This window comes from Caloenas nicobarica, chromosome 5 (genome assembly GCF_036013445.1).
Source record: "Caloenas nicobarica isolate bCalNic1 chromosome 5, bCalNic1.hap1, whole genome shotgun sequence".
NCBI classification, from domain to species: Eukaryota; Metazoa; Chordata; class Aves; order Columbiformes; family Columbidae; genus Caloenas; species Caloenas nicobarica.
Genome location: NC_088249.1, coordinates 50,395,461 through 50,497,724, shown reverse-complemented (window position 1 = coordinate 50,497,724; position 102,264 = coordinate 50,395,461). Strand labels below are relative to the sequence as shown.

General features: G+C 39.1%; 1 protein-coding gene across 1 annotated transcript; it reads left to right on the top strand.

Annotated features, from left to right (window-relative positions):
* The first annotated feature begins 32,966 nt into the window (after positions 1-32,966).
* On the top strand, positions 32,967-94,154 carry MUC6 (mucin 6, oligomeric mucus/gel-forming). Its single transcript, XM_065636881.1, has 30 exons — positions 32,967-33,090; positions 59,910-60,150; positions 61,772-61,898; positions 63,050-63,137; positions 64,286-64,395; positions 65,453-65,660; positions 67,847-67,969; positions 68,908-69,028; positions 69,902-70,040; positions 70,202-70,306; positions 70,648-70,720; positions 70,971-71,108; positions 71,975-72,136; positions 72,693-72,787; positions 73,313-73,445; positions 74,360-74,609; positions 75,759-75,811; positions 75,917-76,026; positions 76,755-76,906; positions 77,658-77,799; positions 78,351-78,461; positions 80,952-81,137; positions 81,588-81,827; positions 82,796-82,952; positions 83,699-83,842; positions 84,360-84,422; positions 86,987-87,148; positions 89,928-90,159; positions 91,364-91,735; positions 93,653-94,154. The coding sequence occupies exons 1-30, from the start codon at positions 32,967-32,969 to the stop codon at positions 94,152-94,154; spliced, it is 4,863 nt and encodes a 1,620-aa protein (XP_065492953.1).
* Positions 94,155-102,264: the final 8,110 nt, after the last annotated feature.

The window sequence follows — 102,264 nt, the reverse complement described above, 5'->3', positions numbered from 1 at the left end:
GACATTACTTTATGATTAACTTTTGAATCATCAAAAATACAACATTGTCAATACAGAACACTGTATCACAGCAACATTGTGAATATAACAGTGTATACTGAAGAACACTTTGAGAGCTGCTGCCTCCCACATAGTAAAGAATGGAGAAGGATGAATTGGACAACCTGAGAAATATTTTCCTTCACAAAATTCCATTATATTTTGTACTGTTTGTGTTTATTTTCCATGCATTTTCAAAATTTGAATGGTATCACTCATTAAGGCGCCTTTTGAAAGGGAAAAAAATAGAGAACAAAAGGACGAAAAACAAAAAAATACTTTTGAGCATTCCTTAATGCTTCTCCTCTCCAGTTACTGTTTTTATAAATGTCAGTTCTTAGCAGCAGACCATATGCACTATAAAATGCCAGCAGTGAGACTGAGAGTCCATGCCATCCGGTGATGTATTGTAGCTACTAGGACTACATTCATGTTTTGGAAGGGCTGGATAAAAATAATCTGGAAAAAAAATCTGATTATAACTTGCAATTATAGGTGACAGATGTCCAGAAGAACTGTTTCCCAGAGTATCAGGATACCTTATAGCTTTGATGTATGTGTTTCCACAGAACTCCTGTCCCAATATTTACAATTGCAGAATTAAACACACAGCCAGAGGTACAGAACCACAAAAGCAAGGGCTCAAAATGAGATGTACACATCCAGCATTCTGAACAAGGACTTGCCTGGATCAGGCAAGATTAAAATCTCAGAAAAAGGGAGTATGTCTGAACTTCATCTCTTTTCTGGGGACCATGACTACTACCTTCATAAACACGATTCTTTTCATGAACATAGGTGCTTCGTGCCTTTCATGAAACAGTATTTTCTCAAAATAATGCCAAAGGAGGATTCTTGTTTTTATTCTACAGCTCACTTGGGGTCTCACATTCACGTCTCCCTTGAGAATACAGTCGGACTAGATGGTTTTTGTAGGTCACTTCCAACTGAACAGTTCTAATATCTGACTTCCTCAGTTCTGAGGGTCCCTCCTCCTTTTGAAACTCGTCAACTTCACACAGAATTCTTAAGACTTACATTGGTCCAAAGACAAGGAAAGTAAGAGTGAGCATGACTCTGCAATGCATAAATTAGAGGGACTTGCTGATCAGAAGAGGGAAGAGGGGTGTGGTCTCAGTTATTCCAAGCGTTTGATACAAAATATAGCTCATGTCCTGGGACTAGAAACTTTTGTATGGATAAAAGCTCAAATCCTTAAGGTCATTTACAAAGATTTCTAAGGTTATGCAAAGAGAAAGATTAAGGAAAAAAAAAAAGTTAAATCCTTATCTTTACCTGGACAGTAAGACTTAGTCGAACATACCACAGCAGAATGGTGCTGATGTGTAAGAGCACGCAGAATGTGGATAAGAGAATAAAATAATCTTTCTCTGTCCAGTCTCAAGAACAGTTATTTTTCTGGGAGTGCTTCTATATGTTAGAAACATTATAGAGAAAAAGTATTTCATAACAACCCTGTAAGACATGTTTGTTCTAAGCAAATAGCTTAATAAAAAGACTAAACCGAAAGCAGGCCCAGGAGGTAAGTGATAATATTTTCTCTGTACTTTCCCAAGACAGAGACCAGAGTAAAGTTTCCAGTTCAGAACAGTACTCCATCAATACTGCTTGAAGTGTTGCTCTAGTCAGGCAAACCTGTAATTAGATGAAAAGCTTCTTTGTTTTTCGTGCTGTGGTGGGTTAACCTTGGCTGGCTGTGACACCCTCACCCAGCAGCTCTCTCACTCCCCCTCCTCGATAGGAGTTTCTGTCTCCCACCTCTCTCCTACTGCTACACAGCATTTTACTCTTTCTTAAATACACATATTTCCACAGAGATGCCACTAGCTTAGCTGATGGGCTCCAACCGTACACTGCGGTGGTTCTGCTGGAGACAGCTGGCAGCCTTTGTGTCCAGCATGGGGCAGTCACAACCTTTCCCTAAAACGACCCTCCTGCAGCTCCCCGGCTACCAAAATCTTGCCACTTGAACCAAATACACCTGTGCATAGTTCATTCCAGAAACTTCTCTTTACCATGTCAGAGAGCTATGTTTCAAAAAGGATCTTTTTCTAGTATTTTAGATCATCGCCTGAAAAATGATTTTTGTCTGTCAATGTTAAATGCATTTGGGGGTAAACCTTTCCCTTTCTTTGCAACTTCTGTTAATATAGACCTGTTAAAGAAAACACCATTTTTCAACTTTTTTTCATTCATCCTTAAGGTCCTTGTTTTTATTTTGTCATTACAGAAGGCTTTTCAGATTGGGACATTCAGATTAAAGCAAAAAATCACTCTGAACTGATGGAGGACATATGAGATTTTAATTTGCCACTAACTATAGAAGGGACAGTATCATTTTTACACAAAAATATATCAAACACACAGAATATGAACTCATTAAACACACAGATTACAAAACATGGATTATCTGAATTTTAATAGGAGCTACTTTGTAGCACCTGTAGGAAAGACTTCCTATTTTTATGAAACTGCCATTTTCATGTTGTGATCTTGTACTTCCCAGGTCTCTCATCAAAGCTATTATGTGGAACATAGTCAAAATATGCTGCAAACAGAGAAAACCATTTTTAACTGAAGGGAATTCAGTTAACTAGGAGAGAGGAATTCAATTCATCCTAAACTGGGATGTATAGATGAGGCTTACATGGAGGGTGCAGGCAGTAATTTTGAACTAGCAGAACTTGGTTTGATGAAGCTAAACAGTATTTGCATAATCCTGTATATTATCTTGACTCCTAGTATATAAATAATGTTAAAATAATCCAGTAAACAAAGCACACCTGAATAAACTTGGAAGTGATAGATGCTTAACTTAAGGCTTAACTTCATAATAAGCTCACTAATTGACTTAGAAGATGTATCCTTTTTGATTCCTAAGAAACTACTCTGTGATGTGGTAACTCCCATTTCACAAAGTAAATTTAAAACATATAAAAGGAGCCTGATGTGAACAGAAGATTAGTTTATACTACTGAGTCACTGAGCATAAGGTAGGTAAGAGTATATGGACAGCCTATGCCAGTCTTAGGAAAAAGCTTTCTTATTTGATTAGCTGGGAGGGAGAGGAGAGGAGAGGAGAGGATACATACTGAAAATAAAAATAATAGATTATTTCAGTTTCTAACTTTCTACACAATTCACGTTTCATTCCAAATGTCCCCCCCTTTCCTTCTTCTTCCCCCAGCTTTATATGCTGAGCATGATGTCATATGGTATGGAGTATCCCTTTGGTCAGTTGGGGTCAGCTGTCCCGGCAGTGTCTCCTCCTACCTTCTTGTGCATCCCCAGACCACTTGCTGGTGGGGTGGTGTGAGAAGCAGAATAGGCCTTGACTCTGTGTGAGCACTGCTCAGCAATAACAAAAACATCCCTGTGTTATCAACACTGTTTTCAGCACAAATCCAAAACATAGCCCCATACCAGCTACTATGAAGAAAATTAGCTCTATCCCAGCCAAAACCAGCACAATTTCCCAAGAACCTTCTTCTTGACTCTGGGGAAAACCTCATGAAAACATTCAAATGATCCAGAGCATTGCTAGTTGTGAGCATGTTTCCATGAGACACAGACTGATCTTTCTATGATCAGTTCTATGATTAATTAGTTTGCATACCTCCTCTGTAACATAAGTCACAGAGACACAGTATTAAAAAAGACAGTTAGATCTAGAGCACCTACAGGCCTAATACCTCTATCCATATGCTACATACATACTTCAGAAAGCCAACACAGTAGCCTCTACCTTTTGCAGGTTTATGGTTTATCCTTGTGGGTTGTAGATTGTCCAGCTACTAAAACAGCAATAGTTTTGAGTCAATGAGTCATTTTTATCTACATTATCAACATCTCTTTTTAAAGGTGACTTTTTTTTGCTTGGTAGATTCACAAACTCTACCATGACAAGCTTATAATGTTGCTAATTTATTTTTCTTTAAATGGTACAGTTAGGGTTGTTTGGGGGGATTATTTGTTTTTCTTGCACATGCATATTAGCTAAGAAGAAGATTTTCAATAAGGCAGAGACTACCAGAGCTACAGCATTAGGATTCTTATTATCAGGCATAGAGAGAACTAGGTTTGCAATGCATCTGTGTGGGGACTTGTCCACTATAGAGAGGAATCGAGATATGAGATGCTATAATAATGCTTTATTGTACATAACACCCATAGCAGTAATACATCTATTAATAGCAGATTAATATTTAACTTTAAAAATAGGAAATGCCCATGAACAAGTGAAACAGTCAAAATCAGGAGCGACCTGGTCACTCTTTGAATGCACCATATTAAAGGCTCAAAATAGGTGAATACCACCAATCAAAACAGACTTAAAAGGACTAGAAATGAGAACAAAAGCCAGCATGGCCAAGTGACATAATAATAGAGGCTAAATAACACCTTAGTACACACAAATAAAATTAGACCCAAATAACAACAAAAAGTATGAACTTTAACACAAGACAGGTTTAAAAGTCTTTCAGAAGCAGTTAGCTCCTTGAGTCATTAAAAAAGCAATAAAATAATATTCAATTGTATTAGAAGCAGGAAAACTGTTACTTAATGAAGTGGGAGATGACAAAAACAACATTCAAGGATGAAACTACCACAGTTGAAGAGGTAAATGATGTTTTTATACAACTGTTCATTACAGAGATGATAACTCAGTATAGAGAGATACTACTACGTAACAGCCACTTTTCGTGGAGTATGAGTCAGAGGTATTCTTATAATTCAAGGTATGAAAACGGGAGATTTTAAAACAAATTGATAAAATGAATAGTAAACCATCTGCCAGGGTTGGATGGCATTCCTTAAATGTTCTTAGGAAGCTCAAGTATAAAACTGCTAAAGTTCAACAAAAGCTCTTAAATGGCCAAGCTCCTGTAGGTGGTCATCTCCTGAATTAGCAACTTTCTCAGAGATTTAAGCAAACTCTAGGAAAGTCAGTTGTCACAATAGACAGAAATAACTGATGGACTCCATCAAGGTTTAATACCAATGAGCTTTGAAGTTACATGGTTTGTTAAGATCTTAGATTACCCAGGAGAGCCAACACTAAAGTGGAAGAGAACTGTGGAATTAGTCTGCAATACTGACAGGGAATTAAACAACAGATGAAAGTCAGTGACTACCAGCGTAAAGCAGCTAATGTACACATGCATATACAAAGGGCAAAGTGTTAGTCATCATATTTCAGGAAAAATATCTTGAAACCAGTGCGACAAGTATCAGAATAATGTCATCTAGGTGACCAATGACAGTCAAAATGTCAATGTAGTGTTAGTACAGGCATAGAGAACAAAACACTATACTCTATATGCATTCATGGAGGGACCATTCTGGTCAGTCCATTCCAAGAAGCATATTTTAAAACTAGAAAACATGCAGAGAAGGAAAGCAAGAGCCAGGATGGGATACATTCCCAAAAGTGTCAAAAAGGTCACCTGTATGTTTCTACTGATGATCAGTTAACCACTTATAAGGACCTTGGATGTCTTCAGATGCATCTCATGGACTGAATATGGACAGCTATGGACATGGACAACTATGGCTGTCTGTCAACTACACCATTTTTTCCATTGCTAAGTGTGTTATATATTAAGTGCCATTAAGTGTGGGTTACTCCATTAAAAGGCAATGATTTCCAGAACTTGGAAGTGGTGAGATCCACTAATGTTCTGGTAGTTTATTCTAAAACCACAGTATTAGTCTTTAAAGAATTTATTTTCCTAAAGAAATTTTAAAACAAGTAAATTCCCTTTAGTATAGGACACAGCAGGCTAGTGGGCAGAGGCACAGTAACCCTTGTCATGCATCTGAAACAAAATTGGTAATTCATCAAGTAATACTACCAGGACAAGAGATGCATAATAAACAACATATTTAAAATGGGAAAGTGAGAAGCTTTGGAAAATCTTGGCCTGCTCACCATGAAAGAGAGTATCTCTTGTTGAGTAGTTTCTGTTTCTGTTCTGACACATTCCTGTGCAACCTCATCTAGGTGTTCCTGCTCCAGCAGGGGGACTGGACTAGATGATCCTTCGAGGTCCCTTTCAATCCATAACATTCTGTGATTCTGTGATTCTGTGATAAGAACATCTGCAAACACTTCAGACTTGCTCTTGCATTTGTGACACTGTATTTGTTCATACAGTTTTTTGTGTCTGTTGGCCACAGACAGTCAACATTAACAATAGTATATGTGAGACAGATGAATTCTACAGCCTGACCAGAACAGAAGTGTCCATTCAGTCACAACTATTTATGACTCTAAAAAAAAAATATGTTCCAGATGACAGATAAAAGTGGAGATACAGTTCAGCCTATTGAAATATTTTCAGAATTAATGGCACATGATTTGGGGCTGATATGAATGTGAATGCAATATGAATGGAAACATGTATGTGTTTAAGCACTGGAAGAAGCAGCTGAACCAGAGCTGAAAGAACAACACACAATTCTAATGAAGAACACTCTTCCCAAGCCACTGCTCCCAGGGATAAAGTGGAAGAGTGTTGTTTATATCCAGAAGAAAAAAAAAAAAAGGTCTGCACTCTTCTAAGACTACAGTATAGATGACTTGACAATGGAAGACCCTGCATCCTGATACCAGGAGAGTGGCAATGAAGCAGCAGTATGTTACATATACCATTCCTTTTCCCACCAATTCACTAAGAAAACAAACTATAAAGGCTTATAAATCAAATGGAGAAAAAAACCAGACAACGAGCAGTAATCAGATCTAAGATTTAAGAAAGCTGAAACAAGCCATATTCTGTTGCAAAGGACCACGTTCTAACAGCCAGTGACTTCAAAAGGATGTACAGATCTGTCCAAAATAGTTTGCCATCACCAATCAAGAAGAAATAAAAAATATAATAGGGACTTGACAGCAGTGTCTCTTGTACTCTACTTTGCACATCAACAATCCTGGCCAAACCTAGAAAAACTTGGTATCCCAAGCTCAATGTTTGTAACTATGTGGGTATGCAAGGACAAATGAGTGAAATTCAGGAGAGCAGGAATGTAAAAGGATAAAACAAACTCATTTAAAGATTTTATAAATAAGTATTGTTCTTCTTTTCCATAATATCCTACATTTATTTTTATTACATAAGTTTTCTTACAGAGTGATATTCTGTTAATTACAAACTAGAGTGCGGAGGGGGCATAAGTTGAGAAGACCACTTTTTATACTTGCAATTCAGAGGAAGAAAGAGAAGCACATCTTTCATTGTCTTTATTCACTCCCTGAAGCTAAGCTACACCTTCAGGTTCCATTTTGAGTTTCTTATGCTTACTATGTTTTTCTCATACTTGCAATATGTTTCCTAGAATAAATATTTGAACTCCTGAAGAAACAAAATAAGGCACCACTGAAAAGGACATGAGTGTAGTTCCCTTTGGGCCTGATTTAAAATCTGGACAAATCAATAATACCTTTCACTTCTGATTAAGAGATCATAAATAACGCTGCAATTTACCTTACTTGCTGGTGTCTCTGATTTACAGGAGAAACAAAAATACTGTTAATGGCTGACTATCAGATGGAGGAGGAAATCAAGCAGCAGTTTCACACCTTGCAAATCTAGTCAACCATATGCTACTGACCATCTACTGAAAGTACAGCCATCAACACACCCATAGTAAATTGATTTTTTATTACAAATATTTTATATATTCTTGTTGTCTCTGTTGCGTGTTTCCCACCATGTGCCTTGGACATGGTGCTGAAAACAAAAACTAGCTCAGGCAAGTGTTACCTGTTTCTTCACTGCAAGAGTGGAGCATAATTTCCTCACCTGTGGAGGTGTGTGGCCAAAATCTCCACTGAAGTAAAATAGTTAAGTTCATTGGACCTAAACCATTCCACAACATCTTGCATCCAAACGCCTTAAGAACAAATATTAAGCACATGCTACTAGTCTCTAGTCAATACTCTTCTGAAGGAAGACTTCAGAATGATGTACAGTCACTTGCACATGAAGAATAATACATTGCAATAATAGAGGTAATTCAACACACTCGAAGTACCCTATCTTGGTCATTTCTATTTATGCAACCCCCATAGCCTCTCAATAAAGGTGGTGATGAATGCAGACACCCTTACAGGCTAATAGTATTTGGGACAGTCCTATCTCATTTAACAATGGGATTTTTGATCACTATTCCTTTCGTCAAGTCTTTTCTCCAACAAGCCACTGTAGTGTTTTTGTAGTACAGTCCTATAGTTAGTCTGACTGGCTTGGGAACTTAGAGAGATGAACGCTCTCCAGAAATACTATTTAGTCAGTTAATCATTTTTTCAAACTCATTTAAAAGATGAGGTTTTTTGGGGGGTGGGGGAAGGTTTTTTCCAGGTGTGTGTTTTCAAGAGCCCATTTCACCACCTTTAAAAAAAAAAAAAAAAAAAAAAAAAAAAGAGAAAAAACAGTGCCAGTTCCTCTGAACATATAACTGCTGTGCATGTACACTACTAAGCAGATACATACTCTGCTCTCTCAGTCTTATCTGCTTTCTCTCCTTTTTCTGACTCCTTCCCTCACTTCTGCCTCTTCCCGTGTTGCATGTATAATCAAAAGTGCTTTATCATAGTTCTAACACATAACCAGAACCTTGCCTGAAGTAGGATAGGATCCCGTATCTACAGTTAGTACTATGATTTCTGTTAGTACAGTGATTTCTGCTCAGTTTTAGATACTGTTTAGTGCAGAAAATGTTCTGAACTCCTCTTTGGGATCATCAGAAAAATGTATTATGTGAAAGGGGAAAACACACCAATATTCGGCATTTTCTGCCAAGATGGGACTTGCAAAATAAAAGCCCCAGTTTTCCTCACAGTTAGAACAGCTAGCTAATTGTCTCACTTTGAGGGCCTGACTGCTATCAGTTTTCTATCAGTTTTCCTGTGAGATATTACGTAGTATGTGGCTAGACTTCTTGTACAAGGTTCATTTCTTAGACAAGACTTGCCTTTTCACCTCTAATTACCCACTTAATTTAAATGTATCCTTTTTACAAACTGAGCTACTTATGTACACAATAGTTTTATAGACACTAGTGCTAGTTCCTTCTTACGTCAGAAGTTATTTCAAGCTATTGCAAAAAAAGTTGAACAAATAAAAGCTACATTAAGAAAGAGTGAATATAAAACTATATTTGACCAGTCATACACATATTGGTTTTTCCTGTCAAAGAATACAGACAAATATGATTAAAATTTACTGCTTAATTTATTTGAATGCAGATACACACACTTATTTATATTGCCTCTGCTCTTTGCAGACATGTTTGCTTTCTGGAGTATACTTTTTATTTTCTGAAAGCTAGCTGCAAATTATTCAAATGATGGCATTTCCAGGAGCTTCCACTGTATAGTTTCCTTCTCTTAATTTTGAATTCCAGAAATAATTTATATTCCAGTTCTTGATATCTATAGGCCTTGAGTAAGTGTGAGTGTTAAATTTCCCTTGGTAGCTAGCTATGGTTCTAATTTTTCCTTATTCAAGACTTAATTGTGCTGGTCCACTAAATAATTATGGCCTTCTTAAGTGTATGACCATCTTCAGTGTCTAATAAACATACACATTTTGACAGCAGCAAAACTAACATATATTAATACCTGCATTGCAATAGGTGGTTCGAGACAATCTAATATTCTTCATCAAAAAGGGAAGGAAATACACTGATGACTGAACTACCAAAGGATAGTAATTATTAGAAAAAAAGTCCTGCAACCATTATATATGCATTTATACACATATATGACAAATATATTGACTAGTCTCTTCACATTTGGTACTATTAGTACCACACGCCTTCTAGCGCATTATACTCATCTGATTTTTTTAAAGGAGCAATTGAGTGTGAAGCAGAGCTTGAGTAATAAATAAGATCATAATATTACAGCTCAGCCTTTTCCTTTTATATGCCATCTTAAAGTTACAGCAAAGTCATGGCACACCCAGTTTGAAAAGAAATCTTCACAAATATAGCAGCTTTTCTACAATATTTTCTTTTTCACATAAAAGTAAGCATGGTTGGAAAAAAAGGTTAAAAGATAAATACTTAGAAAGGTTGCGCATAAGAAACAAAAGCATGAAGCCTGAAACAGGTATCATGGTTTGCATAGTACTGTACAGTGTAGACCATTAATCTTCTTAATAATTGTTAATGATATTTAGAGCTTTTTTATATCTTGGTCAGAAATTGAAAACCTACTTCAATAATGGAACTGAGATTTAATCACTATAGTTTTAGTAGTATGCATGTGACTGTGTTGTTTTCATTCTAGTTTCCGTAGGCAGGCATTTGTTTGACTCAGATCATAATCAAATGCAGCAATAATTAATATATTTTTCAATACTGCCAGTGGTCACTCTGCATCAGCAAAACTATGATGGGACAGGGTGAAGATGCTCAAACTGGTACTGATTGTGTTATATCAGCTCTGTGGTTATATTAAGCACTTTATGCCCCCAGGTACAGAAATTTATTCTATTGCTTAAGTACTGAAGTATGTTTTCAATTTTAAAATAGATACTTCACACCATGTTTCAGTGCACACATTCATTTTCAGAACAGTGAAAACTAGGAAATAATTGCCAGCCGTGTGCACTGAGCGTTCTTCCAGTCCCACAAATACAGCTTGGTGCTTGTACATTATCTTACCAAGTGCTGCAATTCTATCCTCAAAAAAGTATTTCTGCCTTCCAGAATTGTATTGTAATAAGCCGCACTAGCATGCAGCTCAACAGGTGAATGACATTTCATTCATCACAACACAGACATGCAACTTCAATTTATTGGACATAACACACTTCTTTTTCATTAACTGGATTCTCAAATAAAAGATGAGGCCATTAATAGTCAGTGATCACTCTTTGTGGAGGAAAGCATCTTTAAAATTTGATCAGTTTTGTACAGAGAAAACTCAGACTGGCACTGGGGAAGAACACTGAAGAGAAGCTGCTGTTTCTGAAGAAGTAGTTTTCAGTACTCAAAATGCTGTAGAAATACTGAGATACTGAAAATGAAAACTCCTTTCACAATAAAGAAAGAACAGCAATCTCATTAAAGTAGCTGCCCAGCCCAAGATAAACAGCCAGCAAGGGCAGTCATTGTTTAATCTCTGCCCAGTTTCTGAGGGGAACAAACAATACATGTTCTGGGAAGAGCTTAAGAATTAACAGCTGCTTGACATGGCTGATAAAAAAATGATTATGAGATTGCATATATACAGAGTTTGCACCCATCTTCAGGTTTCTGACTTGACTTATGGCAAGTTCCTGGTGTAAGGAAAGAGAGCTCCACTTTTGTAAACAAATGCCCTTTTGACAGCTGTATGTACTGACTATTTCCTAAGAAAATTAGCCTCTTCCTGTAACGTAAAAATAGGCAGTTCTCATACATGATAGCACAGCGATATTATGCCATGTTTGTATGCAACAGAGGAGGTCAATGAGTTTTGAGTGCAACTGTAGGTTAAAATGCCACACACTCTGTTGCACAGTGTGTTTTGTTATAATCATCATACTGAAATGAAGTGACTGTTAAAACCTCTGGATTGAAAACAAGGCTACAAAAAGAACTTTAAAATGTGAAAAAACAATATTATTTAGTTTATGTTCCTACACCCAGGCTTGACAGTACAATATATTGTCCACGTATATAAATTTTACTTAATATAACTAGGTGCAAAGTATATTTTATTTTTCAACATTTTAATCTACGTGTCTTGTTGCTATTAATTTACAATAATTTCTATTCTATATTTTATGGGAGTTTTGCCATTATTTTTTAATGAATGCTTTATAACTACATCTGTTGGGGGCAGACTTAGACCAACACAAAGAATTCTGAAAGATCAAAGTCTCCCATTTTGCAGCAGTAGCATAGGTCTGTCCACCCAGACATGAACTTGTGCTAAGCACTAAATAACTTCTCATCAATTATATTCCCTAATTCAAAGATCTTTTAATTCAATGTTAAAGTTAGTGGCATTCATACAGACGTAACATTTTCATTATAAATGTGAATCGATTAGTCTTACAGTAACAATCACCACTGAGTAGAAAGTAATTTTGTACATTCTAAATAATCCAGTAAAATTCTTATTCTTAAAGAACAACATATTTTGCTCAAGCAGGAATGAGTGCTGTGTTTTGGTTAGATCTGTCTAAAGCAGCTTAGTTGTTGTGGCCAAGACTGACAGCTGAGAAACTTCATAAAAGATTCAGGACGAATGCAGCAAGAGAAGAAAACTGGAAATCTAGGGCCATATAAGGAGCTTTGTTAGAAATCTCCCTAACAAAAATATAGCATATTTTGTAATTTCTCACATCGTATATAAAAAGATCATTTGACATTTAGAGGAGTAACAATTTTGGCAACAAAACTTTTTCTTGAAAAGCCATACACTGGTTCTACCACTTCATTTCACCACTTTTTTTAAAAAAAATGCTGTTAGTATCAATTTCAAATCACTTTTCTATAGCATTTGGCTTAAGATAGCATAATAGAGAATCAAAATTCTGAGTATTTGCATGTTATGTAATTAAGTACCTACAAAAAAGTGCCGGAGTAAAGTCGATCTTACTGTTCCACTTCTACGGTTCTACTGAAGTCCCACTCAGGTGGGACCCAATTGCTTTTCACCATTTGAGAAGTGTAATGGTAAACACCGAGATATAAAATGATTAAGAAATGCATTCAAGTTTATGCAGAAACTAAGAAAGCTGGTTCCTGGTTATTTTTCATAAATCACAATTTTGAGAGGTTCACAGAGTCACTTAGGCACTTGCAGTTATTGTGTGTTACATTGCAATCACCAGGAGGCATTAGATCCAAAAAACAATGTAAGCTTTGTGTTCAGCATCTCTCTACCTCCCAGATACCTGGGCTCCCTCTTTCCTATCAGGGCTCCCTTTGATCTACCAGCTGACTTTCTCGCAGTTATTTTGCCTCAGCATGAATGGAGGGATACCCACCACCACATTCCCACAATTTCGATGGTGAAGACACCCCCAAAATTTATTTTTAAACCTTCTCAGATCGCAGCAGCATTTTTGGAGTCAGTGTTGAGCTAAGTTTGAATCAGCACAGTCAGATGGATTTAGGTGTGTTTAGAGCATGCCAAACATGCCAGTCAGGGAGTTTAAATGCAAGGACACTTATTTCCTGGATTTATAGCACCAAAGAAGGAAACAGGACACATAGCTTAAAGCAAAGTCACTGATTATGAAGCATGTATATTAACGTATCGTTAGGCACTTCAGGAATTTTCTGCGGGAAACCTCAGGCACAACACACCATTTCAGCCAGCACTTTTTGGACTGATCTCATTTAGAGGCCTCTGTGCTATTTCAGACTTCATCCTCTGCTTTCTAATGCCATTTTATAACATCATAACAGATCTCAATCGCGTATAAGTGGGTGTTGCAGTTCACCGTGTAAGCTCTTTAGGCACTATACTCCAACAAGTGCAGAATTTCCAATGAAGAGAATAAGCCTATTTGCTGGCCTGCCAAGAAAGAACCATTTGAAATGTTGTATTTCAGTGATAAGCAATTTCCACACTGTTTTAGCAGAGTCGATGATACCAAGGATGCCTTTACTGGCATATAGTGTCCTCTAAATGTTAAACATGTTCTGCTGCTGTCAGTTATGGACTCACTTCTGAAAGACACAAACAAAATAGGAACGAAGTCAGGCAAAAGCTGAAGTATGTAGCCTAGCTTTACTATAATTGGAATTGGCATAGGATATAAGATAAAAGACACAAAAATATGTAAGGTGATTCAAGTGCCATTCATTCATATTGAGACATTTTGGTTGTTTCTCACAAGTGTCTGTCCTTCTCGAAAGATTAATATGGAGAATCTACTCACTGAGCTTGTGGTTTTCAACCTCATTGATGTTATAGCTACTGTAATAGATATTACCACAGCTAACCATTGGAAAGATCCTGTCTACACTCACATAAAAGTAATCCCACTAGACTTCACAGTAAGGACACACATCCTTCAGTAAATTAATAGTAAGTGTCTCTAAAAGTGTGTCTCTAAAGTGTGTCTCTAAACTTTTCTTGAATGGGAAAGCAACCAAATGAGTTTGAGTGAAAAGCACTAAACCAAAACAGCTGTGCCTCCACCTGAGACAGTGAGAAAATTGTCAGAAAATAAGAGTAACCATAAAGTAATCACCAGAAAATAAGATCATTGGCTATGCAAGGATTTCAGTTGTGTTATCAGTTCACAGAGGTACATTGTCGGCCTAACCTATTGAAAACTCAAACGAAAGACAGTTCATGGGTAAGGTTTTTAATCACACTTTTGATCTATCTTTATTTTTCCCAAGTTCGAAGTACTCAAACTTAATATAGATGCAGAACAACCTACCCTCCAAAACACAGCAAAATGGGGTGATTTGGATTTTAATTCAAGAACTCTTAAAATAAAATTAGGTTACAGGAAGTAACCTAGGTTACAGAAAATTCTGCCTTTGGATTCAGGGCATCCAACTTTCTGTTAGTCCCCTGCCTGCCATCCCCCAAGATGTTCTAATTTGTTCCTTTTGTGTTCATCTCACTCCACTCCTTCATCTCCCCCACATTAACTACACATGCTTTAGCTTCCTGCTTCAGTGGTAATGCATGCTCCTATTATCCTCCTCCAACTTCAAAGACCATCCACTTTCCTCCTGGGCCTAGGTATGAAATGGCAGGAGACAGCTTTGTCCCTCAACTACATCCAGGATGTCCCCTCTTCCCCTTTCCCTTCCTGCTGTTACAAAACTGAGAGGGTGGAGAAACAATGGGAAATCTGATCTATTTTCAACTGCATTGGCCAGAGATGATTAGCTTTCAGTTTCTGCATTAATCCTCTTTTCTTCTGCATAAGGTTTGACAAATATTTTTTTTTCCAGTACACATTTGTCCAAACACTGGTCTGTTCATTAGAAGAATGTCAGATATGCTCTGTCATCTGCAGCAACCTTAACTGGTTCCTTTTCTCTAGAGACAGGGGAGGATGACAGCTTTCAATTCAAACACTACCTGCAAGTCACACAAGGGCTGAGATCTGAGATCTCTTGGGATCTGGCCTCACTGGCATTAGCATAGGCCTAAACTAAAGAGGGTTCTCTGCAAATTTTTATCATGTTTCCTTCCTCCTCCTTCCTTGAATTTAAGTTTACTACAACTTGGCCTTTAATTGCCAAAACCCCAGGAAGTCAAAATCTTTTCTCTCTAGACATATGTGGTATTCTTATTCACCATCCTGTAATACAACTTTATCATACAAATGAGATTATTTCTATCTATGAAAAGCAACTGCTTCCTCTAGTCCACAGCATTTGATATCCAAAACCAAATAAAGCATTTCTTAATAGCCTTAGCAAGAGACACAGCATTTGTTAACACAGAGGGGAAATTTATAATATTCCATTTCCAAGCAAAATACACTTTGCTTCATCCTGTAGTTGGTGAAGATGTTCAACATCAGAAATACTGCTCTTTTTCAGAGACAACAGTGTAACAACACACACCTTTCAGAGTCCCTCTGCGATTACTCATGAAAAAGCATCCAAAAAGCCTTCAAAAACCCTGGCCTTTCAACCACCAGCATCATGTGACTTATGTAAAATCTGTAAAATTGAGTAATGTCAAAACAGGAAAATTCCTCTGTCTCCTCAGGATCAGCAGCTTTCTGGAAAAAAAAAAAAAAAGGAAGAACAGCACCATTTACATTGTGTTCAGAATGCAGAAAGCAAAGACAACAAATGGGACTATAATAAAGCCAAATATATTTCAGATAAGGAGGAAAGGCTCTTTACAAATCTTAATCTAGTGAATCCTTTTCCTTTTAATATAGTTGTAATAAGTTTTCCATTCAATGTTTCCCAACTTCAGCTGGTCATCTGTGAGTACAGCACTATGAACAGAAATTTCATATGCCCTCAGGTGACCCAGTATGCTGATGCATTCACAGGTTTTTTTTGCATCTTCTGCAATTCCAGGAGTTGTACTGAGATAATGGCTAGTATCTGGGGAAACAAGAAAAATGGTATTTTAAAATTGATCCAAGTTTATGATGAAGAGATGAGTTAAAGACTGAGTTATTTTGCAAAGGGCCAGTGACTTGAGAGAAAATATTTAAAATCTGACAGTCTCTATGAACTACAGTGAAATCAGTCTCAAGAAGTTTCACTCAAACTGGGAAGTTAAATGTGAACTGCTCTGCCAAGCTAAACTAAGAGAAGTCCTTAGATTAACCTGTCAGATAAGGCACCAGACTACTAAATACATCAGAGAGACAGTAATGTTTTTTCTGTGTCTTTTTAGGCAATGTCACTGGTCAGGCATATCTAAGGAGTACGTATTTCAACAACAAAGAAGAACATGACCATTCCCACTGAATCAGTATCTTGGTCTGGTGTCCCTGTCCTTGCAAAGCAGCAACATAGTCACACTTTCCTGGAGAGTATGTTACAACATTCACTCATGAACTAAGCATTAAAAGAAAGACCAGCAGGGTCTGAGGGACCTGTTGTCTTTCCCTGTTGGCTCTACTGCTGAGAACTCTGATTGAAGTTAGAAGAGTCTGGAAATTCAGTTTACTTTCCAGGTGGCAATGAAAAAGACCTCCTGGCTTTACAACAAAGGCATAAATTTATTCCATTTTTCATAGGAAAAATGCATTAACACTGTTTCACTGATTAATTAAATTATAATTAGGATCATATTATTAATGTTTTGTTAAATTCCTTTATTAAGACAACGTGAATGGGTACTTGGAAGGAAAAGTTCCTGTGTAAGTGGTTTACCGGTTCAACTCTTCATAACTCAAGCACCTCACACAGTAACAATTGCCTCTGTGTGGTACTTATGACCAAGATCAATGAATTAAACACGGAGGTAAAAAATAATCTGTAACTCACCAGGAGAAGGTACGAGCTTTATAAAGAAAAGTACCAGGTCCCAGAAGTGGTCTGTCCTCTGCCAGTAGATGGCACCATTACTTCTCCTTGGGAAAAGGGATCAAGGGAAAAACATCTGCATTATCAACAAAAGCTATGGCCATCGTGTAGATATTTTTGCTCTTCTATTTTCGCATAAAATAGAATCCTTTGCCTTAGGTGCTGTTTTTGTATTCCAGTGGGCAGCTACAGACAAAAGTAGGGCCGTACACAAGCTAATCACACCAGGAGGCCAAGAGAAAGAGACAAAAAATACTGAATCTCACTGAATGGCAGACTAAAGATCTGGTACCTTGTACCTATGAAAAAGATGCATAGAGAGAATTTACAGAGACAGTCCTTCATCTAATTCAAAACCCATACACATTTCTGGATACTGAATAATTAGTTATGATTTTTTCACATGCAAATCTACTTGGTATATTTCTTCATTTTAACCTTCCTGTGTAGATGGACTCAGGCCCTGAATCACAATATTTTATAACAACACTTCTATTTATACAAATAGGTGTTAAATGATGCAGTAGTTCATGAATAATCCTACTAAACACAACTACAGCCCCTACATAATACATAATGGTATGAAGATGTGTCAGGGGAAAGTTCATATTGGACATTAGGAAAAGGTTCTTTACTGAGAGGGTGGTTGGTCACTGGAACAGGGTTCCCAGTAAAGTGGTCAGGGTACCAAGCCTGTCAGAGTTCAAAGGAGTGTCTGGACAATGCTCTTAGTCATATACTTTAGTCTTAGGCAGTAAGGCAAAGAGCAGGAAGTTGGACTCGATGACCCTTACAGGTCCCTCCCAACTTGAGATATTCTGTTATTCTATGATAAGTGTTAATATCTATTTAATACATAATACTACATATTAAACAACTACAGCTCTATGCGGCTAAAGAGTGTTGCAACAATCTTCTAGTATAGGTTAATTTTAATTGGAAATAAATAGGTTTGGCCCTGCATAAAACAATATTTTATAAAGAATTGCACACTAGGAAAGTATTTTTGGAAATAGAAATAACACTTCAATAGAAATAGTTTATACATAGGTATCAATAAAATAATATAGGACCTCAGAATCTGTTGAGTTAAAAAAAAAATGGCTATAGTGCATAAAGTACTTCATTGTCTCATTGGTTTGGAATTTTTGGCCTAAAATGTGTGTGGGATTTTTGGTTGGTTTTTGTTTTGTTTTGTTTGGGGTTGGTTTGTTTGTTTGTTTCTTGTAGGGTTTTTTTGTTTGTTTGGGGTCTTTTTGGTGTTTTGTTTGGATTGGTTTGGGCTTTTTTGGGTTTTTTGTGGGTTTTTTGTTTGTTTGTTTGTTTTGTTTTGTTTGTTTTGGTTTTGTTTGGTTTGGTTTTTTCTGCTACTTTACAGAAGATACAGTGTAACTGCAGATTTAAGGGTAAAGGAACTTGCCACTCAATCTGAAACTCAAAGGTTTCCTATAGCTGATAGATAGGAATTCTTTAACATGTTCTAGGTCTTGTCCGGTACTTTAGAATAAAATAATAGACTGTTTAAAGTTGACATACTGTATACGAAGCCATATTTTTGCATCATTGCAGAATCATTAGTCTGTTATTTCCTCTTTTATTAACCATGCAAATAATTAAGCAAATTTTTGTCATGTTCTGTACAGCGATTTCTATATTCAGTCCATAATGACCAAGAAAGAGTAAGAAATATGCTTGATTTGGGACAGGTAACAATCCTAAATTTTCCTTGTGAACAGTAGTTAGAGAAAAACAAACTATCTGAAAGTTAGCATCCCTTGGGAAACAAACAAACAAACAAACAAAAACAAAAACAAAAAAGCCACTTCATTTTTTGCTTACATCTCCACAAATTTTGCATCCTGACTTTAAAATCCAGTGTCTCAACTGCCCTATTTATTTTCAGCAACTACCACAGCTAGAGACCACCAGCTGACATTTTTCCTGAGGTCTTTAGAGTTCTGATTTTTTATCCAATTTCTCAGTAATGACAGTAGAGAACAACCATGCCAAACATCGGGAATAACCAGTGTCTTTTTAGGAGACATAGCCTCACAGTATCCCTGCAATATTCAAGAGCTGTTCCACAGCATTGCTTAAATACCGAATAATACATTGCTGCTTCTCAGTCCCATCTCCAAGAATAGAACCCAGTGACAATCGGCATACCTTTTACTACCTTATATTTAATTTTCCTCTATCATAGATTTATCAGAGAAATTACTGGAACCAAGCCTGTGAAACTACACAAAGTCATCCTAAAATTATTGTTTGACAATACTCTTCCTAATCTGTTCAAATACTTGTCTTAGAGTTGTGAAGACCTGGGTCTGTAAAATAAAAACAAACTAGTAACCCAGCATGTACAAAAAGGAGGCAGGAGAACTGTGCTTTCATGTCACAGTCTCCAGAAAAACATTTTCGATTAACACCTGCACCTAATTTGATCTGATACAAACTACCAGAGAGTTTTCTGCTTTTCAACACTGAAATAATTTCCTAACTGTACAACACAGAAAAAGTCTGTGCATATGCATGGAGCTAAAGAAATGTACTTCCAAAGCTGGATGCACACAGCTGCAATGAACCTTTTTGCTTACTATGCCTCAACATTGGATGCAGACAGTAAGTTAAGCTAATACAAGGGAAATCATAAGTCTTTTTCAGATTAGCTCCTATATCATTCTTTTTACGTTACAACTGTGTATGTATACACAAACATATTCCTGCAGAGATGTTCAACAAAATCCATTTACATACCATATTTTGTCCAGATATCTGGAATTCCTCCAGTAGTACTACAATCACTACTTTTGCTTAGAAGTATTAGGATAACTACCAAGAAGGAAGACAGAAAATATTTAAAAGTATACTTAATGCTAGGAGTAATTATTGTATTCTAAAATTATTATTTACCCATCGCTGAAATGTAATTAGATCTGGTACAAAGTGTAAAAATTATTTAAGCCTAAGGAGCAATCATACAAAACAGTTCTGGCAATAATATGAAAATATAGTCATCCGCAGGATTAGTTTGACAGAAGAATATAATGCCCTAGAACACAGAACCATATGAGGCCTATTTTTTGCTACACTGGGACACTAATTCACTACTCAGAGAGAAAACAAGTTGTTTGTGATGTTTGAAGATCATTCCAGGCCAAAGGTGCTTGAGCAATCAGTTACATCTGTCTCCGCATACTAGAACAGGAGTATCTGCAGCTCCTCCCCAGACTTCCTGGCTCCAGTGCTGAGCCACTCACAGGAATGATTCTCAAAACCCACACAGTCTCCTGCCTCACAAACTGAACATTCCTGCAACCACCATGGTTTATTCCTGCAAATTGAGATGACCCACTGCACAGATGGAGGCAGGAGTTGGGGCTTCCAGTTCTGCTGAGTAAGAACTGGAAGTTCTTCAACAGCTGCAGCTGAGTGAAGGGATCTTCACCCATCATCCAAAAATGCTAGCTGAGATTAGCTGTGCTCAGTTCACTGATTCACTGCAGCACTGTGTTCACAGCAGCAGCTGCTTCCAGCTTCTCAGTGAGACAGTGTTCACTCCATAGGCGGCATCTCAGTCACCACTTCTCCATTATGCTCATCTTTCCTGCACAAACTGCTGGCAAACAAAGAACAGACGGTAGGTGACATGATAGATTGAATTAGTGGAGCTATAGTAACTGACTGATGGAAAGGACAGGTAAAACACAGTAATTTATACAGTATTATAATTTATACAAAAAATTCTACAATTTAGTCAGCAGTTTAAGCTAATCTGTTTTACCTTGTATTGACTCAAATTAGGAACATGTTTTTCAAAGATCAGCTGATGTGGCAAATACGCTGAATTAGTGAAATTAGAACCTTATTTCTAAACTGTAAAATTAAGAAGAAGGAAGCCCTTCCCAGCTTGGCACCCAGGTCAAGCAGCAATGTCACCTGATGCACTCCAGCACTCACATCTAATGGCTACCTACTCCGCAGTACACATCTCATCTCACTAGATATGAAGAAAGGAAGCACAAGGAGCAAATGAAAATGGATAAAAGGTTAACTGAAAAAAGTCAAACAACAAAAGCATCACTGTAGGCAGAAGGCCCATTTTCAACAGAGGATTAACTGTGTCAGCCATCTGAGGATGGAGCTAATTAGTGGGGAGAGAAGGAGCTTAAAAGAGTTATTCTAAGTGACTCTGATCAGAACACCACTACTTTCCTAATGAAAATATATATTCCTTTCCTGCAGATACCATTTTCAGACACAGTTTTGTACAGAGATGTCTCTCTAGTGGCAATGCCAACATGCTTTGCAACCTTGGATGAGTCACTTCTCCAATTCTTACAGCAAAACTAGAGCCACTTGCCTCCCTAGCCCTGTGAGAAAGTACAGTGTACTGTGTTTCAAAGTTTAAACTGTTTGAATAAATATTAAGCAGTAGTATCCTGTCAAAATTCACTGGCAGCATATGGTGGGGCTGAAAAAATAGAGATGTTACACAGGAAATGGAAAATATTAGGAAGGACCTTCCCCTTATAGGAATTTGTTGACCAAAGAAAGGGGGAAAGGACAGGAAGTCTGTGAATGATAATACAAGTTCCTCTTCATCATCATGTTTGCTCCATTTATTCCTGGGCAAGCCTAAAGAATACAGACCCGAGCTTGTTCCCATAGGAGGGTGACAGTTGTCAGTCTCGTGCCCTGTGTGACCTCTTATTAGCTCATCTGTCAGCCAATTGTACTGGCCAAATTCCAGAATCCTGGAGGGAAAAAAAAAAAAAAAAGGCAATAAAACAGTCTGTGACCTCCAAAAGTTTGCTATTTACTTTTCTGCAGTAGTGAACGCAAGCTGCTGATCTCCCATTGGCTTTTCATTGCATATATTCCAACATAGTTCAAAGTGGGCACTCAAAACAAGACACTGTGAACTACTACATTGTAAAGCATGCACCATGATCTAGGTCACTCACAATAAACTAACCTGAGGGCACTGTAACTTATTAACCAGCTTTCTCTCCTGGCATTGTTCACAGTTCTACAGCCACAAAACCGTTGAAAGCCTATTGCAATCACCAGCAGCCAGCCTATCTCAGGAAGTTACTCCAGGGTACTACCAGTAGAAAAAGCTGGTTTACTCAGATTTCTTTTAAATGAAAGGATGGTTTCAAATATGGCCTATTAAGGATCCAGAATTAAGCTTTATAGACACTTCCCCATGTAATGATTTGTCTTTCAGATTGAGTGCCATGATGCACCTATTTAGCATTGAGAATATGTGATTTAATTTGGAGTCTTTTTCTTTAAATGATCATATTTAAGTTAATCTAGTTCATTTTTGCCCCATATAAATGGGAGAATAATGATGACTGGAAGGTTTTAAATTTATCTTTCTACCTGACATAGTAGGCAGAAATACAGGATAGCTGTTTCCCAGGAGAGACAAACAAGTCTCGGGGAAAAAAAGGACCATCAAACTGTAAAAGCAAATAATGCTGGTTGTGAAAATCATGCAATGCTACTGTACTGGTTAAAGGTGAGACTGACTTTCTCCAAAATAGGAAATAACTTCTAGCCCCAGAAGGAAGCAAGTATGGAGCAGCAACACAATGGCAATTCCAAAAGGCCAGGAACTCTACTGCCACCCAATGAAGTTATAATTAAAAAAGTAAGAAAATTGCAAGCAATGTGAGCATGCAGAACTAGCTCAGAGAGTGAACTGTAAAACACAGCAACACAGCTGATCTGGAATGAATATGGAAAGAAAATTACATTAAGAAAACTTTCTACTACACTTTTGCATGTGCTGCTTTCCCTGGCATGTTACAGGTAGAATCACAGAATCACAGAATCACAGAATGTTAGGGATTGGAAGGGACCTCAAAAGATCATCTAGTCCAATCCCCCTGCCAGAGCAGGAAAACTTAGGTGAGGTTACACAGGAAGGCGTCCAGGCGGGTTTTGAATGTCTCCAGAGAAGGAGAATCCACAACCCCCCTGGGCAGCCTGTTCCAGTGTTCTGTCACCCTCACTGAGAAGAAGTTTCTTCTCACATTTAAGTGGAACCTCTTGTGTTCCAGCTTGAACCCATTACCCCTTGTCTTACTGTTGGTTGTCACCGAGAAGAGCCTAGCTCCATCCTCGTGACACCCACCCTTTATATATTTATAAACATTAATGAGGTCACCCCTCAGTCTCCTCTTCTCCAAGCTAAAGAGACCCAGCTCCCTCAGCCTTTCCTCATAAGGGAGATGCTCCACTCCCTTAATCATCTTTGTGGCCCTGCGCTGGACTCTCTCCAGCAGTTCCCTATCCTTCTTGAACTGAGGGGCCCAGAACTGGACACAATATTCCAGATGAGGTCTCACCAGGGCAGAGTAGAGGGGAAGGAGAACCTCTCTGGACCTACTAACCACCCCCCTTCTAATACACCCCAGGATGCCATTGGCCTTCTTGGCCACAAGGGCACAGTGCTGGCTCATGGTCATCCTGCTGTCCACCAGGACCCCCAGGTCTCTTTCCCCTACACTGCTCTCTAATAGGTCATTCCCCAACCTGTACTGGAACCTGGGGTTGTTCCTGCCCAGATGCAAGACTCTACATTTCCCCTTGTTATATTTCATTAAATTTTTCTCCGCCCAACTCTCTAGCCTGTCCAGATCTCGCTGGATGGCAGCACAGCCTTCTGGCGTGTCAGCCACTCCTCCCAGCTTGGTGTCATCAGCAAACTTGCTGATAGTACACTCAATTCCCTCATCCAAGTCATTGATGAATATATTGAACAGTATTGGTCCCAGAACTGACCCTTGAGGCACTCCACTAGATACAGGCCTCCAACCAGACTCCGCCCCATTGATCACGACTCTCTGGCTTCTCTCCTTCAGCCAGTTTGCAGTCCACCTCACTACCCGATCATCCAGTCCACACTTCCTCAGTTTTGCCGTGAGGATGCTGTGGGAGACGGTGTCAAATGCTTTGCTGAAGTCAAGGTAGACCACATCCACTGCTCTGCCATCGTCAATCCAGCTGGGAGTATTTAAATAACACAGAACAAGATAACATATTACACATAACTATCAGGAACAAGTTTTCCATTTCTTTTTACCAGTCAGTAAAATCTGCCATGACAGAAAAAAAAAGACCATGATAAACTGCACTGATTTAATTATACAAGTCATTTCTTACAAAGTAGTCCTCAGAAATATGAAGTTCCAATTTCCTGAGGTAAGGACCAGTGAAAACCAGATATGCACACAGAAGTAAATGCTGCCTCCATTCATAATCATCCACAATGAAAAGAATATCTGTAAGCACATCTCTGAAGTTATTGGTTTCGGGTTTTAAGCATCAAGATCTGTAAGCATTTAGTACTTCTGTTTTTGCAAAGGACTGCAAGAAATACAGGAATATAGCCATGAACCTCCCATGAACCTTGCTGATGAACATCCCTAGTCTGGCATTGTGCAAAGTCCACTAGGACATATAATTTAACCCTTTTTAATCTGCATCCAAGTATATGTCAAATTATAATAATGCTGATGAGTAAAACAGGTACAAATTCCAGAATTATTCCTGGTTTCAAATGACAGCATAATATAAAATTACTGAACTAGAATTTTGCAGGGCTAAATATATAGATCTTCCCACCTCCTAGATGAGTGCCCTATCCCAGGAAGCTACAGGACTGTGCTCCTTTTCATTTCCTTTATTTCTGTTTCCAAGAAACTTGTACCATGTCACAGCATTAAGAAGACATGAAAAAGGAGTATTGCTGCACAGACCAGGGGGCAGCCTAGTGGTGATCAGTGCACCCTGGTGAAATGTAGGGAATGTGGATTTGTGTTCCCACAGACTGAGGAGGGAACAGAACTGTCCTTCTGATTAACTTATTGAAGAAAACAAGAGTTCCTCAGGTTTGCTTTTGACCACAAATCATTCAGAAGGCAGAAAATATTCGGGCAGCATACTGAGAATTTATCTAATGCCAACGTACACACAGACTGGTAATAGCAAATGACAAATGTTCCCATCACTAAAAAAACAGAGAGTTATTCCATGCCCTAGAACAGATTGACACTATGAACAGTCATTCTGTTAATGTATTAGGGGTAGTGATAGTAATTGGATAAAATTATCTTTTCTGTCTTTTCCTGCATTTTTTCCATTATTCCCAAACTGCCATCACATAGACAATAAGACACTGGTGTGAGTTACTGGTCCTATTAAACCACAAACAGGAATAGCAGAATATTGCTACTTTTATTATTTAGAAATACTATTCACATTCAGCTGAGGTGAGGTTAACATCAAAATCATTTCTAGTCAATAGGAAATAGCACAGCTCTTACTAGCTGACAGAAATCTACAGTCTATATTTTTCAGAAGCTGTAAACTGCCTTTTTAAAAATGCTAAGTAAGAATGCAGAGCATCTTGCTTGATTCAGACTAAGGCTTCCCCATTTACTCCATGCACATGGTACACACTGGGAAAAGTGTTCGTGTTCATCTGTGACCTGTCTCTTCTAGGTGTGGTAAGACTGCTCATTGAAGTTTCTTCTGTAAATTCTTTCACCTGCATTTCCAGCTCTGATAAATGAGCAGTGTATTTGTTGATCTGCTGTATTGCTTGGCAGGGGAAAGCCCATTCCCATCTTCCACAAGAACATGCCACATAGAGTATGATCACTCAAAATCTACACAGAGCAAGAGTTTATCCATAAAACTTTATCATTATGAAAACAAGTACAGTTCTTATATTTTCCTTTTTCATTTTTTCTGTACATAAAATCAGACTTTTCAGTTTAGATGACCAGGCTGGTTAGGGAAAATTGAAGAATCTTATCATGTTGGACTCGAAGATTACAGAACAGTTGTTATCTGTTAAAGTGAAGGAAACAAACACATAGGGAAGAGGTTAAAACCCTGTCTCAATATCAGCTCCAGATACCTAGTGTTGTTTTTAAGTTCTTGAAATGGCAAAATGAATGGCTCACCGCTGGGACTACTGGCATTTTTTTTTTAAATCCAAGCCTTATTTCTATCTGACATTCTTAATGCAGTCTACTTCTTGTAACAAAAACCTTAATTTATGAACAACTACAAAGCTACATAAGACCAGATACTAAAAAATGTAAGAGAGGGTGCTTGGAATCTAAACAGGTATCATGAAAGACCTGCTCAAACTGTGAAAAACCTTAAGACAGAAACTCACTATCTTCTGCACGGTGGTGTGAACACCATATTATAGACACACAGGTCTTCATTACTCAGTACTATCCACTTGTCTAGAACATTCTATCTAGATAGCATTGCACTATTCTCTTTGATCTTTAGCCAAGAATCTAACAAATTCACTGTGGGAACTCCATAGTCCAGTTTGTGAGAGGTGAGAAGGAAAAGGTAATAGTCATTTGGGATTTCTCTTTGAAGTAACATGGCTCAAAAGCAAGTTTTGGTTGAGGTCTGTAAAATTCATATGAATTTTTCAGGCACCGAAAAAGCAGACGTGAAACTCACATCATGAACATGATTTGCTTAAGTAACATCATTGTGTCTGCAATTCACAATTTTTTCTGACTAATGGAGATGTTCTACTAGAAGTATATATCAGCTTCCCATGGCACTCCCTAACCACATACTAAATGAGAAAATATCCTTATTCTACAACTAGCCATACACACATCCTTCCTGAAAATGGTGCTTCCTCAGAAACAGAAGTTGCATAGGAATTTCCATAATATAGCTGCCACTCTGTTTGGATAATTGTGATTTCCTAACCCATTCCAAATGGGATTAACAGTCACTCTATAAATCCTCTGCTATTTTAATTCACTAGTAGATACAACATCAACAATTAGAAATGTTGCCTTCCTTTCCTTTGGGCTGATGGACCATTCTGGAGAAAAAAGAATACGAAGATATTTTGTTGGTAGACAACTGGTTCATTAAGTATCTTTCTAGCATTTGTTTTGGGAAAAACGGGTTCATATCCCTTCTACTACTGGTTTCATAAAAATGTATTATGACTTCAACTTTTATATTCAGGTATTTAAACATACCATGTTTCTGAGATTTGTTTAAGGTTGCATGGTTATAATTATGGTTTTGTTTTTGAAGTAATACTTTAGATTATATATTAATTGTATTTTTCATCTGTATTTAACCCAATGAGGCAATGGAGAAGATAATTTTTTTTAAAAAAGCTAAGGATAACACTCTGCCATAAATGAGCATCAAAGAAACTAACAAGTGAACAACAGATCCATTCAGAGCACTCAATGACAAGGCAGTTCCTCAATTAATATGATACTCTTATTGTTTATGATAAAAAATATATTAAGACATTTATTTTCAGTTCAAACTGATGTTGGCAGTGAAGTAAACATCCCAATCCTGTTTTTTCTTAATATTACTGGATGTCGAAGTACACAATTTATACTTATTTTCTGAAGTATTTATTTTATCATTGTTTATTCACATTCTAGCCTCAGCATCTTTTATTTGTGGTAGCATTTTGGTCTGTTATTAGTTGGGTTTTTTCTGTATGGTTGGAAGATTTTTCATTACTTTTTAAGCTCTAAATTATTTATCTCATAGTATAGATAGATAGATATGGGTAGATGTTCACTAAACATTTTAAAAATAGAAATATCTACATGTGAACAGAGGAAAAAGGTTTGTTGACTAAGGTTATTCTCTTAATGTTACTTTTGGCAAATTCTGATCCTTTATTTTTTAAATTTGCCACTTCCTCCTTTATCATCATTTGTCTCATCTATTCTATAACCTCAGTTTTCCTTTTACAGTGGTCAGAAATCACACTGGATGATATTCATTTTGAGAAAGTATTGGATTTATGAGAGCAAACGATGTGTATCTACAGCCGGATTTTGCCTTAATCAATCCCTCCACCAGTGCACTCCAGTCATGTGAGCTATCCCACCCTGTCTTCATTATCCCAATGAGACAGCCCTATGACCACACAGACTTCTAATTTTGCTTGTTCCCCACTCTGCATTACTCAGTGTAGAGGCATTTCAGAGAAGTGCCCAAGCATGCTGATTCCTGAGAACAGGCAAGACAGCTCTGACCATAGGGCTCTTCTCCAGGCACCTTCTTCTTCACATGTCTAAGCTCAAGATTCCACTGCAGCTCTGTTTTGTTTATTGCTATGCCACTTCGATTCCCACCACCTGGGCCCTTGGCTTGCCTACCCTCTCCCTACTTTTTTAAATTGATTTTTGAGGAATCAATCCCTCCCACACTGTTTCTAGTCTAAATTTCTGCCTTCCAAATTGGCCAGCTTGTTGGCAAAAATGTTATTGCCCCATTCAGTCAGTTGGATCCCATCTCTTACAAGTAGCTGTGGATACTCAAAGAGGGTTTCGATGTCATACAAACTGAAGCCCTGCTACCAACAGCAGCTGCACAACTAGTTGTTAGCACACAGGATCCATTGAGTCCTCCTCAGACACTTCCCCTCAATGGCAGAATCAAGGAGATCACCAACTCCATCCCGATGCCATTAATTGTTGTCCCAGTGCTCTTCAGTCACACCTGCCAGTATCTTTGGCACCTATGTGGAAGAGAAGTAGGGCCTAGTGGGTGGAGTAAGGCAAGCCGTGGTAGCTTCTCTACAATGTCCCAAATTTGAGCACCCAGAAAGCAGTAAACCTCCCTAAATGACAGGCCAGGTCAGCAGATGGAAACCTTTGTCCCCTACAGTAGGAAGTCTCCAACCATGCTGACTTGTCACATGTGGTCCCAAGTGGCTCAGTGGCTCAGGGTCAGCCACTGGAGATGCTCCATCTGATGGCACTCCTAGCTCCTCATCAGCTGTCAGGGCGATTAACCCATTCTATAACTTCAAGTCATGAGGTGGGGCTGGAGCTTTTCTCCTGGTGTGAGAAGTCACTGGCTTCCAGCCTTTGCCATGGTGGGAGTTTCCACCCTACAAGTTCATAGGCAAAGGCTCTTCCCATCTCTCAGCTACAGCTGAAGGTTAAGGTTCATGAAGATGCAAGGTCTCAGTGAAGTGCCAGTTGATTGCTTTCACATCCTTTTGGATTCTGCACAGTTTGATGAGCTCCTCCCATAGCTCTTTCACTTGGAGGCACATCTCCTCAACAGCTTCACAACCTTTGGCAGGCCAGAAGACCGAGTGCCCTAGCCCCAAGCACCCTGTGCTGCCTCAGACTTTAGAAGCTGCATCCTCCTTTTGAAACTGTCTGGGTCCAAGAGTCCAATAGTGAAGGAACAGTGAATCCAAAACTTGAATTTGGGTGTAAAACAAGCCTTGATTCATTCCACTTAAGATTTCTTTTTAAAAAGCCAGATAAAGAAGCAGGGGAATATTAAGAAGACATAGATCGCATGAAATATCTAAAATTTAAAAAAAAAAACAAAAAACAAAAAAAGGGGAAAAGATAACTTTCACTGAAATTGTGTATTTGCTTTTTGTAAAAATAATTAAAGCAAAATTTTAAAAAAGAAGGGTTTTTTGCAGCTATTTGTTTCCTTTTATCATGTGATTAATAATGGATAAATTTAAATAAAACTAGGTAATTTCACTGAGGGAAAATTCAATGATTTGGTGATGAGATTTCTACAAATAACTTCCTCACTTATGTACAAGCAGGAATTTAAAAAATCCAAGCACCTACCACTAGGGTCACTTGCTCTTCAACTGCCAATAATGTACAGAGTAACAACTTGCTAACTACTCATCAGGAATGTACCAGTCATGTCTGTGTAGTTCTTAGAACAAATATAATATACCAATATCATCAATATGTATTTACAAGCAGATAAACGTTGCTATGTTACACCGCTGTAAATCCAGGGGATGACTCCTATGAAGCAGTAAAGCTTGTTTGTGTATGTCAAGTCCAAATTTTTCTTCTCATATGTAAAGTCAAAAGTGAAAATTTGTGATCCATTTTTTCTAAATAATTAATTTGTACATGAATTGAAGAGGAATTTTTTTTACTTTCAAACTCAAAATGCCCAAAACACTTTGCACAATTGCATATAAAATATGGGCAGTGCTGTTACTGTGCTGTCAAATGTGACAGCCATTCTGTACTCAGCAATATTTCAAACACCATCCAAATGCAACCATACAAATGTCACCTCTGCCTGGAGAACTTTATAAATGAAGCAATATTAATCAATTAAGGGACAGTGGAGTGCATGCAGAAGCAGCCAAGTCTACCTGAGGATTACAATAGAGAGTTCTGGGTGGGTAATCAAGTTTAAACTGCAAAACTGCCAAGACACACGGATTCTCTGTACAATAAAACGGATTTCCAGTCGCACATTGAGGGAAACCAAGAAACTTTTTCCTATAGCCAGACAAGAGAAAATTTTGTTATTACATCATTTATCTATTATATGCTATTATACCATTTACCAAATAATTTTGACTTCTGCTCACAGAAATATGTGCTTAGGTATGTGGGAAGTCATGTACATATTTCCACTCCAGATTTCTGAAGATAGCATTTTCACGTGAATTACAATGACACAGAATGATACTGCTACCCTAGGCTGCTTGATACGGGAAATTCCTGTCCAAGCTTTTCAAGCAGAAATGAAGACCCCCAAACACATGAGCTAATGTGAATCTCAAAGGTCACTAAGTACTATTTTAATTACCTATTTATCTTGTACCCAATAGACCAGAAGAGTAAAAATATTTCTTGCCCCTTTACTTTGTATGTACTTGCTATGCTTAATGAAAGGATTTTTTTTTCCAGATTACCTACTTGTTTGGTATGTCAGACCTGCTACTCCTGCAGTTTTAGAGGTTTTCTTTCACTGGGAGGAAGCAGCTGTATGATACTACATACTCTTCTGAGGGGATGCTTTTCAGAGAGGGCAGTGCACACTAAATTACTTTATTTCCATTCTAGCCTTTGCATACTGTATAGGTTTATAAATTGCGCAGCGTTCTAATGATGCCAACCTTTCGCTATAAACTAATCCCAAAGAAACACAATAACAGGCCACCATTCATGAATGTTGTTATTCAGAATGGCTGACATCCTTCTTATTTTTGAAGGAGCCAAACCTCAAAATTATCAACAGTTCCTCAACGTTGTCACCACATGTGAAGATGTGGGAATTATTTTCTAGCAGCATAAAGTTGTTCTCAGGAGAAATGACTGCAGCTCTGTGGTGTCTTCTCAGCTTACACAAAGGCCTACACAGCAGATAAAATTCAAAGCTACATTGAGCAACAGGAGCAGACCACTGAAAGAAGATGCCTGCTCAATCAGGGTTTGCTTTTGGTATTGATAAAGCAGATAGTCACTCAGAGTGACATATTTTAAAGGTAAATAAAACAACTGTAGATAAATATCTAATTTTCCATAGTATGAGCTGGTGCAGAGGAAGTAGTTGGTTTGCACTGGTGAACAGCTGTTAGTGGTATCCTGAGAGAGAGAGGTCCTGCAATAAACTCTTGTCAGTTGAACAATAAGTAAAAACAGATTGAGTTCTAGTGCTATCTTTTCCTCTGCAAGCATCCTCACCTTTGGGTCATGTTAGGGAACAGACAGTGGGCACAAATAAGCTTCTTCCTGCCTGGCAGAACAGTGTTAACAACACACTAAAGGAACAGTGCTGGTGGCAGTTACTAAGGAAAATGGAGAAGAGATTGAACGATAGCTCATTAACCGAAAGTAGAAGTCACCTTGCTGTGCAACACAGGAAAAGGCAGAGAAGTTAGATCTTGCAAATTAGTAACAGCACTTTAACGTTTTGCAGGAAAAGCTCACCTTAACAGTCTCTGCATCCCCTGATTTCAGAGCTAGGAATCCAGTCTAAGCTCTGTAGAAGACCTCTAGGTCTACAGAATATAGTTTACCATCTCTGACTGCTTTGAAAGTTTCTCTGCCTTGGACTAGAGACATAAACTTTTTTCCTAATCACTAGCCTCCAACTGATTGCAGTCCTTCTGCCTGGCATTTGGGCAGAGCATTTGTGCAGTAGGCAGTAGCAGAGAAGGTCTAATATTTTTGCATGGTCCAGAGCTAAGGGAGGCCTTGGTAAATGAAAGGGATGAGGAGAGGAGAGAGCTGAGGGAAGATTGCTGGGATCTTGTCCAGAAGCCATGTCCTCAGACAGCAGGAAGGAAAGATCACTACAACAAAAAGCAAATAGTCTTAGCTACTTGAACAACTAATAGTTGCTCACTAATAGTAATGATTCCTTTTAAGGAACTACTTCTGTTATTCTTACTGAAGAATACAGAGAGAATTGATGGGAAGCATGCAAAGAAATCAGACCAACTTAATATAATTCCTGAAATGTTTTGAATATGGAGGTGCTAGTATTTTCAGCAACACTTAAGGAATCAAAATACAGTTAATCCACTAAGCCACAGGAAGAGATTTTTAGGGGTTAGCCTTGTACAGTAGCAAATTGGTTAGCAACATTTGTTTGAAAGTAACTGTTTCAAACTAATTGGAACACTTGATAGACAAGGTGAGATCTTGGTACTTCCTCTAAGGAATGTTCCCAGGAAACCAGAGGCAAATCAGCCTTATCTCAATACCTGGGAAGGTGATAGAGCAACTAATCCTGGAAGCCATTTCCAGGCACATGAAGGACAAGGAAGTCATCAGGAGTAGTCAGCATAGATTCACCAGTAGGAAGTCACACTTGACCAACTTGGCAGCCAACTATGATTAAATTACTGGCTTGGTAGATGAGAGGAGAACAGTGGATATTGTCTACCTAGACTTCAGTAAGGCTTTTGACACTATCTCGCATAAGATCCTCGTAGACAAGCTGATGAACCTGGCACAAAATCTACTTGGTGGATAGCAGCTAGCAGTGTACCCCATGGGTCAGTAGTTGGTCCAGTCCTGTTTAACATCTTAATTAATGATCTGGATGAGGGGGCAGATGACACAAAACTAGAAGGAATGGCTGATGTGCCAGAGGGTTGTGCTGCCATCCAGAGGAACCTGGACAGGCTGGAGAAGTGGGCTGACAGGAATCTCATGCAGTTCAACGAGGGCAAGTGCAAAGTCTTCCACATGAGACAGAGTGACCCCAGGCACCAGTAGGCGGTGGGGGCCATCCAGCTGGAAAGCAGGTTTGCCAAAAAAGACCTGGGGGTCCTGGTGGACACCAAGCTGAACATGAGCCAGTAATGTGCCATTACAGCAAACAAGGACAATATCCTGGGCTGCACTAGGAAGAGTATTGCCAGCAGGTCAAGAGAGGTTATGGTTGCTCTCTGTTCAACACTGGTGAAGCCACACATGGAGTGCTGTGTCCAGTTCTGGGCTCCCCAGTACAAGAGAGACATGGATATATTAGACAGAGTCCAACAATGGGCCACAAAGAGAATTAGGGGACTGGAGCATCTCACATAGATATACTATTTAAGATTATTCACTAAGACCTAGTTGGATAGCACTTTATGAAGAAAACATAAGATCATTCTCACAGCGAAAAGAAAGTGGTTTTGGTTTTTTCTTCCAATCCCACTCATAGCAAATGGACCCTAAATATAAACTTTCTGTTGTGCTGTTTCCACCTTTACAAAGATCATATTAGGGAGATACAAAATAGTGTTCTTTTTCCCCCCACGTATTTTTAAATGGCAGTAGAGAAGTTGTTTAGATCCAAAGAGCCAAAATTAACTGCCCAGGCCTATTAAAAGTACCAAAACCCTCTCCTTTTAATTAGTTCTTGTTTCAGATATGTAACACTTTAATCTGAAAGCTCTCCTGTAAGTTCAGCAATTGCCCCAAAGAAATACTGCCAAAATATGTCAAGCAGACATTTTCTCCACATCTGCTCTGCTTCAGAGCGTTCAGTTTGGTCCTTCAAACAAAATCTATACAAATATCCTGAAAACTTATTCAGATATCATAGGTAGAAGACGAGACAAACTTGGCTGTTAGACCAGCAATATAGAAAATAAAAACCTGCTTGGAACTCGCAGAGATATAACAATCTGATATTAACAACACCATCACTGAATGCAAGTCCTAAAGAGTGACTCACTGACTGCTAGCAAGATGTAAACATACTCTATCTATTGATTGCGTAGTTGAAGTCCTGGAAACTCAGCTAAGAGTAAACATTTTAAATTTTATTGGATTCCTTGATATAAAAGTGATGCTGGAGATTATTAACCTCAGAATCCTGGATTCCAGAGATAGCAAAGTGCCTGTTGACCTAGAACATATGACCTGAAGGTATATTCTTAGCATGCTAGATTTGAATTGCATCAAATACACGCCGCTTTTTGACATCACACTGGTAACTGGATTTTAAAGCAGAGCATACACACTTTTGATCAAATTACAGCAAAAATTTAAGGAAAATTAAGACTAAAATTTGAATAATCAAAACTGACAAAATCAGTCCTATAGCTGAATTCAGTTTGATACACAGTATCTACATAAATGACCTTTGTGTTTTATTAGTTTTTCAATTGTTTTGATGTACTTCAACAGTTTCAAAACTGCATGCCACAAATAAAGTTCAAATTAAACTGGGGAAACAGGGCTGGGTCAGATTTTCACTCACATGCAAGGATGTTGTGTCCTTCAAAATATGGACAGCTGTAAAGACAACACAATCTTTGATAGCTGTTACAATTTGTTTTCTACCAGAAGGTACCAAATGTTTACCAAGAGGTTTTTTTGAGACATCTCAATGTTCTCATCATTCACAACAGATTTAAAAATGACAGTAGTAAAATTTGGTGTTAAAAATCAGTCAGGTTGCCATGCTTGTAAAGGAAAACAAACAGAAGTACTGCAGGCAGTGGCAACATACACAACGCTGAGACAGAAAACAGGCCTAGGCCTGAAACAAACTCCATTGGGTTCACACGGGCCAGAATCACTGACAGATATTTCTACTTTGTTATAAAAACACTTCAGTATTTCCCAATGCTTACATGCCATTCCCACTTTGCTGCATGCAATAACCAGCTAGCCAGGGTGCACCAAGCCCCACCACACACTCCTTGAACCACTTACAGCAAGTGTCCCCTTGTGATGGCTTCAAGGAGCTCCAACAGACTGACTACACACATTATGGGTCACAGGGTGATTACTGACTCCAAAAGAGGTGTCTGAGGAATACACCAGAGGGATGTGGTTGCAGGGAGGTTTCAGAGTATGGCTTCCTTGACCCACACTTCAGTGGTCAGGAACTTGTGAAGGAAACTCATGTTCAGACAGCTCCCTATCTTCTGACAAAGCATAAATCCTCCTGATGTACAGGAACAGGAGGCAGGAGGTAGACTTTAACACTAATACTCAGCTCATTTTTCCACAAAACTCACCATCCAGGCTCTCTCTGGTATTTGCACAACTGACATGTCACGAAACACAGTATGTGGCAAGCCATGTCAGCCCATCTCCCCACTCAATTTTTTCAAAGTACAAGGGACAGTACACAATTTGTCCATTTGCCTGCAAGGTAGTGTGTATTTTATAGTATTCTGCCTTAAAAGGTAGGAGTGGGGAAGAAAGAGTGTAGAGGAGAAAACTGCCTCCTCCTTCCTCATGGCAGCTGCCTCTTGTGTGAGGTACAGCCCTGAGGAGTGATGGGGATTTCCCTGAGAACATAAGGCATGCTCAGGGGAGGGAAGGTTCTGGTAGGGGCATGGGGTGAAGCATAGCTGAGTTGAATGGAAAGTGCTGTGAGGGAGCCTGCAGTATAGCATGCATGGAGCAGTTGGAAAGGGTAAGGAGCAGATATGCTTTCCCAAAAGTGAGGGTCTTGACAGCCCACAGAGAACTGTGCAGAGGGTGGTTGAGGCCATGGAGGTTTGCTGAGGGAAAAATGTGCCCCAAGTTAAAAGGCTGTGCTGTGAGGATGCTGTGGGTGGAGAATTGTGTTTAGAGTCTTCGCCAATTTTTTTCGTTTTTTCCTCTATTACTTTTTTAAAAAAAAAAATAAAATCAGTCAGAGACTTATGATTTAAAATGCTGATTGTTCTAGTCTGTTTTTCAGGAAAACTCACTTTTATTGAGAAGGCTGCTGAAAAGCCTTCACATAGTCTGACTCTGCTGATCACAGCACAGTGCTGAAGACTCAGATGCAGCTGGTTTTGGTTAAATTCCTCAGCTTAAGAGGTGAAAACACTCCAGTTACCAAATACACCACCCTATGAGTCACAAACAATTGCTGAAAGATGGAGAATGTTACAGCAGATGTTTGCAATGATGGTAAATTCATAAGTCATTTCAAATAAGACTACCAGGAAGTTGGGGTTTTTTCCCTCCTAAAAGGAGCCTATGGATAGTCCAGAATCTATAGAGACCTTAGATCATGGGGCTTGGATCATTTTCCAGAGAAACATTGAAAAATTAAGTGATGCAATGTATCTTGAGAAGTAATTTTTTTGTTTATCACTTTCTGTGTGTTTGCAGTAGTTCTGAGTTGTTAGGCATAACTTCTGGCTAACAGTTTCAATTTGCATGGCAGCTGGATGTGCTGCTTTTAACATAGCTGAAGCGATCAGCTGACCTCTTTCAGGATAGCTTGCCATAAAGGCATTTCATTATCAGTTTAGGGGTTAAAATGGTTTGAGCTCACCAGATGGTTTTCTTAATAATGCACCTTCTTCATGTCTGCATGATCCTACACTGCTGTTGGAACTCAGAGAGCAATTTTCAAGACTCGAGTCTGTCTGAACATGCTGCAGCAGCCAGCACAGCACATGCATGATCAATTTTCTTGGTTCTAAGTAAGCCTTTAATGAATTATCAGTATTTAGTATAACATTCAACAGTATGGGGTGTACAAATGGAAGAGTTAACTAGTTACTAGCACTGTATTTAACTCCACACAAACCACAAACAAGCTACTATATCCATAATACAGGGTTGGTTTGTTTCTTTTTTCCTTTTTTTTATTATTTATTTTCCACTGATGAATGCTTATGTGTCTGCATCTGCATATTTTTGTACAGTTAGTGTCAATGTTATCGGATGGTAGGCTTTCAGTGCTTCATGCCTCTCTAAGTTGGGCAAGGCTGAGAACAGCTCCAATGCCACATCAAAATGTCACAGAAAAAAAATCTTGCTTTGTCATATTAGAAATGAAAGAATCACATCTCAGTAACTTCTTATTATTTGTGAGTGCTTCTGCCTATTTTTGCATGGGTATCCATAGAACGTCACTGTCAGAGAGGCAGGGGAGAACTTCAGCATTTTTTCATAGTTTGAAGTAGAAACCTAGTAAAAATCGAGGAATAAAAACCCCATACTAGTCTAATGTTTGGATTTTGACTTTAGGCCATTATGAGTTGAGTTTATTTGATCTGCTCTCAGGTAGATGCCATATAGCTCCAAACTTCTTAAAGCTGCTCAGAAGTTTGTTTCTCACATGATTTCAAAGTAAGGATATCAACAAAGCACAGTACCATGTGGAATTTTGGAAACCAGTTTCCGTGTAGTACTGGAAACAAAATGCCAACTAAAACGGGAATTTTGATTTGGAGGTGCCTCTCTCAGACTCATGATTTCATGAGCATCTGCAGTGTCTTTACTGATGGTAAGCTGGGCACTTGACAATAAGCAATCAAAAACCCAGAGTGAACTTCCATTTGTTTATTTTTATATTTGTATCCATTAAAGCACATTGCTGTAAATGTGGCGAATCATGTTTATGTCACTGTTAAGATATCTGTTGAGTCTGATGCTTGCTGACAAGAATTCTAATCATGGTCATTTAACTACTTTCTGCTGGCCTCTTCAAAATTTGATTCATCCAGTAGACAATATTAAAGTGCTAAATCTTGAACATCATATGCGATATGATTTTTCATGTATTGTTAAAAAGATAATCTTGAGAATTATAATCTCAGGGATGCAACTCAGTGTAGCAATACAGACAACAGTGTCCTAAGTGTTGTACTGCATTTATCTGTGAAATTGGTAAGAACTTTCATGCAGGGACAGACTATATAGGCAATAAATGTGCCTTCAGCAATCCAGCGCTTTCCCTACTGGGCTTACTTGTATGAAAGCAATCGTATATGAATGATCATATAAATGACAAATGTCCTTGGCACAGATTGTCAAGAGAATGGCCAAGATAGTTTATCTTGTTTACTCCAAGATAAAGTTCTTTCCAAGTAAGAATTCCATGATCCAAGTTGCCTTAAGCCAAGATCCTTGATGTGTTCGAGCATTGTCACATGAAGTTGTAGCAAACAGTAGAAATCCTCCATCTCCTAACAGTAGCCACTCCACTGGTCTTATTGCATACTCTCAGTACTTGCACTCCAAATACGATGTGAGGAGAGAGATCTTAAAAAAAAACTACATTCAGTTTTAGCCCCTGTAAAAACTGCTGGAAAACATTTCCTCTCTCTCTCCAGCGCTCATTCATCATTGCAAGCATAACAAAATAGCAGATGACAGGATTACTACTGGTAAAAGCAGCAGAAGTGTTTTGATAGTTACTAGTGTATTTCAGCTTAGTAACATTTTAACATAACAGTTTGTAGCTAGCAGACCTCATGAAATTTTCCTTTCCGCAGAAAAACTACCTCCATCTAACAGTGTAGGCTATGATATGTAAGTACTCTCAGATAGCAACTGTTGGCTACAAAAAAGTATTTCTGTTGTCCCTCATTGAATATAAGTCTACTAAACACCTTTCCAAACAACAACACAGCCTTTTTATTTCTTGACTGGAAGAAACACGGTAGACCTTGTGAGACCGCATCTGGAATATTGTGTCCAGTTCTGGGCCGCTCAGTTCAAGGACAGGGAACTGCTTGAGAGAGTCCAGCGCAGGGCAACGAAGATGATTAAGGGAGTGGAGCATCTCCCTTATGAGGAAAGGCTGAGGGAGCTGGGTCTCTTTAGCTTGGAGAAGGGGAGACTGAGGGGTGACCTCAGTAATGTTTATAAATATATAAAGGATGAGTGTCACGGGGATGGAGCCAAGCTCTTCTCGGTGACAAGAGTGCCTGACAAGGGGCAAAGGGTGAAAACTGGAACACAGGAGGTTCCACTTACATATGAGAAGAAACTTCTTCACAGTGATGGTAACAGAACACTGGAACAGGCTGCTCAGGGAGGTTGTGGAGTCTCCTTCTCTGGAGACATTCAAAACCCGCCTGGACGCTTTCCTGTGTAACCTCATCTAGGTGTTCCTGCTCTGGTGGGGGGATTGGACTAGGTGATCTTTCGAGATCCCTTCCAATCCTTAACATTCTGTGATTCTTGGTGATTCTATGTGACCTGGACATGAAGTTTTCAGTACATGGGAAATGGCAGCCAATGAGAAATGCTGCAGAGCATCTTCTCAGCAGTCCATTACAAGTATATCATACATGTCCTTTGTTATCTATGCTGCCTTCCCACACAATTTCAAATCCAATCCCAGTCCTTATCTTTAGCAGACTCCCTTGTCTGAATTCAGTATTCTTAAAAGTCTTTTGGAAGCCCTGGAAAAAGGCTGTAGTCACCAACAATAGTCGTCTAGCAAATTTGTAATCTTTTAAATGAGCTATCCTATAAGAGGAACAAACTCAGCTTGTTACAGAGAGCCAGAGAGTACTGCCATAATGCTCTCTATTTTTCATGCATCATGTGCAAGGCATTGGCCTCAACATTTCTATTACATTTGATGGTGTTTATAAAACACCAACTCTTTAAGCAAGAGCCCCACTGCAGACATCTTTCTCACCTTTGTGAAAGAACAAAAGGTTGGGCCAACATCTGGCAGACACGTAGTCTTGTTTCTCAATGCATTACTGGAAGAAACTCAAGTAAGATCACAAACGTGATAGAGCAGAAGACAGGTATAGCAGTAGTAATCAGGAATGCAATATGCTGTTTGAAACGGAATTTGACTCAGTCCTCAAAATAAAGCTGTATGGGAAGCCCACCTTCCTATATGAATCCTGGCAGAAATCAATAAGGATACTTTAAGAATTAAACTCCCTTGCACCTGTATTTGTGGTTCTTGCAGAAGAAGAAAGATAACACAAATTCTTTTCTGACTGTATGAAACATCAGACATTACATCTGCTTCTTTTTGAAAATCCAGAGGCTGCCAAACCCCAGAGTAATGAAAAACATATACTTCCTCAGTGAGGGCAGGTAAGATCAATGAAACACAAATAAATTGGGTTCTGCCTGGAAATGTGTGGAAGATAAAGGTGATATAAGAAAATCTAAAGCTCCATTTGTTTAGCTTTTTTAAAATTGTCCTTACATTCTGGTACTTCTCAGATATTTTCCACTGCTTCTGAGACTTGGGGAGTATTACCTTTAAAGTATATGAGAGTTTTATCATAGACTTCAGCAACAACCAGCATTCATGGGTGTATTAGTTTTGTTTAATTAAAAATATATACAGTAGCAGTTCAACTTGCCAGATTTCCCACAGGCAATTTCAACTTCTCATATACCTCATATTCTCAACAAGCAAGTACTCTGCTAATACTCTGTTGAGAAACTAATCATGTACTATACTGCTCAGCAGTCACAGGCCTTGGAACAACTGTGACTGCTCAAGTGGAATTACTGACATCATACCAGAATTCCACCAGTGGAACAAAACTGGGCACTGCATTTTTTTCAGATGCTTTGGGCCACATTAAATGCTTTGATTGATCCAGGTTTTCAGTTCTATAGAGAGTTGTGACAGCAGCACAGCAATCTGGACTTGCCAGAAAAGGTCAAAAGAACACCATGTGTATGTATACACATAAAATATGTGGAGGTATATTTGTCTATGTGTGTGTATTTGTATATACAAATAGTATGTATATGTATATCACAGAATGGTTGGGGTTGGAAGGGACCTCTGGAGATTGTCTAGTCCAACTCCCTGCTAAAGCAGGTTCACCTAGAGTAGATTGCACAGGAATGTGTCCAGGCTAGTCTTGAATGTCTCCAGAGAAGGAGACTCCACAACCTCTCTGGGCAGCCTGTTCCAGTGTTCTGTCACCCTCAAAGTAAAAAGTTTCTCCTCATATTCAGATGGAACCTCCTATGCTTCAGTCTGAGCCTTGTCCCTCATCCTATTGTTGGGCACCATTGAAAGGAGTCTGGTCCCATCCTCTTGACATCCATCCTCGAGATATTTATAAACATTGATGAGATCTCCTCTCAGTCTTCTCTTCTCCAGGCTGAACAGACCCAGCTCCCTCAGTCTCTCCTCATAAGAAAGGTTCCCTAGGCCCCTAATCGTCTTCGTAGCCCACTGCTGCACTCCCTCCAGTAATTCTTTGTCCTTCTTAAACTAGGGAGCCCAGAACTGGATGCAGTACTCCAGATGTGGCCTCTCCAGGGCAGAGTAGAGGGGGAGGATAACCTCAATCGACCTGCTGGTCATACTCTTCTTAATGCACCCCAGGATACCATTGGCCTTCTTGGCCACAGGGGCACATTGTTGACTCATGGTCAACCTGTTGTCAACCAGAACTCCCAAGTCCTTCTCTGCAGTGCTGCTTTCCAGCAGCTCCACCCCTAACCTGTACTGGTGCCTGGAGTTATTCCTCCCTAGGTGCAGGACCCTACACTTTCCCTTGTTAAACTTCATCAGGTTCTTCTCTGCCCAGTCCTCCAGCCTGTCCAGGTCTCACTGAATGGCAGCACAGCCTTCTGGTGTGTCAGCCCTTCCTCCCAATTTGATGTCATCAGCAAACTTGCTGAGGGTGCACTCAGTCTCTTCATCCAGGTCATTGATGAACAGATTGAACAGGACTGGACCCATTACTGACCCTGTGGAACCCCACTAACTACAGGCCTCCAACCAGAATCTGCACCGCTGATCACAACCCTCTGAGCTCTGCCATCCAACCAGTTCATGATCCATCTCATGTATAAATATACATTTATTTATACAGTAAGTATTAGCAGGTGGAAAATATCTTGAGTCTTGTTATAATAGTTAAGTTATCTAGCTTATCTGGATAAGATCTTGGATGCTTTTAGCATGGTCTGACTTCTGAGGAAGATATCAGCATATTGCACCCTAGATAGGAAATACGTTTGGCAAGTATCTTGTTTATATGGTATTGTAGATACATAACATACATGCACGTTTTTGTTATTCCTTCATCTACTTGTTCTTAAACTGAGCAATGAGAAACTAGAGATTTTAACTCAACAAATAAAGTAGCAGAACATGTACCTTAAAGGAAAGAAATCTAGAGTAAAAAAGGTAGAGAACAATTCATTGAGAATACCTACTTCTAATTTTGCAATTACTTTAACAAAGAGCACAAGGGAGTAGTCATACTCACAAGTGTAAGGACTAAAATTAAATCTGGATCCTACCTAAGCTCTGTGAAATAGTTTGTTATATTTGTCCTGTACATTTGCACATGAGACACCCATCACTCCACCCAAGGGGAGAAAATCCAAGCTTGAGACACTAAATATATAACTATATGGCACAAAGCAACATTTCAGTGCTATATTGTGCTTAGTTTAAAAAATGAAAAGTAAAGCTGCTAAATTGAAACTGCCAGATAAAGACAATTTAATATTTAGTTCTCATTTTCCAACTGATTCTTCATATTGTGTTATGTTTAATCTTTCTTAGGAACATCAGAGCATTAAAAGTGCATGTGAATTTAATTACACAGAACTTTCAAATACTGGGTTTTTTTCCCCATGAGAAAAACTGTTCTTACTGTAACAGTGTGACTGATAATAGCATGTAGATTTGATTATATTTAATCATGCACAGAAGCAAACAGCTTTCAGGTCTGAATCTCCAGTATGTATTAGGGTGAAAATGAGAACAAAAATGCCAAATCGTTCTGCTGATGTCTTTATTGTACACGAAAATAAACACAAAATGCTGCCAGTATCTCCATGCAGTGAAGTCTTAATACATTGAATGATCGGCTGACAAGAAGAGACGTGACAGATACACAACTGTCTGGACTAAGAGACCAAGCAGCTGTAAATAATAATTGCAAGTTGCAGCTGCAGTTCCATCTTGTATTTGTACTAATCAAAAGTAGAGATATGCAAAAGTGACGCAAGTCGTTCATTCTTGCTGCAAGACAATCTATGATTTCTATAAATACATTCTTCTTACAATTCTCAATACATAGTGCTCTCTGCCCAAGGGAAAAATAGCCATACCGTCCTTTGTTCTTGAAACTGTATGCATGGAAACTATCATTAATTCCTTCACACTTTTTACACCCTCAACGTTGTTTCATTCTGCCAATAGCTTCGTTTCTTCAGAACTGGAGAGGATTCCAAATTTCAGAACAAGATATAAGTAATATTTTTCAAATCTGTTCTATGATGATTCTGAAGTCCAAGAGTTTTGAGATGTTTTTTAAACCAAATGCATAAAAAAAGAAAAAGGATCAGAATGTGTAAAGTAAAAGGTAAACAAAAGTATATGCTTGACCATATTATCTTAGCAGATAAGTTATGTTAGCATCAATTGGAGACTACCTGTTCTAAAATGTACACACATTAAAAAGCAAGTTAAACATGTGATTGCCACTGACTTCCTGTTCCCAGCTCTTAATATTTGTGTAAATACAGGTTTTATTTTATTTCCTTACCAACAGAGGTCAAAGTTTGTACTTAATGGATTCCTGGTTCACACAATACATTTGCTTTTTATTCTATATCTGGTAATAAAATCTGTCTGATTATTAAATTAATAAAACTGTAACAAGTGGCAAATAACTTCATTTTTTCTAAGTCTGGTTTGAACATGAATTACAAACCACGAATTACGAGTACAGCAATTAGGAGAACTTAGGCTGTTTCCTGTTCATGTGACTTAATGAACCGAGCTAGAAACATTTGAAACACAGCTGCTTTCATGTGTAATGCTTTCCATTCCTTTGCTGTATTGCATGGAGTCAAAATGCATGCTGTCCAGGAGAACTACTCATGTGTATTTAAAGGTAATTCCTGAATTTCCATTAGAAAAGGAATACTGTTTAACTGGTAAAACCCAAAAGCTGAGAAAAAAAATAGGATCTGTGTTTTCCCAAATTTTTGCTCATAGGATAAATATTCTCCATGCTAATACAACCTGGAGGAAAAAAATAGGCTAGGAACTAACAAAAATAAGTTGGTATCGATATTTTCTATTTGGGAAAAAAAGGACCACACCAAGTTTGGATTTAGTTCAGCATAAAGTCTAATCTGTCTCTAGACTTTGATATGAGGTCATAATGAATAGTCAAGAAATAGTAAGATGGAATACCTTTGTTCTCTCTACCAGAAGCAAATGAAAATGGGACAATCAATGTCTTCCTCTACAGACTACTTAATCACTAGATAAATGTGGCCTTAAAAGATACTGCACATATTTCATTCACAATTATAGTGTTTGACAAATTTTAATTAAAAAGTCATACACAAGTATCAAGAGATAGAAGACAAACACGAATAAAGGACACATTCCCTCTATGGTTTATTTTTCCACAATTGTACCGTTCTGTTCTTTTCTGCCAGCACTGTAGCTAAAATGACCAGAATTTAGGATTAAGTGTTATAGAATAAACAGTGCAGCCCAGACTGCTCCAGAGATCAGAATGCAAAACAGTTCAGCATCAGCAACACAGAATTCAGAAGCAGAAGAAGGGAGTGTGGGAGATGAGAGCAAAGGGAGTTTGCCTTCCCTTTGTTCCTGTGCACAGGAAGGATAACAGGGTATCATGTGAGAGCACACTCTCACAGAGGTGGGCCTTGCTTGCTTTGTGCATTTGCTATTTTTGTTTTGGTTTGGTTTTTTGCCCCACATGTTTTAGTCCAGAAACACTTCAAATTTTTTTTCCAAGTTTGCCTTCAGGGCAGCAGCTATGCTTCAGAGAACTGGGAGTGCCAGGCTTTCTCAGCCTCTCATGTTGGCAGGACACAAAGAGTGAATGACACCAGCTGAGGTCCCCACAGCTATAGTACCCAAGATATCCATCAAAGTGAATGCCAGAGGCATAAAGCCAACACAGGGAGGTCTCAGCCATTGTCCTCAACAAATTAGAATTAAAAGTTAAGTACCAATTGATGAAGTCTTTAGAGCTTTTATGGGCATGTGTTTTAATTTTTTTTCTACATTTTTTTCTTAACAACTGCATGGGAAAGACTTGGCTTTACAGTCGTTTAAGTACAAAAGTATTTTTGGAATGATGCAAGACTGCTATTTTTTGAACAGTGAAAGAGTGCTGTTAGTTATTTCTTAGTTTGTATTCACTTTCCATCTAGCTGCAGCATAAAACAAGAAATAAAATCCTCCTTAACACCTGTAGCCACTCTCTGTACATTGCAATAAAACATAATTTACACTGTTAAATGAAATTTTACATTCAAATATCTGTAGTCAGATCAACAGCAGAGCTGGCTCCAACTGAATGGCAGCCCTAACAATCTGCTCAATAGTATTTGTATGCGAGGTGTCTCATCTATTTTGAATACCATATCTGATAAATTCCAGAATTATGAGTCATTTTCTAGGTACTGAGAAAGAGAATTCACTTGATTTTGGTGACCTAAAGGAAAGCAGGACATGTGAATTTCTACTAAAACCGTAAGGTGGATTATTTAGTGTCTGATGGCACAATCACACTGGGCTTCTTTTAGATACTATTTGGAGAAGTTTAAGTGTATGAAAAGTGTGAATAGAAGCAGTTAGAAAGTCACACAGAATGAACATAAATATCAGGGGATTCTAAAGGTGGAACATAGACTCAGGATAAGGGCACAGCTGGCTATGATTTTTTGGTGAATATTTCTCAGTGAAAAAATTCTTGTTTACACAACTGGAACATTCTCAAAATACATACCTATTTTATTGTCAGTTTATTTGGAAAGCATCTTGGCAGCAGGGGCAACCAGCAGGTTATGTGGTACCTGCCTGCCTGATAGCTGGTCAGCTACTCTGACAACTAGACAGGACCCTCTGATGTATGCAGTAACCTTTGCCTGGAGAAGCAGCAGTGTATGAGGAACTGTTTCATTCTGACTTGACTAGTCATTCCTTCCTGTCACATGTTCACAATACTGGAGTTTCTGGCCTTTATTTAAAAGGTTTTATGTAAAATAGTTGATACTGACTACTTGTCTTTCTTTAATTTTTCACTTAAGCTACGTTTTGCGAGAACAGAAGACCAAGACATAAAATATTCAGTATGTGTTACAGCATAGGAATGTTTCCTTTTAACTCCTTTCTACTGTAGTAGAGAAATAAAAAATACTCCTTTTTTTTCCACAATAGTACAAAGAAAATTTTACATGGTCCTTTTTCTGGTTGTCCATGTCCAGGACAAAATTCCCATCCACTCATTGTTTAAAGATTTGTTCATTCTGTAGCTAAATTCTGTTTATATTAATAATTTGAAAAATTTACATCAGAGATGCAGTCAGCATATATTCTGTTGTCTCTGTAGGAATTCAGTGTTTCTGCCTTATATGGCAGAGATACTGCTGCTCAGTCAAAATCTTGGGTGACATGGATGTGCCTCTGCTCTTGTCAAACGCAAAATTCTTTAAGGAAACCAAGACATTTCTGAGGAGCTTCCTCATTTGTGACTAATGCACAGTGTTTTATTTTCCACAATGTGATCTTATCAAGATTAAAAAATGGATTAGAAACTAAAGGAAACATTGTCACACCTATTGTGAAATTTCTATCGAATTTCAATCCTATTTTCCAATTTCATATTTGGAGAATTTCAAACCTCTTTCCAAGTCTGTATTCATACCAGATATGTTCAAATATGCATATATTCAAGTTATGCTAACAGAAAATAAACAGCGTTACCTTGAGACAGTCTATAAAAAAAAGAAAAAAAAAAAAAAGGAGATTCCCTGGAATATCATACCTTCCTACTGAAATTTTACACTCCATTTGATTGCAGATAGAAACTGAGATTGCTTTGCCAGTCATAGTGAATGTCTTAGTCATCAAGATAACCCAGTTTTATTCAAGAGCCTTATATTATCTAGTTCTGTTACAGCATTACTAAGATATGTTATATTCATTGTACATAAATGATGCTAGCATGAATATTCTAAGGTGTGTTTGAAGGCCAGTCATATACAATGATTTGGAAGTTGAAGTATGTATGATTTTAATAGTCTCATGTTAAACCAACATATCTTACAGTGATTTAAAATTTGAATAATTTAGAAAATCAATTATTTGAGCTCAAAAAACCCAAACCAACCAAACAAAACAAAAAACCAAAGCAAACTAAACAAAAACAAAAACAAACAAACCCCAACCAACAACAACAAAAAACAACGAAACAAACAAACAAAAGTTGAGCTGTTGTGTCAAACTGTCAGATTGTTATCAAGCTGTAGCCAGTATCTTTACATATCAGTAAGAGCCAAGGAATCTTATACACACAAGCTTCTAAAGTACCCGCAAGACCTAGGGCTAACCAAATGCTGCATTTTGGGTTGACTCTTTATAAAGATATGTAGCTATTTATCCAAATATATGCAAGGCTGCTGAAATCATATACAAAGAAGGAGTATATTACTGGAAGTGGAATGGGTTTTTTAGGGAACTTCATAAAAGCATCAAAATATCCTAGAATTGATATGCTTATAATTTCCTAAATGAATTAAACTGTGCAAGATGGTCTTTTAATTAGGTAAAATGTTATGACTCTCTCGATATGCATGATTTCTAGCTTAACATTAATTCCTTTGACATTTCAAAATCTTCCAGAAGTATACATGATGCTGGAAAGTAAACTGCACCTAAATACCAAAATACTGAATAATATATATGGCCACAATAATCTCTGTTCACCTGTACAATGCCAGTTTCTGACCAGCAATGATGTTACTATTAATAAATCAGTTATAATTATGACATGGAAAAAACCCCATTAATTAGAGGTGTCATTCTCTCACTACAGTTTTATAGACTATTTTTCACAAAGCTCTTCCGTATAAAATAATTATCCTTCTACTGCAGACTTAGTCAGTTCTTGTAGTTCTGCAGCAAATGTTTGGTCTGAAGTCCCCACTTAAATGTAGTTGTAGATGGCTGCTTTTGATTAATTGTATTTACATCATCATTGGATGTCCTCATAAAATAACAAGTTACTTGCTGAATCATAAGTATTTAGGCTGATAAAGTGAAATTTCTTCAAGGGTAGCTGAAGGTAAAATTTTTATCCTTACATCTCAGATGGAATAAATGTCAGCCAAGAACATTGCTACAAATATGGGGAACTGAAAACAACAATGTTTTGGATAGGTATTTGTAATTGCTTTTGCCAGTATTTTTGCCAGTTCCTAAGGTTCGTATAATGGAGGCATAAAAGGTTTTGGTAAACATAAAGGCTATGGAGAAAAGCTTAAAATTGTGGCAATGGAAGAGGAAAATAAGCTGTTAGGTGGCATATAAAGGCTTTGGTGCCTTCTCATGCATTACCAGGGATCTTAGTCCCATGAGGTGTCAGTCTGGTACCTTTCATAGCAAAAATGTTGCTCTCAAGCGCCCAGCTCTGGAAATGAGCAAGTCATAGACTGTGCATTGATAGTAGCTGTTTTAATTTATTACTGCTTGACAGAAAGATTATGTAGATATGTAACAAATGAAAATAAACACCTATTTGACAACAGTGATTTTTTTTTTCATCTTTTCTGTCAGAGGATGACACTTTTCTGTATGACACTATCAGTGATCAAGCTTAAGTTATTAGGGAGTAATGCAGTTCCTGATCTTCACAGAGCAGTTATTTCCTAAAAGTGAGAATAGTGAAATTCTGTTTTGGATTTCATTAATAAGAACTTAGAGCTGATTTGCCAGAAATGAATGTAGTACATACAGTTGCAAAACCTTACTAACTATAGATTGATTGTACTATCAATCTAATTAGGCTGTTTTGAGGAGTTAATAATTTTGCACTTTGATCAAGATTTTCAGAAGTGACAAGTGCTATGAGGTACTTATATTGACACCTTTTGGAAAAAGGTCCTGTTTATTCAGAAAGCGTTGAGCAGTTATCATGCACTTTTAAAGTATATGAACTCCCACATCCTAGACGGGAGCTATGTAAATGTCACATACAAGATTTAAATGTTGGAGTCAAATGGTAATTCTCACATTATTACACTTAATCTTAGAAGTTCAATTATTTTAACTGCATTAAGGTGAAATTTGTGAAAGGTCTCTGTAAACAATCAAATGATGCATCAAGTGCAACAGAGTCAAAGGTGATGAGATGGTTCTTGTCTTATTTTGGGGAGGATTTTAATACCAAATATTCACAAACCAGTTGAAAACATGGGATAAGCTAATGATCAGTATGGTCAAATTATTGGTCTAAAATTCTTTCTTAAAAGTCTGGGATTTAATTAAACAATTTTTTTCTCATCAAAAATAATTTTTCTTGAATTTGTTCGTTTGTTTGGTTTTGGTATAAGTCAGATGCAGAAAATTTTAAACTGAAATTTTGGAATTAAGGGTCACAATTCTATTATCAACAACCAAATACTTTACCCTTCAGTTGCCAGGGTAGGAAAGCAAACGAACAAACAAACAGAAAGCAGAGCATGGAAATAAGGCAGACCTTTGTTTCAGTTAAAATTTTATGGTTTTATTTTAGTTACAATGAAGTTGACCCAGGGCTAAAATTACACTAAAGGATGGTCACTGTCTCTCCTCTGCTTCTTCGCACCACTCAGAAGGGATAACTCTGAGAACATGGTGAGGAGCCAGTTTGGAAGCAAAGGAATGATACCAGAAAAGGACAAAACACTAGGAACCCAGGAAAGTAATGAATTACATAAAATAAGTATTGCATAGGTGAAACAGGAAAGGCTGATGAGATTCATATGGAGAGGTAATCCATACCTTTTGTATTTTATGGGGCAAGTTGTGTTCTAATTAGATTATTTTTTCCTGAAGTAATTACTATACTAGTGAAAATTGCCAGAATCAAGCAAGTAAATTACTTATTTATTGTGTCAGTTCAGTGGGGCAGTGACACAGTGAACATAACTGGTGCAGTCAGTGCTTCACCTCTGATATGGAGAGATCCAAGTGTTGTAACACAACTGGAATTGATCTTTGGGGATGTTGGTGGGAAGGTGGAGATGAACTCATCAGAGCTGCTGAAGTACCACAGTGCCTTTCCCATTTTGTAACATAGATTGCCGTCTGCCCCTGGCAGTGCTAAGGTCATAGGCAAGAGCTTAATTGTTACCCTGCAAATTCAGGAAAGCAGTTGTATTATTCCTGTGCTTGTACCATGGACAGCCCTTTTTACTGAGGCAAAGTTTATCATTTTGCTTAAAAAGTCACACAAGAGAGAGATGAGTGCAATCACTCAGGAGAGTGAATAAAAGTTAATGAAAGAAGAATTAATTAAGAAATCTGAGATTTATATCTCTCTTCATTCATTCATTCCTTGCCAGCTTTTATCCACACATTCTTTCCAGAACTTCCAAAACTCCTGCACTTCATTCTTCCACTTTGTGTACTGGTCCAATATTATTCCTCTCCTTATCAGATAGTAATCATAATTTGAGTATTATTTGGTTTTTTGCATATTGCTTCTAGGTATAATACCAAATTTGTTCAGTAAATGAAGTTAAATGTGTTTGAGCTGTTAGAAATAGAAGCCATTATAAAAACCTGGTAAGAATGATAATGAACTGGAGGAGGTTTATGTTTTCTCTTTTCTTTCTAAATGGCATTTAGGTGTGTTAAACTTGATAAAGAGGAGATCCTGTTTGGCGGGTGCCCTGCTGTTGCAATTTCTGAAAGCCATGGGAATGAGGGAGGGCATTGCAATTCTATATATAAAGCATCCAAGCTTGAAGAGGTGAGCTTACAAAGTGGCAGCAGAGGCGCTGCCCATTTGGAACGGGAGAGAGTACTAAAAAGACCTCTCCAGTTAGGGCATGCATCATGTTTCCGACAGTAATACTGCTCATCTTCTGCAGTTTTCTGCAATCTGCTGGTAAGTCTAAAATGCCTGTCTTCCTCTTGGTATATGATTTGAAGGAAAATATGCATTTACTAAAACAAAGTGGGTGACTGCATTGTAATATTACAACACACGACGTTAAGGTCTTGCTCTCCTTTCCCTCAACTATCAGAATTAAGTTTACACATTTTCTTCTCCCTCACTGCATCTTAAAACACAACTGCCTATTTAATAAATATATGACTGAAATAGAACTATTTGTTCTTAACTTTTTTTCAGAAACCTGGTTAATGATTTGTTGGATCATTCCCTAAAACTGGTTCCCTCAATACAGGGAATGTTTTTAATAGACTTACATTGTGTTTCCAAGCTGCTGAGTACCTTCATCTTTCAGATGTTCATGATGCAGTGGTCTCATGATGTCATTGTGGAAACTGTGTATCTTCTGCGTAGAGTGATGATCAAAACCTTTTTCCTTTGTTATGCAAACTGCAAAAAGTATTAAGTATGAGCTATGGAATGGCATTTCTTTTTTGAAGAATGATGGGATAGAAAGAATCCTGTGCTGGAAAACAAGCAAATTATTCCACTCTAAAAATTTTACATGACTCTTAAATTATTCCTCCATATATTATTCAATATAATTCATTAGTCTTTTAAAGGGCTCTGTCTTACTTTTTTTGATCCAGCCTATCTGAATATTAGATGACTGTGTAATTTTTTAAAAAGACTTGACAATTAAGTTAATTGGCTCTGTAGCTACTCTACCTTCTTATTCATTCCTGTACTGTTTTCAGTGGATTCTTTGAGACTGACCCTTTTTTGCCATGGTTTGTCATTGCTTAAGATAATGGTTTCTTTTTATCTTTTCTTCATCTTTTCTTCAATTATCAATTGTTACAGTTCTGATTTCAAGAACATGTTGTAAGCTGCTAAAAAGCATACTTCACTTGCTTTAATTTGAACAAAGTTAAATTTATTTCTTCCGTATTGTGTCCACTACATTTAATGAACCATATAGTTCAAATTGCACAAGGACGTGTCTTGCTCTTAAATCAATGACTTAAAGTGTAGTACTAAAAACAATTAAAATATAAGCAACTCGACCCTTTCGTAGACTCTCAAAGCCAATTTCTAATCTCAGCTGTATTGTTATAAATCAAGTATAACTCCATTCACTGTGTTAGCACCTTGGTAACCAAGATCAAGCCAAGTACCTGAATGTGGGTCCTAACCCCAAATGCAGATGCCTGCAAATTCTTAATCTACATGACTTCATATGTTAGATGAGTAGATGTATTACTATAAATACTAATATTTGAAATCAAATGGAAAATTACTGTTGACCCCTTTTCAGCCACAAGCTCTATGCTTAAACTTGGCAATTACAAATAGGGCCTCATCTGTAAAGGACTCTGTTGTCTAAAATGGAACTTCAGTTAAATTTAAACAAAAAAGCTTAAAAGTAAGATCTAGAAAATTCTTACAGAACCGTCTTCTCACCTTTGGATGTATCAACATTTTGGGGCCTTGAAATCCCATACAAGGTTGGAGACCACAAAAACAAATAGACGTTTCATTCTGTCAAGTAAGCTTTTGAAATCAGATAATTTTTGGAGGCACAGCTGATCAATAAGACATGGATCTGTATGTTCTAAAACTTGCCAACACGCAGGTTGCTCAGCGTTTTGAACTCTAGATCCAACTCTTGCCTCTTCAGAACAAGTTAAATCAAAGCAAGGACTCCAATTATCCTCATCATGGATCTGCATTCAAATTCCGTACCTTGAGTCTGTCTCTAACTAGAAATGTAAATATTCATTGTAAGAGCATATATTTGATGTGAAGTCTGATCAAAACTGGAAGACTCACTTCCTCTTTCCCTTGTGAACTCAAAAAAAGCAGTAAACACGTATTAGCCTAATTTAAAAAAACAAACAAACAAACAAAAAAACCCCACAAAACAAAAGAAAAACAAACCTACAGATTTTTAAAACCAGATTAAAACTGTTAGTTCTAGATTTTACTGAATAAGATATGCTGATTCATTGATTAAATTGAGGCTTCACCACTTCAGCTACTTCAATAGTCAAAACTGTGCATGGATCCATAAGAGATGCTAATGTGCAGTTGTGATATTTTTTCTTACTAAATATATAACTAGGAAGCTACCTTGATTTATGTTATTCAGACATCATGTTTTGCAAGAGGCAAAGGGAGTTAATAATTTCATGTTGAAGAGTAATAGTCATGAACATATGCAATTGATTACTAGTATTTCAGCTATCTTTGCTGTTAAATTTCATTTTAGGTTTATATAATTTACTTTAAAGCTCTTGTCTTTTCCAGAACTTCTGACATTTCAACATTTTTTTGTCCCAAATGAGAAGATAAAAACTGAACAATTTACAAAACAAAAATCCTAGCGTATTTGGAAGTACATAAAATATTTCATTGCAATGTTTTACATCAAATGGAAATGTTTTGTTTTCAATATTTTAGCTCATGTGAAATACTGTGATAGAAGTCATTACAACATAAAACTGTATTTCCCCATAGAGATATCTCATAGTAACTGTAGAATAGAGAAAAAATGACTTATTTCTTCACAGTAATGCATGTTCCCTGTCTGGATTGTATTGCTGTCATGAACTAGACAGGCTGACCACACAGAAACCTCACTTTGACAGATATAATTCTCAAGGAAGCTAGGCCAACTAGAGTAGAGTAGGAATTGAAAATAAAAGTTCCTCTATCTAAGAAAAGTGAAAGTCTGTTTAAAGTTCTATTGAGCTAATTCAAATTCAAGTAATTTCATGTCATCTCAAAATCATCCCATTTCTCAAATGAAAACAGAATACTTGCAGTAATAGCCAAATGTCAGTAAAGAAGATTTCAAGATTGAGAAATCTCATTTACCACTAGGAAGCCTTTTCAACTGAAACTTCCTACATGGTTGCTATATACAACAGCTACATGGGGCCATAACACTTGCTGCATCTACACAATCTGCCATTTCATGTGGTGGTGAATGGTTAATAATTGCAAGGGTGATTTTACTTAAGTGTGAGGAAAATAATGTAAATGCTGATAATAACTACTGTACTGTAATTAGTCTAATAGTTTGATCTGACAGGATATAGACTGATTGGCAGATAGTCAGGGAATGACTCCACATTTGTTTTACTAGCCATTCTTAGAGCAAAATATTAAACTGGATTTCATATCCTTAGTTATTTTCAGTATAACTCTTGCACACCTCCATGTAATCCAGGATGATTATTACTTTCAATTTTTTAATTTAAACACCAAACTTGGAGTATTTGTAACATTTCATAGCTGGCATGCTTAGACTTGTGATTTTTGAGTTTGAAAAGCTTACAAATAAGCTTTGTAAACCAAACCATCTGTTCTGATCTAAAATATTTGTCTGTAAAGTATTAGACTTTTTGTTTTACATCAAGCTCTCTAGATAGATCTCACTTGAAATAGCACTTCAGACATATCTTCAATTCCTGCAAATTATATATCCTCTGAAGGCAGCTGCTACACAATCCCAAATCCCATTAATGTAGTGTTTGTAGTTTGGGATTAAACTGTAGTGAACGCAAAACTTAAACTAACAATAATAGGTTATTGATCAAATGGAGATACCAAAATCAAGGGGTTCAAAAAAGGCAGCAGCCATTCTAGCTGTAAAGAGTATCAGGTTGATAGCCACACAAATGGACTCTATTATTTTCTGTGCTGTACTCTCTCTGATATGTGGCTCACTAGGAACTTAGAAGGACAGAGGAATAAGCATGCTGTATTCTGGAGATGCCTGCCGAGTTGCAGGGTGACCACAGAGGATTTACTGAAACACTGGCAGAATTTAAAACCATTATTGGCCAGTGCTGACCAATTGTAGAGGACAAGGCAGTGTGAATAGGTTCTACAATAATTTTCTTATGAGTGTGCCAGACAACTGTGGAAGCTGAAGTGCTTGCCATGCAGTGAGTACAGCAGCTAGAAATTCAACAGCTAATGAGATTGCTTTGTGCTGCTTCTTTCATGTGAAAATAGTCTTGGTTAGTTTATGAAGAAGTTATTATGCTGGTAACTTACTCCCAACTCAGAAAAATTATGTTATGTTGTATCCTTGAGTTTCATTTTTTGTTTGTAAAGCACTGTCCAATTGAAATGGTCACAATATCTAGGAAGCAGGATAGAGGGAATACATCTCACTGAACTTGCCTTGGCATTTACACCAAAGATAGCAACCTAAGGTTTTCTTTACCCCAATGGAGGGAAATAAATTTTTTGTGTATAGTCCCTTTGTTCCGTACTAGACACATGTTTTGGAAGTCAAATTGTACTCACCAGATTTGTATTTACTTTCACAGCCTGTGAAAAGAGTCAACTGGCTGAAATGAATGTCATTTAAAGCTACTAGAAAAAACATTTGGGGTGGGAGCACTTCTGTCACTGAACTTACATCCTTGATTTATTTCCTTTCTGTCTAGATATTCATTGTATACAATTCTTCCAGAGTAGTATTTTAGCTCTTAAAAGCTTAGATTAATTTATTCAGATAACAACTTTTCATTAAGTATTATTTCAGAGAAGAACTGAGGCATAGACTGATGGGGCAGTTGGAGATGTCTGGATCTCAGCTGCAAAGCAAAGGCATGTACTGAAACTTATTCTTCACATAGCTCTCTTGTGCCTTAATCTAGTGTCACATACAAGGCAGATCCTCACCTGTTTTGCTACAGTCCTCGAAATACCACATCATAAATATTACCTCACTTTCAGCAGCACAGCATGGAACTGGCTAGAGAGTCTGTGACAGTTGATGAGCTCCCTAGGGGCTTTTATTCTCTTCAGTATATAAGGAAGCAACAGAAGCCTGCAGAGCTGTAGTGTATATATAGATATGTGTGTCGACTTGGCCTGGTTTATGTCATTTAAGAAACCTTCTGCCATAACATAACCTTTTCTATTGCAAAAAATCTTAAACATATTATAGAGAAGTATATGGATTTACAGGATATTTGCTCCTGCTACCTAAGAAATGCTGGACCTGACAAACTTTAAAAACAAGCAGCACATTTCTGAAACACCCCAGGTTCTTTTTCTTACAGCTTGCTGTGGTTGTTATCATCCAGTTATTGACCCCACGAAAGCTCACTCCATGCATGCACCACCTCTGTCATTGCACAGGGCTCACTGCTTGTAGATTGGCTGTGGCAGCCCTCTTCAACATCTATCTTACTGTCTTTGCACTTTGGGCAGGAAGCAAGCTGCAAGGCAAAAGAACCTTTGGGTATGTGTAAGGACACAGCACAGTTGTGCACATGATGTAGGTCTGGGTCTGTGACAGAAGAGAGACCATGTTATATTCCACATTTGCTAAACATTCCTTGGCTTCTCATAACCAGAACAGGCTTTGTGTAGAGGTGTCTGGAAGGGAGCAGGTAACAGCTTTCATCACTCTGCCTTAACACGAGCAGCAAAAGCAACAACCAGGCCTGAGGATTTCTCACTCTTCAGCTACAGATCACATGATCCATGTGAAGGACACATGGGATGCTACTTTTCCCATCTCATATTGCACAGGATTTCTAACAGCTTAGAGGATGACTTTTTCCCATTGTGTTTTTCCTTTCACAGCTTTTGAAGGAAATTATTGGCCTCACTTTTTTCTCCAAAAACAGAAAGAATCTCTTCAAAGAAGTAAGTGCCTGACTTGGTATTTAATATTCACATTGCAACTATGAGTAACAACTACATTCAGCATCAGTTCTGTATTACAGAAAACATCATACAAAATACATAATAAAAATAAGTCCTTGCCTCAAGGAGCATATATTTTAAAGCATTAGTTTTAGAAATTCTGAATGAAGAGTTTGCCTACAAAAAGATGGTAAACTACGTTGTCTTGCTCTGGTAAGTTTTACGCTGATTTGAAAGGGCTTTAGTGTGCCATTTTGAGATTTTGATGCCTAAGGGCAGAAACTGGGAGCAGTTTAGTAGCCTTCCACATTTAGAAATTTGCTATTGAGGTTGTTCGTGTGATCTGTTGGATTTTCATTCCTGCAGATTACTCCCTAATACTATCTAAGAAATTAGGAAATTGATTCTTTTGATGCTACAAAATCCAGGAAATGAAATAAAGCTGTTTCTCTACATAGGGTAGGTCTATGAGATTATTTTAAAGACTGCAGTTTATAAAAAATTCATGCACAAGAGAAAGATCAGAATATGGAATAGTTCTTCCTCACCTTTATAGCCAGCAGCCAGTGAGGAGTCAGCATATAGACAGATCTCTGCTTCAACATCCAGTTGTCCCAGCTGAAGCTATTGTTGCCACAGTTCTGGTAGTTTCTCAGTTTTCTCTTAACTCCTAAGAATGGCTTGTGTGCATGCACCAAAATCTGTAAACAGAGCAAAGCAAAGCAAAATTAACTCCAGCCACCTACTTACTGCAAATTTGTGCTAGTCCTTCTGAGTCTAAGAAATACAAAAGATAGTAAGATCTTACTTGTGTAAAAACGTATGCTATGCCAAAGCACAAAATAACAATACCTTACAGCTTTAAAGTACTAAAAACATTAACTATCAGAAGTACCGTTAGAAAGGTGAATATCATTAAAATGTTAAGTTATAATTAAAATACTAACTTTTGACAGCAGTGATTCTGGTATTTCTGCTACAAAGAAATTTCGCTTTGGTTCAAAAGTAAACTGGACAAGTAGTTGGAAGCCAGAGCAAAAGGGGAATAAGGAGACAAATTCCAATAGCCTCACAAAATTACCTGAACTGAAAATAATTGGAGACTGAGAATCTGGGGAAGTATACATGCTTGACCTGACGGTACTCTTCCCTTGGGCAGTCTCTAAATGATCACTGCTGGAAATAAAATATCGAGCTACATCAAACTTTGAGCGGAACCCATAGAACTTTTCACATTATCTTTTCTGAAGAAATGTAAGGCACTGACTTTTCAATTTAAATTTAATTCAGTAAACACTTCATTTTCCACATCAGTGGCAAGAATGAATAAATCTCAACATGCTAACATGATACACTGTATTTTACAGGATGTGCTGTTCCTCTGCTAAGAGAGGATACAAAAGGCTGAAACCCTTCTGAAAATATACAGTTTTCACTAGATCCTTTCTAAAAGAAATATCCTGGTATTCTGAACAATATTTCTAGCATATTCTATTTACAGACATTCTTCCTAGTAATCCATAATCTTAGTGTTTTACATTAAAATACTGTGCTTTACTGTTGCATACTGTTAAAAAGCAACTCTGTGTACTCCAAAAGTTGCAGCATTTCAGTGGCTGACAATGAAATTCTTAATCTAGTTTGGGGAAAAGGCAGAAGTGTGGAACAAAAAGAATGATAAAAAATGCGAATTTATTATGACGAGAGGCATTTATTTAGGCAGAAAAAGCACAGTGGCTTGGATTAGGTGAATTCTCTTCCAGCATAAGCATGGAAGACTTACATGAAGTTCATCTTGAAGGAAAAAATAGCTCAGTAATTGTTACCAGCCAAAAAATAAAAAAATAATCAACAACTCATCTCTGTCTTCTGTCTATTCTTACAACAGTAGAGTAGGGATGTATACAAATTAAAAGAAAGTCCCTAGATAGGACTTAAAAAAAACTGAACTCAAAAGACAAATATACAATCTAGTTTTAAACTTTCTTGAGTTATTGACATTCCCATTTGCTATTTTTCTCCGATAAGATTTAAATAAAAATAAATACACGGAAGGTGCCCCTATTGCACTCTGACCATTGTGCAACCCCATTTAATCATTCCTTGGCACCTGATGAAAAAGCTGGGCTTTGCTGGTCAGTATCACTTAAGCACAATATATTAAACTAGCTGGAATTGGGCATGAAGGACCAATGATAACAATTAGCCAATTCCTATTTTCCAGTCAGACGTTCTGGACAGCACAGAAGTATGGAAGAGGAATACTTTTTGCCAACAGGTAACAGCTTATTGAGAAACAACATTTTCTACGTGACCTGAATATAAACAGTAACATTCTGTAGCCATTTCATCACTCTTTAAGAGTAAAAAATGTTTTGGATTCAAAGCAGTGATTATAAATTGCAGCTAGACTTTGCTAAATTTACGTGATACTTTGTGCTTCTAAGATATATTCTAAGATACCTGAGCTTCATATAACTCCATAAACAAAAATAATTTAAAAATGAAAAATAATTATCTGAGTCTGGAAATATATAACCAAAGACATGATTTTACTTACTTCAATAGTTCAATCAGCTTCAGAGGGACTGTTCAAGTGCATTAAGTAGGTATAGAAATATCTAACCTCAAGCGCTGGAGTTATGTCTGCTTTTTAGGATTCATTTCAACCTCCTAAAATCTGTTCATTCAGATGAAAAGTGATTACTTTTCAAAAATGAAAACTGATTAAAACATTCCATATATTTACAAAGCTGGCTGGAACTTTGTCACACAAGCATGGAGCCAAAAAAAGTGGTGACTTACAAGTTATGCTTTGAAGACTGTCTTCAGATACCTAATGATCTGACTGTGCAATGGATCATGATATAGTAATGCCACAGTTTCATAAATATTGTGCCTGAGATGCTAAAGGTCTCTCCAGTAGTGTTGCTTTTGCAAACAGATTGAGCAGACTGAAATAAGAAGGTAAATCTTTATATTACCCACAGAGGAGATTAAAGGTTTTTCCCAAGCTAGGGAGCTCTCTTCTGCTTATAGTAGATAAGAATATTGCTCTGACTTCAACTATTCTTTCACTTCCTGACTTGAGATAAAATTTTTAGGTTATAAAAAAGAAAAAAAATTAAAAGCCTAGGATGTTGTTTACATAATTAATGAGAGTAGAAATTTACAAGATTGTCCTACTATTTGTATTTGAAATGGCAATCAGAATGAGCAAATATGCTGCCAGGAGACTTAAACCCATTTTTCTCTTTCACTTTTATAGTTTTGAGCAAGGATTCCTGTTCTACCTGGGGTGGAGGGCATTTTTCAACCTTTGATAAATACCAGTATGACTTCACTGGGACCTGCAACTATATCTTTGCAACTGTGTGTGATGAAACCAGCCCAGACTTCAACATTCAGTTCCGACGTGGCCTGGACAAAAAAATTGCAAGGATCATTATTGAGCTGGGACCTTCTGTGGTCATTGTTGAGAAAGGCAGCATTTCTGTCAGGAGTGTTGGGTAAGATTCTGTGATGAATGTGAAAAAAAGTGTTTAAAGAAGGCCACGAGTTATATAGCAGTTGCACTAAAGAAGACTACTTCGTATCAAAAATGAATTAACAAATTACAGAAGCCAGTGTATCTAACTGGACTCTACTCTCATTTCTTCCTATCAAGCATTCACACTCTCTAGACAAGTGTTAATTAATTAATTAAAATTAATTAATTAATTTGCAGTTATTTGAATTGAGCTTGGAGTACGTTTCTGTAGGCAAAGAGACTAACCTTGTCAGACCAAAATATTTCTCATATTGAAACTACAGTCTCCTAGATACTACCAGTCTGCTTATGCTTAGCTCTACTACAAGCACAGGTGAAACAGCTCATACCCTTTAGTAGATACTAGTTGAAATTCCTGTGTTTTGCTCATTTGATTTGAGACTTAGATGACTCTGAACTCTCTGTGCTAAAGATAACACACATATATAGCACAAGATAAACACTGAACTACATAACTAACAGAGAAATATTTGGAAGGTCTTACAAAGAAGTTCTTGTGTATGAGACCACTGATTGTTCACAATATTCTAAGGATTACTACGTCCAGAAATATCTGTTTTACTGAAGAATTACACTGATGGGAACCTTTGGGTTCTGCATCACTCATTCTTCTAGACAAATTGCTCCCATACACGGAAATTTCTCCAGGGAAGTTTTCAGCATTTTTATCAGATAGGCAGTATTGAATTTTTGTCAGTGAGTACATGCAGATATGGGAAGTAATTTACCATGAATTGTCTATATCTTACTATACTTACCTGGGTACAATAACCATAATGACAAAAAGATAACTTGCAGCTATACCTTAATTTGGCAAACTGTATTTAGAAAAACTTATTGTATTTGTTTGTGTTCCAAGAAAACTGTATAAATATATGGGCTTAACCCAATTAGCTGCATTTAAAATTTTTGTTCTACATTCACAGAACCATATGCTATGACTGACCTGGTCTAGTGTTGCACATAGACCTGCTTCAGGTGGAAAGCTGGCCTGGGCAACTTCAGAAGGTCCCTTCCAACCAACTCTTTCATGATTGTATCCCATACTTACTAAGTACTTAGCAAAATATATTTGATCTTTAATGTTGTTAGTTTGTAGCATTAGAATTCAGCCACAAGGATGAAAACCTAATTCTGCTTCAACATTCCCTTCATGAGTTTCTCTAACCTGTCAGTTTTCAGTCATAGCAATAGTTCCTGTATTAACAGGCTGTAGTCCATAGAAGCTCTTCAGGATAATCAACAATAGTTCTACCACTCAAACTGTATTGTTATGAGTTCTTGAAACATGTAACTATACTCCAACAAAACCAAGCCAAGTAAAGATGCCAAGTCTCGTGCAAATGTTTTCACTAGTATAATCAGTGTACAACAATCTTCTTCTATGAAACTGCTGATATTGATCTTAAATCAACAGAAATTTTAACGTATCTTGAAATGTTACATTTACAAAGGAAAAAAATTCTGTATGATGTTGCTTCAGGTACTCAAATTGTATGTGTATTATATCTAAAAAAGATAACTAATACTTGCATAATATTGGCATGAGAAGGTCATTTTCTCTTCTCACCTTATTACAGTGTCATTAAATTGCCTTACACCAGCAATGGAATTCAAATAGCACCCTATGGACGCAATGTCCGTCTGGTGGCCAAGATGATGGAGATGGAGCTAGTTGTCATGTGGAACAATGATGACTATCTCATGGTTAGTAAAATGTTCTCATAAAGCAGAAGAGAAAATTCTCACTGACTTACTGGAATGACAAGATCTCTTTAGACTCAGTGGGTGCTTTTCGCATATGTTTACTATTTTGATTTTCCTGCTTCATCCATTCCTCTTGAAATAAACAACTTTGCTTTTTATACCTCCATGTTCCTCTCGCTTCCAGTTTTTTAGTTAAATAAAGCCACCAATGTTGAGATTTATGAACACTTTCACAAATTTTAAATTTTACTAAGGTTATACCAGCAGCTACAACATTTTGCTAAAGGGATATTGAAGTTAAGGTTGTATAGAATTTAATAGTGTATGCCATAGTTTTGGAATTTCTACTATGCTTCCTCTGGTCATCTTTTAGTTTCAGACATGTGTTGCTCCTGTCACCCTCTTTGTTTCTTTCCTTTTTCTGAATCTTTTCATGTTTTCCCTCCAAAATCCCTGATATATTTTAGAGGATACATTTTCTCAGCATGATCTGTGATATTAATGACACAAAATACATCTAATTCTAAATTGGTAATATTACTAAAACAGGGAGATTGTTAATAAATTGTCTGGCAGATTTACTGGCATTACTACCACACATGTAACAAGAAATGCTACTGTGATGGGTATGCACTGTATTCTACATATGGTCATATTATTCCCTCTGATATAAGGTTTTCATATTAATTCATTGATTGTAACCAGTAGTAATATTACCACTTTTCTCTCCAGAGCAATAGATAATTGAATAACCTTCTTCTGAAAACATATTTTCTTCCTGTAACCTTCAATTTCTTAAGAGAACAAACGTGAATTTTGTGCTCTGTCAACAAAGATATGATCAAAGAAACAGCATCATTTAATTTTCTGCTTTTATTGGCTCCTTAAAATATTACCCTACTTCATTCTCTTCAGATGTCTTAGAATCTTATCCTTTCATTAAATAAAAAAATCAGAACAATCACTATTTGCCTATTGGGAAAAAGATATCACTGCTTCCAAATTTTTTCCTCCAATCAAGTCACTGAAATGAATGAGAATGATCACCTTTAACTGGATCCTTGAACTTAATTTGTTTGATAAAGGTAATGCTGTATAGATAATTTTACTTAGGGTGATCCTTTTAAATATTTTGTTCTTTTTTATTTTAGGTTTTGACTGAAAAAAAATATATGGGAAAAACCTGTGGAATGTGTGGAAATTATGATGGTTATGAATTGAATGAATTTGTGAGTGAAGGTAAGATCTAAGGACAGGTCATGTGGAAATTGAGCTAGTTAAATTGAGTCAAGGTGGAAATTTAATACTGTACTAACATTGCTCTGCTCACTTAGTTTCAGAATTGAGTAAAGCACTCCCATGGTCACTAACATACCTATCACATGATTATGCTACACACTATCATTTGCTATGATGATAATATTGTGGGTTCCTCAGACAAGTGACGAGGATCCTCTTATATTTTAGCAATACGTGGTAAGGATCACACACCTTTCAGAACAGCATAGGTTACTAGCAAGGCACAGTGAGGGAAATGATTACATTAGGCAGAAGCAAAAATGAGGTTATAATAAAAAGAACATAGTGGACAAGAACATTAACAAGCAGTGTGTCCAAATAACGGTGGATATTCAGAACAAAGTAATTGGTGCTGAGGACTTGACATCTGCACTATTTGTGGTTTGGGGGGTTCACTTCAGAGTCACTCTGATGTCGTCTGCTGAGCTAATGCCCGTTAACAGTTGGAGCTCATTACACATGCTCTTGGAGCGCATATTCTGGGTTAGTTTCATCTTAAAGGAACTCTATATGCCAAGATCACTTCATAATGGAAATCTAATTGTATGGAGTGTGGAAGTTTGGAAGATCTGCTTTAAAACCACATTGTTAATCTGAACTACAGTGCTAGTATGAAGACATTAAATTGCATGGTAAACTAATCTCAGGTCAACACAGCCCGATGCAGTTTTCTATATGCATGACAGAAAAGAGTTCTAAAAAATATACAACATTCTTTGGGTTGTGATGAGTTTAGCTCCACATGTAGCAGAAAACATAAGAATGGGGGATGAGGAGAAGAGGCATGAATTAGCAGCTGGCAAAAGGTAACATAGCTGGCAGAAAAACAGTAGCAGTTGCTATCATGTAGGATAGTAGATGTGATAGACTGGGAAGTAGCTCAGAGAAATGATCAAGGTGATAAAAGTATGCTTTACTGCATAGACTCCAGGTAGAGGGCAAAAGAGATAGTTGTTATCATCAGGAAGATTCATCAGTAGGACATTTTACAGTCAAGGAGTAGTATCTGAGTTTTGTTACACCACAGCAATAATTAAACAAATTAATGTGGACTTCTTCCTGACAGATTATAACCCTTCAATTTACAGGTAAACTGCTGGATACTAATAAATTCGCTGCATTACAAAAAATGGATGACCCATCAGAGATCTGCCTGTCTGAGGAGATATCAATTTCCACCATTCCTCATAAAAAATACGTAAGGAAGATCTTCTTGTCTTTTCTGCAGTATGATTCTTAACGGAGTTGGAAAGCTAGATAGAAACCAACAAAGGAGAGACAGTGGTTTAAGAAAAATGATTTCTGTGAAAATGGATAAAGTTAAAATTTGTACAGCATGATATGAGAAAGAAAATGAGTTCTTTGCATTAAAATACATTTTTTAATGTGTCTGTGGGCATTACTGAGGCTGGATTTATATCACTCATACAAACTTACCAGCATTTAGCTCCCAGCTTCTGAAATTTCATGCAGGCCATCACAGGAAATTCTGGAAACCAGTGAAGTTTTAAAGAGCTAGCAACCCAAGAATCTCTTAGTTTAAACATAGAAACTGTTCCTTTGCCAAAAAGTTTAGCTTTCATATCACAGATGAAGAGCTAGCTAGAATCCTTCTGAGATTCTCCTTTTCGTAGAACAGAAAAACATTAGTTTTGTCGCATCTCTTCAACAAGAATAGGAATAAAGAACAGGAGTTTCTCTGGGTCCTGTGAGGAATATACTTTTCGGAAGAAGTATTCACACTGAAAAATTACTTTGTTCTGTTGAAGAACTTCTATTGGCTGGGAGGTTTAACATCTTTACATTGTTTCTCTTTGCAACCTTATACTTCAGGAGGCAACATGATAGACAACACAAACATAACAAATGGTTACTCAAAGGGGAATGAATGTTGCTATCCTCCCATCAGAGTTGTTTGTCCTGAAACTGAAACTTCATGAGACAACATAATCCCTGCCTGTAATGTTCTCAGCCATTTTTAGGAGGATTGATGGTACTTAAAGGATGACTTAATTTTCATCTTAATGAGAAGTGGAACTAACTCAGCATATCGAGTTCCTTCTATTTTACGACGGGTTTTTATTCCCTTCTATTTGTGAATTTCTCATGAATTTTAATTCAAATACATATTACTAAACTGTAGGGGAAAAAGGCAAACGAACCAAACAGAAAATCATAACTAGCAGTGATATTTTGTTGCATTTTTTGCATGGAGAAACACTACTAGGAACAATTCTCTTTCTCTTTTTATTTAGGCCGTGATCTGCTCTCAGCTGCTTAACTTGGTGTCACCAACCTGCAGTGTGCCAAAGGATGGGTTTGTCATTCGTTGCCAGCTTGATATGCAGGACTGCAGTGAGCCAGGCCAAAACAATTGCACTTGCTCTACGCTGTCAGAGTATTCCAGGCAATGTGCTATGTCCCATCAAATGGTGTTTAATTGGAGAACTGAAAACTTCTGCTGTAAGTTTAAATGTTTTATTCATAGAAGTTTGTAGTTAACTTTGCTATATCATACACGGAGAGATAATGATAATTAACTGGAATTTATATCAACCAATAGAAAAGTCTCTTTGTCATGAATCAAATTACTTTCTTAGGAGAAAAACAGTGCTCTTTAGTAAAACATTAAGAAGGAGAGCATGGAAATCTCAAAGGAGAAAGAGGAAGCATGAAACGTAAATTCTGTGTCTAGATCAGCGACCATGAAAGAGAGGAACATCCACCAAGTGAAAACTGTTTAATTTCTCACACTTCCAAAAGGAGGTTGTTCTCATAATACAGTTTTTTCATTATTATACTTAGTGAATTAGTCAGTGAAGAGAGAGAACTTTCAAATAGGCTCTGAAGTCTTTGAACCTTTTTGCTAATAATTGACATAGCCCCTTTTATTCACAGGTGATTTTCAGTAGTCCATTTTCAGATGCTCAGTCTTCATAATTACTGTTTTAAAGTAAATAAGAAGAAAATCGTCCATTATTCTCCAAGTTATATATGATTAGACATGCTTTTTTTTCCAAATGCCCCTTTGTCATCAAAGTTATGATTCCCTTTATTTTTGAATCTACGTGAAACTACAATCTATAATCAGTGTTATGCTGCAGGATTCAATGTTTTATGAGAAAACACTGATAACAAAAAAGTCAAAAGTAACTTAAATTGTTGTTATTTCTAAACCAACTCGGACATTAATTACCAGAAATGTGGCTCATGTCAAAAAAGAGGAGCTTTCAAAATGACCTTGCTTGATATAATATTGTCCTTCAGAAACATATCATTTAATCATATTTTTATTTATCCATGGGGAGCAAAATTGTAAAATAAATTACTTTAACAGGAATGTATTTCTCCTTATGCCTTGATTCTTATTCTGTTTCAAAAGGCTTTAAGATTGGCTACCATTTAGATTTAAGCATAAGAATAGCAAAATCCCAGTTGAATTCTATTCCTAAAGTCATTGTTTATCTTGCCACAGTCTGTTGTCTCACCACTGTTACAATAGTTATGAGGCCTTGCATCATTTTGCTGTGCCTGCATCTCTCGTGCTGTATTCTTGTATTCTCCTCTTCATCTTCACATACTGGTTCCACTTGTCAAATTTTGCTTTGTATTTAGCATTGAGTTTGCTTCCATTCTTTCCTCATATTTACTGAAAACTTTCTCTACTAAGCTCCAATATTATCCCCAACACTTTAAAATTGTACTTCTTTCTAAAATAATTTTTCACTTCCTGTTCTCCAAGGTTATACTTCTCACATAAATTTATAAGCCATTTTATTCTTTGGTTGGTCTGCAATTGGTTTTAATCCTTCAAAGTTGTAAACTCCTCATGGCATTTTATTTATTCAGATAAATATTAGTAAGGCTTTGTATACCTTCACAGAACTGTACAATAATTCTTACTAATCATAGTAAAATAGTAGTCTGGTTTTCTCCAAGTTATGGCAGTTTTCCTGTTGATGGTAGACCATTACTAGGACTGGTAGTAAAGTGGTAAAAGACAAAGCTTAAACAAACAAACAAACAAACAAAACTCAACTTGTTACTCTTGTTTCCCAATAAAAACGACCAAAACTAAGAATCTAAGAATTTGCAAATGAATGCCAAATATACAAAAGTAATGAAATTTTTAGTCGTTATTGTTTCTTTGTCAGCCTCAGTTCTACCTACCTCTATTTCCATATTTCACTTATTTTTACTCTTTCAGATAAGGAAAAATCTCTACTTGAATTTGTCACATAATAAAATATGTTCTGAGTTCCACGTATTAGAATTGCTAGGTAGCTGCATTGTGAAAAGCAGATAATGTCTGAGAAGTGGGAACTATACAAAGATCAAGAGTTATAGTCTTCATATCCTTCAAGTACTATAGAAAATCTGATTTGTGGTAGTTTATTAGGCCGCAATATAGCCTGTTTGCCATTCTTCAGTCTTCTGAAAGGAGTTTCTAATAAATTGGACATGAAAAAGGAATAACAGCTAGAGTGAATATGATGGTAATGATGAATATTCAGATGATGAATTGAGCATTGAAGCAGGATAAGAGAATGTTAGTGTCAGAAATCACAAGGTCATGTCCATCCCAGGCGGTAGATGATTCTTCTACGTTTACACTTAAAAAATCTTAATGCTTTCACTGTTTGTTGCAGCTGTGGGAAAATGTTCTGCTAACCAAATCTATGAGGAATGTGGTTCTCCATGTATTAAAACCTGTTCCAACCCAGAGTACAGCTGTTCCAGCCACTGTACCTATGGTTGCTTTTGTCCAGAAGGTATCATTTCTGTATTAATCATATCCTAAATGGCCCATACAAATGTTTTTGCTATATATCCAGTTAAATGGAATAGACTTCTTAATAATTAACTAGCAACGCATTTCAAGGCATTGTGCTGCTAGAACTGCCATTTCTCTCTTAACATAATACAACTGAAGTGTTGAATAGTCATGATCCTTAAAGATCCTGGGGTCTGCTGTGAAAAGCATTTTCCTCACAAGACCATGATATGTGATGGGATAATTATATCCTGCCCACTTAAAGTTCTGTACTATAATATACAGTGCATGAGCTCAGTTAATTTCCTATCCCAAAGAGGTATCTAGCCTTTCAGGGCACAAGCAAGAGGTACCATACCTCATAGAAGTTCTGCAATAATATGGGCATTTTGTAAAATCCGTTCAAAATAGTTCAAGATGAGCTTGCTACAAAAATTGCAGTTATAAATATAATTTGCATTGTTTCTTGAAATTTCAGAACTGAAATATCTTCCAAGGTGTCTGTGACATGGGTATTTACATCAATTTCATCACCTTTTTATAGTAGTCAAAAGTAATGTGTTGTGAGCCACATATTTAAAACTAGATTGAGTACTGTAGGAAATAGAATGTGTCCACTCTTCAAATTTCCCAACTTAATTAGAGTGTTGTAGCAAATAAAAAAAATGAAAAAATTACATTCAATCTTATTGTTATTTCAAATTAAGACAATTGTCTGCACCTTCATATAAAAAAGTAGTCAAATGTTGTTATCATTTGTAAAGGGTCGTTTTTATTTTAATTAAGAGAAAATGTCCTGCATGTTATATCTCTAAATATGGGCACTGGCTATGCAAGAATAGCATTCTCAAGCTAAGTTTGGAAGGCCTTCAAGCTATAATAGATTTAGTGCTAAGTAAGGATATAGAAAAGTATTTATTTTGCGTTCTTTGGCAGGAACTGTTCTTGATGACATCTCAAAGAATCGAACATGTGTTCATATTAACCAGTGTCCATGTACACTGAATGGGAAAACATATGCTCCTGGTGAGACAATGAAAGCAGCATGTAGGACCTGGTGAGTAGCAATTGGTACTTTCATAAGAGGATGGAGAGTATCCTCACCAAGTAATTGGAAACTTTAGCCTAACTTTTTGGAGGGTGGCTGCAAATCTGTTATACCATTTCTGAGAGCACCTTCTTTGAGTGCCACAAATCATACATTTGTAATTGAAGATGTACATGTCTCATTTCCTGATTAATCTGTAAGAATACAAATGCTCCTCCAGGCCACACAAAACAGTAGCATTTTTATCTCCTATGTGAAAGTGGAGGCAAAATTAGTACAAAACAAAGATCCAGTATTTACAATTTATTTCTGGCAATCTCAGAGTTTCTGATCACCAAAGCAGCACTGAAAACTGACTTTTCTTGCAACAGAAAATAATGACTTAAGACAATATTTTTTTTAATTTGGATTTTTTTTTAAGTGGAATAATTTTTTGTGTTACTTATCTTGATATCATAATTCTAATAAATAAAATAAAGGATAAAGAACAGAATTTGATCCTCACAACTGTAACAATGAATGCACTTTTAATGATTAATCTATTCAGGAAAGTTTATTGACTATATAAGAGTTCAGCAACTTTGAAGTAAGATGAACAACTTCAACTGATACACAAAAAAAGAAAATCAAAGCATAGAAAGTGTAAGGGGGAAAGTGGTACAAATGACATCTTCCATTACGAGGAAGCAGCTGAGTTTTTACGGTGTAAAGAAAACAAATTTCAAAGCAGTGGAAATGAGAGTTTGGTATGTTACACTATGTTCACCAATGGATTTTGCATGTTGATCAGCTACAGCAAAACCTCCAGACAGGAAGATCAAATCTTCTGCTGGTAAACAGTGTCTTAGTATAACTTTACACAGAATTTCTTGTTTTCCTCAGTAAATGTACGATGGGTCAATGGAACTGCAAAGACTTGCCCTGCCCTGGAAGGTGTTCACTGGAAGGAGGCTCCTTTGTTACCACATTTGATTCTAGATCATACAGGTTCCATGGGGTTTGCACTTATGTTCTTATGAAGGTAATTTCCTGCATTCTAGAAACACACAATATCAAATTGATTTATTTTAGCCTGTCTTCGATTTCCTATTGGAACACATATAAATGTATATATGATATACATTTATTCTACAAATCATTGTTATCCTGACACAGACTTCCCTTTTCACTGTATTCCTCCAGAGTTCCAGCCTGCCACACAATGGAACCCTAATGGCTGTGTATGAAAAGTCTGGTTATTCTCATTCTGAGACCTCACTTAGTGCTGTAATTTACCTGTCTTCAAAGGTAAGTATTCCCTCCACAGGTTCTATCCAGCATTTCAGTAACCAGATTAGCAAAATAAATGCTTAAAATCATTGCTACTAGCCTGAATTGAAAAATTATAGGGGATAGAATCTAAGGATATGTTCCAGTTCATGCATACACAGTAAAGATCTCAGTTGCCACATAAACTCAGGAAGTTAAAGTATTTCCAAAGTGAAAACTGGGAATAAAATGTGAGAAAAAGCTTGAATCAATCTTTTCCTATTATATTTGTCATTGACAATGCAGTTGCTCATGTTAAAGAACATATAAATACCATCAGTACAGATAATTACTTCCGATTCCATATCCTACTCTTACAGGACAAAATTGTGATTTCTCAGAATGAACTCCTTACTGATGATGATGAACTCAAACGACTACCTTATAGATCAGGTAAAGAAAAGGGAATATATGTAAAATCCAAATTACACCAAATGCCTGTTTTTACACAACCCAGCATATTTCACAATTGCCATAGCAGAGGTCAAAATCTCTCCCATTGCATCTGTCCCTCTGTGGAGAGTTGTGTGTGGAAGAAGGCTTGTAGACAGAATACTAGAACAATTACATATCCATTAAAATCCTTACTTTGCAGTATCCTGTGCATCAAAATCTCTGTTTTTAAATATCCTTTTTCTTTTAGGAGACATCACTGTTTTCAGACAGTCCTCGATGTACATTCAAATGTATACAACCTTCGGGCTGGAACTTGTAGTTCAAACCTCACCTGTGTTCCAAGTCTATGTGAAAGTTGGATCACAATTCAAAGGCAGAACCCTAGGTAAGAAATCTAGTGAAGGAGAAAATGTAGGCAGTGTAGTTTTGAAAGCTTAGTACTCATCCTTTAAGGAATAAACTTTCTCCTCTGGATTCAAATAAAAAAAAAACTGCATTGGAAAACCAATGTGCTAAGAATCTGTTTTTTGCTAATAACTTTAAAATTAATCAAAGAAATTAGATGGGTGACATCTTTCATGTGCAATATAATACTGTTCTTCATGTTTTATGTGTGCCTTTTTCAATATGTGCTGTACTATGCAATGAAGGGGAAATGAATTAGTCTGTGTGGTCTCTGAATCTTGGAGCACACTGTTCTTCGAATGCAGTGCATGATGACTGTAAACACAATGAGCCTAAGAATCTAAAAGCTTCTCAGCTGATAACAACCAGATGAAGATGTTTATTTTTAACGCACAGCAACTTTAGCCACAAAGGCATATCCTACATTCTAATTATCTATAAGAAATTACGGGAAGGCTTTACCTTTTTAAAAAGTCTAAACATATATTCTTTGTCATTACGGATTTTATATATATAAGAAAACGTGTAACTGCAGAAGTATTTCATGGCCTTTCTCTTTAAATGATTTAAAACCGCTGAAAATGCCTTTTCTTCTGAAAACAAGACAAAAACTTCTGTATGAATTTGTCACTGAATATAAGTGGACAATCTTACCTTGAGAAAGCAGAGGTTCATTGACCGAATGTATATATAATCAAGATTTTCTGGCTGTTTGACCTGTATTATTCATTGACACTCCATGTAGAACTTTTGAATCAGTTTTTTCACTATTAGAGAATGAAACATAGACCATTGTGTACATATTCTTTAATTCTCAGCCATTCCTTGCATTTCTGATATCATTAGGTTTGTGTGGCAATTACAATGGAGACACTACAGATGACTTCATGACTAGCATGGATATCACTGAAGGGACAGCCTCCCTGTTTGTAGATTCCTGGAGGGCAGGAAATTGCCATCCTGCTTTAGAGAGAGATACTGACCCTTGTGCTTTGAGTCAACTGAACAGTAAGTAGATGATCCTATTGTAACTGATCTCTCCATCTAGCTTTCTCTGGTATTTCCATAAGCCTATACCAAGGGAATGAGAGAGTGTGTGAGAGAAGCAGAGACTGAGATAACTGAACATCACAAATTCTGTAACCAACAAGACATTTTTGTTTTCTAGTATATATATCTATTGAAAGATTATCAGATTCCATTCTAGAGATCTGGAATTGACATGCTGAATGAGAAGGTTTTGGTGATATTTTCAGTAAAATTATGATGTCCATGGATGTCTTAGACCTATTCAGCAGTGGTGTGACTGAAATCCAGGCTTTGCCTTCTCAGGGCTCCATCGCTATTGCTCTTTAAAAAAAAATAAAAACAAAATATAAAAAATGGCCCTACTGAGCTGTTTGAACAAAAGTGCTAACAAGCTAAGAAGTTGTCCTTTTGTTCAATCCATCATTGCCAAAAGCCCAGCTAGAGTAGTGTGTCCAGGTTTTTTAATTTATTTTTAATTTTTTCATTTCTTTTTCCTAATGTTCTCTGTTTAATGTCCATGATTTACTTTCATTAGAAATATCTGCTGAGACTCATTGTTCCATTCTTACTAAGAAGGGTACAGTGTTCGAGAAATGCCATGCTGTGGTTAATCCTATTTCTTTCTACAAGGTAGGTAATTATGACAGACGGTGTACAGAGGGAGTCCAAATATGAACCAGAACGTACTCATGTACAGTATCACATTCATTTTGATCAGCAATGCATAGAAGCTAAGGAACAAGTGTGATTTTGAAATTTTATCCCCACCACACTAAAAGTCTGTTTGTTCATAGGCATTAGTTCCATCCCTATAAATCAGATAATACTTTTGCTCATGCTGCAGGTCTCCATGTCAATAACTTTAACTATGCAAAGTATTGATTTTCCCATGTACATAACTGATCTCATTATATTTGCCAATCTCCATAAAACATCTTGAAAATTAAAAATGAAAAACAACAAATAAACAAAGGCATTTTTAAGGAACTAAGCATATTTTATTCATGTCAATCAGGCAATTAATCTAATTTTTTTAGTCAGTTTTAGTTAGGGAATAATATGTATTTCGTATTACTTAACTCTGCAATTCAGCATGTTTAGCACTTCCAAATGTCTACTCACCAGTAAGAGTACTCTCCACGTATTGGGTTTCAGAGATGTGTCTACCAAGCCTGTTATTATGAAGAGACCTTTCCTTATATTTGTTCTGCTCTGGGATCATATGCACGAACATGCAGTTCAATGGGTTTAATCCTTGAACACTGGAGAAACAGTATGGACAATTGCAGTAAGTAACTGAACCAACTCTTAATAGTGTGCCATCAAATTAATGCATGCATACAGTCTATCTGTTTCCATTTAGAATATTGCCATGTATGACTCACCTATGACAAAACTGAGTAAGAGCAAGAACACATTTTAAAACTACTTATCAGTCATTAGAAAATAACTACTTATTGCTCAAGTAGGCCAACCAGCAGGTATAAAAGCTATATTCCCAGCAGCTGCTGACTTCACAGGTGCATCATAACACAACAAAAACCCCCAAAATTATAAAGCAGTATTCTAAACAGTGTCCAAATCATCTTAAGAGTAATGAGGAAAGTAGTGAACAGAAAGAGGTGGAAAGCAAAAATGGGATAACAGATATCCAAGTTTTGAATAGCTTTCTAGTCTGTTTCAGAAAAGGATTGTTGTTTTAAGACTACATGAAAAATATTATTCATATGGTTAAGGTGAGCATATGGATACTTCCAGGATTTGATAATTAAGTGATGGAATAGACAGATAAATAAAGCTATACTGTACCATAGGATGAGAAAGAACTAAGAAAAACTCTGGTTGCAGATGTGATTTTGCTATTATGCAACTTAAACACAGGCACAGCTTTCAGAGTTACTCAAAAATACATTGGTATTTCTGCAAAGCTTCTCTTTTAGTTATCTTATTCCAAGATACACACAAAAGCAATAAGATACTTAAACTACATAAAACTTCCAAACAGCTACATAGTTAGTGTTAAGCCCTGGTCTGCAATATTTTTTGCTAGAGCTCCACATCCACAGGAGGAGAAGCAATAGGAAGCACTAAGCATTGAATCTGCTGACGCAGTATATGCAGCACATTCTGAGCATAGTTATCTTTCACAATTAAGAGGATAAGTAAATGAAGTTTAACATACTCTCTCGTCTTGTTTCACAGCCATTACTTGTACTGGCAATCAAACATTCAGCTACAACACTCAGGCATGTGACAGGACATGCTTGTCACTCTCCAACCGGGCCCTGGAATGTCATCCAACTGACATCCCTATTGAAGGCTGCCATTGTCCTAAAGGAATGTACTTGAACCACAAGAATGAGTGTGTACGTAAATCTCATTGTCCATGCTATTTAGAAGACAGAAAGTACATCTTGCCTGACCAATCAACAATAACTGGTGGGATTACCTGGTAAGTGTGTCACATTTAAAGATTAACAAACTGAAAATGGAGATGAGGGGTCTTCATGTGTCTCTGTTGTGTGTTAACGGCAGTAAACAGCTAAGCACCAAGCATCCGCTTGCTCATTTCACTTCAGCTGGATGTGGAAGATAATCAAAAGGGGAAAAGCAAGAAAAGTAGTGGGTCAAGATAAGGACAGTTTAATAATTTTATTATTAACAAGCAAAAATAAGCTTATTTAATAAGCAAAGCGTCATGCACAATCAAAGCTATGTAATAAATTAATTTACTACTTCCAGTCAGCAAGCAGGTGTTTAGACATTTCCAGAAAGCATGACTTTGTCATGCATAATGTTTTCTTGGGAAGGCAAGTGATGTAACTCCGAACATCCCTCCTTCTTTACCTGAGCTTTTATTGCTGAGCATGATGTTGTAGAGTATGGAACACTTCTTTGGTCAGTTGGGATCAGCTGTCCTGGCCATGTCCCCTCCCAGCTTCTTGTGCACTTCCAGCTTACTGTCAGGGCAGCTTGAGAAGCAGAGAATGCCTTGACACTGTTCAGCAACAGTTAAAACGTGATGTTATCAACACTGTTCTGGTCACAAATGCAGAACTTAGCACCATCTAGCTGCTACAAGAAAATTAACTCCATTCCAGCCAAAACCTATACAGTCTCCTTTACTTTTAATAGCAAAGGTTTGCTTTAAGACATCTTTTTTCCCTTTCCTAAAATACAAGGATTCTTAAACTAACAAAAAGTATTTGACTCACCTTAAGCTTGGAAACATTAAGGAAAAACTTAGAAAACAATAGGTAAGATCTGATTATTCCTTGTAGGAGATTTTGCTGACAGCATCTGGACAGCTATATACAGACCTCAAGAATAACTTGATAGGCCATCGTAATAGTGAAAGGCTTAGTATTCACTTTTAAAACTGATGGTACTGTATACTACTAAAAATGAAGAGAGGCAAGTTGACTCACATTCCATTTTGAAGGATGGGGAGGAGTTAGTAACATTTCCAGTGGTGAGAAACATGATGCTATTTTGAAAAAAAAAAAAAATTCTTAGGAGACAAGTGCATTGACATTCCTTTTTGGTTTTTGTGTTTTTGGTTTGGTTTGGTTTTTTTGTTTGGTTTCTTTTCTTTTCCTAGCTACTGCGTTAATGGGAGGCTAAGTTGCACAGGCAAACCTCAAAATCCTGCAGGTATGGGTCTGATTTGGCTTACTTAAAAAAATATTATTTTTCCCTGTGTTGTAAAATTGCTACTTCATAATCTCTCCGATGTTTGCTTTTCTTCCTTTTACTTAGAAAGCTGCAAAGCTCCTAAGAAATTTGTGTCATGTTCTGACAGTTTAGAAAACAAATATGGAGCTGCCTGTGCCCCTACCTGTCAGATGCTGGCTACTGGAATTGAATGTGTAAGTTTGACAGTTCTGGAATATTTATCCTCTTGAAAGATGAATGTTCTAGTTGTTACCTGGAACTTGACTCTAGTGAAATGAAAGGAGATATTTCTGCTAACGTGATACAATTAAACATCAGTCTTTCCACAGAGTGTGGACACTAAAAATTTACACATATTCAAGAAGTGATTAAAGGAATTAAATTGCATGAATTAATGAATTAAATTACATTAAATGAATAAAGTAAAAATCCATTAAGGATTCTTAACTACATGGCTATCACCTCTGGCTCAGGTACTCCATAAGTTGCGTATCACTGGAAACTGATAGAATACATGGTTTATCCTTCCTGTTGAATTATTTCCCTGCTGATGGTCATAGGATGCAGGAGATCTAAGCTAGGTGGACTTCTGGTCTGTCCTGATAGGGTTTTCTTATACCTCTATATTAAGGGAACAGACTAACTAGAAGAATTGTAATAAGCTTCCTTGATACAAAGAAATTTCTGTTGTAGTTCATCTGAAAGACTGCTAGCAATGAAAGATACATTTTTCAGAGTCTTCAAGTACATTAAATGTCTCACACAACAGGTATATCATACAACTTCAGTGAAACTAGTTCACATAACTGAAATCAAGTAAAAAACAAAAGTTAGCATAGGTTCACTCTTGACACCACCTGCATACAAGAAAAAAACGTATCTCATATTTCTTTTCATTTCGTAATCTGTTGATCTTTATCAGGTACCTACTAAATGTGAATCAGGCTGCATCTGTGCTGATGGGCTATATGAAAATCTCGATGGCAGGTGTGTTCCAGCTGATGACTGTCCATGTGAATATGGTGGTCTTGCGTATGGAAAAGGTGAACAGATCCAAACTGAATGTGAGATCTGGTAAGTATCACAGAGTTTTCCATTGTGGAACCTCTGTTTCACTAAACTGTACAGCTACATAACAAAAGCATTTAGTTGACAAGAAAGTAGGAAATGGCAACAGCTGAATGGAAGGAATGTTGTGACAAAGCACAGAGGTGATAAAAAGAAGCTTAACACTTGATGATATATCAAGTGTTAAAAGAGTCATGGTATTGGCTTCAGGGATAATTTCTGCCATATGCATGTCCAGGAATAAGGGCATCCAGTAGGGCCTGTGACTGTAAACTACATAAAGTCAAGGATTAACAGCTTCACCTAAATAAAGATGAGACAAAATCTTCCTTATTTTCTGTAGATAAAAGCAAACATACCCCCCCCCACCCCAGTTTGTTTCCATCTCTTTAGCAGCATTCTCAAAGTACTTTATTCCCTTTTCAGTTACTAATCTAGTATTAAAAAAACACCACTACGACCCAAACTACACAGAACAGTGACATCTATTCTCATTAAGAGCAAATAAATGAGTTTCATACTCTTCTTTTCATGAAAAAAGAAAGCAGAAATGACTTAAGATTTCTTCATCATGAATTAATTTTCTAGGCAGTCCATAACTTTCAGTTATGGTTCTTAAATTAATTGTAACTTGGTCATAGTGTACACAAGTCAATTAAATGAACATCCTATCTATAAAAGTGAGTGTATATAAAAAGAAGCAGGTTAAGATGGCATTTCTTTGAAATCTAATCATTATTTCTCTTCTCACTCCCAGCACTTGCACAAAAGGCAAATGGAAATGTGCTCAGAAATCTAAGTGTTCCTCAACCTGTAATCTGTATGGAGAAGGCCACATCACCACTTTTGATGGACAACGTTTTGTGTTTGATGGCAACTGTGAATACATATTAGCTATGGTAATCTGCTTCTTACTGCTTATTTTGGCACTATTTTAGCATGAAGAAATACCTTGATTTAAATGGCTAATGAAAATATCCTAGGGTACATCTATAACTAATAGAGCACTTAGAATTTTTATAAACACTTAATGTGTTTCTATATTTTCTGCTTATTGCAATACTTAAGATGGAAAGACTTCTCAAAACACAGGTTTTTTCATGCAATTACAGCCAACTTTAGATTGAACAATATGTTTAAATAGTCATTGATAAGTATGTATTCTGTACCGGCCAACTATATCTTTTAGGGAAGTGATGTCAGTTCGACTACCAAATCAGAGATCTTCACCTCCCAAACCAGGCATAATCAGAGTCATGACATGTTTAAGCTTTCTTTATGCCTTAAAGTTTTAGGTTGGAAGACTCCAGATACTGAGTCTATTGGGGTTTTGTGCCTTGTTGTTGTTGTTTGGTTTGTTGGGGTTTTGTTGGTTTTCTTTGTTGTTTGTTTTGTTGTGTTGGTGTTTTGGGGTTGTTGTTTGTTTGTTTGTTTGTTTGTTTGTTTTTAGGATGGTTGCAGTGTTAATAGACCTGTTTCCTCTTTCAAAATTGTTACCGAGAATGTCATCTGTGGGAAAACAGGGGTTACATGCTCCAGATCCATCAGCATTTACCTTGGGGTAAGATCTTCATTCTGCTGTTATCCAGATGAATAGCTATTTTAAGCCCATGTTTCTTTCCCTTTTGGAATTTTTAGCTGTGTCTTTCAAGTAATGTCTTGCAAGTGAAATTGTTAAACCTAGAGCTTCAGTTTTAGTAGGAATTGCCATTTTTTTTCCCCTCAGTTCTCATATCAATGTTTCAGTCCCCAAACTTCTTGCCTATGTAGAAGCTGTAGAATTTTGAACTTTACTGAACCAGCAGTGAATTAATTGGTCAGTCAAAAGATACTGATTTCCCACCCTGACAAACTCAGGAAAACAATAGTATAAAATGGAGGAATTCTCATCATGGATGACGAGCAAATCCTCTCTAGATTTCCCTGAGTCCAGGTAATACCTGCAATTCAAAATATATCCAGATCTTACCTGTGGTATATCTGTGAAACTACAGCAATGAACAGTTATTCTCATTTCCACTGCTGTGTAACAGTTTCCAAAATTGGATAAGTTTTACTGTTCTCAGTTCTATGCGACAGTAATGCTGAGCAGCATTAGATCACCTAAGAGTCCTTCATTATCTGGCAGAGAGAAGATTATGTAGAGCTGAGATTTTATCGCAAGGAACAGTCGCTACATGCAGTACACATTTGCTACATTACTGACTAAATACTGGCAGTTTCAGCTGGTCAGTGCTGTGGTGAAAAAGTTTGTTTACTTAGGACCCCGTTTCATAAATGCATGCTTCAGACAAACCTTTTGGCTGATTATCTAGACATTGAAACACTGCAGTATGACTGGAGTAAAGTTGTAAGAGCACACTTGAGAGTGGAAGATAATAAAAGAGCTCAAGACAGAGAGCTATTTTATCTGTAAACCATACTTCCTCTAATCTGCTGGATGCATGTAGATAATTATATTATTTCCACCAAATGCAGTCAGACCGTTAACACACCTAACAATGAGAGTGGAACAATGATAGATATATTTGTTTACCTTGAAGATTTGTATAGGTGTATAAATAATTCTAAGGGGGTAAAAAAGCCAGTAGAATAGAATCATAGAATAGAATAAAATCATAGAATGGTTTGGGTTGAAAGGGATCTTTGAAGGTCATCTAGTCCAACTCCCCTGTAGTAAGCAGGGACATCTTCAGCTACATCAGGTTGCTCAGAGCCCCAGCCAACCTGACCTTGAATGTTTCCAGGGATCGGGCATCTACCACCTCTCTGCACAACCCCCTCCAGTGCTTCACCATCCTTGTCATAAAAAGTTTCTTCCTAATATCTAGGCTGAATCTACCATCCCCTAGTTTGAAACCATTACCCCTTTTCCTATTGTGATAGGTCCTACTAAAAAGTCTATCCTTACTTATAAGCTCCCTTTAAGTATTGAAAGGCTGCCAATGAGGTCTCCCTGAAGCCTTCTCTTCTCCAGGCTGAACAACCCAAACTCTCACAACCTGTCCTCATAGGAGAGGAGTTCCATCTTGGTGGTCCTCCTCTGGATGCTCTCCAACAGGTCCATGTCTTTCCTGTACTGAGGGCTCCAGAGCTGGATGCAGTACTCTAGGTGAGGTCTCCCCACAGACAAATGCACATTGCCAGGTCATGTCCAATCTTTCATCCACCAGTAGCCCCAAGTCCTTCTCCACAGGGCTGCTCTCAATCCCTTAATTCCCCAGCCTATACTGATACCAGGGGACGTCCCGACCCACATGCAGGACCTTGCACTTGGCCTTGTTGAACCTGATGAGACTCACATGGGCTGACTTCTTGAGCTTGTCTAGGTCCCTCTGAATGGCATCCCATCTCTTGGGCATGTCAACTGCACCACTCACTTTGGTGTCATCTGCAAATTTGCTGAGGGTGCACTCAATCCCTCTGTCTGTGTAATAACACAGTCAATAGACTAAGATACTAAACAGTGCTGGTCCCAATGTGGACCCCGGAGGGACACCCCTTGTCACTGATCTCCATCCAGGCATTGGGCCATTGACCACTAACCTCTGACAGTGGCCATCCAGCCAATTCTTCATCCACTGAACAGTCCATCCATCAAATCCATATCTGTCCCATTTAGAGACAAGGATTTTTGGGACGACTGTGTCAAAGGTCTTACAGAATTCCAGATAGACAACATCCATAGCCCTTCCGTTGTCCACTGATAAGAGTTGCTCCATCATAGAAAGCTACTAGGTTTGTCAGGCAGGACTTGTCCTTGGTGAAGCCATGCTGATTGTCTCAACTCACCTTCCTGTGCCTTAAGAGGTGAGGCTGACAGGCTGGTAGTTTCCAGGGTCCTCCTTCCTACCTTTTCTAAAAATGGGTGCACTGTTTTCCTTTCCCCAGTCTCTGGGGACTTTACCCGACTGCTATGGCTTTTCAGAAGTAAGCGGGAATGTCAAGACAGTCTGTAGTGGCACAGCATCTGATCTTCAGAAATGTGACACAGAGTAAAGAAAATACTGAAACTTGATAAGTTATAACATCCAGATAAATTTTCTTTCAGAATATGACATTAATACTGCGAGACGAAACCTTTACTATTTCTGGAGAAAATCCTCGAGTACAATATAATGTGAAAAAGAATGCCCTTCACCTGATGTTTGATATCATTATCCCAGGAAAATACAACATGACCCTTATCTGGAATAAGCACATGAACTTCTTCATCAAGATCTCCAGAGAAACACAGGTATTGCAGAACTTCCTCAGTAAACTGTCCTTCAACACAGATTGAATAGCACAATTGATGTTGGTTGCCTTGAGTCTCTATGATAGAAAAGGTTTTTCAGATGTGCTACTAGCAATTTCTTTTCATCATTTTCTTCAAAACAGCAGAGATTTTTCACTAGAGGCTGACTTTTAAGTGATTACCCTACTGCATTCAGGAAATTTTTGAGCAAAGTGCTTGTATTTTATACAACTGCATGGTGGAATTTGACCTCTAAATGATGACAGTTTACAGTTCAGAGGAGAAACACATTCATCTATTGACGAAAAGAACTTCATGCACAAGACACTAAGAATGTATGAGAGTACTTTTAGATCACATACATTACTAAAGCACAGGAAACTGTAAGTAATCAAAAGGAAAGGTAATTGTAACTTGCTGAATTGACATCACAGCTTTCATTTGATCTAGGAAACTATATGTGGTTTGTGTGGGAACTATAATGGCAATATGAAAGATGATTTTGAAACTCGAAGCAAATATGTGGCATCAAATGAACTGGAATTTGTCAATTCTTGGAAAGAGAATCCTCTCTGTGGAGATGTGTACTTTGTAGTGGACCCCTGTAGCAAGAACCCTTATCGTAAAGCATGGGCAGAAAAGACATGTTCCATCATCAACAGCCAAGTCTTTTCTGCCTGTCACAATAAGGTAAGAATAGATCTGGTCTTCTTTTTATTTATAGGCATAATCTGTATTCTTCCTAAATGCTCACACAGCGACACTTGATTTTCTCTTCTCCAAAATGTTTTAATAAAATATATTAAAAATATTTTATGGCTATGTTTTAAAAAAATATTTTTCAAAAGGTTTAACGGCTCTCATTTTTGTTAATCTACATCATTTCACATTTGTACTTCACTAGCCCTATTTTAAGCACAAAAGCTAAGTATTAGCATTAACTGATTAGTTAAAATATCAGAGTGAAAAAAAAATTTAAGTATCAGAAATTAGTCAGTCTGTTGATGATGCCTGGTACTGATTGATGAACTATTTACCCTTTTGAAACCATTTAGCCTTTGTTAGAAAAACAAACAAGAGAAGCCTGAAAACCCTCGTTCTTATCAGTAAATCAACAGCATTACTTATAAGATGCAGATCAGCCCAAGAGCAAGATATCATCAACTTCCCCCTCATTTGTTTCAAGTTGCCCACTTTGTGGAAATGAAAATATTGCAAAATTAATGAAAACCAGGCCTTCTGAAGGAAAATCTCCATCTTCGGGAGGTGAAAACAAGTGAGAAATGTAGATAATGTTGCAGTGTTCATACATACCGCTGGAGAGTGTACAGCTGATGAACTTACACACTTGTACCTGAGTGGATGGTGGAGGGTTGGGAATTTTTAGCTGACTATACATAATATGTTCAGGATTAGTATGAATTTAGAAATATATATCTGGCAAAACACCATCAGTTTTTATTGTTGATGTGAAGACACCTACATTCTTACTAAAAAGATTTCTCTGAAGTGGGATTGTAATTACTTTGACAAGTGTTTAGAGGAAATACTGGTTAGTCTCAGTGGACCACGTATTGTTTAGCACAGAGAAAAAGACCTTCTTAACAAATAGGCACAAAAGAATCCTAGAAAATTCATCACTTCATTTTCCAATGCAGGTGAATCGTATGCCCTATTATGAGGCCTGTGTTCGAGACTCTTGTGGTTGTGACATTGGAGGGGACTGTGAATGCATGTGCGATGCCATTGCAGTATATGCCATGGCATGCTTAGATAAAGGTATCTGCATTGACTGGAGGACCCCTGAGTTCTGTCGTAAGTTTCTTTAAGCTCTCTTTAAACTGGTTTAAGGGATTATTATTGTTATTGTGTGTATATTAACATGGCAACATAAGTAATTGCTTGATAGAGTACCTCCTAAATTGCCTTTTCTCTATGGGCATATAATCTACTTCAGTCAGCTGAGTTTTGAAATCTGTAGTTTTCATTTGTGCTAAATTAACAAAAAAATTATCTCTCTTTTTACCATAGAGTAATGAGAGATAAAATAATGTGGTCAAAGAAGGTTGGCTGTTTCTTCTGCTGCCACTGTACAGTGAACTGTTTTTCAGCAGAGGGAGTAATTGTAAAAAAGTATGTTTCATTTCAGCTATGATGAAACCACCTTCTATGTGGATGTCAAGGAAATAAAGACAGCTGTGTTGGCTGGAACATTTTAAAATAGAAAAAATATATCAAAGTGTTCCAGAACACCATATACGGTGGAAAAAAAAAAGAGGATAAGTGTGTTACAAATCAATGTTGGAGTTGTCATCTTTGATGGTTTCTTTTCAACATATCGTTATGTTATGCATTCAAAATTGTGGAAATGTCTGCTTAGCGTATCTACAGAAAAAGAAACTGATTTCACTGGAGAGTCAGAAGATATTATAAAAACTTCAGTGACAAAACTTTTTAACTTTTTATTCAAACTCTTTATTAATTTTGTCCTCTCTTTAGCCCTTTGAAAATAACATTAATTTGAAAAATTCTGATTTCTCTCTTGCTTTCACCTTTTTTAGCTGTCTATTGTGAATATTACAATTCTCATAAAAAAACAGGAAGTGGTGATGCTTACTTCTACGGCTACGACAATGGCAACTGCACCTGGCATTACAGGCCTTGTAATTGTCCAAATCAAAACTACAAATATGTCAACATTGAAGGTAAGAAGCTATGCTAGTGTAAACCAAGAAACAGTAACATAGTAATTATTTTCAGTGCTGTCTTTTAAATCAGTGATATCACAGTTAAATAATAGTATTCTAACTGATGCTATCTTTGAAGCAGTTTTGCTGATTGTTACCTTGCTACTATTGCTTTAAATACATAATCAACTCAGTATCTGTACTATATCTAGCTTTATATTGAGCTCAACCTATCTTAAAGAGAAATTCTCTTGCACCAAATCAAATGAATACGCTGTACTTAGGTAAGAAAACGTGGAGAGAGCAGTTAATATTTTATTAGGCAACGGAATATATAGTTGGAGAAACAAAAAAAACTACTACAAAGGCAGAACCTTCTTCTGAGGATGATATTGGAAATGTTTGCCTGAATAGATGATGTTTCAATTGGATTTCTTTTAATAAAAGAAACATAAGATAATAGGTTATAAATAGGATAAATTAAATGCTGTCCTCTTAAGAAATATAAAACAAACTTCTCTTCCCCTTTCTTCAGGCTGTTACAACTGCTCTCATGACGAATACTTTGACTATGAGAAGGAAAGATGCATGCCATGTGGTAAGCAGCACCCTATATACTAATCCTCTTTCTCTACAGTAACTGGAAATCACAACTAAAACATTTGTGTGTTCTCAAATAAGGTATTTTTCCTAATTTCTCTCAATTAATAATGAGTGCTCATCCAAACATAACTTTCCTTCAAAATAACCCTATTACTGTACTGCTAGCATGTAAAACTTGGTACATAAAGGAATAAAAATAACTAATTAAAAGAAGGATTAGGGTAAGGAATGTGATAATACAGAAGTGGATGACCCTGACTGATTTTAGTTAGCAGCATGAAAAGTTATATTTATTGTAACTGTGAATACTTTTCAAAATGTGTGTATTCCTGAAGGTGTATCGGTGTGAGGGGCTGCCTCAGCAGAAGTGTGGGTCTCATATATACAACATCTTTCATAAAAAAAGAGAACACATAGAAGAGGATCAGAACTAGCTAATGTACTCTACTTAGCAAATCTCTTTTTAGATTTTTTTTTTAAGTATTTTACCTTGAGGTTTGTTACCATATGGTTTATTTATATGCAAACTTATTAAATAATGTTTTAGATAGACTCTAGCTGCACAGATCAGATTTGCATGCAGACAAACAAAAAAGCAAAGGACAATTTTTTTCATGGTACAGAATCCTAATCTGTGTAACCAGGATCTCAGCTAGTGACCTCATCTACATAAAAAAACATGCTTCCATTAACCCTGCAAACTGAGGTGCTCTTAAGCATAAAAATCATAAGAAATACAGCAAAAACTTTCTTGTGTTCATTGTAATTATGAGATGATTCCTTTGTCATTGTTTAAGTTTACCACTGAAATATGTAATTTTAAGCATTTTCAGGAGTGCCTCATTACTATAGCACCATCCTTTGAATCCAATCTTTGCCTTATTTGGAATATTTTAATATGCTTTTATTCAAAAATTTAACCTGTTCTACCTTTACACAACAGGAGAAGAAAGTACTAGTGCCACACCTGAAGTATCTTCACCTTCAACAGGTTAGTTCACATAGTATGTAAGTACTAGCTTGGTCAACTGATATGTGTCCTGATATGTGTTTATGATGTAAGCAATATCCTTTTTTACGTGAGGTAGTGGCATCACCAGCTTCACATGCATAAGGTGCAATGAGGAAAAGTAACTTGGTATCACAATTATAATGAAATTTTTCCCAGAAATATTGGTTAGACATCTTAAGAAAAAAACATAGTGAGAAAACAGTGTTTCCTGAGTATACTTAGGCACTTCCAGATATCAGTAACGAAAAATCTCTGTTAATGAATAAGGACTTCTATCACATCTCTGATGAATATTGGGATTGAGTGCACCCTCAGCAAATTTGCAGATGACATCAAACCGACTGGTGTGGTTGACATGACTGAAGGATGGGATGCCATTCAGAAGGACCTGGACAAGCTCAAGAAGTGAGCCCATGTGAATCCCATCAGGTTCAACAAGGCCAAAGTGCAAGGTCCTCCACCTGGGTCAGAGCATTGCCCAGTATCAACATAGGCTGGGGGATGAAGGGATTGAGAGCAGCCCTGTGAAGAAGGACTTGGGGGTACTGGTGCGTGAAAGATTGGACATGACCTGGCAAGGTGTACTTGCTGTCCAGAAGGCCGATGGTATCTTGGGTTGCACCATAAGGAGCGTGGTCAGCAGGTCGAAGGAGGTAATTTTGCCCCTGTGCTCCACTCTGGGGAGAGCCCACCTGGAGTTCTGCATCCAGCTCTGGAGCCCTTAGTACAGCAAAGACATAGACCTGTTGGAGAGGGTCCAGAGAAGGGCCATGAAGATCATCAAAGGGATGAAACACCTCTCCTATGAGGACAGGCTGAGAGAGTTGGCGTTGTTCAGCCTGGAGAAGAGAAGGCTTCAGGGAGACCTCATTGCAGCCTTTCAGTATTTAAGGGGAGCTTATAAGAAAGAAGAGGACAGACTTTTTAGTAGGGCCTGTAGCAATAGGACAAGAGGTAATGGTTTTGAATTAAAAGAAATTAGATTCAGTATAGATATAAGGAAGAAACTTTTTATGATGAGGGTGGTGAAACACTGGAGGGTGTTGTGCAGGGAGGTGGTAGATGCCCCATTCCTGGAAACATTCAAGGTCAGGTTAGATGGGGCTCTGAGCAACCTGGTGTAGCTGAAGATGTCCCTGCTCGTTGCAGGGGGGTTGGACTAGATGACAGATGGTACTGGAAAAACTTTACACTGTCGGCTGTGTGAATAATAAAATACAATTCCATCTCTGCTGTTATGCAGAAGTATTTATGCCAAATTCACTTTAAAGTGATGAAGAAAAATGTGTAAAACTTCTGCAAGAATTCCTGTTCAATGTATTCACTGCACGTAGCAGTAAAGGAATAGATGGATAACTTTTCTTAAACGTTTCATCTAGAAGTAAAGTAATGGGCTTTAATAGTAGTTACTACTAATAGTTACTAAGACCATTTTTACCTCAAAAATAATTTTCAATTTGTATAGATGTATTATAAACTATTAGTAATTATTTCTTATCCTTTAATTTTGATTTTTTTAATCTTAGTAACAACTGTGCAGCCTGAAGTAATGAGAAGCTCTACCACAAGTACCCTACCAACAGTACCTAGTAGTTCTTCTTCTGCAACTGCTCTATCAACTGAGACTACAAATCCAACAATAACCTCAAAAATCACAGTTCCAAGTACTTCATCAGCATCACCTCCTGTCACAATAAAGTCAACAACTGGTAGGTTTTTAGTGTTACTGTCTAAAATAAATTTTAGTAAGCCCACTCTATACCTAACTGAGATATCACTCTACCAGGAAAGCATTGCAAGCTGGCTTAACATCCAGGCATAAGACTCCAAATCACAAAGCAGGCTTCCGTAAAGGAGTTTGTAAACCAGAAATGCTCAGAAGTATAGATCAAAGTCACATGGAAAGAGGAAGAATATAGATACTACGTTAAAAATAAGACCAAAAATCACTTGTGTGACTCACCTGAGAAGCACATTAGAAGTTCTATAAGCAGTGAGCCAGCTCAGCTCAGTTGGATTTATTAGGTCAGTTTCAGCCTCCTTTCCACAACTGCTTCGGTTTATGCAGTCATATACAAGGAGCACCCAACCTAGTAACTCTGAATAATGTAAGCAGGCTCCAAAGCAGAATCACACAGGTATCAGTGTAGCAGCTTTGTCTAGGATTCTAGAGTCCTGCTTTCAGGAGGATGACTCCTCCAGCACAAATTACTTTCTGGTTCTATGGCTTGTGGAGACTCATAACAACATGAAGTTCCCCACCAACATGCACTCCAACTAATAAGCCATCCGGGACCCAGGCTATCAGGAAAAGCAGAGTCAAAAAGGAGTCCCACAGGAGTCAAAACACAGCTTCAAAGGCTGCCATTATGACAGATTACTTTTGCACTGGCACAAGGCAAGTCCTACAGTATGATGTTATTTATCTCCATAATACCAATTACAGAAAGCTGAAACTGTGGTTGATTTGGAACGTAAGAATAGCCAATGAAATTGTCATTTGGGCAAAACCCACACCGACTTTAGCCAATAAGTGACAACAAAGATAACCTCAAGTTGCACCAGGGGAAGTTTAGATTGGGTGTTAGGAAAAATTTCTTCACAGAAAGGGTTGTCAGACATTGGAACAGGCTGTTCAGGAAAGTGATAGAATCACCATCCCTAGAGGTTTTTAAAAGATGTGTAGATTAATTTCTTAGGGGCATGGTTTAGTGGTGGACTTGACAGTATTAAAGTAATGGTTGGAGCTGATGATCTTAAAGGTCTTTTCCAACCAAAATGATTCTATGATTCTTAGAAAAATTATATTAAAAAAATCAAATACAGGAAAAATACAGAAAATTAAACAAAGATAGATATGAGACAGAAGAAAACAAATCCATGTCGAGAAAAATTTGCAAACTTATGAGAACATGAATGCTATCAATTACACAGAAAATATTCAGAAGTTCAAGGGTGAAAAGTGAATCTATGGAGTATGGGTACCTTCTTCATAATTTACCTATTTTTAATTATGAAATGAATTGATTACTCACATTATATTATTTACCTTTACTCTGAAAGAACATACTACATTAGTTTTTACCACACCAAACATGACTTACACCATCACTACTCCTTCCGTAACTACCTCAATAAAAAGAACCATGACCACTAAACCAAAGCCTAGACCTGTTGCCTCATCAACCACTGCTTCAACAGAGATAGAAAAAGTAAGGCTCGCCACGCCACCCTTCTAGACCACTTTCAAAAAGGAAATGACAACCACCTCAATACCTACTCAAGCTACAGCTCACATCACAACTTTCAGCAAGCCTAAACAGCAGTAGGTAAATATCACTTTTTGATATCCACCAGGTGAAGCCATTACTCACAAGACACATGTCAATGTATTCCTTATAAAAAAAGGTGTCTTAACATCGCAAATAGATAGGAAAGGACATGGATAACTGAAGAAATGTGATAAAAATGGAAATTAATGTGTTTTGTTGATGGACCAAGCATCTGACATCAAAATATCATCTTAAACTTAAAATTTCTTTTTGAGGCTATATTCCATGCTTCCTCCAAATTTATGCAAAATCTCTCTGTGCTTCAAAGTGAGTTCTTGAAAACACACAGATGTCAGAATGTATGTTCTTCCTAGCCATTGTAACAAATTATCCCAAAAATAAATATTAAAAAAAGGAAATTGCACTTGGGGATGTCAGACAAGGACAGTCTCCTCTGAGGCTGTATTGTAATGTGAATTGCTAGGTTAGCAACTGACACCAGAGGCTAGGACACTGTGCAGGGGAAAGCCTACTGTAGTGGCAGGGTAGGTGTACACTCTTTCCCGATCCACATGTCTCACACACAGTACTGTTGGGGTGCACAAATCTGGGTCTCCTGGGGTGCACAAATCTGGGTTTTCTTTAGCAATTTCTGGGTCTCCTGCCAGCAATTACAGCTTCCTCTAAGGAAGCATCCCAACCCACTTTAACTAGGAACCTTACAAGCTCCTAACCATTGTTAATATCCATTCTTCCTTACTTTACATAGAGTGAGGCAAGCCAAGCAACCACTCTGCACCACCATGTCCCAGTAGGTAAGAGGGAGCTGAGGAATGACCTTGGCCTAAGACTCTGCTTCACTTACCCCAGCTTTCCCAGAGGATGTTCTTGCCCAGTCTGGAACACCTTGGAGGGGAGACATGCACATTCAGAGAGGCTCTTCTTCCCTCAGGAGCTCCAGGAAGAAACAAGGACTGCCGAATTGTCAGAGGGCATCCCTTAGGCCCAGTTCTTGTCCTGTATTTTTTCTAGGGGGAAGCCATTGCCCCATTTCTCTCTCTTGCCCAGTAACACTCGGTGTGGTCCAGTCCTGCCTTTCTTATGCCCACCCATAACCTGGGGCTTCTGCCTGACAATCCCCCACCTCCTTTGCCTTCCCGTCTTGCCTTGCCACTCTCAATCAGCCTGTGTGTTTCTCTCAGTAGTTGTCACTCAGAGAAGACCAACAAAGCCACCCCTTGTGCAGCATCTCATCACACAGAAAACCACACCTGCCATGTCTGCCAGCAGCACCACTGTCCCGAGAGAGGCCAGCCCCACCAGCAGCCCAGAAGTCCCACTGACAAGGATATCGCCAAGCCCCAGCTCTTTATTTACCACCTCTGCCTCATCTGCTTCTATCCCCTTCTCAGCTGTGTCCTCAACACACTTGAGACCATCACACCCTGGTAAGGCTCCCTCCTGCCCTTCATGTTACTCTGCTTGCTCCTTCCAGGTCCACCATTCTCTCCTAAGCAGCATGTCCCTCACAGGCTTCAGTTTTGGTATTCATTCTCAATTCCCACTGCCCTTGCCATAGGACTTCTGGGACCCAGGCAGCTCCTGGAACTTCCCTGCACACAACCTAACTGCACCCTGCTTGCTGCTTCAGAGGTTTGGCTCTGGGGCACAGGCCTTTATCAGGCTACACATACCCATGAGTTCCTGCTCTACAGACAGCAATCAGAGATAAGCTAACAAACACTCCCTCCTCTTAACAGTCGTGCCCCTAGAACATACAGTGAGGGGAACAGAAGGCAGTGAAACTGGAAACTCGTCTCCATTTTACACCTCAGGACAGTTTTGGGTGAGATACAGAACACAAGGCATGTTCTCCATCCAATGGATGCTCAGGCTCTGGCACACCCATGAAAAGTGTGGTTCAACAAATCCCACCTCACTGGCCAGTGCTGACCCTGGGTGCAAGAGTCACCAGTGGAGGGTGGGAAAGAAGGTGTACACTCAACTCCAGGCTAAAATTCTCCCATTTAGACCCATGAGGCTCCACATGCCTGTGCTGTCTTGTTGTTGAACAGGACAACCTCATTTGAGGAGACACTACAACATGCTTTGCCCAGAATCCTTCCCAAAACTCAACCATTTTTTTCTCTCATCCCTTTCTTTGTAGCAAGGGAGCCAACCAGAGCTAAGACTCCAACTAGTAAAGTAGTAACAGGTGAGTGCTCTGGTCAGGATAGAGCTAAGAGTCATCCATGACCTATGTCTGCCCCTTCAGTGGCCTCAGTTCTCCCATGGATCCTTTCCAGCACAGTCTGCAGAACGCAAATGGTAGACTGCCTGTCAACTAATGGAATCGCACATGAATGTAGACATATCTCTTCCCCTCTCAAGAGCTCCAGGAGGAAGGAGACAGAGACAAATTGCTACAGGACATCCTTCAAAACCATCACCAGCCTGCAATTCTGAGAAGCAGCAGGAAGGGATGGGACATTTTGGGGGACATAGATCTCTACATCCAGATTTAAAACAACCAAAACAAGTGGGACTTGTTCTTACCTTCCTTCCCCATACTCTACCCCAGAACTACCCACATGACCAAACTGCTCATCATACCTTGTCATGATAAATTAACCTGTTGTTTCCTCCCGGCAGCCTTCACCCACAAAAAGATAACCGTGCCACAAGTTGTGCTGCCACTGACGACACAAAAGACCACTGCCAGTGCAACCACAAGTGTCACCTCCAAGACCTCTGTCTCCAGAGAAGCCAGACCTTCCACCAGTACAGAAGTCATGCTGACAAGGATGTCAACAAGTGCCAGCTTTCCACCTGCCCCCAGCACCCCGCTAAGCACCTGGTTGCCATCAACTGCCACTTCCACAGTCTCCTCCACCACAGAACCAACCGTCAGCCCCAAGCCTACACCATCCACAACCTCCACAGTCAAAACCAGCCCACTGCCTTCACCTGCATCTTCCCCCTCCTCAACTGTGTCCTCTACATGGCTGAGCTCCTCACACCCTGGTAAGGCTCCTTCCTGCCCTTCCCACTGCTCTGCTTGCTCTCCCTCCCTCCCTCTACTTCTGGCATTGGCACTTTGGTATGTTCTGCCTTTGTCATGGCCCTGGGAACAGGTCTCTCCCACAAAGCCTGGCCTGCCTGTGTGGAAGAGAGCAGAAGGTACGTTGTCCCTGTTCCTTGAATGGAGACATATCTGAAGATGCTTCTCTTCTAGGAGAGGCAGAGGGTGCTTGCTTGTTGGAAGGAACCCTTGAGGTGCTGTCCTTTTACCTCTTTTTGGGGGAGAAACCAGATAGGAGGCTGAGGGCAGAGCCAGAGGCCCACAGCTCCCTCTTCTCCAGCGAATCTCATTGCAGCACAGCACTGCTTCTCTTGCACATTCCCCTGGCCTGAGGCTTGTGCCCAAATCCTTTGCCTTCTCTGGATTGCATGGAGCTGGCAGTTGGCGATGGCAAAATTAGGAGCCTCTGGATAAGGATTAAGGGACAGACAAATAAAGCAGAAGTCGTCATGGCTGTCCACTGCAGGCCACCTAGCCGGGATGATGACACTGATGAGTTATTCTTTAAGGAACTAAGCGAAGCCTCCAACTCATCTGCCCTTGTCATTATGGGGGACTTCAACTTGCCAGATGTCAACTGGGAATATCACACAGCTGGCACCAACAGGTCCAGAAGATTCCTAAAGCATCTGAATGATAACTTCTTGGTGCAGGTACTAAGGGAACCAGGACAGGTGCCTTCCTAGATTTGATACTCACTAACAGAGGGTCTCGTGGGACAAGTGGTGACAGGTGGCTCCCTTGGCCTCAGCAACCATGAAGCTGTCAGGTTCAAAATCTTTGTTAATGGGAGGAAAACTGCCACAAGACCTCAACTTTAGATATGAGGAAAGCAGACTTCAGGTTGCCCAGAGAACTACTTAGTGAGATTCCCCGGGAAGAAGATTTTGAAGGTGCTGGGGTCCATCAGTGTTGGTCACGTTTTAAGTACCACCTACTAAAAGCACAGGACCAGGCAATTCCAAAATGTCAAAAATCTAGCAGGTGAGGCAAAAAACCAGTTTGGTTGAGCAGGGATCTTCTTCTTGATATATGGTGAAAAAAGAAATTACATGGTCCGTGAAAGCAAGGTCAGGTGTCATGGGAGGATTACAGAGATGCTGCTCGTCATTGTAGGGAGGAAATTCACACTGCCAAAGCTCAATTAGAATTGAAGCTGGCCAGTACTGTGAAGGACAATTAAAAAGGCTTTTTCAAATATGTCAATGGCAAAAGGGAAACTAAAAATAACATTGGCCCGTTACTTGATAAGCATGGTCACCTTATTGACAGGGACACAGACAAAGCCGAGATGTTTAATGCTTTCTTCACCTCAGTCTTCAACACCAGAAATGGACTTGGGGGCCCCCATAACTTTGCATTAGAAAACTACGGATGTGAGAATGATAAATTCCCAATGAATCTGGAACTTGTACAGGATTTGCTACTCCAGCTAGATCCCTACAAGTCACTGGGGCCTGATGGGATTCATCCAAGTGTGCTTAAAGAGCTGGCTAATGTCATAGCGAGACCTCTCTCTGTGATTTTTCAATGCTCCTGAGAATCTGGAGAGGTCCCAGATGACTGGAATTTGGCAAACGTTGTCCAAATCTACAGAAGGGCAACAGGGACAACCCTGGCAACTACAGGCCTGTCAGCCTCACCTCTGTTCCTGGCAAAATCATGGACAAGATTGTTCTGGGAGTTACCGAAAAACATCTGAATGACAACACAGTCATTAGTCCCAGCCAGCACGGGTTCATGAAGGGAAAGTCCTACTTAACAAACTACAACAAGGTTACTCACCTAGTTGACCAAGGGAAGCCTGACGATTAGATCTTTTCAGATTTCAGTAAAGCCTTTGATACTGTCTCTCACAGTATTCTCCTGGACAAGGTGGCCAGCAGACAGTTGCATGAACACATAATGCAGCGGATGAGCAATTGGTTGACAGGCCAGGCTCAAAGGGTTCTAGTAAATGGGATTATGTCAGGCTGGCAACCAGTCACTAGTGGGGTTCTGCAGGGATACATCTTAGGGCCAGCACTCTTCAATGTCTTCATAAATGACTTGGACACAGGACTTGAGGGAATACTACATAAGTTCGCCAATGAAACTAAATTGGGAGGAGCTATTGACACTCTCAAGGGCAGACAGGACCTGCAGAGGGATCTGGACAAATTGGAGAACTGGACAGTCACCAACTGCACGAAGTTCAACAAGAGCAAGTTTCAGATTTTGCACATGGGACACAGCAATCCTGGCTGTACCTACAGACTAGGGGACAAGATGCTGGAAAGCAGCTCTGCAGAGAGGGATCTGGGGGTTCTGGTCGACGGCAAGTTGAATATGAGCCAACAGTGTGCCCTGACAGCCAAGTGAGCCAACTGTGTCCTGGGGTGCATCAAGCACAGCATTGCCAATCAGGCGAGGGAGGTGATTGACCCACTATGCACTAGTGTGGCCTCACCTGGAGCACTGTGTGCAGTTCTGGGCACTACAATATAAAAAAAGATATGAAGTTACTGGACAGTGTCACAAAGAGGGCTACAAAGTTGGTGAAGAGTTTGGAGAGGAAGCCGTATAAGAAGTGGCTAAAGTCACTTGGTTTGCTCAGCCTAGGGGAGACCTCATCAAGATCTACAGTTTCCTCACAAAGGGAGGAAGAAGGGTAAGGTTCCACTCTCTTCTCTCTGGTGACCAATGACAGAACTCAAGGGAATGGCAGGAAGATGTGCCAGGAGAGATTTAGGTTGCAAATTAGGAAAAGGTTCTTCACCGAAAGAGTAGAGGAGACCTGGAACAGGCTCCGTAGAGAGGTAGGCATAGCCCAAGCCTGGCAGTATACAAGAAGAGAAAAGACAATGCCCTCAGACACATGGTATAAATTTTAGGGCTGTCATACGCAGGTACAGGAGTTAAAGTGGATGACCCTTGTAGGTCCCTTGCAACTCAGGACATTCTATGCATCTATGACACTGCTCTTGCTGTCATCCTCAATGGACCTGTACTTTCCTCACAGCAGCATTCACCCACAAAAAGACATCCAAGCCACACGTTGTGCCACCGCTCACCATACACAAGACGACTGCCACCACCTCCACCAGCAGCACCTCCAGGACCTCTGTCTCCAGAGAGATCAGCCCTGCCACCAGCACACAAGTCACGCTGACAAGGACGTCTCCAAGCCCCAGCTCTCCACCTGCCCCCAGCACCCCGCTAAGCACCCGGTCACCGTCGGCTGCCACTTCCACAGTCTTCTCCACCTCAGCACCAACCACCAGCCCCAAGCCTACACCTACAACCCTAAAGCACGGGCCCTCTCCCCCAACAACGAGTGCTCCAAAAGAATCCCCTGCACCACAGTCATCCACACCCTCCACAGCCAAAACCAGCCTGTTGCCTTCACCTGCATCTTCCCCCTCCTCAACTGTGTCCTCTACATGGCCGAGCTGCTCACACCCTGGTAAGACTCCTTCCTGCCCTTCCCGCTGCTTCTGCCTGCTCTTCCCAGCTCTCATGCTTCCTTCCTTCCTTTATTTCATACGCCTTCCTTTTTTCCTTTTGGTATGCACATGCCACTCAGGCACTGGTTTATTACGTTTCTTTCACTCCCACTTTCCCACTTCCTCTGGCATTGGCACTTGGCTATGTTCTGCCTTTGGCGTGGCCCTGGGAACAGGTCTCTCCCACAGAGCCTGGCCTGCCTGTGTGGAACAGGGCACAAGCTACACGGTTCTTCTTCCTTGGAGGGGGAAACACATATCTGGAGAAGCTCCTCTTCCAAGGAGGAAGGACAAGGACAAGGAATTACTGGAGGGAGTCCAGTGGTGGCCTACAAAGATGATTAGGGGCGTGGAGCTTCTTTCTTATGAGGAGAGACTGAGAGAGCTGGGTCTGTTCAGCCTGGAGAAGAGAAGGCTGAGAGCGGATCTCATCAATGTTTGTAAATATCTCAAGGGTGGATGTCAAGAGGATGGGACCAGACTCTTTTCAGTGGTGCCCAACAATACGATGAGGGGCAAGGGGATCAGACTGAAATACAGAAGGTTTCACCTGAACATGAGGAGAAACTGCTTTACTTTGGTGGTGACAGAGCACGGGAACAGGCTGCCCAGAGAGGTTATAGAGTCTACTTCTCTGGAGACCTTCAAAACCCACCTGGATGCATTCACAGAATCACAGGATCACAGAATGTTAGGGATTGGAAGGGACCTCAGAAGATCATCTAGTCCAATCCCCCCACCAGAGCAGGAACACCTAGATGAGGTTATACAGGAAGGCGTCCAGGCGGGTTTTGAGTATCTCCAGAGAAGGAGACTCCACAATCTCCCTGGGCAGCCTGTTCCAGTGTTCCATCACCCTCACTGAGAAGAAGTTTCTTCTCAAATTTAAGTGGAACCTCTTGTGTTCCAGCTTGAACCCATTACCCCTTGTCCTATCATTGGTTGTCACCGAGAAGAACCTGGCTCCATCCTCGTGACACCCACCCTTTATATATTTATAAACATTACTGAGGGCACCCCTCAGTCTCCCCTTCTCCAAGCTAAAGAGAACCAGCTCCCTCAGCCTTTCCTCATAAGGGAGATGCTCCACTCCCTTAATCATCTTCGTTGCCCTGCGCTGGACTCTCTCCAGCAGTTCCCTATCCTTCTTGAACTGAGGGGCCCAGAACTGGACACGATATTCCAGATGAGGTCTCACCAGGGCAGAGTAGAGGGGAGGGAGAACCTCTCTCGACCTACGAACCATCCCTCTTCTAATACACCCCAGGATGCCATTGGCCTTCTTGGCTGCAAGGGCACAGTGCTGGCTCACGGTCATCCTGCTGTCCACCAGGACCCCCAGGTCCCTTTCCCCTACACTGCTCAATAGTAGGTCATTCCCCAACCTATACTGGAACCTGGGGTTGTTCCTGCCCAGATGTAAGACTCTACATTTTCCCCTGTTATATTTCATTAAATTTTTCCCTGCCCGACTCTCCAGCGTGTCCAGATCTCGCTGGATGGCAGCACAGCCTTCTGGCATGTCAGCCACTCCTCCCAGCTTGGTGTCATCAGCAAACTTGCTGATAGTACACTCAATGCCCTCATCCAAGTCGTTGATGAATATATTGAATCATACTGGTCCCAGTACTGACCCTTGAGGCACTCCACTAGATACAGGCCTCCAACCAGACTCCGCCCCATTGACCACGACTCTCTGGCTTCTTGCCTTCAGCTAGATTGCTGTCCACCTCACTACCCGATCGTCCAGTCCACACTTCCTCAGTTTAGCTGTGAGGATGCTGTGGGAGACAGTGTCAAATGCTTTACTGAAGTCAAGGTAGACCACATCCACCGCACTGCCATCATCAATCCACCTTGTTATGTCTTCATAAAAGGCTATGAGGTTGGTCAAGCACGACTTCCCCTTGGTGAAGCCATGTTGACTGCCCCTGATGACCCTCTTATCCTTGATACGTCTTAAGATAGCACCAAGGATAAGGTGTTCCATCACCTTCCCAGGGATGGAGGTGAGGCTGACCGGTCTGTAGTTGCCCGGGTCCTCCTTCTTGCCCTTTCTGAAGACCGGAGTGACTTTTGCTTTCCTCCAGTCCTCAGGCACCTCTCCCGTTTCCCAAGACTTGGCAAAGATGATGGAGAGTGGTCCAGCAATGACTTCAGCCAGCTCCCTCAGCATCCGCATGTGCATCCCATCTGGACCCAGGGATTTATGGATGTCCAGATTGCTTAATTGCTCCCTAGCCCAGTCCTCATCAACCAAGGCAAACTCCTCCATTGCCCTGCCTTCCTCTGGGGCCCCAGGGGTACGGGGCTCCTCAGGACAGCCTCCGGCAGACTAGACAGAGACAAAGAAGGCATTCAGTAACTCTGCCTTCTCTGTATCTCCTGTCACCAGGGCACCCACCCCATTCAACAGTGGGCCTACGTTGCCTCTGGTGTTCATTCCTGTGCAGTCTAGTCTACGTGAACCTGCTTTAGCAGGTGGGTTGGACTAGAGGATCTCCAGAGGTTCCTTCCACCCCCAATCATTCTCTGAATCTGTGATTCCAGGACAAGCAGAAGGTGCTTGTAAGTTGGAAGGCATCCTTCGTGCACTGTCCTTATTGCCCCGTTTGAGGGAGAAACCAGATAGGAGGGTGAGGGCAGCAGCTAGAGGCCCACACCTCCCTCTTCCCCAGCAAGTCTCATTGCAGCACAGCACTGCCTTTTTTCCACATGCCCCTGGCCTGCGGCTTGTGCCCACATCCTTTGCCTTCTCCTTTAGCCCCCATCCTCAACAGGCATGTTCTTTCTTCACAGCAGCCTTCACTCACAAAAAGACATCCAAGCCACACGTTGTGCCACCGCTCACCACACACAAGACGACTGCCACCACCTCCACCAGCAGCACCTCCAGGACCTCTGTCTCCAGAGAGATCAGCCCTGCCACCAGCACACAAGTCACGCTGACAAGGACGTCTCCAAGCCCCAGCTCTCCACCTGCCCCCAGCACCCCGCTAAGCACCCGGTCACCGTCGGCTGCCACTTCCACAGTCTTCTCCACCTCAGCACCAACCACCAGCCCCAAGCCTACACCTACAACCCTAAAGCACGGGCCCTCTCCCCCAACAACGAGTGCTCCAAAAGAATCCCCTGCACCACAGTCATCCACACCCTCCACAGCCAAAACCAGCCTGTTGCCTTCACCTGCATCTTCCCCCTCCTCAACTGTGTCCTCTACATGGCCGAGCTCCTCACACCCTGGTAAGACTCCTTCCTGCCCTTCCCGCTGCTTCTGCCTGCTCTTCCCAGCTCTCATGCTTCCTTCCTTCCTTTATTTCGTACGCCTTCCTTTTTTCCTTTTGGTATGCACATGCCACTCAGGCACTGGTTTATTACGTTTCTTTCACTCCCACTTTCCCACTTCCTCTGGCATGGGCACTTGGCTATGTTCTGCCTTTGGCGTGGCCCTTGGAACAGGTCTCTCCCACAGAGCCTGGCCTGCCTGTGTGGAACAGGGCACAAGCTACACGGTTCTTCTTCCTTGGAGGGGGAAACACACATCTGGAGAAGCTCCTCTTCCAAGGAGGAAGGACAAGGACAAGGAATTACTGGAGGGAGTCCAGTGGTGGCCTACAAAGATGATTAGGGGTGTGGAGCTTCTTTCTTATGAGGAGAGACTGAGAGAGCTGGGTCTGTTCAGCCTGGAGAAGAGAAGGCTGAGAGCGGATCTCATCAATGTTTGTAAATATCTCAAGGGTGGATGTCAAGAGGATGGGACCAGACTCTTTTCAGTGGTGCCCAACAATACGATGAGGGGCAAGGGGATCAGACTGAAATACAGAAGGTTTCACCTGAACATGAGGAGAAACTGCTTTACTTTGGTGGTGACAGAGCACGGGAACAGGCTGCCCAGAGAGGTTATAGAGTCTACTTCTCTGGAGACCTTCAAAACCCACCTGGATGCATTCACAGAATCACAGGATCACAGAATGTTAGGGATTGGAAGGGACCTCAGAAGATCATCTAGTCCAATCCCCCCACCAGAGCTGGAACACCTAGATGAGGTTATATAGGAAGGCGTCCAGGCGGGTTTTGAGTATCTCCAGAGAAGGAGACTCCACAATCTCCCTGGGCAGCCTGTTCCAGTGTTCCATCACCCTCACTGAGAAGAAGTTTCTTCTCAAATTTAAGTGGAACCTCTTGTGTTCCAGCTTGAACCCATTACCCCTTGTCCTATCATTGGTTCTCACCGAGAAGAACCTGGCTCCATCCTCGTGACACCCACCCTTTATATATTTATAAACATTACTGAGGGCACCCCTCAGTCTCCCCTTCTCCAAGCTAAAGAGAACCAGCTCCCTCAGCCTTTCCTCATAAGGGAGATGCTCCACTCCCTTAATCATCTTCGTTGCCCTGCGCTGGACTCTCTCCAGCAGTTCCCTATCCTTCTTGAACTGAGGGGCCCGGAACTGGACACGATATTCCAGATGAGGTCTCACCAGGGCAGAGTAGAGGGGAGGGAGAACCTCTCTCGACCTACTAACCATCCCTCTTCTAATACACCCCAGGATGCCATTGGCCTTCTTGGCTGCAAGGGCACAGTGCTGGCTCACGGTCATCCTGCTGTCCACCAGGACCCCCAGGTCCCTTTCCCCTGCACTGCTCTCTAGTAGGTCATTCCCCAACCTATACTGGAACCTGGGGTTGTTCCTGCCCAGATGTAAGACTCTACATTTTCCCCTGTTATATTTCATTAAATTTTTCCCTGCCCGACTCTCCAGCGTGTCCAGATCTCGCTGGATGGCAGCACAGCCTTCTGGCGTGTCAGCCACTCCTCCCAGCTTGGTGTCATCAGCAAACTTGCTGATAGTACACTCAATGCCCTCATCCAAGTCGTTGATGAATATATTGAATCATACTGGTCCCAGTACTGACCCTTGAGGCACTCCACTAGATACAGGCCTCCAACCAGACTCCGCCCCATTGACCACGACTCTCTGGCTTCTTGCCTTCAGCTAGATTGCTGTCCACCTCACTACCCGATCGTCCAGTCCACACTTCCTCAGTTTAGCTGTGAGGATGCTGTGGGAGACGGTGTCAAATGCTTTACTGAAGTCAAGGTAGACCACATCCACCGTTCTGCCATCATCAATCCACCTTGTTATGTCTTCATAAAAGGCTATGAGGTTGGTCAAGCACGACTTCCCCTTGGTGAAGCCATGTTGACTGCCCCTGATGACCCTCTTATCCTTGATACGTCTTAAGATAGCACCAAGGATAAGGTGTTCCATCACCTTCCCAGGGATGGAGGTGAGGCTGACCGGTCTATAGTTGCCCGGGTCCTCCTTCTTGCCCTTTTTGAAGACCGGAGTGACGTTTGCTTTCCTCCAGTCCTCAGGCACCCCTCCCGTTTCCCAAGACTTGGCAAAGATGATGGAGAGTGGTCCAGCAATGACTTCAGCCAGCTCCCTCAGCATCCGCATGTGCATCCCATCTGGACCCAGGGATTTATGGATGTCCAGATTGCTTAATTGCTCCCTAGCCCAGTCCTCATCAACCAAGGCAAACTCCTCCATTGCCCTGCCTTCCTCTGGGGCCCCAGGGGTACGGGGCTCCTCAGGACAGCCTCCGGCAGACTAGACAGAGACAAAGAAGGCATTCAGTAACTCTGCCTTCTCTGTATCTCCTGTCACCAGGGCACCCACCCCATTCAACAGTGGGCCTACGTTGCCTCTGGTGTTCATTCCTGTGCAGTCTAGTCTACGTGAACCTGCTTTAGCAGGTGGGTTGGACTAGAGGATCTCCAGAGGTTCCTTCCACCCCCAATCATTCTCCGAATCTGTGATTCCAGGACAAGCAGAAGGTGCTTGTAAGTTGGAAGGCATCCTTCGTGCACTGTCCTTATTGCCCCGTTTGAGGGAGAAACCAGATAGGAGGGTGAGGGCAGCAGCTAGAGGCCCACACCTCCCTCTTCCCCAGCAAGTCTCATTGCAGCACAGCACTGCCTTTTTTCCACATGCCCCTGGCCTGCGGCTTGTGCCCACATCCTTTGCCTTCTCCTTTAGCCCCCATCCTCAACAGGCATGTTCTTTCTTCACAGCAGCCTTCACTCACAAAAAGACATCCAAGCCACACGTTGTGCCACCGCTCACCACACACAAGACGACTGCCACCACCTCCACCAGCAGCACCTCCAGGACCTCTGTCTCCAGAGAGATCAGCCCTGCCACCAGCACACAAGTCACGCTGACAAGGACGTCTCCAAGCCCCAGCTCTCCACCTGCCCCCAGCACCCCGCTAAGCACCCGGTCACCGTCGGCTGCCACTTCCACAGTCTTCTCCACCTCAGCACCAACCACCAGCCCCAAGCCTACACCTACAACCCTAAAGCACGGGCCCTCTCCCCCAACAACGAGTGCTCCAAAAGAATCCCCTGCACCACAGTCATCCACACCCTCCACAGCCAAAACCAGCCTGTTGCCTTCACCTGCATCTTCCCCCTCCTCAACTGTGTCCTCTACATGGCCGAGCTCCTCACACCCTGGTAAGACTCCTTCCTGCCCTTCCCGCTGCTTCTGCCTGCTCTTCCCAGCTCTCATGCTTCCTTCCTTCCTTTATTTCGTACGCCTTCCTTTTTTCCTTTTGGTATGCACATGCCACTCAGGCACTGGTTTATTACGTTTCTTTCACTCCCACTTTCCCACTTCCTCTGGCATGGGCACTTGGCTATGTTCTGCCTTTGGCGTGGCCCTTGGAACAGGTCTCTCCCACAGAGCCTGGCCTGCCTGTGTGGAACAGGGCACAAGCTACACGGTTCTTCTTCCTTGGAGGGGGAAACACACATCTGGAGAAGCTCCTCTTCCAAGGAGGAAGGACAAGGACAAGGAATTACTGGAGGGAGTCCAGTGGTGGCCTACAAAGATGATTAGGGGTGTGGAGCTTCTTTCTTATGAGGAGAGACTGAGAGAGCTGGGTCTGTTCAGCCTGGAGAAGAGAAGGCTGAG

Bases quoted from the DNA above. Each gene is read 5' to 3' on its own strand.
- MUC6 (XM_065636881.1), top strand. From the start codon at position 32,967: ATGGCTGATGTGCCAGAGGGTTGTGCTGCCATCCAGAGGAACCTGGAC. The intron at 72,788-73,312 runs GTAGGTAATTAT...ATTGGGTTTCAG, and splicing joins ATCCTATTTCTTTCTACAAG to AGATGTGTCTACCAAGCCTG. The intron at 91,736-93,652 runs GTAAGGCTCCTT...TGTCTCTCACAG, and splicing joins GCTGAGCTCCTCACACCCTG to TATTCTCCTGGACAAGGTGG.